Source organism: Amblyomma maculatum, chromosome 4 (genome assembly GCF_055883805.1).
Source record: "Amblyomma maculatum isolate TAMU_Amacu chromosome 4, ASM5588380v1, whole genome shotgun sequence".
Taxonomy (NCBI): Eukaryota; Metazoa; Arthropoda; class Arachnida; order Ixodida; family Ixodidae; genus Amblyomma; species Amblyomma maculatum.
In genome coordinates, this window is record NC_139347.1 from 52,728,912 (window position 1) to 52,873,090 (window position 144,179).

Consider the following 144,179-nt stretch of genomic DNA (forward strand, 5'->3'; position numbering starts at 1 on the left):
CAATATCCGCTTGTCGCCGATCGCTGCCTGCACTTTACCGAATTTGTTCCTGTCATTGATTTGGACGCGTCGATTCATGCTTCTGCCTTTAAATTTTATTGTGATAAGTTGACTCTATTCTTCACTGAGACGCTGCTGTTTTTAGACCTCCCAGGTAATTTCAGTCCGTCTCGCGGCGTTTTTTGTCACATATTACTGTTCAGCGCGCTGTTGACTCCACTAGCTGAATTCTGACTCGACCGCCAGCGCTGTGCGGTACTGCGTGCGGTACGTGGCTTGCGGAGACATTATGTGAAGCTAAGCAAACAAGAGCTCAATGCAATGACTCCGCTTACATTCTGAGTGCATTTCCTGAATGAAATTATGTTCGCTTGTCATGCCTACACACTTGAATATATTTTAAATAACGGTTTACAGAAAGCAATAGACATCTAAAGGTTGATCAACAGTTTTTTCCATCCAATGGAAAACACAAGGCATTTATATTTTTCTTTTCAAAATTCTTCAAACACCGCCCATGTCGTCGTCTGCGCTGAACAACATTTTCAGTCGGTCGTAAGTCACGCAGAACCTAATCAACCTCCTTGCACCTTTCCATCCCGACCTCGGCGGCCGCTTTTCGATGGAGGCGAAAAGCAAGGCGCCCGTGTGTTGTGCGATGTCAGTGCTCGTTAAATAACCCCAGGTGGTCGAAATTTCCGGAATCCTCCACTACTGCGTCTCTCATAGCCTGAGTCGCTTTGGGAAGTTAAACCCCATAAACCAACCAACCAATTACCTAAATACCTGGTAAGGGTCCTTGGAGATAAGCTTAAAGGTGGTAAGCCACTGTTTTATGAAATTAATTTTTGCAGCACCCGCTCCATGGTTTAAAGCCCGTTACCAAGCCCTTGAGGGATATGAATGCTTAAAGTCAGTGTTGTCAGTTTAGCTACTTTGTAGCTAAATCTAGCTGCTTTTGGACTCAACTAGCTATCAAAAATTTAATTTAGCTTCGAGTAGCTGTTTCAGACTCTTTCTTCAAAATCTACCTATTTTAGTTAAGTCTAGCTTTATTCTAGCAACCTTTCGGAATCACCATATCATCACTGCCGCTCCAATTGAGGGAATGAATAAGACCACTGAAATCACTGAAAAGAGAGAGGGAGATGAAGTACAAGGCTGCGAATGAGTATGCCTCGCTGCCTTTGCCTTAGCGGAGAAAAGAGCACATAAACAAAAGAGAGGTGATGTGGCGGCGCAGCTTCCGACGGGTGTCGCCTATCGCACTTCGCGAGGCACGATGAGTGCCGAATTCATGCTAGCGGTACAATATTGTGCATGTGCGTACGAATGCCTACTATAATTTTACTGTTTATTGTGCTGTATATATTGTAGTCATCAGGTATAATTGTTCTGCTGTTCCAAAGTTCGCGAATAGAATTTTATTAGTCGGTCTTGCTATATATGGTAATGGTAACGTTCGTGAGTATATATTTTGCTAAGGATTTCAGTTTCGATATCACAGTAGTGATTCAGTTGCAGTAGAGTGTACTAGGGTAGGTACACCCTAATTCGCAGCTCGTTTTTTGTTCTTGTTCTTGCGACTGCATATATGAAGGCTCGGGGTAAAGAAAATGCACGGGGCTGTCAATTAGCTCAAAGCCTCCACTGATACCTCATGTGTACAGAGGAGAACTGCAAGACACGAGAGAGAGAAAAAAAAGCGAGAAAGAAGGAAAAAAAAAAGACGCGCGTCGCGACAGCCTTCGTCCGCCACCGATGCGGCGGCGAGTGCAATGACGGCATAAACGACAGAGACATGTACACCAGTGGCAAGGCACCTGCGCCGCAAAGGGGGAAGATCCTCAAAATAGGTTTCCAGCCCGTGAGGGTGAAAGCAGCCAACCTGCACCCAGCCCCGTCTTTTGTGAGTGCGTGAGCCCAGCAGCTTTGCGAAAACGATCAAAACTACGCCCACCCTAAATTTGTTGGAATCTAAACGGGAGCACATGTTCGTTCATACTTGTTCTGCGTATCTACATGCCTGCAAAAAAAAAAAAATACATAACTCGAGAGTGGTATTTACTCCTTTAATATAGTTGCCAACATATGCGCTGTATCCAAAATATTTTGCTTGAAACCTTTAGCTACTTTTAGCTACTTCCACGTTGCCATCTAGATACTTTTTCCCGCGTACATTTGGCAACACTGCTTGCCGTGTGTGTGCAGCCGTGAGTGTGCAGTTTGCGGAACCAGTGAATCCTTCGGAGACAACTGAACTACCATAGCAAAAGGTCGGCATTGACTTGTTCGTGATAAAATGCGACTTGTACCTTGTTGTCGCGGGTTATCATTCCAAATAGCCATAGCTGGCCCTGTTTGAGGAAGTATAGCTACCCCTGCTAACAGAGATAGCTATATGACTGCGTCGGCTACCGCGCCATTCCTCACTTAATACTCAACACCTGCGGAGATTGGGATGCGTTTTGAAATTAACTGAATAAACGAGAAAATATTTGCCCAAAACTTACTTTTCTAAGTGTTCTATGACTCTGTGAAGTACAGATGAAGCTTCAGCTAACAAACTGGAATTCCGAAAAGCTTGTCCTGAAAATAAATGAACACGGACACACTTTCGGAAAACAGTGCCTCAGTAATCGAGAGGAAATATAAGCATGGAATGCGTTTATTACCGGCTTAGCACACTAAACGGCTCGCTCAGCATGCCTCACTGTGTTTAAAAGTGATAGCGTTAAATGCCTCATTAACCGCAAAATCTGCCGTCGACGCTGTGAGCGAAAAATGCCTAGCATAGCACTGGCAGACGGTAGCTGGCAGCTCGTGTGACCATGCACTGGGTGAACTTAGGGTTGCCTGGCGTTACGTTTGGCAGGAGCTTCCAACTCGGGCCTCTCTTTTCATATGGGAGAGTGCTATAAGAATCAGCCTGCCAAGACCCTTGCATCCACTTTAAGCCAAGCCTACGCAGGCACGTTCATATGGCTCGGTTAAAGCGGCGCTTTGTATGTGGACTGGTAGCCTACGCTATCGCGTCATACCCTTAAAGCCGAAGATTAAGTCTCCCCCATAATATTGTTTTATTGTTCTCGCGTTGTAGAGTGATGCTCGGCATGGTCATGCCGACGGATGGTGTGCGCTATATCTGTGTTTCATACAGTTTCGGCCAGCAAGCACGTTTTCTAACGACGGCAACTCCCTCGTAGCTGTCGACTCGCTCGTCATATCCCTCCAGGAATGCGAATGCACCACTCACTATTCGAAGTCTAAGCGTAGACTCCTTCATTCCGCGAGCTAGAAGCGCCACTATGGAGGTAGGAGACGTTTGCCGACGCATGCGCATTCCAGCGGAAGCGCAGCGTGTAGGCATCAGGGAGTGATCCACGAGACTTGGAAAGTTCGTTTTCGTGAACTCCGCTCTGGCGCCAAGGAGAGCGGCGCGCCGATATTGGGATCTAAACTTTGTATGCTTGCCAGACTGCAAACAATGACACAATTCCTCTGTGTCTATTCTGTCAATAACACTCGTCACACCTAGATATATAGTGGCATCACTCCCCGAAGGAGAGATGTAAGGATCCGGATATGTATTTTTATTTTCACACAGAGGACATTATCCTGCGATGTGAAGTAAACAGATGACAGGAAGTTACCAAATAATCGAAATCTTCACACACATCACATGTAGAGCGCGGACGGTTGCTGGCTATATTAATGTAAGAAATAGTTTGTGTATGACACATTCAAGCGGATTCGGTGTAGAAAGTTACGATGGTACCTGTTCAAACTGTGAGGAATTCGAAAGACGCAAGTGGGATCCATTCGGTGTATAGGGCGGTATTGATGGTTCGGGTCGCACCACAGAGAGCGCTGCAATCGCCATGATTCAGTGGCTACAAGTCTTGCTGCATCTCTTCGTGAGAATGGAACTGGAATCGTCTTTGAGGAGTCTTCGGGTTGTAGATTTGCAGCGGCTTCAGCGTAGTCATTGCCGGTGATGCCGCTGTGAGCAGGTAATCACTGTAGCACAATGCGGTGATGCAGCTCATAGGCCTCAGTGCGCAGCTTATTCAGGTCAATGACGAGCTGCTCCTGAATTCTTGATGACCTAAGCAATTGCAGTGCATCGCGACAGTGCGTAATAATTTAAGCTTAGCTAACGACAGAACCCTACGCCTTGAACATGTCCTGGGTCTTTGGTGCGACGAGTCGTCGGCTACGCGAGCTACAAAGGCCTTATTAACTTTTCTCAATGACACAGGGTTGATTGAGAGCCATTGAAACTCATCTGTGTATGTGTGATTATGTGCGTGTGAAAGTGTGCGACCCCGAGTATGTTAGTTTTTTTCATTCATTTTCCTCTCCCCTCCCCCACTTTGTCACCCTCATCCCTCAACCCTCATCAGGAGTAGCATACTAGGCTCACCACCAGGCAGACATCTCTTGTTTCCATTAAAATCTCTCTCTCTCTCTCTCTCTCTCTCTCTCTCTCTCTCTCTCTCAGAGGACATTAGTCGAATGACTTCTTTTTTTTTTAGCATGATGAACTGGCCCTTTCGAATTCGCAAGTTTTTTTTTTTTTTTGCTTTTTTTTTCGAAAAGGTACTGGTCTGGTCTTTCGTTATAGACATGAAGACTAATTTGTAGTATTAGCCCACAGTGTTAACTCCAAAAATAGTGTTCAAAGAGAGACTGTACCAGTTTTAGAGTTCAATGAGCTTGTACGATAAGCTTGTACGATAAGCATGAGAAATCCGCAGCGACTTCCAGGCTTCTCCACAGCGCACAGTTCCGGGTGAGTTTTGCATGATGACGTCAAATATTGCACCGGTAGGTTTAACGAGTAGCAGCCCTTACTTTGGAGCAGCTAAGAAATAAAAATAAAGCTATACGGGAAACAAAGCCCTTGAAACGTGTGGGCGAAGATGCCACAATGTCTCATTTACTTCTCAAAAGAGCGCATGGGCGCACTTATCCGCCCTTTGGCGTAGTGCTTTGCAAATGCTAACACAAGGCGCACGCATGCCGAAAAAGGACTCCCTCCACCGGAACGCGCCCCGCCGGGGTGGCACAGTGGTAAGACGCCCTACTACTGTCCGGAATTCCCGGGTTCGAACCCGACCTCGGCGGCTGCGTTTCGATGGAGGCGAAACGAAGTGGCGTCCGTGTGCTGTGCGATGTCAGCGCACGTTAAATATCCCCAGGTGGTCGAAATTACTCCGTAGCCCTCCACTATGGCTCCTCTTTCTCTCTTTCCACTTTAACTCCCACCTTCCTCCCTTCCCTCACGGCGCGGTTCAGGTGTCCACAGAAAACGAGTGACACAGTTACTGCGCCTTTCCCTTCCAGTGAACCAATTATTATTATTATTATTATTATTATTATTATTATTATTATTATTATTATTATTATTATTATTATTATTATTATTATTATTATTATTATTATTATTATTATTATTATTATTATTATTATTATCATCATTATCATTATCATTATCATTATCATTATCATTATCATTATTATTATTATTATTATTATTATTATTATTATTATTATTATTATTATTATTATTATTATTATTATTATTATTATTATTATTATTATTATTCCACCGGAACGCTTGGGCTTGCTACTGACACGTGCTAAGCGCCTGCGTCCGACATTAAGACACCGTGACAACCACATTTGTTCCCTTTCTCTGCACTGGCGTGTTCATTTTACTTGTGACATACACTGGCTTCAGAGCCCTAATATGTATTTAACGAGAACCTCCAGGTCAAGACTTAAGCGTGAAGAAGCAGGAACGACAGAAAGATGAATTAAATAGATCCTTATAACGCCAAATAACTTCATACTGCGTTTGTGCTCATTAACTTATTTGCTATGCTGCTTTTGTGCGCCATGCCAAATTATTGTTCGTCAATTTGTTTACGTTGTTGTAAGAAAACCGTTAACCATGACATTTTTTTACCTGTATTGTTTCGTATTCTATATACAAACTATGATTTGTATTATTTTTTTTTTTTTTTATTGCTGTGGATTGTCCTTCCCGTCTGCAATGCACTCTGTACCCTCAGGGTAAAATAAACAAACACGCCGCTTCCTGCCTTGCCGCCGGCCTCGTACTTTTGCGGTAAGGACATGAACATAAACCTAAATTACCAACAAGCCCAAAAGTTAAAGTTTTTGAAAAAAGAAAAACGAAACATATTCGTTCACTTGTAAATAAAAAGATGTCTTATCCAGGGCCACCCGCTAAAGTTGGACCTTGGAGAGCGTGAGCATTTCTGCCTCTAATTGTTATCACTGAAAAAAAATTATATATATATATATATATATATATATTATATATATTGTTTTTTTTTTCTTTTTGCAGCATGTGACACATAAGACTTTTGCCTGCAAATAGCTACCTTTGCTGCTCATCTCCTATGGACCTAATATGAAAGATATTCTTTACTTTCTATTTCTGACGCTGGTTTTCCTTCGCTATCCTTGGTGTCTAACAATGATTACTTACTTCTCGAATTATTAAACTTTCTGTTTAAGTAGTATTGCTGCAAATAACTAAATGAATTCACAAATTTGGGGGACAGGTAATCTCCGCTGAAAGGCGGAGATTACTAAGAGATTACTGCATTGCTACGCTATCTAGCAACAGCTATCCGGGATCGAAACAGTCGTGGCGGTATCTCATTTTATCCACATGCATATGTCGTTATCGCCGTCTCTCTCACTGTGGCTAGATGACGTTTTGGATGCGGTTTTCGGTAGAGTTACCTTATAGGCCTATATAGTAATTCTAGTTTTCGGTGCGCGCATCGAGGCATCCTAGTTTTCCCGAGCTCCACCATCGGCTGCGTATTGCATACCACTTTTGCTCACGACTGTACTGTACCACTCAACAGGACTTTCAATCCCATGCAGCATGGCCGGATAGCTTCCGGGAAGCATGGTGGTGCCGACAAGCAACGCGCTTTAAGACGAAAGGGAAAGGATCTTGCTGTTCCAATACTCAGTCATCTCCCCTGTGCCCACTGATCATAAGAGTGACATAGCGTTACCGCATAGCCGGCGCTTGAGTGCCGAATGCTACGCACATGTCCAACTTGGTTTTGCTTCGTTCATTATATTAGCCCCTGATTTCCACGATAAAACCGTCGGCCCCAGCATGAAACCCCGCCTCTGCAAAGCTAAATTCACCGGCTCCTGTGATAAATAACGACCAAAGGGATGCACCTGGCTGCTGGAAGACCTGAATCCTTTGCAGGTGCACCGCTTGTCTGCCCCACCGTGTTTCTGGAAAACGCTATGCCCACACGCTTGCTGGTTGCAAGTCATATTGAGCGCGATAATGCATATATAGACGACGATGCGGCATCATATCAGGACGAAAAACAAGATGGCTGATGTGGCTACGGACACGGATTAGGTGCGACTTATGGTACCTCGATCTGTGCGCCCCCCTCATGCACTCTAGTTTGACTGGTTGCCACGCTCGAAGACTGTTTTCTTGCAGAGCTCCAAGACCGTTTTCCGCCTCCCATCATGCTACTCGCACCTCAGTGTACTTAGTTCTCCAGAATTAAATCGTTGCCCCCTGTTCTGTTGTAAACTTCAGTTCAGTTCAGTCGTTCAGTCGCGTCCGACTCTTCGTGCCCTGTGCTATTGAGAGGTTCAACTTCTTGTTCTATGCCATTGCTGCGTCTCGTGCTGTGCTGTTCAGGAGCACTTGTTTGTCTGAACTAAACTGTTTAAAGTGTTTTGTTTTTGTTTTTTTTCAATGAACTGTGCCAGTGTCATTCGACAAGTGCGAACAAGGCTCGGGGACCCCTTTTCTAAAAGGCGTGGTCTTCAGCCTAATTTTCGTACTGGCATCATTCTACACTCAATTTGTATCTTCAGGAAGCTTTAAAGGCCATTTTCGTTACCCTGTAAAATGAACTTTTCCAATAAGAGTTCTAAAGCAACGTGTCATGTCAGGCAGCGTAAACTATCGTAACTACTTTAATTACTTTCATAGACGGGTATTATCATCACCTAATTAGATATTAATATACGTTCCTCAATTCAACCCCCCTCCCACTCAAACCAAATGCATTGGCTACCTTCGAGTTGGAAAGCTTATCTCGAAAGGTTAATTAAGCTTCCCGTTCCCGCATCCGCAGCTGTTCTTACAACTGCGCCATCCGCCACGAGAATCCCGCTGGTCATCACCACCCGCAGTGCTCAGGCCCAGAGCTGCGCGATGACTGCTTGGCGCGCACGCGTACCACATGGATTCCTTCCCACTCTTCCCTCCCTCCGCATCGACAGGAACTTGACGTCACGTGCCGGTGATCTGCGCATGCGCTGAATAGGAGAGGAGGTTAAGCGCGCACGCCCACCCCGCTCGCTCCTTCTCTGGCAGCGCCGCCAAGCGGCGCGACGTGCCAGTGCTCCCACTCTCATACGGGAGAGACAAGTGGCAGAAGACTGCTACTCTCTCTCCTTCCTCGAGGTCCCTTAAAAAAAAAGGAGGCAACGGGAAGAAGGGAAGCTGGGTGTTCGGTGCCGGAGTGGAGGAGGGTCCGACAGCTGCTGCGGCGAAAGCATGATCTCTCCTTCTCACCGCTACTTTCGGGAAGAAGAAAAAAGACACGCCGGCGCGGGCAAGCGGGCCGCGTGGAGGAGAAAGGCTGGAGACGTCCCGTGCCGCCGTCCGCGAAAAAAGGCGGTGCCTCCGAGTTGCCAACTCCACAAGAACCCGGGGAGCCGCGTCGCCGGCTGCTGTCGTTCGAGCTCTTCTCGTCGCAGCGCATGGAGCTCTTCCCTCCTTCCTCGCCATCCTTCGGGCACATTCGTAGCGCCACACTGTGTGAATAGGGTGCTCGCGTGGCCGTGCATTACTCTAGCCGTCCTCTGCGCGAGGGTTCGACATGCGTGCCGTTGTTGCCCGAGCACAGCGAGACACTTCGACGAAGGACCCGTGAGGGGGACTGCGAGCCCCCTCCTCGAGGTTGAAAGTGCTCCTAACGAAGCAAACCTTATTCGGAACGGGACGCAAAGAAAGTGTGGCGATATAAGACAGAACTCGCGCATCAACACTGGAACCTTCGACTCTACGAGGAAAGTTCGCGCCAGTTCCTGCAGGAGACAGTTTATAAAACCATAGGTGTGACAAGCGCTAGGCCACCAGTGCGAGTGCTTCGCTCCCAGCGGTCACGACTCGTCGTTCGCATCTCGTCCGGGAACGGCAGGCCCGAAGCTCAACCTGGGAGTACCGGCTCCACCGAGCTGCGTTCGACTCGCCGGGGATTGTGGCAGCGGGAGCGATGCCGCGAAAGCGTCGCGAGTTATGAGGAGGTGCTCGGCGGGCCACTGAAGTGGTGATCGACGCGGCGTCGGCGGCAGCGGCGAGTTTTCACGGTGCGTGGTGTCAAGCACGGCCGCCACGACGAAGCACGAGGGCGGTTCGTCGCTTAACTGGGACTGCATGGCAGCCATAATGAACGGCGGCAAGCAGCCGGCCTCGATGCCGCTGCCGCCGCACCTGGGCTCGGCCGCGGCCGGCTCCTGCTTCTCGGGACGATATTCGCCCACGTACCGGGCCGCGCCCCCGGACCCCATGCGCGCTAGGCACTGCGCCATGGCCGCCAACGCCGCTGCTCCAGTGAGTACATGTGCCGCGCCCCGGGCGCGCGACTGTTTGCACGCTTTTGCCGACCGGTGTTCACTCTTTCAGTTGACCGCAGTGGTCGGCGTGACGGCGTAGAGAATTTCAGACGCGAAGCCTACACGGCTACTCCTTCAGGTACTCTGTAGGCTACTAACTGCGATGGCTCAAAATATTTCATGTGCAGCAATTCTACCGGAATTTTCGATTCGAAGGTATAATGAGTGACGCAGAATCACGTGCACTTTGTTGATGTATCAGACTGAAGGTAATTTTAGCAATTACCCTCGAACGCAGTGGTTCACTCGCTGCTGTTCGCAATCAAGTACAACGACAGAATTAGGGCAGCACCATGCACTAAAACGCGCAATTTCAGCTTTATTGCTTTTTATTGTTTCTTTGCTCTTCTCGTACCTGTGCTCACCTTGCCTAGGTAGTTCATGGTGATGAAACTCCCCGGCTTATAGCAAGTCAAGATTTGAGCGATGTGGCATTAGGATGGCTTTTTATAGACGAATGTTTCTTTCTCCTAACGTACATCTATTCCTGATCGTAAGAGGAAGCTGCACGAGAGCTGAATGAAGCGATAGGCAGTGCACATGGAGCTTGCAGGCTGATAAAATATTAAGTCATGCACGTGCGCCTCAGAAAGGACTGCGACCTTGTGTAATAATTCAGCGGCAGTTCACTTTCCCTTGCGTGCGGATGGGTGATCGCAATCAGAAAGTTGGAGTTCACCGGAGTTGTTTCCATTTTCGTGTCTTTTTCATGCCAAGACATGCACCTTTTACGAGCTATTTTACCTTTCAGCAGTTTTTTCATTACCAAAAAATATTCATTGTTTGCGTTACATAGCAATACTTACGGCTGTTTAGATAATAAGCTTTGGCTGTTGAGTCAATGCGAAAAAATTTATAAGTAGCTAGACTTCTTCCTTCGCCGTTACAGGAATCGATTTCTCTCCCTCTGATAGGCGACACTTTCCTTTCATGCGAGTCAAGACACCAGATATGATTTCAAGCAAGGCTAGCATCTCTACATTTTTTTGTCCGAAACAGAGTCCTTTCTCTGCTGCTGAGCATTTTTTCTCACGCGCAACGTGTGAAACATGTTAGATAGAAATTGAGAAATTTCGCCTGCTTTCATAAGCCAAAGGGCACCTGCTTGTGACAGCCTAATCGTATTGGGGTATAGTGGATAAAGCTCTATTTAGACGGGTCTGATGTATTCAGTATTGAAGGGTACTCCCGAAAAAGAAGACTCACCGTCCTTCCCTAGCGTTCAAACTTTTCTACGGTATCCTGAATAAACACAGTGACACGGTTAGTAACAACAACCACTTTCGCGCTGACAGGTTGAATATTCAAAATTTATAGTCAAAGCTGGTGCCAATAAAAAACAATGAATCGTTTTAATGCCTTACTACAGCACGCACGACATAGCACTGAACATATTTTGCTGAACGTTCGTTTCCTCTTGTATTAGGCTTTGAAAACAAACGGACTGCAGTTTCAACGCCGTTCAACTGAGGACCATACATGTGGTCCTCAGAGTAAAAATATTCAATATGGCCACAACAAAAATACCTCCCTGAGAACGTGAAAACTTTCATTGAAGCGCGAGGCTTTCAATTATTTTGGCTCTGGTAACAGCTCAATCACTACATGTAGCAAATATAATATTCCTAAATGGTTTGCTGTTTGCGTGTCTTAAGTGCCTTACATCAATGTGAATAAGCGAAATATTGCAACACTGTAGCTAGCCTTTCGTGGTGACGAAGTTTAGACTTCAAAAGCCGTGTTCATATATGCACTAATACTCGTAGTGTCGATCGCAACCATTCGTGCAGTACAGGGTCCAGCGCCGATATAGGGAACAAGTAAAAAATAAAACGGTAATTATGTTCTTACTTACTTTACTTATTAGAAACAGGTTAAGCATGCGTTTAACCTCATACATTTTCCGACCATGCCGGGGTGGCGCAGTGGTTACGACGCTCGACTACTTTTCCCAAGGATGCGGCATCGAATCCCGGCCTCGGCGGCCGCTTTTTGATGAAGGCGATAAGCACGCCTGTGCAATGTCAGTGCACGTTAAAGGACCCCAGGTGGTCAAAATTTTCGGAGTCCTCCAATACGGCGTCTCTCATAGCCTGAGTTGCTTTGGGACGCTAAACTCCACAAACCGAACCAAACCATCATTCATTTTCCGGTCGTGCGCGTTCTAAGTATGTCGACTATTCAAAGAAAGAGGAAACATTAGCGACAATTTACCGCCGTCCTCCCCTAGTCACTTCATTCGTATCCTTTTTTAATAGTTTGTGGAGAGCTATAGCCCGCAGATTGTTTATTTAGGCATGCTTTAACGTTAAACTTCCCATTCTTCAGAAAATCCGACGTTGTCGGTGTTGTGAGAGGAATATACCGATTGTGGCTTTGGCTGGTAGTAGTTGGCAGGTAACATGGCCGGGCTGTGTGACGCCATGAGACGTCACAACTTCCGACTCGACAGCTCTTTTGAAATGGGAGTGGGAAATGGGAATCCAGCACTGCAAGACGGCTCCATAGTGAAACACTATACCTATAGGCCACGCAGACACGTTCGCACTGCTTGGTTAATGGTAGGGATTCTTATCAAAGACAAGTACTCTTTCAAATAATGTAGCAGCTTACGACTGTATACTTGCAGGCATTAGGAATAGAGGTACAAATTAGATATTAGTGATTAAGCGAACAACGAGGTGAGTGTACGCGAATGAGATCCCATAAAGGGAGACCCAGACGAGACACATTAGCGTTGTTGCGCTATACCCTTAAAGGCGGAACTGAAGTGTATCTACGTTTTTTTGTTGTTGTTTTTTTCTGCTACCAGCTGCTTCTGTCTTACGCTGTGATCGTTTCCTTATTTCCAGTCCGCTCACTCATTCGCGTATGAACACACGCACTTCGAAACAGCGTTCTCAGCAGCCTGTAAAGCTTGTTTAGCCGCACATGCCTTCATAGCGCGACGAAGCCTACCTTACAGGAAGCAATGTTAGACCGGATGTTGAAAATGCGATGGGGCATGTTAATCTAATTGGCCATGTTGATGCCTTTGGAAACATGGAACGAAAATGGATAGATAAGGATGCAATAAAAAGGAATGAAGTCAGCAAACTTGTAAATCTAGACGTTCGCACAGAAGAAAAACAATTGTTTGCTACTCTGTCAAACATGTTTTCGTTGCTCGTCTTTTAGTTCAGTAACATTCTACCTTAGCAGAGGTAAAAAAAGTAAAACAGGCGATTACTTCAAGCTCCTAGATTGCGTTATTGTAGATCTTTAAACCGTTTCATCAATGAGGCACTGATAAGAGTGATTATTGCTACCGACTTCTGTACCACCGGCCAAGATGAATTGGTGTTAAAAATTTACCTATTCCCGCATAAGGTGCTGAAGCTGTAATAATTGTTTGATACTATGCCAAATTCCTAATAATTTGACTAGACAGCAATGGGATATTGTGGCACTATATTAGCCCCACCAAAAGAGATAATGACATGGATTTTAAACATTCCGTGTGGTAGGATCAAGCTCTTCCGACTCTTCAAAATTCTGCTTGGACATTTTCTGAATAATGAAATGTGTGCCACAGTATTATAAACATTAGTTTAACCATTGATACATAGGCTAAAACTCAGCCACCTTGTGAACAATACAAACAAGCAAATACCTTACTCGGCTTCAAAATTCGCTGTGCAGACTGCGACCATGAGAGCTTCGGCTGTATGTATGGATGGAGCTTCGAGTGCGGGCATATAATAATCTTTTTTCCTCTCACATATCTTCTAGTTTTCGCATACAACGATCCCATGAAACATCGAAGCCTTATGCGACCTAAAATGAGACACGCAACGATACCGGTAAACAGACCTCTACACAATCAGTCAAATTGCTACATTACTCGTCGCGGTGTGCAACAACTACGCTTGTTGCTATCAGAGAAGCTGCTTCACCTTTGCAAACCTAATTTCGACGACGAAGCGAAAAATAAAAGGAAGAGCCACAAACAAAAATGAATAAGCGTGCCTAAGTAGCCGTGCGTAAATAACGCCTGTTTATCCCTCCCCGTGAATTCATTTGCATGCATCGCAACGAGGCGACACACGTTCCGGCTCACTCAACCAGCGTCGAGCTTTTCACGCCTCGACGATGGTGTGAATAAATCATTCATAACAGGATGCAGTATTAAGTAACTAGTCCCGCGTCGGCATACGAAGACGGAAGCGCCCGTCACCAGACAGCGGAAATCAAATTAATTATGAAACGAGACCGATTTGCTTCTGTTTTAGGTGTAGAATAAAGTGCATAAACTTTCCTGCATTAGCGTTCTCGCCACTTCTTAACTTTCGGCGCTTGCGTTCGCAGTGCGGATTCTTTGGGTAGCACCGGTCCTTTTTTTTTTTTTTTTCTGTCTTTTGTGGACTGCGAGACGTCATTTTTATTTTTATTTTTTGACAGGTTTGAAAGCAACGCAGTTGGAAGTACTGTAACATAAATGAACTACCTACATGTGGTTCCATGTATTCATTCAACTAAAACAACAAAATGGACGATATGAGTTTATATTCCAATGACGCTCGTTCGTTGCTCGGCTAGCATAAACAAACAATAACCCACAGTTGCTCTTAACTGAGGTTCGGTTATCATTCGTAAAGGCCTAAAAATAGAAGCTGTGCATTCTTCTCCCGTAGTTACAACTAAATGTTGCTTGTTGAAGCAGTGGTAAATATGGTTTCATGCTCACTTTCTACAAAACATTTTTTTTTTTTTTGTACTCGTATGTGGGCACTGCAGTAACCGACAAAATACCTGCGCGTTCTCTTCCAAGGGGTTAGTTCACATTTTATATCTTATCTTCACCAAGTGGGTGTACAAATTAGAGAATAAATCGGATATGTTCCCATTACACTGTTTGTAGATGCTTTGGAGGAGTTTTTTCTGTACAACGAATTGAGTGCTTTGGACTCGCAACTTCTATCAGGTGAACATCGTAAGAGTGACCTATGAGAGGAATGTACTATGACTCAGAACGAAACAGCTGTATTGATTACCCAGCCGCAGCGAGCTTCGTTCCAGCGAGCAGGCGCTGCTCGCAGTGCGCCGGCAGCCGTTCCTGCCAAAGTGAGTTGTTGCCAGCAGAGAAACACTGACCGATTGCCAATTACGCCAGTAACTTGGGAGGAGCTCACACCGATTGCTGCGGTCTAAAGACAGGGGGCCGCCTCGTTTCTTCGAATCATGCGCAGCGCTGCAAGCGGGCACGGCGGGAGAGGGTGCGTGCACAGGGCACTTCAATGCTATTAATGACAAACACTGTTAATCCCAGCGTCATTAAAAGGTTTTGACATGGACAGGCATGAATACCGAACAGATATTCATGTGCACAAATACGAAGTATTCAGAATTCGATGAGGACTGATTGTATTTACTGACGCGAGGCTAGCGGGAGAAAAGAACGCTAGAATCTGGCATGAGATGGGATCGAAAATATGTAGAAATTCTATGCTAAGTAATGGGTATTACTGAGCGTCAGCGATATTCACATGATAAGAAAAGCAGAAGTAAAGCATTTTCAACACTGGTTACACAAAAATTCTGGGTTTTGAAGACAGTGTAACATTGCGAACTCGAGTTCATTTTAATGAGAGAGAACGTAAGGGATCAGGTTTCTTTAAAACGTTGACAGTTTCCGTTAGTGCATACAGCGAAATGGGCGCAAGGAAGAGTTAAAGATGCAGAATGTTCGCAGTTTTTACATTTCAGAACAATACGCTTTCGAGTATCGTTTCCGTGATTTACGCTGAAGTTTTTTAAAGCTATTACTATAAAAGGATTTTACATATTTCCTTCCACTGCCAATTTTATATTATTCCGGTGTAAATATAGATAGTCGCCTCGTTTCTCGAAGCCGTGCACACGGCTGCAAGAGGGCAGGTCATGGAGAGAATTGGTAAGAAGCGCTGTTATTTCCGAGCGTCACTAAAAGGGTAAATGCTCTGCTCGTAACGAAGTACGGAGTAAAGAAAGCCGTAGAAGCAATGAAAAGGACGAAAGTAATTGGGGAGGATAAAGAACTGCAGATTTGCTGAAAGCCGATGGAGAAATTGTGCTAGAAAAACTGGCCACCCTGTATACGCAACATATCATGACCGCGAGAGTACCGGAATCATGAAAGAATGCTAATTATTTTAATCAGTACGAAAAGGGATGCCAAGAAGTTGAAAAATTGCAAAGTTCAATTTAATAGTCGTTACGCGCAAGCTACTAACTGAAGTACTAGCTAATAGGGTCAGGGCAGCACACTTCTGGACATCAAGGATTTTCGAAAATGCACTCTACCATTTATCATATCCGTACTATCCACTTGGTGACAGAAAAATGCTTGAAATATACCCAGCCCCCATATAAACCATTCACTGAATACAAGAAAGCATTTGACACAGTCGAAACCTCTGCAGTCATGCTTCCCTAAATCAGGGTGTAGATGAGCCACATGTGAAAGTACTGGAAGAAGCCTATAGTCGCTGCAGAGCAATCATAATTCTGCATAAACAAAGCAATAAAATTCTACTAAAAAAAGGTGTTGGGCAAGGAGGCACGATCTCCCCAGTTCCATTCAGCGCTTGCTTTGAGGAAGTATTCAAAGACATGGAATGGGAACAATTAGGGATCAGGGTAGATGGAGATTATCTCAGTAATCTGCGATTCACTGAAGGTATTATCTTGCTAAGTAACACAGAGGAAGAACTGCAAAGTGTGTTTCATGAACTAGTCAGGAAAAGCATAAATGTAGGCCTAAAAAATTAATATAGAGATACAGAAGACTAAGATAATGTTCAACAGCCGCGGAAAGGAACACCAGTTTACGATAAGCAACGTAGGCGAATTTGCCTGCTTAGAACAGGTAGTAACAGCAGATCTGGGTCACGAAAGGGCTCCTTCCAATTTAACGGGAAGACCATAACGTCAACCACATGTTCGAGCTAAAGAAAAAAAGAACAATCACAAAGTTTTGTCTGCAAAGTTTCAGATACTCATAGAATTACTTGAAGTCCTACGGGAAGAAATGTTCCCAACAAAGTCTTACGCCACCAATGTTCAAGATGGCGCTTCACCTCTTGAAGAATGCCAAGTTCAACCGAAAATGAATCCGCGTTGGTCCGAGGTTGAATTGTACTACAGCTTATTGCTATATGTGCTCCAGTTTTTCTTACTCTGCAGCGCACAGGGGACAATCCGTCGGTGTGTCCTCCGTAAAGCGTGCTCGCCACGTTCTCGACCGTAAAGCGCCACAGCGTGCGTCTGCCAGCAGCCCACTTCCTCTTGTGCTATCATAGCGGTCTATCTTCGCAATGAACTGCTTTGGCAGAGCATGCAGCTCCAGGGTGGATGATTTATGTTGTTCTATAGCTCTATTGCGGGATGTGGCTAACATGTATAAGCCCCAATATCTTACGCGCAGGCTGCAGCCTCTTCAGCTTTTTCGTTTCCACATATTCCAGATCGTCTATGGATTCAACAGAATGTTATTCAGTGATCTCCATTTATGGCCCATTATGACATACTGCAGCTGTGCGTTGACGTGACATTCTTTTTTCTCCATACACTCGCAAGGCCTGAGACTACCCTAAGTGAGGTTTTGTCATTCCGTTTTGTATGATCGTTTATACGACCAAAAGAACAGTGAGTGCCTCTGCAGTGAAGGCAGTCACAGCCTTTGTTTTAGCCTTGGTCCCCGAGAACATGTTCTTAAAACTCGTCGTGGTTACATAATCTGTGACTCTATCGTAATCAATGTAGAACTCCTCGGAACCGTATTTTGCATTTTTTCTTCAGCGGTTCTTTTGTCGGCGTCATTCGTGCTGCTTGTTTGGCAATTACCAAAATGCGCATTGATTTTCCTTTGCAAACTTCCTCACGCAGATTCTAATAGAAAGGGGCGTTTAAACCTTAGCCATCTTCTAAGGCATGTGTGATTTGCAAAATGTTCCTCCGGCCGCTTCAAAAGAGTTTATGCTTTAGATGCGACGAGAAATCGGCGAACCTGGGCAGGTTACCCAAAGCTCATGATCGCGTCTTAGCGACACACATTGTGCCAAAACACAATTTTCTTACCGCAGCAGTAGTGTGAAGTTAACCATTTAAGTGGCAGTGGGATTTGCTGAGTCACTGACTTTGACGCCATCTTCTGTGGTAAATGCTTCCTTTCCCCGTTACCAGACGTTTTGCCCTCTAAACTGACGTTTAAACTAGCTTCTCTCAGAGTTCGACATTCGGAGCGATCGGTTGGGCGTTCTTTTCTAGGATTTATTTCTTATAATATATTATATTTCTATTTCTTATAAACAGATAAAATATTTCTCTCTTCTTTAGATGCGTAGCGACAGCAGATTTTTTGCACTGCATGAGTCAAAAGTGGCATACGTATGTCAAAAGATTATAACCAAGGCAATTGCTTCTGAGCCATATGTGTGGTTCGTAACGCATATCCAGTGCCACAAAGATCCTGAAGGTAAGAAGATATCTTGGGCTACCGTCTCCAATGTTGTGTAAAGCTTCCACGATTGATATAGAAGCGCTACTACACGACTTAGGAGCATGCCGATCGGACTCTAAATGTTTGGCACTGTACGTTTGTTGTTCCATAGTCTCACGGTCATGTGAGAATTTCTACGGACCGTAGTGTTTTTAGTCAATATTGATATTTACACGCCAGTACACCATTCCCTATTGCGCAATATATTTGTATTAATGCAAATAAACAACAATGACAACACCTAGGAATTTAACCTTGACCAGGCTAGTTAAATGGATAATCTTCTAGAAATTCTGGAGTTAGTTTGTATTGAGTGTTTCGGCAAATAACAGGGTATTATTCATGGTGGCGCACTAGCTCCAATCGGCATGGCGCATCACGTAATTAACAGTGAAATAAAAAATTACAGTGTCTCTTAGCAAGAGAATGGCGACAGCCTACCGTTCTTCTCCTATCATTTGCCTCTTATCGGCGTTCGTTAAACTGCTGCATATAATAATACAGCAAACGAAAGGCGCAGCATCTGTCACACTTTCTCCGACAAGTGTAAGTTAGGACGGTAAATCATCGTTCCTGTCGCGTAGCATTCCTTGGCGTGCATTCAGGTGTGGGATTGCAGATGGCAGAAACGCTGGACAAGAACACATCTCGCGGAATCTCGCGGAATATGACAGATCTCGCGCACAGACCTCGCGCACGAACCTCGCGCACAAACCTCGCGCACATCTCTTGCTCACGACTCTCGCGCAAGGGATTTCGTTCCATGAGCCCAAAAAGGCTTTCGCATTAATAATGACTCCTTAAAGAAGTGCGTTGCTCTAGCGGTCACTGTACAGAAGAGTGAACAAAAGAAATAAAGAACTTAGATCAGAGTGTGACTTTTTTTTTGCATTTGTATTTCAGGTCAAGCTAGAGATGAAAACAGTTTATTGTACATTATGAGAACGCAGAAACTTAGGCCGTTCAATGAAGTCGCGGTCCAGGCAGGTTTTCAAGATTAATGTTCAAGAAAAGTACGCCCTAAATATTCATGCGCTACTACTCAAGGAAAGACTGCTACCGCTTGTAAAAGTGTTTTAATGAGCTTTCGTCAACTTCAGGCTCACGACGTATTGCTCCTTATGTTGGTTCTACCGATCCATATCTGCCGACAAATTTAGTTGTCACACTGTGGAACATTAAAATAGAGCTAGTTTATTACTGGCCACGTAAAGTGGGCTGGCTGTCTAAAAGTAAGAAGAGACTTTGAGCGAAGAATTGCAGAAGCATGAAATTGCTGGCAAATTCCTTCGCTCTAGACCGAAGATGACATGTAGAAACTTTCCTTGTTATTCAAGTAATCGGGATTACAAGCGCATTTTAACGGAACTCTATTGTCTATGTCGACTGAAGAGCATACAGAAGGCGTTATCATATGCTGTTGTGGTAAGTTACGCGCTTATCTAAGGCTTTTATCAGTTTAGAGATGTCGGTCTTTCCCTGTTCTCGTCTTGTTCTAGACACGCCTTGTGTCTTGTTCATCTGTATGTATGTCGGTTTGTTCCTACTCGAGCCTGTGTGTGGGACATGCAGACTTGGTTCTGTGTCAACTGTATAGTGTGACGTCTCCTTTTGCCGCTGTATTGACTAGGGAATCTGGGGACATGGATGCTGTCCTTTTAGAGGATAGCTCATCAGTTGAGGCGTACAGTGAGACGCAATGAGTTGCACTGGCGTGAGCGTGCAAGCCGCTCCAACTTCTAGCCAGGGTATGTAAATCCATCACGCTGCGCGTAGCATACGATGGCGTCCGTCACCTCGTGAAGCATAATCTCTACTTCCCTATGTGAGCCGTTTCGTGCTCTGTATTACAACGTTGTGAGCGTACACGATGGATGTGTCTTACGCTGCAGATAGTATCCAGACTGGCAGAGATGACCGGCATAGTTAGGTTGAAGAGCAGAGGCGACAGCACGGAGCCCATAGAGCTGAATGACATTCGAGCACGTGTCCCGGAACTAAATCGCTACAAGGCAGCCGCACAGAAAAGAACGGAAGTAATTGTAGACTGGCTGTCCACAGTTTGCGGCCACGAGGCCGTAAAGAATCACGTCGTGTGTAACGTTGTCAAAGATGCCTTTAGAGCTAAAGCTGCAGGATGGCGCCTGCCTCCGCTCGGCCAGGATTATCGACAACTCCGTGTTTCCGATTTAGGAGAACTCTGTAGGTACAGAGTTTTCCAGGAACCAATACTGCATGTGTTGTAGGACGTCGACCTCGAGTGCGATTATGCGCGAACTCCATGAGTTTATACCGACGCACGACGTAAACAAGATTGGTCGCAGCCTGTAAAGAGGTAGTGGCTTACCTGGATTTGGAATAAGCGCAACAGTTGAGTGTTTCCGGGCTAATGGCAGCATGTTCTTGTCCACGCCGTATTCACGTGTCACGTGAAGACTGCAGCTTCGCGTCTGGTAGGTTTCGTAGGAGTCGGTTCTCTACACTATCCGGTGCGAATCCGTATTATTTTTGCCAACGCCGCTTCCTACCCCTACTTACGTGATCTATATACGCGTCTGGTACGGTTCCTGCGGTGGCTTATACTCGTTAATTTCGGTATGTGGAGCTTGCCGCTCTGGTTAGTTATGATGACGTAGCTGCCATTATTTTTAGCGCAGTTTGGCCGCATATATGTGATATGCGTTGGAACGTTTTTGCGCATGGTCACTTTACTGCCACATTGAACGACGTCAGGGAGGAACCTCTGGACACCATCATCGTGGTGTCCAGAGTTCCTTCCAACAAGTCGCAGATATGGTACCAGTTTCAATGTGTAACCTGATCAGCATAGTGCAGCCGGAATTATAGGAATTCTTTAATGGATAAAAGCAGGGTGAAGTGGTGCTGGCACTGTATACCAGTGACCCATTATCAAAAATTACAATCCATTTTCCTCATCTACGGGTCTATGCAAACATAACGTAAGCTGTAACTTATGCAACTGTGCCGCAAGTATATACACAGTGTCGTTCACATACTGCTCACAGGTGAAGCAAAGCATACACGTGGAAAACCAGTGAACACTTATTTCAATTCTGTCCTCTATTCGACTCAAGTACGGCCCTAGTTTGGGTATGCTGCATATGCCCGAAAGTTCAAACATGCAAAAAAAAAAAAAAAAACACATATGCTCACTGTTCCTACACTGCTGAACGTTTAAACGCAATGCGTAGCCGATACGTCGTGCATGATCCTTCATTTGGTTACTGAAATGAGGCGTCCTCGGAAGTTCCTCAAGAGCTTAAATAAATTGATGATTTAAATATTTGTCATTTTTTTCTCATGGCGGCAGTTAAAGCAGTAAGCCGTGTTTTGCGTAAAATTATGAAAAGGTTCACGAAATGTTGATGCTCGTTTCTTGTCCACACAATTCTGCTCTTAATTTTCATAAATGCATAATTGGGCAAGTTGATTTGCCGTTCTTCTGCAGAACAAAACAAGGACGCTTTCCAGACCTTCAGAAGTGAACCACATAAGCCGAAAGCGACTAAGGCAGTGGAATGAAGGCTGTTGCTTTCCTTCTTTAAAAAAATGATAACGACATATGTTCAAATTGAAACGTTATACCGCGATTTTCAAATCCTGTTTGGTTCTCCCTTTGCGATTAAAATTACCATCGGCATTCATTATTAACAGTGCAAAGCTGCACAGCTCTAGCGTATTTTGGCCAACAAATCTGTGTTGGTGAAAACCACCGATTCTAACGCGTTGGTGAAAGATTATTTTGACTAATGTTTCTCAAACTGGGTGTTCTTTTTCTTCGCCAATTCCATTCCAGCCACGTTTGTACATGCGCTTTGCGAAGTTTTGTGGTGGACACCCGTTATTTCTCTTGTGTCTGATCAAATGACTGTCACAGGTAACTGAAGGTAAATATGGTTCCCATTCAACTACTCATTACAATTTTTCTGAGACATCAGGACTGACTAACGACTCCGCTGCGGTGGTGCAGTGGTTAGGACGCTCTAGTGCTGATTCCCAGAACCCGGGATCGAATCCCGGCCGCAGAGGCCTCTTTTCGATGGAAACAAAAGGCAAGGCACCCGTGTGCTTTGCGATTCCAGTGCGCGTTAAAGAACCCCAGATGATAGCAATTTTCGGACCCCTTCACTATATGGCGTCTCTCATAGCCTGTTCAGCTTTGGGACGTTAAACTCCATAAATCAAACCGAACCTAAATGGTGCATCGGACACATCACAGTTAACATAAGCATGGCACTTTGGGAAGAACGATTCTGCTTAATAAACTTCGGAACAGTGCGCGCGAACTGGCACTTACTCATCTCAAATTATCTCTAATCAACCTTATCTCCTATTTCAATTGTCGAGAGGTGGACATGCGAATGTAGTAAGAGATACATTACAATGCAATGCACCCAAATTCGGCAGACCACTTTCTGTGTAAAATACGAACTGCACAGGACGTCGGAAACGGCGCGTGTTCACTCTACCTTTATCTCATATCATACTACACAATAAGATGCGATTATCACACGTCTACATGCGTTCGTTCTACCTTTATGTCATGTCAAACAATCCAATGAGATGCAATTATTACGCGCCTACTTGCAAAATCGCCTTATGCACCATACGCACTTTTGCCCATCGTACTTGAAACCCTTTAACAGGGGAACAAAAATTTTAATAATTTTAATAAATAACACCCTAAAAATGAAATCGAGAAGACCATCTAAAGTACCCCTTTACCGCTTTCACTTATTGAACAGCCGCCACGGCATACCACATTTCAAACAAAGAGTATTTAACTCGATCAGCGGGGAGCCCACTCTCGGCGCGGCGCACGCTCTCAGCCGTGCCGATTCGCTCTCAGCCGTCAATGGGGCGCTGATCCGTCCCGGGTGGCGCTAAAGCGTCGCTGCCGCAGTCCTTCCCACGGCGGAAAGGGGGGAAGAGCAACGAGCGAGCGAGGCGTGCGAGGACCTGTTGTTTCGAGTGGTCGCGCGGCTCGAGTTGGCCCAAATCTGCCTTTCCAAACCTACTGAATTATTACAGGCGCCGGCTCATTAAGATTTAAAGCCACCGGGCTGCTTCCTCTCTCGGCGCCAACCCTTTCCACCGCCGCCGCCGCCGCGTCCGCCGGCGCAGCCAGTTTCGGCGAGTACGGACCGAGCGCGGACGACGCTGGCACGCGCGTTCCGACGCGAGACGCTGAGAGCGTGAACACGTGTTAACTGCTGTCGATGCCTGGATTGAATGAAGGAAAACATGCTGAGAAGAAGATACTAGAAAATTTGCACGACCTCTAACACGCGTCAAAAGTGTTAAGAAAGCCACTGACGATTTCGCTGGATCGATACTGTCCCGATGCAGCCGTGTTAGATCTGCGTATTAAAGGAGCCAGAAAAGCTCTCCGGTCAAAACGGGATACTAGGAAGCCGTTGTAGGGCTATACGAGGAGTGTTTAGTACAACTTGCCCATAGTGCTAAAATTGATGGCACTGAGAGATATCGCAATCAAATTATAGCTTTGAGCGTCCTCCTCTTCAGGAGCACATATCATCTTTGCATTGAGTTCTTACCAGTGGCAATTTATTTACGTCGCCTGAGCACTATACCTCGTCCCTGCGAACATTCGCCGTATAATGATCAGGCACGTTTAAGTATAGACAACGCGTCACATATTCCTTGCGTTCCTGCTTAGCGGCCTGTGTATACCTTTCGCAGAAACAGGTTCGTTAGTGCTCAACAATTAAGAAAGAGGTTCTGACAGTAATCCAAAAGATTTGCAGCGCTGGCCGTATAGCGTGCTTTGGCTGGTTCCACGATTTTCGGCGTCCGGACTGGAGCTGAAATACACCGGCGAAGAAGATAATCACAGTTGCTGTAACTGGCATAGAGTCACCAATGCCAACGCTATTCCCTGATCCAGCCCCTCGACAGCAGGCGCTGGCTTTAATACCCAGAGCTGCAGGGGGCCCAGCCAACTTCTAACGGGTACACGCTTCCGCGAGGCTTGACTTTCCTGCCGTGAAATGTTCGGGAGAAGGATCTTTAATTGGCAAACACTTCTTCAATTGATCGTTTATTGTCAAAGGACCTAAATGAAACGTGGGTCAGCGCGCTGGTCGATCGCACGGCAATTGTTACTCAATGGGTTCCTAAATAGAGTAAGTTAAGGCTGAGATTCTCAAGCCCTTTCATGTTTTTTTGTTGTTGTTCAGTTTCTTTTTTTTTTTCTTCTTCTTCTTCTTTTTGGCTTATACCTGCGTGCAGCGTATTTGGGTTCTTTCATCCATGTTGGACGGAGGAGTTATTGTCTACGCTACTTTGCAAATATTGACGCCTTGTCCGACTTGGTATGAGGTTACTGTGCTTGGCTTGATATCTGCGCCAAACCTCTCACAGCGTGGTTTCTGTTCAAAGAGGTTGTGCTACAGAGATATCTGAGCCTGTTTATACCAACTGCGGCTGATGAGTTACTGTGCGTTTCAAGCCATAGTCCTCATACAAGGCTGCGGAGAAGCATTAGATTAGGCATTTGGTAGTACGAGGCTTAGCCGGTAATCGCGCCGGACTAAGAGTCAGCTAAATAATTGTGCGAGTCAAGCAAACAAGTCAACGCAGTTCAAGCCCAATTGGCGAAGGGCACTAATACAAAGAGGATCGATGTGTCAGCTTCCACCGTAACGAAGTGTTAATTCGGTTGCACTATGACACTTTATCGGTTGATGCGATCAATGCAATCCCGGGAGTGCCTTGAAATTGGCCGATAGACACGACGTAGTTAATGGGCGCCCGGGCGCCCTTGCGGAAAAAGACAATGCAGCGGGGGGTGGTCGACAGTCACGGTCGGTGCTCCGGCCCCCTGGTGGTATACGGACCCCGGAGGATCTGGAGGTTATTCAACGCTCTGTTGATGGCGGTCACTGCTGTGCAACTCGGTGCATCGAAGCGAGACGATGCCCACCACTGCGACACGTGCTCGGGTTCGAAACGAGGGTCCGGCATGCCCGGGGATGAAGTGTTTTTATTTTCCTCGCTGGGGGACACTCAGAAATCGCACTAACTGGTTGGGTACAGGCTCACCTTTTTTATAGTAACTTTTCACGTAGTACAGAAGCTGGTTATGCTCTTTCTAACACGTTAAGCGCATTATAGAAAAATCGTTATTTCGAAAGGATTTGTTAACACTGGATCACGCCACAAATACATTGTACTCGAGCGTACTAGGTTATAAGGGAACAAGAATGCCACTTTCACAATGCTGACAGGAATATGATGAGTGGCACAAGCGAGCCTTCGCTATGTGTCGTTTAGATGATAGAAAGACGATGTTTGAGCATGACAGAATTATTAATTATGTACGCCTGCACAATGATGTATTGATCGAGGCACATGTGCGTGTATCCACATACGTGAACCTATAGATATAGTTACCACAAGGATAATTACCTATAGTTACCACAAGGATGCAGTAGCAGCAACACCTGAATTGAAAATTCTCACTGGCATTCAGGAGTTGCATATTGAGGGGAGGAGGTTGGAGTAAAGCTGTTCATTTGGGAAGGGGTATTTTTACAAGCGTGCGCGCTTTCTTCTGCCAACTATAGTGCGCAAAGAGGGAGAAGGAGTAGAGAAAGGGAAAGACGCTATCGCGGAGTCAGAGGCACGAACAGCAATTTGAAGAAGAAAAAAAATAGGGAAGCACGCTATTTCCCAATTGAGTCATACATACAGGAATTTCTTGATGTTGTTCTTCATGCTGACTTTCGTCAATATCCAGAAGCAAATGGGGATGTTAGAAAGTTATTTTACTGAACCTGACACGGTTCTACAAGTAATTTTCTGCATCGACGGTTCGCGAACAAGTTCTTCGATTGTGAATTGTGATACTTATTTCTGTATTCAAAGTATGCTCGACATTTCGCTAAAATAAACCAGTTTTTATAACTAGCGGCACCTCTCTACCATTTTATCATTATTTACATTTTGTTTCGCGTTCGCCGTATAGTTAAAGTGAGGTATGGGGCTATTTGGTTTTCATCGCATACTAAAGGCAAAAGAGCTTTCTGCTGCTACAAAGGCAACGGTATTGACACTGACTCTCCATAGTCCTTGCCTCCATCGATTGCTCCGCCTAGTTCCCTAGGGGTGGACACAGCCTCGGGGGGATTGTTAATGTCGCTGGCATAAGAGTGAGGAAGACAGGCTGCGATAGGAGATCGGCTACGGATGATCCTCCTGTGGCATCGCGCCTCGTCGGCAGTGTGAGGAAGACAGGCTGCGATAGGAGATCGGCTACGGATGATCCTCCTGTGGCATCGCGCCTCGTCGGCAGTGATATCGGTATACATGGCGGGTCATATACAGCTTTAATACACAGGTGGCGGGTGCACACAGTCAGCGTAGGAATTGTTGCAAGCATGGTCAGGATCTTGATCGTATGATCATAGTGGAGCCTTCACCACTGGCGAACCATTTCTTGTGTGTAGATGGTTATTCTTCTCATCTTCTGGTAAGTGGACCATAGATCGTAATTTCACTAGTCGTCGAAGTTACGCGCACCATTATTCGGCACTCAAGAGATGTCGCGCAGCCGTCATTTCGCCGTTCATCACAGATCACAGGGTGGCCCTGAAGCCGAAGCAGTTACCCGCGCAAAATTTGGCGCATCATGTTAGTCGTGAACGCGGGAGCAGTTACATCGACACTCGCGGTGGACGTTCACATTGGATGTTAAGCAAACGTACGGGGAAATACGAAGGAGATTCAAAACTTCGAACGTTCTAAGCGTTTTACAGATGGTCCCTATATAACGACTTCGGCGGTGAATGTCAAGCTTTATTTGCCTACTGGCAAAGTGTAGACATTTTCATCCATTCTTTTAACCGCATGGCCTACCTTATCTTCTTTGCACGTCCTAAGGTTCACTAATTTGCATCATTTTGTAGCGACAACGTTCTAGTTCAGCACAGGCACCGGCATGTTAAGAACGAATAAGCTTGAAGGGTTAGCCGTCACACGTGGAGGAGCTGAAGCGAAAAATAAACAGATTTCACTGAAAACAAAATTTACGAAGAATGAGATAGAAATCGAAACCTGGATTCTTGTATCCAAAGTCAGATACACTATTTTCCACGCAGACACGGTCATACCGCTCGGTCAAAACACATTGTGCACTTTGCAGCTTACGACTGTGAACCAGTAGCTGTGTGTGAAAGTGTAGAGGAAATAATTAGGGGTTTAAATACCATGTCACAAGCTCGCGCCAAATATCTAGATAGCGGGATATTTGAACCTACAATATAGATTAACGTTGGTCCTTGGAACACCATCTCGCAAACACAGAAAAAATATGAAACGGCAGGAGATTAAGCATCAACAGCTTTAATTGTGTATTATTGTGTGCTGTGTGCTGTCAACCATTGTGTACTGACAACCATTCGCGCCGAGCTGAGGTTCGGCGCGAATGGTTGTCAGTAAGAGTTGAGCGTGCACGAAAAACGATGGGCTGGGGAAACCGCAGACAATAGCCGTTAAGGCTCTCACTTAATATCCGTGAAGGTGGAGCTTATATGTCCCCCATATTTCTTTTTTTTTTTTTTATGATGTGTTCTTTGTCTGCGGCGCAGGTATCGCCGGATACCATAGGGGTCGTTGAAGCAACGTTTGCTCCACATGTTTCTGTTTAGTGTATCCGTCAAGAGAACATTTTTTTTATTATTATTTTACAGGTAAAGAGGTCTGAGTAGTAAGTATTCAGGGTTGTCGTACCAAACCAGCGTGTTATATTAGAAGATACGCTATTGATTGCTTCAGCATAGCACCCCATCGATTGCGCCGGTTCATTCGTTTGTAGTTTGGGAGCCACGCATAAACATTTTCATAGGATTATTCAGCTAAGGTCAGCTGCTCGTGATGCTGCTACCAATGGTTCAATGTCGTCCCGAGGCATATTAATCAGGAGCGGCGGTAATCCAGCGAGTCTAAGGCTACGTTCAAGGCCAAAATGATCCGTCTTCGACAATTCCACAACCTTCACCAATACTGTCGCGCACTGCATAAGTAGTGAGGCGTTTATTTACAACGCTCTTCAATGCGGACAAATAGGCCGGCCCAGTGGGGTTGATTGGCTCCTTCTTACTCTGTACTTTTCTTTGTTTCGGCGACGGGATGAATCGCGCGAAATTATGGCGAAATTTTGCTGCTTTATTTCTGTATTGCACCGGGCACTGCAACTTAAATAAATATTAATATGGTTCTCAGACTACTTTAGGGGGGAAAACAGCGCCGCAAAAAGCAAAACTAGACTAAATAAAGCAAAACTTAGGTTCGACAGCGAAAATAATGCACAAGGATGTCATGCCTGGTTGTGCAATGGAGTCAGAGAAACAGGTCGCTACAGCTCACGACGACTGCAATGACCCTGGACACAGCAACAACCGTTAGATTAAGGTTAAAGGACGAAAATATGCAAAATCTCATTAATATTTCAAACTGCCTCTTTACGCAAAGAAACTGTGAAAACCTTTTATGCCGTCTGCGCATTCTCACGGCGTTAAGCGTTTAATAAATACGTCATAGTAGGAATGCCTTCGTAAAGATCACATTTGCGAAGAATGACGAACTTTTCTTTTTTTCTTTCGGATCAGTAGCGCAGAGCCATAACCACTCAACCACCGTGTCAGGGCAAATATAATATACTTTGCCAGAGGGGATCATTGAACACAAATGACACGAAGCTTTATCTACGGTATTCATCTAGCCACCTATTGCAGCGCTCTGAAAAATTTCATCGTGTACTGCCGGCAGGAACTTATCTGTATTTAATATTTCTGACGCTCGCTAATTATGGAAACATTCAACGAAGAGGGAACCATAAAGAAAGGCAAACTATTATTCGATTGATTAATTCCTTCGTCTAGGTAATAAAGCAAAGCATATTTTATGTTGTTAGAACTAGCTGTTAGGCAGCGTCAAAATTTCACAGTTAAAGCTAGTTAAATTAAAAAGTGACACAGGCTGTGGGGATTTTAATATTATTTTGGGGGGCCTCCTAAAGAAGATAGATGTAAATTGCTGTTACAAAGTATTAGAGTTTGAAAGGAAGCGATTAATGGCTCACCTTCCGAGGTACCTTTAGGGTGCAGTTTCATTCCTTTCCACACTCATGGAAGAGTCGCACTGAACATCCGAAGGGAGCGAGGCTAACCTGTGAAGCGCGCACACAGCGGCTGCGTGTGCTGCCTTTGAATTCCGACCATTTCAGCATTTACAAGCCTCATGAATAGTGCAGATAAGCATTTTGCGATAATTTTATACTGCAATTAAAGCTTAGGCATTTGTGGTTCTCGTTGCAGCTGGGTGAATCTTCAACTAATACATTTAACGCCACAAATTTAGCGCTCACTACTTACTTAAAGAGTCATAAGGTCCAGATGAAGTGAAACATGCTGCGTTGTTTCAGATGACAGCCAAACAAGCAGCCATTTTTCGCATCTTTCCTTTGTACTCTTTTACCACTGATTCGGGCAGGCCGGCATGCCATGTGCTCACAATATTATACGCGGCACGGTGCATAGCGCAGACTCAGCGCCCTCAACTAAAACTGTTCCAAGAGCAGTTCGAAATTCCTCACTTATTTGCCCTATTGTCAGCAATATTATTTGTAAACCACTCTGCGGAACCAAGCTGCGGCGAATGTTTCTCCTCATATACGAAGCGCGTGCATAATGTTCATCCCATTGCAGTGGGTGCATTTGAAATGCCGGAGTCACCATGGACACGAAATAATCAGAGCTTTTTGAACATTTTTTTTCTAGTCTTTTTGACTACTTCTGCGGCTGAACTTTTCTGACCAAGGCCTTTAGCATCTGTGCGTTTCGCGAAAGCAGGAGGCAAAACGCTCAGTAAATAGACGTATGTGGAGTGTGATACTTCTCTTTATAGGTTGATAGATTGCATTTGCCCGTATTTCGAAACAGTCGGAATATCCATATCGCACTGATATCAGAGCATCTGACCTTATTCTTTGCGCTCATAAGAAGAAACATGAACAGAATCACCCGTCGCGGATTTCTGTTTTTGTTTTCTCCCTCTTTTTAGAATTTTTGAAAGAGGGAGATGATTTAGAAGTATTCTGACAGATGGACCCACAATGCGGCATGTGCGTTTCCCCGTGAGTCAAAGCCATAAACGGTGCAGGGGCACGTTATATGTCAGGGGCACGCGGGAAAGGAGTTTGCAAGTTTCCGCTTCCCATGTGTCTCTTAACCGATAAGTGAGTTAGCTGCAATAATAAAAGCAGCCACGTGCCTGCTGCAGTCAACTTACAGTGGCTTTAATGTGAGATTCCAAAGCTTGTGCTTCGTTTAAACGACAGCCATAATCGACATTTGTTGATGAACCGAGGACTGCGCGTTAGCTGCCTTGAATAGCAAGGCAGCGAAACCTTGCAAAAGATATCGCAGCAGTCTCGGCAGTAACGAGATGCAAAAAGTAATTCTTCGTTTAGCTGATGTAACGCTGCCCATGCCAATGGCTCTTCACCGAAACACGCTGCGCAGCCGACCTCCCTCATGCGGACACCTGACAGTGAAGTATCTTTACTGCGAAGCGCAGACGCATGCTCAGTGACCGTAACTACGAGTCTCTCAAATCCTTTTTTGCTGCCGTTACAGCTTCTGCTTTACTGATTTTGGGTGCGATCGCATTCTGCGTTCTCCCGCAGCTGAGCTGGGATCCGACGTATCAAAAAACGGGCATTTTATACCTGCTGCCCGATGTCTCACGCTTGTCGTCCTGCCCGTCTTCCTCGCATGAGTGAAAGTGATACCCAAAATCAGGATTGAACGCCTGCAAACCGCGTGGCGAGACGCCATCGTGCGGTCTGTTCCCCTCCACCCCGCCGCGCGTGAAGACAAAAAGGGGCGAGCACTGGGAAAGGGTGGCGAGCGAAGGAGAGACTCCGCGTGGCAGTCGACGACGACGACGACGCGGCATCACTGTCGTCGCGAGGGCGGGCAGAGACGGCAGACCTGCCGACCGGACGGCAAAAGCGGACGGGCAACGGAGGGCCGACACCAGAGCACAGAGTCGAAGTGGTGGCGGGGGCGCTGCTGCAGCAACGCGCGACCCATCAAATATTCACGGCCCCGGCGGCTGCGATCGATGGCCGGGAGAAATTGCCCCGCTGTGTCCCTCCCCCTCTCTTTCCTCTCTTCTACTTCTGCCACCTCTTCCCTCTCCCAACCCTCTCAGAAAGCCTGGCTGCTCTTTCTCGGATCTCTTGCTGCCGCGGATCGCGACTGGGGGCTGTGCGCCCGGGCCTGGGTGCCCCTTGTGCGATTCCGGCCCCCGAGGCAGCCTTGAGGGATCGAGCACCGCCGAATGGGGATGGGGCTTCTTCCGCCGTTTGTACGCCGCTCTATTTCTCTCTCTGTTTCTACTTCGCGCAACCCTGAGCCATGCAAGAGCAATACGTCATAGCAGTCTTCGCCTTGTTACTACAACCCGACTAAGGTAACAATGACGCAGAAGCAACACACGTCTCACCAGAGGATCGCTTAAGCGCACGTTAGAGATCCTTCCTTCTAGTTTAGGTGGTTGGGATCATAGACTTGCACGACAAGAAGTATACCGCACGTGAGATCCATAGTACAAGTGTTTTTCTGGAAACAAACGCAGTACTGTGGGGATAAAATTTGCTTCGCGCCACAACTATGAAACATAAATGTATCGTCCTTTAAATATAAATTTAGCCATACTCGGCAGCGGCATGCAGACAGCTCCGCGCGCTGTATGGCTGTCGGTTATACAGATATACGCAGGTTTTGGGGCAATAATTAACGCGGCTACTCACGCTTAATGCTCGCTGAGCATCCAACGACACTGTAGCCGCGAGAACATCGCTGTCCTGTCCGGAGAGGAGGTACGCCCACTCTGGGTCATGCCCGTCACCGACAGCACGCGTCTATAATACTCAGATTACGACTCTTTATGCGTCGCCGTGGGACCACATCAAACAATTATTTTAAAAAATGCTCCAGTGCATTTCGTGTCATCTCGCTTATCGCGGCTACTGAGTTAAGATACCGAGAATGATCTGTCTGTCTCCTATCAAGTCCGTCGAAGAACGCGCTCACGCCTGTGCTCGCAACCTACACTCTTAATACGGTTCCACATAGGTTCCAGTTATAAGCGAAACTGTTAAACAAGTTCCTCTTATAAGTGGAACTTTAGTGGAGTGTACAAAGCATGGGCTCCAGGTGTGTTTACATCAGTTTTCTCGAAGTACATAGTCTTCGACGTCGGTTGCGCAAGTTACAAGAACTGGCGAACAACGGAACCATCTCGTTCTTCCGCATGTTGTGGGACTGGATTCTGAAGCGCTTAGTACAAATAATGGGGAGAGACATCAACCACTTGGATCGTAAGGGCTTCCAAATGCACTTGTATTCTAATGGCACTCAGTGGCTACCACAGTTATAGAAGCACCTCGCAGTTTCACGCATCATATCTTCTTTACACGCAGCAGTGAAGTCGCATGCAGTCAACATGCAATGACGCCGGCACCACTGAAGACGTTTAACCCTTGGCAATGCGCTCATCGTACTCCAAGAAAGAAGCAGGGCGAGTGACTGGACAAACGTAGAACAAAGCACTAGCACAGTATTTTTGTTGACGCATACAATAAATCAAGCCCACAAATGGGGCATAAAAGAGGACCAGATTTGAAACGTTAAAACGGTGAAGACCTCTCTCTGTCCAACCACTCTGCCCTTCATGTAACCAAGTTCGCATCACCGCACTCTTTAAGCACTTAGAAGGTAAAGGAGAGAAGAAAAGAAAAGCTGTAAATATTATATAGTAACTTGCTCTGTTAAACGATTGATTCCCAGTGCAGTCACATAATTTTTGAGGAGGGGGTTCGTATCTGTGGTTTTAATACGAAGTCGTACAACTGTGTCAGTAGCGACACCTGCGCACATAAAATTCGTGCAACTGTCGTCAAAGTATATAGGCTTAAAAACAAAGGAGGGGGGGGGGGGGGGGGAGAGAGAGGGATCTGCGCAGTTATGGAACGGGATACAATATTCTGTTGTACTTTCAGCACGTTTGCACAGATGTTTTGTAGGAATCCGCAAAATAATTGCTTCTCATGAAAACAGCTGGCAAAAACAAAGAAGGAGGAGACATCCGGCCTAGGTAGTGTTAAGGTCTCCCAGCTGCTGTGCCGATCGCGATGACGCAAATTCTGCTCCCGTGTCGAGTTACGCGGGTAACACTGGCGCTCCGTCTCTCGCGAAGCGTTCCTTCTCTCCCTCTAGCTAAATGCGCGCAGCGAAGAAGCGAAGAGGAGGAAAAACTAAGCTCGAGTCGTGTTTTTTCAGCAGCTACGATGTAATTTTAATGGGTTTACGACTTCCTGGAAAGAGCTCTTAAGCTCTTTTCGCCGCGTGGGAAATCGTTCCATAAAGCGCTCCTACCCTTTCAGCCCTTGAAAGCTTTCCAAAATGAGTGCTAGTTGCGCGCTACGAACACTTCGAGTGCGCTTTGTGTGCGGTGTGTACTGATGCGTTTATGTGTGCGTGTGTGTGTTTTTTTACCGCCCCTTCTCCTAGTTCTGTTTATTGAACCAGCTTTTAGCACCTTTTAAGCATTCGCTGCGTTCTAGTAGGGGCAGCAAAATTCCCACTCCCGTGCGCAGAAGATGCTAGAAAGGAGACCAACGCTAGTCGCAGATAACTTTAGTCTTTATTCTCGGTATTTGCGCTGCTGCTGGTTATTTTTAATCGTATATCGATAACATGGCCATTACCTTATACATCGGGGGTTTAGCGAACACGATCGAATATTTCTGAAAACAGGGAATTTATTATAGAAAAAAAAGTATTTGCAGGAAAAAAAGAAAACTCCAAGTAGCAACGGACACAATATGCTGCAGGATTTGTATAATTATCCAGCTAATTATCTTTTCTTTTTTTATTACCACGCAGTTGGGTGGTTAGTGCCAATGGGGAATTCGAAGCCGTGAGCAAGATGATGCCATATCAGTTTTTGAAATAAAGAAACAATATATATTCTAAAATCCTGCAGCACAAAGAAACCCGGTGCTTTTTTCTGTACAAAACAGAAACTTAGTGCATGAGAAGCGAAAGATGCTTACAGACGCGACGTCCGGTGATGACGTCTGCAGTAGCTACCGCGCTCAGTTCTAACTGCAAGTGGTATTAATGCGAGAGCATTTTTTGGCTCATCGGTAGCGTACACAGAAATTGACTGTCCGGGGAATATGCGTAACCAAAAAACAGATCCAAAGCCAATACAACACAATCCCCACAAAAAAAAGGCAAAAAATAAATTGGTTCAAAGGAAGGGAAAGGCGCAGTAACTGTCACACTTGCTCTGTGGACACCCGAACCGCGCCGTAAGGGAAGGGAGGAGGGTGGGAATGAAAGTGGAAAGAGAGAAAGAGGAGCCGTAGTGGAGGGCTACGGAGTAATTTCGACCACCTGGGGATCTTTAACGTGCGCTGACATCGCACAGCACACGACGCCTCTTCGTTTCGCCTTTTTTTTTTTTTTTTTGATGGAGGCAAAAAGCAAAATATAAAATCCAGTCACGTTTACTTTGCTATAAGGCATTAATGGCATTGCATAATGACTAGCATAATGACTAGCATAATGACTAACCACATTAGTCATAGCCCGAATCCAAGTCATAGCCAAAAAATTACAAGGGTTCAACGCTGCTGAACCAAATATCGAGCGAAAGCATTAGCTGCGGGTGACCGAGCGTTCTTCTCTTTTGCCTCTTCCTCAGCCCACATATAAAGCTCCGCTTTAACCAAGCCGTATAAACGTGCCTTAGTGGCCTGTACAGGTAACGTGAATTCCAGGGTCTTAGCAGGCTAATTCTCACATAACCGTCCCATGTGATACAAGAGACCCAAGTTTGCAGCTCCTGCCAGCCCGTGTGTCACGTGGGGTGTGACGTCACAGCGTCACGTGGGTAAGACGTGGCTACCGCCGCGCTACGCTGAAGGCTCGAAACCTAGAGTATAGCATTGCTTTCGCAATGAAATCTAATCCAGAATTCACATAGCCAATAGCAAATCCACCTTACAAGGCAATAGCAGATCCAAGCATTATTAATTGGTTATAACTCCTTAATGACAATGCGTAATGACTTGCGACATTAGCCATTGCCGTAATCCAAGTCATAGCTAACAATGTAATCTGAAATCCACAAAGCAAGTCAACCAAAGCCAACGGAAGACTCAAGCCGGCCTTTAAAACTTATTTATTTTTTTAGGAAGGGAAAGGCGCGGTAACTTCTGTGGACACCGCAACCGCGCCGTAAGGGAAGGGAGGAAGGTGGGAATGAAAGTGGAAAGAGAGAAAGAGGAGCCGTAGTGGAGGGCTACGGAGTAATTTCGACCACCTGGGGATCTTTAACGTGCGCTGACATCGCACAGCACACGGACGCCTCTTCGTTTCGCCTCCATCGAAACGCAGCCGCCGAGGTCGGGTTCGAACCCGGGTACTCCGGCACAGTAGTCGGGCGTCTTACCACTGCACCTTATGCTCTCACATTACCGCAGGTAGGAGACAAGTGCACCTCAAGAATGTTTGCGCCACGCACACATGTGCATTCTTGCGCCTCGCTGCTGGATAGGAAGGAAATGCCTGCCAATGCCAACTGCGTGGCCGTTATTTTTGACAGCGACGGAGGGAAATAAAGTGCATGACCCGTCGTACTATGCGGGCAATTCGAATTTGACGCCGTAGTCACTGCACACAACAGCGTATATGTCTCGTCTCTACAGAGCTTCGTGCGTGCCTCTTGCTCTAAGTTTCGGTTTTGTATAGAAAAAAGCGTCGGATCCTCACCGTCACGTCACCACCAACTACAAGCGAACCGATCGGGACGATCGCTCGGCGGCCCCGGGAAAATGTTATGTGGTGACAAGCGAGGAGAATGCACAACATGGCGATTGGGTGAAGGATGATTTTAGTGTCTGGCCTATACGCGAGGGCTCCTCTCGCGCCGCTGCCGATCTTCTTCTTCGTGACAATATATTTTTTCTATTTCAATCTAGCTACATTGAGGAATTTTTGAAAGTGTCCGCCAGAACATCTGGGATATCAGAAAGGTTCTGCGCTGCAAATAAATGTATCTCGCCACTAACATTTTCGACGATTTTGAACGGAACTTACAGGCTTTATGATACGCCTATCTCAGAAGTGTACAAAAATGCATATTCTCCGTTTTTGTAAAATAATTAAGTTCTTTTCCCCATACAATCCTCTCTCCCTTCAGCCCTAGCTGCGTCGAGGTGGCTTAGTGCTCTCGGCTGCTGAGCCGGAGTACCCAGGTTCGAACCCGGTGTGCCGGCTACTTTTCGACGGAGTCGAAACGGAGAGGCGTCCGTCTACTGTGCGATGTCTGTGCACGCTGAAGGACCCCAGCACGTGGCCGAAATTATCCAGAGCCCTTCCATTGCAGTATCCCTCATAGCCCGAGTTGGTGCTTTAAGATTGTTAAGCCCTAAACCTCGCTTCTTTGGTCTGCTGAATTTTTGTTGTTGTTGGTGCGACTGTAGGAAGAAGGAAAAAAAAATGCACGGGCCTGCTACTGGCTCTGTAGCTGAGCCACCTCCGCTGCCTCGTGCGGACAGAAGAGAAAATAGAAAAGAAAGAAAAATAAGAGGGAGAGAAAGACGCGCGTCGCAACCGCCGTCGTGCACCACCGCAACTGTCGTAAGCGCCGTCGTGGTGGCGGGTGCATGACTGCCTACAACAGATAAAAATTTGGTGGTAGGCTAGCCCCCGCCGCAAGCGGCATTGACCTACCAATCCAAGCAATGAGTGAATAAACAGTCAAGATCTGGAGGCTTTCGCACGATACAGCGCCGGTTAGCGGAGTCAAACTATTTTTCAGTTCCACACCCCCCTCCCAATGGCTGCGGCAGTTCAAACCTGGGGATGAGCGGGCTTTTCGCGCTGCTGTTGTAGGAATACAACACAGTAGTAACCTGGACTAGACGGACGCAAGTACTCCCCTGATGGGGCTGGGACAGGTGGGTCACCGCCGCTTTGGGCGGGGGCTAGCCTGCCACAGAATTTTTATCTGTTGTAGGCCGTCATTGCACCCGCCGACGGCTGTTGTTGCGGCGCGCGTCTTTCTCTCCCTCTTCTTTTTCTTTCTTCTCTATTTTCTCTTTTGTCTGCACGAGGTAGCGGAGGTGGCTCAGCAACAGAGCCAGTAGCAGGCCCGTGCATTTTCGTTTCCTTCTTCCTACAGCCACAACAACAACAACAGCAAGCACAGCACCTGTGTTCGCGTCCACGCGTCCGTCTTCCCTGTCAGCGTTACTGCTGAGCTGCACGCCTCTGTAAGACAAGAAAAAATCTGATTTATATGAAGGGAAAGGCACGGTAACTGTCTCGCTTGTTTAAATGAGACAGTTATCGCGCCTTTCCTTTCCAACAGGCCAGAGAGAGAGAGAAGAAACCTTTATTTAGCCGGATAGTTATATAGGGCCGAGTTATATTGCCCTACTAGATGGCCAGCAGGTCAAGCTTGTTAGCGACCTCGTAGGCGTGCTTGAGGATCCGGTCTTGTATGCACGGGTCCGAGTTGCGCAGCAGGGTCTCCCAGTCATCTGGATGCAGGATTTCTCCTAATTCTGGAGGTGGGGGGTCCTCCTTGCATCCCCAGAGTATATGGTTGAGAGTAGCTCTTTCATCGCACAGTGTGCAGTCAGGAGAAAATTCGCTGGGGAAAATATGTGAGATAACTACCGGGTTTGGAAAGGAGTTTGTTTGGAGTCTCCTCCAGGTAATTTCGTGTTCTTTGCTTAGACGCTTGTGCGGGGGCGGAAACTTCCTTCGTTCAAGGCGGAAGTGGTGGGTTAAATCATGAAATGATACAAGATTATTCTTGGCTGTCCCAAGAGCGGAGGTGGTCACCGCCCGGCCGACTAAACCTCGGGCTGTCTTGTGAGCAGCCTCGTATCCAGGGTTGCCAGAATGTGCCGGTACCCAAATCAATTCAATGTCCCTATCTGGGAAGGGAATCTTATTAAGAATATTTAGAGTAGATTGTGCAATTCTACCTCGGGCCAGCCACTGCCTACTAAGAGTGAGGAGGTGGTGAGGGATGGCAGTTCCTGGCCCTACGGGGCTGGGAAGGTAGGTCAACGCCGCTTGCGGCGGGGGCTAGCCAGCCACCGAATTTTATCTGTTGTAGTTTCAAAGTGGCCATTCGCCCCCTCAAACAAGATCTCAACAGCATCGATCGCCGCCTAGATGCCCTTGAGGCTTGCATGGATCAGCTACTCACTACAATAGATTCCAAATTCTCAAACATAGAGAATTTCGTCGCTGACTTTCTCAAATACCAGTCTGACCGTGAGCGCCGCCTCCAACAGCATGAGGAAGCTATCACCCAAATTGATGCCAAATTCAATAGCCTAAATACTCACGTCAATGTTCAGTTCGAACGCATTCTTAATTTGATCTCCACCTTTCAGACTTCACTGCAAGCCATCACGGATTCTCTTCCACCTCCCCCAAAGAAGCGCTATGGCACGCCACTGCGCAAACAAATTAGATGTCAACATGGAGGACCTCAGTATAATTCAGTGGAACTGTGGCAATCTCAATACTAACCGCACTCCATTACACCAGTATCTTCTTACTCTCCCCTCTCTGCCCCACTTCCTTCTCCTCCAGGAAACTCGCTGCTCCGCTAACGTCCCTGGCTAATGGGCATTTCACTCTATAGCTACTAACCCCCTCTCTTCTATCAACGTTAGTTGTGACCTCTCGGTAGCAGCCCTTGAAATTCCTTCACCGCTCAAATCCTACCTAGTGGGCCCTCTCTACTATCTTCCTCAGGCTCACCTCAGTCTGGCACTGTTGTCCTTCTCGACACGACGCTCCATAAAAAATCAACCTGGACTCTTTTTCGAACCCTCCTCGGTGCCACCCCTGCCCCTGCCCCGACTCTTGCTAAAGCTCTAGCCACAGTCTCCCGATGAGGTTTTCGAAACCCTTCCAAATGTTTATCTCCCACCCCCTTTGTCCCCCTGTTACCCTGAATACACAGGCTGTGCAAGCAATGACCTCGATGCCCCTTTTACACTGCGCGAGCTTGAAGCTGCGCTCCTTGCTAACGCCACTCGGTCGGCTCCCGGTGAAGATGGAATCATTTACTCCGCTCTTCGCAATCGTCCCGATAACGCAAAAGAGCACCTTCTCAACCTATATAACACCGCCTGAAAAGAAGGCTCTCTGCCATCGTCCTGGACTTCCTCAGTTATTTCTCTCATTCCTAAACCTGGCAAGCCTCCAGCCCTTTCAAATCTCCGGCCCATTTCTCTGACCTCCTGTGTCAGCAAGACGATGGAACGAATGGCGCTCACTAGGCTTAATAGGCATTTGGAGGTTTCAAACTCGCTCCCTCATACCCTCATTGGTCTTCGTTCCCGCGTATCTGCCCATGACCTTTTCCTTATACTTCAGCATACTTTCTTAGCCTGTGGTAGCTGTCACCTTCACGCCCTGGTCACAGTCTATGTCCGCAAGGCATTCGATTGCGTCTCCCATGACCATATTCTTACCTGCCTTTCCAGCACAAGCTGCGGCTCCCGCATGTATAACTACATTCGAGCTTTTCTTTCTTATCGGGAGGCTCGTTTTCGAGCATTAAACTTCGCTTCTACACCCCACCGTCTCACCTGGAGTACCCCGCAGGGTGCCGTTCTTTCACCCACCCCTTTTAATACCGCTATGGCTCCTCCCGCGGTTCAGCTATCGTCTATTCCCGATCTTCAGCACTTTTTTTACGCCGACGACATCACTCTGTGGTGCTCGCGCGGATCTCCTGGTCACGTTCAAGACACCATTCAGCAGGGATTGGATATCATTTCTTGCTTTCTTGACCATGCAGGCCTGTCTCCCGCGCCCGAGAAGTCAGAACTCCTACTTTTGACTCACTCTGCTTATCAACGAGCTCACAACTCACTGATATTCCTTACCTTGGGCGGCTCCCCAGTCCCCAAAGTTTCTCAAAGCCGCGTTCTTGGCGTGCCTCTGCAAGCCGCCAAAAATGTCCGGGCTCACCATGCGGCTGTTGCCACCTGTCAGTCCGTCACCCATTTACTTCGCCGAGTTGTGAGACGGTCCTCTGGCCAGAGGGAAGCTCACGCCTGTCGACTGGCTCACACGCTGGCTCTTAACAAATTCCTTTACTTTACACCATATCTTTCATTCACCCAGGGCCAGCTAGACACACTTGCAACAGCTCTTCACAGCCTTTATAAAGCTGCTCTTTGCCTTCCCATAACCAATTACACCGATAAGCTTTATGCCACCGGGCATTTTCATCCTCTTCGCAGTCTCCACTCCCTTCACCATGGCCGACAGATAGCTCGCTTCTCCGGCACAGTTCATGGACGCTGGCTTCTAAACAAGGCTAACGTTTCCCCCATCCAGTCGGTCCCTCTGCCAACTCCTTCCCCTCCAGAGGCCACAAACCTCCGTATACTTCCTCTTCCAGCCAATATGTCACCGGTCCTGCTTGCTGGCCGCCGACATGCTGCGGCCTCTCATCATAGTCCGCCCTTCAATACCCATGGAATCGCTTACACGGATGCCTCTTATGTGGCTCCTCGCGGGTCCGGAAGTCAGGTCCTCTTTCATCCTCGTCTATCTACCCCTGTCATACACACTAGCGGCCCCATCCTCCACCCCCCGGATATCTCGCTTGAGGTCCTCTCTATCATTCATGCCATTCAAAGTTTCCATTCTCTCCCACCTGTGCCTCGGTATATTATATACACCTACTCCCAGGCTGCTATCAGTGCCATTCAATCTAAACGTCTAACACGTCATCTGTCCACGGAGCTTGAGGTTGCACTTGCTGCGCTGCAGCCCTGCCCCGTCTTCCTCCGATGGATCCCTGGACACTCGGGGATTGACGGCAATGAGCTGACGAACCAGCTCGCCCGTGAAACTCGTACCGGGCACCGTTCATCACCTGTCCAAGATCCTTGGAGGGCGGGTCGAGAGTGTCTCTTCGCGCCACCATCAGCGAATACTACAATACTGCTCGCTTAGACCTCAAGCTCTACCCCGACCCTCATCCTAATCTTTTCGTTCGGGAGGCTCATATTCTTCGGCAAATACAGTTGAACACACTCATAACCCCTGCACGGCTATATCTCTACAAATTACGTCGTGATCCATCATGCCCCAACTGCCCTTCCCCTTATGCCAACCTTTCACACTGCCTATTTTCATGTCCGGTTGCATTGCAATCGGGATTCTTTCCCACCTCCTCCCATACTATCTGGACCTGGGTGGATTGGCTTGGTGCTGAGGGTGAAGAAAAACAGCGCCTGCTCGTCCAGCAGGCCATCGATGCATTAGGCGCCTAAGTGTTGCGCCACAATAAAGTCTTTTACTACTACTACTACTGTTGTAGGCCGTCATTGCACCCGCCACTGCTTCGGTGGTGGATGACGGCTGTTGCGGCGCGCGTCTTTCTCTCCCTTTTCTTTTTTCCTTTCTTCATTATTTTCGCTTCTGTCGACACGAGGCAGTGGAGGTGGCGCAGCTACAGAGCCAGTAGCAAGCCCGTGCATTTTCGTTTCCTTCTTCCTACCGCCACACAACAACTACTGCGTACTAAGCCTTTTCTTACATTTCTGCGCGGAACGGAACCAGCGGGCAAGGTGCGTTCAGCACTTGTTCTTGTGCCAGTCTGATTTTGTTTTTATAAGAATACTGTTCTATAAAACCCAAACGAAATCCAAGCATCTCAATTGTCTTGGTTTGTGGATATCATCAGCATAAAATCGCCTACTAAAATGCTGTGGTTTGCGGTGCTAGCCAAATTTGTGGAAATGCGAAGGTTCGTGTTACAATTCAGCAAAAATGTAAACAGTGTAAACAGGGTAAGAAGTCAGGTGCACAGTGCCCGAGTCTCCGCATAACAATACTGGAGGGCTCTCGCCTCTCCTACCGGCTCTCACATAAAAAAAAAACAACGAAAAAAATGTCTATGTCTTTCTTTGTGCCAGTCGCTGTTGGCTCACTTCCGATACAAGAATGCGTGAGATATGAGAAGCACGAATGAAGGGTTGGTAATTAAGCAAGCAGAAACTAAAGGTACGCTAAGTGTGAACCGCAAGGGGAGCCGCAGACTGGAGCCTTTATCTCAGTCGAGTAGTACCTTTAGAGGCGGAGTTTATCTTCCATAATATATTCCATAATATTTACTCACTTCGTCTAAATTAATTATTTTCAATAAACAATTAAACCTTTAGGACTGACGCAATACATTCTAGGGCAGAATGCAGGGCTCTACGGCTACACTTATACGTTTCCATATTTCGCAATAAAATTACAAGTGGTCAACTTGTGGTGCCGTCACCTTCCCATAAGCTTCCATAAATAAATTAATAAATTAGCTTACAGGAAAGGAAAGGCGCAGTATCTGTTTTCTTTGTTTTTTTCTGTGGACACCTGAACTCGCTGCAAAGGGAAGAAAAGGCGGACGTGAAAGTGGAAAGAAAGAAAGAGGAGCCGTAATGCAGTGCTAAGGAGTAATATGTTGTTGGTGCGACAGTAGGAAGAAGGAAAAGAAAATGCACAGGCCTGCCTACTGGCTCTACACCTTCAGACAACACCTGTCATCCGAAGACATCCTATCTTAACAGAAATAGGATTTTATGCACCTTTTTGACAAAAGCAGCAAGAGCGTCATTCCTGAAATAGATATAAAGAAGGCGTTCGACAATCTTTCACGTTCCGCAATTCTTCACAACCTGCACGACACCAGTATTTGCGGAGAGCGAACATATAACTGCGTCCAAACGTTTTTAAGGCGGAGGACTTTCTAGGCTCGTGTAACGAAATCCCGTGCGCGAGATTTGTGCGCGAGATCTTTCATATTCCGCGAGATTCCACAAGATGTGCTCTTGTATAGCGTTCCTGCAATCCGCAATCCCACACTTCAACGCACGCGAAAAAACGCCAGGCGACAAAAGTGATGGTGAACCGTCCAAACACACTGTCCGCGGAAAGTGTGACATATACTGCGCCTTTTCTTTAAACCAATTATAATTATATGTTGCTCTACAACAAACTCAGGTAAGAAGCAAATTATAGAAGAGGAAGGGTAGGCTTCTGCCAAGATACCTTCACATTTTTGAAGCGAAAGCTTGTGGTTGTTGTTGTGACTGTAGGAAGAACGAAAAGAAAATGCACGGGCCTGCTATGGCTCTGTAGCTGAGCCACATCCGCTGCTTCGTACGGACTAAAGAGAAAATAGACAAGAAAGAAAAAGAAGAAGGAAAGAAAGACGCACATCGCAACCGCCGTCATCCACCACCGAAGCGGTGGAGGGTGCAATGACGGCCTACAACAGAAAAAAAATAAAAAATCGGTGGAAGGCCAGCCTCCGCCGCAAGTGGCGTTGACTTACCAGTCCCAACCCCGTAGGGCCAGGAACAGCCTTCACCAAGCTTCACTACGCCAGGTTTTCAAGCCGTCAGCAAGGACGCAAATTTGACCTTGAAAAACTTTGAAGGAAAAAAAACAATTGTCATGCACTGCCGTTTCAGGTGTCTTGTGACAGATAATGCACCTTTCTTTTCTTGTGAACCAATTATAAGAACAATCATGAAAAGGCCACGGACTGAAAGGCGGTGCTAGGCCATCGCTACATCACTCACAGCTACCGCTCTAGGTTCAAGTCATGCTTAAATCCCCACAGAACCGGTGGAAAGGGTGGCTGTTCTTGATACTAATGGGGCTGGGACAGGTAAGTTACCGCCGTTTGCGGCGGGAACAAGCCTGCCACCGTGTTTTTATCTGTTGTAGGCCGTCATTGCACCCGCCACCGCTTAGGTGGTGGACGACGGCTGTTGCGGCGCGCGTTTTTCTCTCCCTCTTCTTTTTCTTTCTTCTCTATTTTCTCTTCTGTCCGCACGAGCAGCGGAGGTGGCTCAGCTACAGAGCCAGTAGCAGGCCAACGTTCTTTAGCTGACCCGTGCATTTTCGTTTCCTTCTTCCTACAGCCACGACAACAAACCTCCACAATTTTGAAGCGATAGCTTAACTAAGCGAAATAAATCCAAGGTCACCGCTTGCTTCCGATGACCTTCAAACATCTTTGAGGTCAAACTGGAACTTAAGCCACAACTAATTTCCGCAGCTATGTTCCCACCAAAGGTCAAGGTGAAAGGTCAACTGATGTGGGAAGTAGGTTAACGCATGAGCAGCTGCGTGGCGAGACACATGATCGCTGGCGTCAATACCGAGTGCGCAGCCACGCCACGGACTGAAGGTACGCCAAGTTCAAACCAAGAAGAACGTTTTTACGGATAACCGGAGTCTGTTCCCAGCCATAACGAAAGAAAAACCCTTTGATACCATGCTTCAGCTTTCGCTTCCCACTAGGTTTCACCGAAGCTAAACACACAGCCAAATATTGACGAATCGTACGGCCACCATAAACTTGGGCACTCCAATCCGGAGAAACTCCAGAAAGCGGACAACACACGCCTCAAGGTTCTGTTATATCACCCCTCTTTTAGTGCCAAGGCACTATTTAACGAGGTCTAGCCGGACCTTCAGCTTCGGTTATACAAACCACCAGACAAGTCGAATATACAAATCACCACCAGTCAGATATACAAACCAACAGTCAAGTCCACAACACCTTATTACCCCGCCGAGGTGGCATAGTGGTTACGGCGCTCGACTACAGTTACCAAGGATGCAGGGTCGAATGCCGGCCTCGGCAGCAGCTTTTCGGTGGAGACGAAAAACAAGGCGCCCGTGTGCTATGCGATATCAGTGCACGTTAAAGAACCCCAGGTGGTTGAAATTTTCGGAGTCCTCCACCACGGCGTCTCTCATAGCCAGAGTCGCTTTGGGACGTTAAAGCCCAGAAACCAAACCAAACCAACACCTTATTCCACATGATATCACTCGCAACCTATAAGTATGAATACACATTCTGTAACGTATCAAAAACACCCTACAGCATATGGCGTGGGGATGCAAGGGACAGCAAGGTAACGTAACCACCAGGGACCTAACGGAAGAGCAGCGGGAGACCCAGCTGTCCAGCCAGCCCCAGTCTAGATGACCAGCGTAGTCTGTCGTCGACCAGACTATATATATATATATATATATATATATATATATATATATATATATATATATATATATATATATATATATATATATATATATATATATATATATATATATATATATATATATATAGGGAGGTGGCTCGAGTCCATGGCTTCCCGTACTGAAGAGTCTTCCCATCTTGGGCGAATATTTCACGCCTGTTGTTCTCAATAAACGTCTCTCTCTCTCTCTCGGCTCTGGAGAGCACGCCGAGTGGTCTTCGCAGGAAGAGACCGAAGCGGTGATGTGATGGCAATCTCGGTCTCTCCTTCGGCTTCTTAGTCCGTCCAGGCCGCAGTGACCGTAATCTTTACCTGTAAACATGTCCCCCACGCGTCGCAGTCTGAGCAATCGCAGTCCAATCTTCCCATTGGTTCGGCATGCCCTCCCGCCCAAGTCTTGCACGCAACGGGTTTCGTTTCATTCCACATTCCTCTGTCTCCCGCAAAGGTGACGCGGTCGTCACCGCGCTATAGACAAGCGTCAGCCCGTCACGTCAGGGAGATGCGGCGGCGGTGGCGACAGCAATGGCCTTCGTAGTGCCGGCAAGACTCTGGACTGTTTGCAATGAATATGTGGCGGCTGCTGCGTTTTCTAGCATTCCCACAAGTTGTGGTGCGGTTGGGTGCGACGCAAGGCAGAGTTAAAAAAACGGCACTTGTTTTTACAACTCTTTTGCGGTCGGATAGAGACTGAAAGTGAAGTGCAGCGACCATGAAGTGCGGAGAGTAGACTCTTTGGCGATAAATCATCTTCCCAGTTGTAGCGTGCGTTGGACTTCTTCAATAAAACGTCACCAGTTTCCCTTTGAAAAACGAAAAAAAAATACCTACACTTTGCCACTCGGGAGGTACCTGGTTCTATCTCTGGTGTCACCAGGCCCACTGGCTTCCAATGGGTACATGATTCCTCCGGCCTTGTCTCGGCTCCTCTGGGGGTCAAGTGCTTGGGAAAAGGGTCATGTACGAAACAGTTGCACTCACAGGCCAGTTATTAGTTCCACGGTCACATAGCCTGAAACCCGCCTCGTGTGGTAAAAGCTGATATGCGACTCTTGGGCTTCTACCTCATGAGGTAGATTTAAGGTTGTCTAACAGAGGAACTAATCACTGGGCCTTCAGCACAGTGGTTTGGTCCGAGACCCATTTCCTAATCAATGAAAGGATGATTGCGCCTCGCATCGAGCCCGTCTGGTAGCCATATCAGAAGTGGCGTAAATAAAGGAAAGAATACTCCAGCAGTGTCTATCAGGGTTCTCACTGGCGTTTTCTTAACTGGCGATGGCTATCAGTTTTATTACACCGAGCGACGAAGCATATAGATAACGCCGGCCGCAGTTTATAGGCTGAGCATCGAGGCTTTTAGAACGAGAATGGTCGCGGCTTTCATTATGACGTGCCACCAGGGGTTTTATTTTGCATTTGCGCCTGATTTCCAGCTCTCCTCGTGCTCTGAATTTCGGTTTTGTGTAAAAAATTATCTCCTTTAGCACTTTGGAGAATGCCTTTTTCATTCTAAAAGCTAGCATGACATTGTAGTCTTCGTGGCTATAAATCCGTAATTTACAATAACCGCCAAAGGTTGTAAAATAATTCGTTCATTAGTACATTTTAGCCAATGAGCTAACAATAGGCAAGTTTTTCACAATTAGAACGTCCGTCGCACCCGACAGCTTGCCTCTGTTGTAATCTCTCGAAAAGCCTATTTTCTTTAAATTTCGGAAAGTACTTGCTGAAACACCGGGTATATTTTTAAGGCGATAGCTTTGCATGTGACCCCAACACACGCCTGTCACCCGCAGGTTACGCAGCTCACGTCTGAGTCAGCAACAAGGAACACGTGGAGCGAGGCCGTGTCCCGCCTCTAATGGCGTATAGTCAACGCCAACACAGGCGGGGGTTCATTCATTCATTCATTCATTCATTCATTCATTCATTCATTCATTCATTCATTCATTCATTCATTCATTCATTCATTCATTCATTCATTCATTTTCTTTTTCTTGCTTCGTTCGTTGAGTTCGTTGATGTATTCGTTTTGCCTGCTTGTTTGTTTGTTTCACTTCAGGAGGTGGTGAATTGTAGTGGGCAAGTAGGTTATCGTAATTTCTTTCCATCAGGAAAGAAAAGTATTTATTGAGTTTAATTACGTGAAATTCGGTTTCATGTGACTCTGCCTTGACTGAGAGACCAACGTTCGACCGCCCAACTGTTCACTGTTTTACTAGTGTCAAATCTGCTAAACAAGTTCGTACCTCCCGCATGAGCTGGTTTTACTCCACTCGTCGACCCACGTGCACCACTGCAAAACTCACTCTAACCCCGCTGCACTGTTGCGTTTGTCCTGGGTGCAGTGCATCTGTGCATCTGCACGGACACTGCACGCCGCGAAGCGGCTCATTGCTCTTAATACTCCAAGCGATTTAGTTTATCAACTTGACCATGTTCGCGCTGAAGTTGCTATAGTATGTAAATTACACTACTAATTACCGATTGATCAAATCTACAATATATAAACATGAGCCACTTTCCTATGCATTTCTTTATTTGGTGACTGGTGGCTTCCTTCCTTAAGCGTAGCAGAGGCTAGCCTGTGAGTTCTTTCGTGTGTGCATGTCTGCGTGCGTGCGTGCGTGCGTGCGTGCGCGTGTGTGTGTGCATGTCTGCGTGTGCGTGTGCGTGTGTGTGTGTGTGTGCATGTCTGCGTGTGCGTGTGCGTGCGTGCGTGTGTGTGCGTGTGCGTGTGCGTGTGCGTGTGTGCGCGTGCGTGCGTGCATGCGTGCATACTCCAGCAGTCAATGAAGGCCACAGAGTTCCCATAGGATAACTTCCAAATTTAGTGGCATACGTAGTGCACTCCTGAAAAATATCGCAGGAAAATTCGGAAGACAGTACCGCTCCCCCGTTTAGGGTAGGACACATCAGCGTTACGTCTCCCTTCTTTACTTGCGGATATTTAAGCGCGTACATGCGATTTGCTTTTATTCGATTTCCTTTCACTCGTGCCTCTATTATCTGACATATGGTCATTGACATGCAGTCGTAAGTTACCACGTGGTTTGGAAGACCATCCGACACGGGCATAAAGCCCAACGCCCCGCAGCTCCGCCATATTGGCCATGTCCTGTGGTCTCGTGACGTCACACAGATTCTGACGACCAATCAGTGCCCGGTCACGTCAGCTGCCAGGTACCACCTGCCACAGGCATGCTCGAGATTTTTGACTCACGACGCCGACAACGAAGGACTTCCTGGATAACGGGACACTTAGCGCTATCGCATTAATACGCAACTACTTCGCCCCTTCGTAGAATAAGCGAAGAGGAGTGCATGGAAGCTGCAACCAGTGCGGCACATGGTTTTCTACTACGCACCAAGAAAGTGACCAATCAGAGGCCTCGACAATGAAAAATTATAGGATGCCGCGATCCCCTACTGTTGGCCGCAAAACATTGTGCCCCTGTGTTAGTCGGTTGAAGGTGACGTTTGACGTTCTGTGCCACACCTGTGTTGCGTTGTGCATCATGGCGCGACTCCTTGCTTCGTTTTGTCCACCTCTGCGAGATGGAAGAGCCAGTGCCATTATCAGGTGCCTCTCACACCATAATTACTAACCTAACTATGCGCTCCTCGAGACAAACGACTTTCTCATATGCCTCCAATCAACCCCGTCCTGTGCCATCTGCACCCTCACGCAATACCCGCAAAGTAAAGTATCTAGTATTGTACACCCACCTAACTTTTTGCGTCCCCTGTTGCGCTTGCCTTGCCGTTAACCAAGTCAGTCAGTGTTAGCAATCACAGGCTATCTTGCCTTCGAAGCGCATGTCCTGCGCATGCCCATTTCGTCTCCTCAGTTTCGACTAGAGTGTCGTTACTCGCCTTAGCTCTTTGACCCACTCTTCTCGCTTCCTATCTCTTGAATTGAGTAACTTTATTATTCCTTTCGTGGAGCCTTAGGCACTGGTTGGTGTCTAGAATCTTTCTACAGCTCGCTGTGTTGTCCTCAAAATTAAGTAGAACAGTTTTAGTTTTGCTTCCTGGCCTGTTCGCTATTGAGTGAGACTTTGTGACTTGTTCTGCATTTCCAACGTCCCGAATCTCTTAAAGCGGAACAAATTTGTCCCTGCCCCTCCAGTGGGTAGGCTGTCTGAAAATGAGCCCCCCCCCCCCCCCCCCCCCCTTACGCTATATAGGCCGCTTAAGCTCTACATATTTAAAAAAAACTGGAAAGAAAAATACATTACCAAGCTCGCAATCTCGCAACGAAATGTACCAAAGATTGTGAACACATATTTTGCAAGCTCGCGACCCTACATATGACTCGCACGGTGGCGCTGCAGTGACGTTTACTGCGAAGGCCGCTTAAACCTGCTTGGAATCGCTTGTAGCTGGCCTCAGAATCTTCCTCATTGTGGGAAAAGTGGCTGAGAAGGGTCCTTATGTTGCAACATGCCTCGCAGTCCGCGCTTATAGCACGGACTCTGTGGCCGAGGCTTCCTTGACCGCTTTTTAAAACATCATTTATATGCTATTAGTGTCAGCATATACATTACGGCCTATGAAGTACGCTTTTATATTTATCCTTTTATGTCAGCCTTACCTCCTTCACAACACATCATGATTCACGCATATACTGAAATTTTGGCCCTATAGACCTGTTTGGTTTCATCACAGCAGTAGAAATTTTGAATCCCTCTGCTAGGGGCCTGACTTGACCATTTAGCCGGTGTTTTTAGCACTCTTTGACCTGATGTATTATTGCGACATAAAAGTTTACTATCCTCATAAGATCCGATAAGCTGGACGCGTCGCATGCCCCTCAAGAATATTTTATCCCACTTTAGATCCCATGTATGCCAAAACTGAAAACCAAGAGGACGGTCACCGAGCCCCAGAGAAAGCAAGGGGGGGGGGGGGGGGGGGGGGCAAGATTGCTTCTCATGAAGGCTTGTTTCAGATTCATTTATTGACAGGCATGCATGATAAAAATGAGCGTTGAATAATTTGGTACAGGAGAAATTTACAAAGTGAAGCTGTCAGAAGGACCTTCTATATCAAAATGTTTATTTCAGATATGCGAAACGGTAGAAATACAACTTTATAATTAGGTTACAGTCCATGCACAACAACACAGAAACGGTACATCGTACAAATAGAAAGAAAACAGCGCAATGGTATTGTTATAACATAGATAATAAAAATGTTTTGATGATCTTAATGAAAAGCCTGGATGACTGAACGGTTTTAACGCGCGAAGGTAATGAGCTCTGTAATGTTATAGCTGAAAAAAGGGTTTGCTTCTCTTTTCTGGAAAGTGGTAAACTGCCCCTATTTAGAGATCTTGTCAGATTATTGCTTATGTGGGAAGATGAAGAGCAGTAATTACAATGTTTGCATTACGAGTACTGCAGATGAGAACCGGTAAATTTAAGTGAGGTAGACTAAGTAGAGGTAAATTGAAATGAGGAACTTCATCTACGTTATGAAGGATATTAAGATTTTGGTATTCCATTATATCATTGCTTATGTTATTCTTTTTTTTTTTACTCCCTGTCGCAAGTTTATTCGAAAAGCTCAGTCCTGTAAAGTAATGCAACGCGCGTCTAAAAAGAAATTGCGGAATGCTGCAAAATTCGAGACACTCACACCTAGTTAATTTTTTGTCCAGTGGAAATTGCGCAAAATAAAGGAAAACTTCATGAAGGCACTTGGTGGGACACAGCAATAATAAAGGGCTTCAGCATAGCAGAGACGTGCAATCGAAGACGTTCACAGGTGTAAGGGACGCTAGCTGCGCATAGAGACTCTAGGTGAGAAGGCACAGTGGCGCCCCCTGGCTGCACCCATGCCACTGCAACTGCGCAGGCAGCGTTCGGTAAAGGGGTGTACGTTCGCCCTATTACCGTCTCCCGAATGATGAAATCCCCTAGTAGGACATGTGTTTTTCGTATTTGGCAGCACCTACGCGGTGGTGATAATTAATTCCTCTCTGTTCATTCATTGTCTAGCTATCTCCCTTCACCTTAGCCATAGATGCCCACTAGTTAGTTCCCCTAGCTTTGCAGCTTTCCTTCTGCATGACTGCTGAAAGGCACCCTAAGATATCTTAAGGTTTCTCGGCATTTCGAACAGGTGTCTCGAACAAGATAATGATTAACGACATGAATGATTAATCATCATCATGCCGGTGCAAGACTGACGGTATGGGTGAAAAAAAAAAAAGTACGAAGCCCAAGGCTTGCTTTGAGCAGTAAAGAAAAGCAAAACAAAAATGGCGGAAAAGAGGGCCTCGTCTCAATAACCGCTGCTCGCCCTGCGTGCGAAACAATGCGCAGCCGAAAAAGGCAAGTTACATCGAAAGTTTTCGCGATCTGTTCAGATTGGGGGGCGGCTGGGACGTAAAAGAGAACGCCCTCCACGCCCAGGCGTTCTGCTGCTGCCCTCGACAGCAACAGCAGAAGCAGCATGGACAGCTCGTGTCATTGAAACCCGGCGGGGGGCGGCGGAGAGGGAGCAATAGGTACTCGTCCGACCCGTGCTCGATTTGGCGCAAAAAGAGGCCTATTGTGCGCGACCAGACAATGCGGGGCGCGCTCGAAGCCGTGCCGAGATGCACTGATCGGACGGACAAAAGGCAGACGCGCTCTTTTGTGCCCCATGTCGTCCTGTCTACCCCCCCCCCCCCCCCCCCTCACCGCTTTCCTCTTGTGAGCACGAATAAAAAGCACAATATAAACAGCGAATAACAAAACAAGAGTGGGGAAATAAAGGGGGGGGGGGGGGGGGGGGACTTCAATGGAGCTGACGTATCGGCGCGGAGCCATATGATGGTTCGGCGGCAGCTATCAAGAGGCCAAAAGTGCGCAATCAACGCGTATAACAGTGCGCAGTACGCAAGTGCTGGTTTGGGCATTTGTGTTGATCGCGGCATGCTACGGGTGTTATTCCCTAATTCGACCTCTTCTTTCGAGCCTTTCGAAAATGTGTGGGTGCGCGCTCCCTTAACTTACATTTCGCCATGGAATGCTCCTGGACACTTTCGTTGGTTAATCGCTGACTGCCTTACGTTGTACCAAAATGTGTCAAAGACAGACATGAAAACAAAGGAACTGTTTATAAGGCAGCAAAAGCGCCCGGCAGGTAAAACGTTGCTTCCATTGTCCCGCGAATTTCTAAAGCCTCCCCTTATTTTTAACATTACTTCACGAACAACCAACAAAATCCGGCGTGATGTTCGATAAAGATGGTTTGTGGTTTGTGGGGTTTAACGTCCCAAAGCGACTCAGGCTATGCGAGATGCCGTAGTAGAGGGCTCCAGAAATTTCGACCACCTGGGTTTAATTGCACCCGCCACCAAAAACGATAGCGGGTGCAATGATGACCTACAACAGATACAAAATTAGAAGGTCTCGTAGATGTCTCTTAAGAGGAGAATGGCGAAAGCCTACCCTTCCTATCCTATAATTTGATCTTATCGTTAGCCTCTTGTCGGCATTCGTTGCAGTGCTACATATAATTATAATGGGTTTACAGGAAAGGAAAGGCGCAGTATCTATCACACTTTCTCCGTTAAGTGTGAGTTTGGACGATACACCATCGCTCCTGCCGCCGGGTGAAGGGTGGCAGTTCCTGGCCCTACGGGGCTGGGACGGTAGGTCAACGCCGCTTGCGGCGGGGGCTATCCAGCCACTGGTTTTTGTCTGTTGTGGGCCGCCGTTGCACCCGCCGCCGATTCGGAGGTGGCGGACGACGGCTGTTGTTGCGGCGCGCGTCTTTCTTTCCCTCTTCTTTTCTTTCTTGCTATTTTTTCTTCTGTCTGCACGAGGCAGCGGAGGTGGCTCAGCTACGGAGCCAGTAGCAGGACCGTGGATTTTCTTTTCTTCCTTCATACAGCCACAACAACAGCAACAGCGTGGCGTTCTTTGGCGCGCGTTCAAGTGTGGCATTGCAGATGGCAGGGACGCATGCCGCCTCAGCCAATCAGAACGCCTCAAAAGCGGGGCACACTTTGTCCACGACAGCATGAGCCATTAAAGGCTGTCGTTCTAAGGGGTGGCAGTTTTTGGCCCTACGGTGCTGGGACGATAGGTCAACGCCGCAAATGGTCAGTCATCTCACCTAACCTCTTCAATATAGCTATGATAGGTCTAGCCCGAAAACCAGAAAAGATCGAAGGCATCAGGCACACCATGTATGCAGACGACATAACAGTCTGGACGAAACCCGGTTCCCTCGGGGAGAAGGAAGAAAAACTACAGGAAGTGGACTCCTGCGTACAGAAATATCTAGAAGAAAGAGGACTCGCATGCACTACCGAGAAATCGGAACTGCTTCGTGTGTGGAGAGGCAAACAAACCCGGACTGTCCCAACCAGTGAGTACCTGAAACTCAACATCTACCTGGAAAGAATGCCCATTCCGGAAAAGACAACAATAAGAATATTGGGTATGTGGGTCCAATCCAACCAACGCAGTACTACTCACACTTTTACCCTGCTGAAAGCAAAAACGCTACAAGTAACACGCATGATCACCCGCATCACCAACAGGCGGCATTGCATGCGCGAAGAGGACACACTAAAATAGTCAGAAATCTGGTAGTGAGCCGAATTATGTACAGCCTACCCTACCAATGCCTCAACAAGAGCGAATTACAACACGCGGATGCCCTGCTACGCAAAGCGTATAAGACAGTGATCCGACTACCGCGCAACAAGTCGATAAAAGAACTCATGGCTGTGATAAAAAAAATCTCAAGCAACGCGATGCGCAGCTTGAGTCGAAAAAAAAAACTCAGGCTGCTGCAGACAACGACTGGAAGAGCGCTCTTACAGAGACTTGGATACAGCGAGCAGATGCGAGAAATAGCGAGGACGGAAACAATCCCCGACGAGGACGCGCGCTGCCCCAGCTGCGGAGCTGGTTACGAGGGACAATGGCGACGACGACGCGAAACGCAGGAACAACTAAGCGCCAGAGGTGCGCTCTAAAACGTTTATTACCTCTGAAAAGAAGTTACATGGAGGTTGCTCTGGGGTCAGGCTTAGTGGCCTTCCCCTCACAAACAATAGGTGGAGTTCCTAGTTCTCCGCAGTTGTTCTTGTTCCATGCCTATCGATTTTGCCCATCTTCCTTTCTGCGTGTCTGTGTGATAGCGTTTCTCGTTGACTGATCAGGTGCACTTCGATTTTCTAAGTGCTTCCATGAATGCTTAAGACCTCTAATTTCAAGTTTACAGTGCGGGGGGAGTAGCCTAAGCAACTTTTTGTAAAGCGTCCTGATTAGTACTTTTTGTCGGCTTAACGGCAGTGCATGAGGTGTGGTATGCTATCCCGCTGACGGTGTGCATTGTGTTACGCGTATCATGTTTGTTTTTTTCATCCCATGTCCTATGCCTTTTATCCTCTCCAACGTTCTTAATATTTAGATGATCGTTGGCGTCACATTTTGTTACGCTGCTAATACCGATCCTTGCGGGGTCCCTTGGCTTCCTATTTTTAGACGTCGCAGTCTGACTTCACCAATTGCGACTACACATGTCCATACCATTCTGGAGTGAGTTTCTGAGATAACTGCACTTCTTTGGACCACAATTCGCACTTCCAAAGTTATTAAGTATGGCATGGGGTTTAAAATCATCACGTCCACAGCGAAAACAGTTTTAGTTGTTAGTCCAGCCATTTATTTTTTGCAAGTACCTCCTCTTTAAGTTTTAGAATGTCTTGCGTCAAAAGATGTGGTCTGAGGCCGAAAATAGTGCTCGGGCTCAGCTTGCGATCCTTCAGAAATTTCTAAAACCTTCCGATTATGACATGCTCTATTATATACTTTCCAATGCATGGCTTAAGATTTGTCTTAAGTTTCCTAAATCAAAGTTTTTCAATCTTATTTATGACTTAGTCTCTGCCTACTGTAGTAATTTCTTTAATTTTATATTGTCGCTTTTACTTCTTCTGTTATACTGCTGTCTAGCTGGTTGCCCTTAAGCATCCTACATAGTCGTCAGCGCCTATTAATCTTGATTCATATTCTCGCAGTAGCTTCTCTTTTGTGTCGGGATACTCGTGTATTATTAGACCAATTTCACAAAGCCCACTGCGCATGCTTGCGTTTACCGGGCACAGCCAAAAGTCATTTCGGTTATAACTCTTCCCAGTATGGTCTACACAACAGCCCACTTTTACATGGTGCCTTGGCGCAGTAACGTTCCGGCATGCCGTTTACACTGTTCAACTAACGCAAACAGAGCCGTCACTGTGGAGGTTCCAGGGGCGCTGTGCTGACTGCAGTAGGCGCAGCGCTGAGAGGAAGAAACAGCTGCGAGGCTGCGCTTGTTACTCAAACCTTTGTTTTAAATCTGTGGCAGGAGGTAGCTTTTGCCAGTCCAACATTCCTATACAGAGCGATTCATGCATTTGAACAGCTTAGATCACTGTTTGCATTTTTTGCCACCTCATTTTGGGCTAAGCATTTTCGCTGTATTCATCTATATTCACTACAGGCGCATCGCGAAATGATTGTTTTCTTAAACTCTTCTTACAGTTGCGGTGCAGGTAAGTTTTATTTAAACATTTTCACGAATTACGTATTCAAAAGTCTCAGAAGAAACGAGGGCGAAGACTCAGACAAGAACGAGAGCTTCGTTTCTTTTAGATTCAAGAGCTTTCATAATGTCATTAATGCACCAACTATCCCAATGCGCCACCCTTCTGATATTCATGAAGTGCTGGTTTGCTTCTTTAAAAGCAGGAAAGCAGGGTAACAAGGGAGCTTTATGCCATTTTTCTTTGCAGAGCTACGATAAATGCGCGCGCTAGCTGTAAAATGAGGAAAGAAGATGTGCCAAATTTAGATTTCATGGTTTTTAATTTTGTGACAATAAGTTTCTTTTTAAAAGAATAGTTGTAGCGCGGCATTTTTTTTTTTTAATAATATTGTAATTTCCGTTGCCAAGGCAACTTCCGTGCGACTCACTCCCGTAGAGACCTGAACACGTTTGAGAGATGTGTAAGCGCTAGTTGGCCGCCGGGGTGGCGCAGTGTTTACGGCGCTCGACTACTGTTCCCAAGGACGCGGGATCGAATCCCGGCCTCGGCGGCCGCTTTTCAATGGAGGCGAAAAGCAAGGCTCCCGTGTGCTGTGCGATGTCAGTGCACGTTAAAGAATCCCAAGTGGTCCAAATTTCCGGAGCCCTCCACTACGGAGTCTCTCATAGCCCGAGTCGCTTTGGGACCTTACACCCCACAAAACAACCAACCAACCTTTTTTGTTGCTTTTGTTGTTGTTCGAAATACTGAGTAAGGTGTGGGTTATATTTAGAGATCAATAATACACTGTTAAAATTGTCAATACTACGTATGATTAAATATCTATGCGAAACAAAAAAAACGGGAATTATTCAACACTTTCAGGTTTTTGTAGCGACGACTTCTCATTCCTTAGAAAAATCTGGGGAATGCGGCTTAACACTGAAAAAACTGTCTTTCTTCGCTTCTCTCGTCAAAAAGCTCCATTATCCTTTACTTACACAGTAGGTTCGTCGCCTTTGTAGGAACAAAACAATTATAAGTATTTGGGTGTCACAATTGCTAACAATTTATCACGGAATTTACACATTGATAATATCTGTTCCTCGGCCTTGCGTAAACTATATTTTTTGCGGCATAAACTTAGAAGTGCTCCACCTAACGTAAACTTACTTGCCTATTATTCCTTAATTAGACCTAGACTTGAATATGCGTGCGTAGTTTGGGACCCGTTTACTAAACAAAATATTAAATGTCTCGAAAGGGCACAGAGAAAAGCAGTACGATTTATCTATTCCAAATTCTCTCGATACGACTCTCCCTCAGAAATAATGCGTGATAATGGTATCGAACTTCTTGAACATAGAAGAAAAAACTTACGATTGCGGTTACTTTCCATGCTTTGTAAAGAAAATTTGGCATTTGGCTCTTCATCTCATCTGTCTCTTTCAACATCTAGGCTTACTCGACGCCATCATCCGAATTCACTAACACCTTATTTTGCACGGACGGATGTCTTCAAGTTTTCGTTTTTCCCCCTCGAACTATTGCAGATTGGAATGAATCGCTGTTGCCTGTTTCCATTGATTAATGTATTGTTCATTTGTAATATTGCTGTATTTTACCACCCTGCTTGGACCTGAGCAAGGCATGCAGTATCGAATAAAAAAAAATAAAAAAAACGTGCAGTATACCGCTACAAGCATAAAAAATTGGGGGGTGGGGGGGGATGCACTCATTAAGTGCGCACTCATTATAAACTTTTGATTACGGCAATAAATAAAACTTACCACAGTTTTTCATCCGCAACCTTGCACCGGACAGAAATCGTTTAAGTGCCGCTTCCTGAAACAGCATGATGGGGAATCTAATCGTCTCCTTGCTGACAATTTGAACGCCTGCCTCAAAGCTTAACAGCGCTTAAAAAGTATTTCAGCGCTTCAGACCTTACATGTTTACCTTTTCAAGACTTACACTGATCAACAGGGACAAGACACCGAAATATTCTGAACAGAACTTCTTCACCTTCCTTTGCGCGAATGATGCCCCGCGGGCGAACTAACCTGTGCTACATTCATGCCGAGAAACGTACTTGGGCGCGAACAGGGGTACTTAGAGCGCGTACGCCACATACCGTGCCGACGTACCACAGCTCCCACAGTGCATAGCGGCGGAGGTGGCGGCGTATACGTAACTGCAAGTAAAAATCGGTTCATTGCAGTATAGATTTCCTCTGCTTCGTTCTGACTCAGACTCATGCAGATTCCAGAATGCCAGGCTCAGCTTTCATCGAAAATCATCACATATTTTATTCCTATTCGGTCGGAAGCTAGAGCACTGTTGCATATTTCCCTGTCTCACTTGTTATATCATAGATAATCGTAGTCTTAATATCCAGTTATGCTTGCCTCCTTCATCGTTCCTGAGGCCTAAGCGCAAAGTGCCTCTCATCTGGTATATCATAGATACACGTAGTTTTAATATCCGCTTGCGTTTGCCTATATGTCATCGTTTCTGTAGTCAATTTCTTGCCCCTCAAAAGTGCGTCTCTGTACAGAGGGGTGGTCTGTAGTTTCTGCAGTATTTCTTTAGAGAATTTCACTATTTCGAACTTCAGTTCACCTGACCAGTTCCATCGATTCTACATGATTATGATCTTTCCTTTGTCAGTAAAGCCAAAGCGCGCCCCAGACTGTTAGTTTATATCGTTTTATTTGCTTACGACATCTTTCAATGCGTTCCTTTGTTTCAATTATTTAATAATCCCTGCCGAAGGCGTCCTCCTTTTCCGATCTGTCAGAGCTTTGGTCCCGTCCATTTAGGTGTAAAATCGTTCCCATTCCATGTTTTACCGAGTAATTTCAAACACGACGATTCGTGCGTGCTTGCAGGCCAATTCGGTCAACGTTTACTGGTTGTGTGTCCTTTAACTTTCCTTTAACTTTATCGGTGAGGTATTTTGTTGCACGCTTTCTCCCACCCCTTTTTCAAACGAGTTAAGTTTTCATTGGGGCAAAAATGATAGACAGTTTGACTACGCCAGCTAACCGCCGACCAGAAATACTGGGCGGGCAAAGTCCCTTTTATTTTTGCAGTGAACCAAGATGGTTTTGAACATGGGCAAACTCAATTTTCGAATTGCACAAAGTCAATTTTTCTAGGGTGGGCCAGTCAAACCGTCTCTCTCATTTAAGACACCTTGACAGCGCAAGGTGATAGCGGTGTGTTTATATCTCCTGCGCAACGATAGAAGTTGATGAAGATGCGATGCACAATGCGAGGAAAAGTGGCTGTAAAACACGCGAGGTGATATGCTGCTACGAGGTTCCGTCTCGCTTCCTGCAAGAAATTTCTAGGTTCGAATGTGCTGTGCTCCGACGTTTCATTTATTTTAAGACGAAAGCCTTTATAGGCTCATCAGTGTGGAGAATATTTGTGCGTCCGCGGAGAGTGTAACACCATCGTTCTCGAGAAACGAATTATTTGATGAGAAAAATAATTATTGTGTGAGGTAGAGGGTAAATATATGTATATATGAAAAATTTCGTTGATGTGGAATAATTAGTTAATTGGTGCCAAAAAGTTAATTCGACGTCAAAGTAACCAAGGACGTCGATTAGTGTGCTGACGTCAAAACAGCAACGGATGTCAGAATTGTGAAAAAAAAAAAAAAAAAGTGCAGAAACGTTGCAAAGATTTAGTGTCAGGCGTTGTCATTGCGCTGCAACTTCGAAAACATTCAGTGAAGAATAAAAGAGGATAAACAGTAAGATAAAAATAGAGTAAAAACACTAAAAAAGAGTGAAAAAACAACCAAAAAAAGAAACAGTAAAAAACGTAAAAAAGAAAGAAGAGCAAAACCGGAAAAGGAGCAAAAAAATAATAAAACGAGCGAGAAAAAAAAAAGCTGAACATGAGTGCAAAGAGTTGTAGGAAAGGTTTTCGCCTTGCCGCACTTAAGAGAGATCTTAGTGCTTTTAACGAATTTATTTTTTTCTCTTGAGCTCACTGACACTTCAAGAAGATAAGACTCGTGGTTGAGTTTTACCATGTTAAGTAGTGCTTTCGCAAGGAAAACCTTTGTACACACTTTGTTTCCATGGTCTTTCATCCTCCCGTATGTGGCTTAATGCGGTGCAGTCTACCGAGACATTACGCACTCGAGCATATGGAAGAAATATAAGGTGAATACTTACTTTCACCTTAAACAGTTAATTTTTTTAATGCAGTGAACATATCTCCCTTTCACTGCTCAGTTTTTAAGCGATAGTGTCAGGGCTCCGTGTCGCAGAAAACCCGGTGTCGTTGTCGTCGTGATTGTAACATGAAAAATCAGCAGCAAGAAAAAAAAAAAGCAAATGTCCTGTATGCTGTGCGATGTCAGTGCACGTTAAAGAACCCCAGGTGGTCGAAATTTCCGGAGTCCTCCATTAGGGCGTCTCTCATAGCCTGAGTTGCTTTGGGACGTTAAACCCCACAAACCAAACCAACCAAAAGTCCTGTAAACCCATAAAATTGAACTCAGTTAAACGCAAATAGTTGTGTCATATCCTCTTCCCACTGCAATCAATTTGAGAGTAAAGTTGGAGGTTAGTTTGCGACAGGGATCCGAACAGCCGACATATATGTATTTACGATTGCATGCCGTTAACAGTAAATGCAGGCGTCTATCGAGAAGTGAGACAGGTACTGCGCCTTCGTTCTTATCATTAAAGTGTCACCAAACTAAAATGCATTGCTCATCTATCGAATTTAGCTAACCGGATTAGCATCGCAAGACTATGTCTATTACATAAATTCTATTATCCTGTCCCACACAAGTCTGTTATCTTTCCTGCATTCCGCACCTCCAACCGCACGAACTATGGAAGACCACCTTTCCTCAGCAAGCCCGTACACCTGCGAATCTGTATTCATTTTTGTGCGCACAGCGAAAGACTGGAATGACTTGCCTGCCGACGTCGCGCTTTTTTTGACCCATCACTATTAAGTCATCAATCGAGGCAATATTATGCCCTGTAACCCAATCCCTCATGCAATACGTCTTCAATGGAGCCATTGAGGTTGTAATAATTAAATAAACATAACCTAAACCCCTACAGCGCGGTTCAGGTGTCCAGAGAACAAGTGTGACGGATACTGCATGCGCCTTTCCTTTCCTGTAAATTAATTATAGTTATTAACAAAAGTGCAAAAAAAATGAAAGATGGCTTAGCTCTGCTACGCCTGGATATACGTAGCGAAAAGCAGTGACTACCTCAGGATCAAAAGTTAATTTCTCCAGGCTTCTGCGCCGTTCGCCAGCAGCTAGACTCTCCTTGGCTTCCATGTCGAGTGCGTCTAATGTCGATTTCCAGTGGTCGCTACGGAGCACGTTTTCTTGCTCCGGGACGACGATTTCGAATTCCACTGGTCGACTAAGACAGGTTGCGCGTATTCCGCTGGTCGTTTGGGGTAGCTCGGGACGCTCCAGCTCGATCCGCCGACCGAAGTCGGATCTCGCCGGAAGTCCTAGTCGCTGACGCGATCACTTCCGGATGCTGCTGGATTCTTTTGGCTGTTTTTGACTGTTTCAGCGACATCGGCAGAGGACACTGGGCATCACCGTTTTTTTGCGCGAATATGTCGAAGTGCGTCTATCGAAAAACGTCTGCAGCGTTAAAAAATGAGAAAGCAAGTTGTTGAGGGCTGCACTCCTGGCTATTTATCAACCGCAAACATTTTGGCGCTCGGATGCGGCTACAACTTTCGAAACCGGCTCAGCTTTACTTCCGCCGCGCGCTCTACACGTTCCGCTGGTCGACCAAGGCTGATTCACTCTGTAGCGCTTTAGGTCGACTCGGGCGCCCAGCTCCGATCGACCAGTGGAAATCGCCATAAGTTCAGCGGGGTTCTATAATTCGTTTACAGGAAAGGAAAGGCACCGCATTTGTCACTCGAGGAAGGCAAGAAGCGCCGCCCGACGGCGTAGGGGCGCACTCGTTCCCGCTTGGTCCTCATAGCTGACGGCAGATGAGTGACGTCACATCCTTGACGTCACCCTAATAGAGTGAATTTGAAATTGCGCGCCAAATCGCAGTACCTGACACATCCTCATGGCAGACAAGCGAAATTATGGAGTTATTTCGCAATAAAGAAAAAAAAAGCGGTTCACGACCCGGGGCGTGAGGATCCAAGGAATGAAGGTTCGATTCCCGGATGGAGACTAATTTTTTTTTTAATGAGTCGCATACCTCTTAAGCGTTGCTATGCAACACCGGCAGACCTTGGCGAGGGGGCTGCGCAGCTGGCCTTGACTGTGACGTCACGCGCATGCGCAGAACTAGGCTGCATGGAGCCACGCAAAGCTGCGGTCTGAGACGGGCAGTGAAGCGACGGCTGCGGCCACCTGCGCTGCGCGTGACGTCACTCGGTCGCGGCATACGCGAAGCTCGTCTCCTACCCTCGTAGTGAAGCTTTTCGCTTCAAAACCGCAGAATGAAAAGGCGGCGTTAAAGGCGCTGTCGCATCTGCTCTGAGAAGCTTGAGCGTCCCCTATTTTTATTTTCTCCGTTAATCCATCTAATGAAAAGGGGTAAAAAGGAAAGAACCCTAGAAAAGGAGAGGGCTGAGGGGATTCTATCTTGGTTGGTTTGTGGGGTTTAACGTCCCAAAGCAACTCAGGCTATGAGAGACGCCGTAGTGGAGGACTCCGGAAATTTCGACCACCTGGGGTTCTTTAACGTGCACTGACATCGCACAGCACACGGGCGCGTTGCTTTTCGCCTCCCTCGAAAAGCTGCCGCCGAGGCCGGGATTCGATCCCGCGTCCTTGGGAACAGTAGTCGAGCGCCGTAACCACTGCGCCACCCCGGCGGGGGGGGGGGGGGGGGGGATTCTATCTTACGCCTCATAGGTGCCATATGTGAGTGGCAGTGACTCGACGTATCGTTCGATGCGCCATCACGTCGCCGAATGGTGGCAGGCCTTTTTTGAAGCAAAAGCTTCACTACGCCAGCATTTCGAGCCGTCAGCGTAGCGCCGGTTTTCACCTTCAAGTAACCTTGACATATACCACGCCTTTCATTTCTTATAAACCAATTTACAATGGAAGCGAAAGCTTCACTACGCTAGGTGTAGCAGGCCTACCTGGGGCACTAAATTTGCCCTTCAAGCCGTTTTATTGCTCCAGCAATACTACGCCAGGTTTCAGCCCGTCGCGTAAACCCGGCCGGTAGCCACGTTTGACCTTTAGAACGACCGCAGATGGGGCCCCTTCTATAAGCCGTAAGAAGAAGCAGAAGAGGAAGAAGAAAAAATAAAAAATAATTGTTTCACAGGAAGGGAAAGGCACAGTATCAGTCACACTTGCTCTGTGGACACCTTAACCGCGCCGTAAGGGAAGGGAGGAAGGTTAGAGTGAAAGTGGAAAGAGACAAAGGGTGCCGTAGTGGAGGGCTACGGAGGAATTTCGACCACCTGGTTGGTTGGTTTGTGGGGTTTGACCACCTGGGGATCTTTAACGTGCGCGGACATCGCACAGCACATGGACGCCACTTCGTTGCGCCTCCATCGAAACGCAGCCGCCATGGTCGGGTTCGAACCCGGGAACTCCGGCACAGTAGTCGGGCATCATACCACTGTACCACCCCGGCGGGGCAAGAAGAAAAAGTAGTTGTTCGATTAGTCACCCGCAGCTAATGCTTTCGCTCCATATTCTGTTCAGCTGCGCTGAACCCCTCTAGTTTTGTTTGTTTTTCCCTGCATAGATCTGCGATCAGGTTACTGAAAATATCGGTGCATACGGCAAAGAAAAAACTGGCCCCGCCGGGGTGGTGCAGTGGTAAGACGCCCGACAACTGTGCTGGAGTACCCGGGTCCGATCCCGACCGCAGCGGCTGCGTTTCGATGGAGGCGAAACGAAGAGGCATTCGGGTGCTGTGCGATGTCAGCGCATGTTGAAGACCCCCAGGCGGTCGAAATTACTCCGTAGTCCTCCACTACGGCTCTTCTTTCTCTCTTCCCACTTTCACTCCCACAAGCTTCCTCCCCCGCCGGGGTGGTGCAGTGGTAAGACGCCCGACTACTGTGCCGGAGTACCCGGGTTCGAACCCGACCTCGGCGGCTGCGTTTCGATGGAGGCGAAACGAAGAGGCGTCGTGTGCTGTGCGATGTCAGCGCACGTTAAAGATCCCCAGGTGGTCGAAATTACTCCGTAGCCCTCCACTACGGCTCCTCTTTCTCTCTTTCCACTTTCACTCCCATCTTCCAACCTTCCCTTACGGCGCGGTTGCGGTGTCCACAGAAATCAAGTGAGACAGTTACCGCGCCTTTCCCTTCCTATAAATAAATCAGGTTCCTCCCTACCCTTACGAAGCGGTTCAGGTGTCCACAGAAACAAGTGTGACAGATACTGCGCCTTACTTCCTGTGAACCAATTATTATTATTTGTAACGCCGGATGGACCATTTTAATTTAATGTGATGCCGTTTGGGCTTATTTGCAATGCACCTGCGACGTTTGAGAGATTCATGGACACGATATTGCGCGGCATGAAGTGGGACATAACGTATATTTTATCTTGATGACGTTGTCATTTTTGGTAAAAATGTTTGACGAGCATAACTACCACTTAGCGTGCGTATTAGAATGTTTACATAACACGGGACTAGTCCTCAAGTACCTGCCGACCACCCCCACGGAAAGACACCCGGATTACCAAGGCAAAGAGAACGAGACGCTAGATCGCGACATCCAGACCTGGGAAGTCAGAGTTGCCCTGCAGGATCTCAATGGAAGGTCTGCCGCGGGTCCCGATCGAGTGACCAACAGCGCGCTCAAGAACCTCAACGAAGCGGCCATCGAAACTCTCACGAACTTCTACAACAAGTGCTGGCAAGAAGGAAGGCTACCCAAGCAATGGAAAGCAGCCAAGACGATCCTCATCCCCAAGCCTGGCAGGCCGCCCAACATAGAGAACCTCAGGCCGATCTCGCTCACTTCGTGCGTGGGAAAGGTCCTCGAGCACGTTCTCATGAACAGGTGGCAGCGTTACCTGGAAGAATCGGAGTTTTACCCAAATTCCATCATCGGGTTTCGGAACAAACTCGGGACGCAAGACGCCATGATCTTACTGAAGAACGAGATCATCGACGATACGACGGGCACCAAGGACAACAGAGTCGTACTCGGGCTGGACTTGCAGAGCGCCTTTGATAAAGTGAGGCACTCGGCTATCCTGGCCCAAGTATCCAGGCTAAACATGGGCAGGAGGACATACCAGTACATCAAAGACTTCCTGACGGAACGGACCACAGAAATCTGTGCGGGAGACCTGCAGCTCGAAGAGAAGAAGCTGGGCAGCGTCGGAACTCCGCAGGGGTCGGTAATCTCCCCGCTACTCTTCAACCTCGTGATGATCGGGGTGGCCACCCGGCTAGAAAGAGTAGCGGGAGTCCGGCACACCATCTACGCCGACGACGTTACGCTATGGGTACCGGGAGGAAGCGACGGACACATCGAGACAACGCTGCAAGAAGCGGTCAACGCCATCGAGGAGCAGCTGGACGGGTCTGGACTCGTTTGCTCTCCGGCCAAGTCAGAACTGCTGGTGATTCCCCCGAAAGGATCGGGCAGGAAAAGAAAGAATATGGAAGTCAAGTACGAGCGTCCCAAGATCACGGTCAAGACGGCGGGAGGACAAGTAATACCGGAGGTCGAGAAGATTCGAGTACTCGGGCTGCTCATCCAGCGAAACCGAGCCAACGGTGAAACGGTCAACAAGCTTGCGGGCAAAGCGGCTGCGGCAATGAGACTCATCAAGAGGGTGTCCAACAGAAAAGCGGGGATGAAGGAGGAGAGCCTGACTAGGCTGGTTCAATCCTTCGCAGTTAGCCACATAACGTACGTGGCCGCCTTCCACAACTGGAGGCCGAGTGAACGTAACAAGATAGACGGCACCATACGCAAGGCGTATAAGGCGGCACTCGGTCTCCTCGGGGGCACGAGCACCGAAAAATTAATGGCGCTGGGAGTCCACAACACGCTGGACGAAATAGCCGAAGCACAGAGAACGGCGCAACTCGAGCGTCTCTCTGAAACCAGAACCGGAAGACAGATACTGCGGGACCTTGGCCTCGAACCGAGGGAAGGCAAGCAGCAGAAAGACGTACCTATACCAGATAGCATCAACAGAAAGCTCAGGGTCTTCCCGATCCCGAAGAACGTGAACCCCGAGCACAACAGGGAGCGGAGGTTGGCGAGGGCCAGGGCTCTCGTAGACCTCCACGCCAGAGAAGAAGGCGCCGCCTACGTGGACGCGGCGGAGTATCGAGGGAACACCGAGGCATACGCGGCGGTGGTTGTCGGGGCATCGACGGGTGCAACGAAGACCGCGGTGAGCGTCCGGACTCGAGAAGCGCACCGGGCGGAGGAGGTGGCCATCGCCTTGGCCGTTTCCGACCCCGGATGCACTACAGTGTTGTGTGACTCTAGAACGGCAGTGAAGAACTACGCCAAGGGTAGGGTATGTAGTGAGGCCGCGCGCATACTGCGCAAGGACGAAGGCATCGGACGCAAACGTCCTATGGTGATCAAGTGGTTTCCGGCCCACATGGGCAGTGACGTGTCGGAACGCGGAAACGTGAACCACAACGAGACGGCCAACTCGGCCGCGCGAGGACTAACCAACCGCGCGGCTGCAAGCACGGCCGACTCGGAGTCTTGGTCGCGGCGCAGTGCCAAGGACAAGATGACCACCTTCAACGAAATAGTGAAATGGTACAGACTGAACAGACAGACTATGCCGCCACCTCACCCGGGGCTTACCCGGAAGGAGGCAGTGTTATACAGACAGTTACAGACGGGGTCCCTGCTCACCCCGGTGCTAGCTAACCACATGTGTCTGAGTGTGCACGCGAGCGACATGTGTAGACTGTGCGCGAAGGAGAGAGCCACCGCGGCTCACATCCTTTGGGACTGTAGCGTAAATCCGCGCGAAGCCAGCGAGAAGACGACGATCCCGCCGCAGCTAGAGGCTGCAACGAGGAGCTGTGATCAAGAGACACAACTCAAGGCCGTCCAGCAGGTCTCGGCAGCTCTAGAGAGGCAGCGACCGAGCGAAACCGAGGAGAGGGGGGGCAGCACCCCCAAGAAGGGGGCGGCGGCCCTCTCGAACCCGCGGAAGTAGCGAGGGACGCAACAAGACCTCAAGGAGCACAACGCACGAGACTGACGTAGTGGCCGCGTCGCGGTAAAAGCTTGTCATCCCTGCTTGGAGGGAGCCTAACCGATTCTGCAGGCATTTTAAATAAAAGTTGTTCTCTCTCTCTCTCTAAATGCCGCTTTGGCGAGCGTCAAGCGTTGGTGCTCGGACATCTTTGTTGATGAGCAGGGCGTGAGACCAGACCCACAGAAAACGGCAGCTGTGGAATCATTTCAAGCACGACGGACAGTCAAAGAGTTCCGAAATTTGTTGAGGTTATGTTCCGATTTCAGGTGTTTTATTTACAACTTCGCGGGCATCGCCTACCCGCTGAAGTGCCTTCTTTACAAAGGAGCTTAGTTTGAATGGACTACCGAGTGCGATGCCTCATTCCGCCAGCTGAAATTTCTATTGACCTCACATCCTGTTCTCCGGCATTTCGACCCCTCTGCCCCAATAGAAGTTCATACCGCTGCTAGTGGTGTTGGCATCGGCGCTGTTATGGCTCAGCGCAGAGATGATCAGGAGCACGTTATTCCATATGCGAGCCGCTCCCTCAGCAAGCCAGAGCGCAACTATACCGTCAAGGAACAAGAATGCCTTGCCGTGCTCTTCGCCGTGCAGAGGTTCCGGTCGTACTTGTATGGGCGCCCATTCACAATTGTGACTTACCGATCACTCCCTGTGCTAGTTTGTCAATTTTCGAGATCCATGCGGTCGCCTCCCGCGCTGGGCCCTCCGTCTACCGGAGTATAACTTCAATGTTGTCTACAAGAGCGGGCGCCGACACGCCGATGTAGACTGTCTCTCGCGAGTGTCGCTGCCATCAACAGAGAGTGACAGTGACAATTTCGAACACTACAATTCCGCCATCACCCCAGACTTTCCTGGCGTTGAAGTATTTAAGAGTGAGCAACGCGAAGATCCTGCTCTACAGCCTCTGTTTGCCACCGCAAGCAGCCAGGAAGTTAAAGGCCGTTTCTGTAACCGCGACGGTCTCTTGGGGAAAAAGAGCTCTCCTGTGGACCCACGACACCTGCTTGTTGTTCCAAAGGTTCTGTGCTCCTCTATTGTACGTGTGATGCATGACGACTCCGTATCCGGACATCTGGGATCGACTCGCACACTCCGTCGAGCTCAAGAGCAGTTTTACTGGCCGAGAATGCGTTCCATGAGAGAACAATACGTGGCCAGCTGCACGCAGTGTCAGCGTCATAAACGCCTTACCTCCGCTCCACCTGGCCTACTTCACACCGTGAAGCCTCCCAGCAGTTCGTTCGACCAGGTTGGAATTTATTTGCTTGGGCCTTTTCCCAAATCTCCAAACGACAATCGGTGGATCGTGATATGTGCAGACTACCTTACGCGCTATTGTGAAACAGTAGCTCTACCATAGGCTACTGCGCATCACGTGTCGCTGTTCCTTTTGAACACGGTCCTCGTGCGGCATGGACCTCCACGAGTAGTGATCAGTGACCGGGGCTGCCAATTTTCTGGCGATATCCTTGAAGAGCTGTTACGTCTATGCACTGTCACCTACAGGCACTCAACACCATGTCCCCCACAGACGAACGGTTTGACTGGACGCATCAGCAGGACACTGACCAAGATGCTTGCCATGTATGTGGTCTCGGAGCATAAGAACTGGGACACCATACTGTCCTCCATCACATACGCTTTCAATGGTGCAACTACCGGATACAGTCCATTCTACGTCTTGTAAGCTGCCGTTTTCCACCAGTGAAAATCTGTATGTCGCCGAGATGCTGTCTTTAGCTGAATAAGCATGTCGGATTACCCGCTTGAGATCGATTGCATCGCCAGAGCGTTTCAAGGACCGCTACGATGGCCGCCGCCAACATGTTACTGTAGAGATCGCCAGGCAGGGGCGACCGCGGCCACATTTATTTGAGGAGAAGCTGAAGAGGTGACGACAGCAGCGTCCGGCCGAAGCAAAGATCGAAAGCGTTCCTAAGCTCTCGTGCCGGCGCTGCTTCCTTCTGTTCGGCACGTGCCGGACGCATGCCACGCGAGTCGCTACATTACCTGTGCTCCGGGCGATATGGTTTGGCTTTGGCATCCAGTCCGGTGCCGCGGCTTGCATCAAAAGCTACTGGCCCACCATGATGGCCCTTATGTGATCGTGGCCAGAATTAGTGACATCATCCATGAAGTTGCACGCGTTAAGTCAACTGGTCGCCGTTCCGCATGTCGCTCGCCTGAAGCCATGCTACTCTAGAGAGACAGCATAACTCGTCCGGCGGATTTCGGCTACGCAGGGGGAAGTTGTCACGGAGGAACGAATACGAAGTAGCGAAAGGACATAGGTGTGTGCGGTGAAAGAAGTGGAAGTTTTATGCTGAACGGGACCACGATCTGACTTCCCACGTCTGGCGCGACCCCGTCCTGTGAGAAGGCTTAAATGACCTCGAAACATGTATAAGTATATCGTATACGAGGTACATTTCACCAGCTTCTGGAATATAGTTTCAATATAACCAAGAACAATCTCCCTGAAAATGGTGGAGCTTTTTCAGTGTCCGCGGCGGCCGTTTTTCGCGGGAAGCGAAGCGAAAGACGCTCATGTACTGCGCGACGTCAGTGCTCGTTGAAGAACCTCACGGGGTGGAGATTCCAGGCCCCTCCACTGTGGCATTCCTCACAGCTTGAGTCGCTTTGGGATGTAAATCCATGCAAACCATGAAACCTTTATCAAAGCGAAAACCGCGTCCACAACTTTGAGTACCACAATATTCCTTCCACCGACACCGGATTGGGAAGGTATACGGTTGCCGCTTTCTAACGTTCTCAGCACCATAATCGCGCTACTGGTACGTGCGCATCTTTCTTTGTCGCATTTCAATTTTGTGTGATATATCAAATTTCTCAGTGGTGAGCTGAGCCAGTTTCAGAGATGTGGAATTGGAAAAAAGAAAAGAAAGAATGATGATTGTTTGCTTGCTCTTGTACCGCACTTGTACCAATGAGAAGCAGCCTGCATGCGGCTCCTTGTTTGTACAAGTGCGGCTGGCTACTCCCCGGAATCTGTGTACCTCCTCGCCCATAATTCTGAAGTTAAAGACAATCCCCTTTATGTTCTTCCCCCAGGTTTGTGGATGGATCCACAAACTGCTGTGAGCCACTTTCTTAGCCAATGAAAGCGCTGAAGCCAGAACAGTAGGCAACCCATGCGGTATCAAGCGTTTGCTTCACGAACGGAGCAGTACAATGTAGATGCAAATGAGCAATGGCTGCACGAGTGGCGCTCAATGTGACCATCAGCTTTTTTGAGCAAAGTAAAAAGTACGAGATGTTTAACTAGGTTACGCCGATGCAGTGTCCTCAGAAGATCTGGTTTGATTAAAATTTCGATCGAGGTCAAAGGTTAAATCAAAGGTAAAGTCAAGGTCAAAGCTCAGGTCTTGGTTAGGTTAACGTGTCCGGACCTTAGTTTGAATTACTCACGAGTCCAAGTGGTTGCGACGTCACAAAACAGCTTGCCAATCAGGGCCACACGGTGTTCGACTGCGCTCGCTTTTCATCTCACCCTTCCAAATAGAAAGAGCGGCCCGAGCTGACAGTTCACTCAAACTTGATCGTGCCACCTGATCACTTGACGTCACACAACCCACCGACCAATCAGTGCCGGGCATTGTTACCTGCCAACTACCACCCGCCAGATGAATATGAACTTTTCTGGCTGCGAGCTTTAAACGGGAATGCTAGCGTCCCAACGGGTTGCTATGACATCCGCCAAGTGTAGGTTGCTAAGGTGTAGGCTGCTACGGCAACAACTAATGACGCCGATCGCATTGATGACGACACGAAACAGCTTAGCCAACCTGAACGACAACATACACAATTCCTTTGCTCAACTTAGGTGATCCTATGAGCGTACGTTTCAATACGCTAAAAAAGAATACAATATCCTTTTTTACAGCGGCCTTCGGCTGAAACGTAATTTTTTCCATGGCGCTTTGCATGTGCCTATCTCGCCACCCGTGGCATATACACTGAAATTCGGTCATAACACGGGAAACAAATTTTGTTATGATACGAATTCGTAAACTTCTGCACAATCTGCAGAATGTCGGATGTCCGAACTATCTCCCGCACCACTGTAGATGGTATGAATGTGTGGGTCTCGGCCGTATTCTATCACACTCGCACAGCAATCGCGAGTCGTGTAGTACCCATACCACCTCGACAGGCAAGGACTGGACACTTGGTCCACGCCACATGGTCGACGTAACCTAGGTTGTCGGCGTCTCCATTGCGGTCGGTGGTTGCCGCTCTAACGTGATTGCAGGCTGTAAACGATCACCTCTGCTTTTTGTTATCGTCTCTCAGAAGTCAGAATTGTTTTAAGCCGCATATTTCATGTCGGCATGCGAAAGAAGGCAGGCTTTTGCCCTTACGGGCATCTTTTGAGGCTCTTAATAAAAACAATTCAGCCACGCTCGTTCCTTGATTCAGACCTCTGCGACCGACGACAAAAATTTTCTCTGGAGCAGCATTTAACCCGACACGCTGAAAACTTTATGGAGTGGCCGAATGAAATGGCATAGTGCCAAGCCCCTGACTTGTTATTATCGGAGGAATTACACAAACGGTCCGAATGCGAGAAATTCTTCGTGGTAAAACAGCGCCGCTGGCAGGGAACAAAAGGAGAACAAATGATCCAGTAAGGTGCTGACTTGCAAATTAAATTATTTGAAGCACCACGCATACCAGCAAACACCAGAATGTTCGGGGCAAAAGCCAAGAAAACAATAACCGTCCTATTGCTTCGCTCCTGTTGTTCCTGCGGTTTGGTTCCTTATGATATCCCACTAACCGGCCTACAACCATGCTGTATTAAGCAACCAAAACCCGACCACGAAGAACACCTACGCAATCACAATCTCCAAAACGAAACAATAAGTGAAAGTAAGCATTTTCTTCTGACCCAAATAAATTAAGTATCACAACTGCGTAAGCATTGGATGTACCATCTTTGCCAAAAGTAACCAGGAAGCATGTTCCGCTAATTAGTCGGTTGCAGAATATTCGTACCACTTCTGAATCTGTAAATCTTTGCAAAGTAAAGGCGAGCTCCTCTGCTAACTTCTCAACAAGTTGTGATCCTTTGGAAATCCATGTTGGCTTTAGAATACAGGTGAGAAGTAAAACATGCAGCCTGGTTACTTTTGGCAAAGACGGTACCTCGAAATCATGCGAGCAAGTTCATTTCTTCTTTTTCAGGCACAGGCGCAAAGATCGAGCGTCAGACCGCAAGGCTCTGTAGCTTTCACACAGGTTGCTCCCAAGAATTTCAACCTCTCTTTCTTTCTCCCTAAACACCTGCAGGAAATAACTGCACTGTTTGTGCATGCAACCACATACTTTCATGTCTGTGTCCTCCGTGCTGTTATAAAGTTGCGTAGTACGAACCCGTATAGCCATCTAAGCTCACGAACTCTTCCTATTAGGGACCCTTACTGAAAAAGTCTAAAGCTAGGCATATACTCGCCGATCTCCTAATACAAACACAATAACACAGCGACTCGCCACATACCTGATAAAATTTTACAACACCCTGCCGACATTTTAATGATTCAAAAATCATGCACACACGGCTCTGTAACTAACTAAATGCGTGACAATTAAAAGTGAGATAGCAGACAGGTAGGACGATGCGTCTTTCAGAGTAACATAAGAACCGCCAACGCTGTTTCAACGAAATCGCAGATTCGTTTAATAAAACAACGATCGTTTTCATTGCTGTCACTGTGCACATCTTTTCCCACACAAGTATATTGCCGCGAACATTTATTTGTTCAACAGCCGCCAGCATGCCGCCTTATCACTATGAATGTAGCACACGGACCGAGTTCGCGCTCTTTGTTCATGCTCTGTATCGAGATACGGGCCCTTGTCACTTTCTTTGTAGCGCGGGCGGTATTCTCCGAAGTTAGGCGAGCACAAATATTTCCGTATTATTTCGGACTTTTTCAGCATCTCTTGGCTGGCTTATCTAGATGTTTTCTGGGCCTACTTTGAATTGAGCCCTGCGAATGCAACGGGCATTCAGTCCGACGTCCGCCGAGCACTATTGTTGCTATCGCCGCCGCCGAATTGCTTAGTTCTTTTGCGGGCTCAGTCAGTCTAATAAAGAGTTTATTCCAGTGAATTTCAAGCCTTTCTGATGTCTCCTCTTTCTTCGCCAACACGTGACATATACAAAGCAAGGTACAGAATGCGAGCACACAAAAGATTAAAGAGAAGCGCCAAAACAATCGATTTTAGAAAATCTTGATGACTGCTTAGTGGTAACGTACCTCTACGACAAACGAATAAATTCAAGCATACGTGCGTCATTACCAGTTATCACCGCGACTAGCATTATTCGCATTTTTTTATATAGACTCAAGGAAAAACGTACTTACGGACTTCATATATCCCAATGCAATACACAGGAAGAATATCGAGCACAGTTAACAGATGAACACTGCGGAGGCCGTTACATTTCGTCGCTTGACTGAGAAACATCATCCCACGGTGGTTTCGAAGCAGCAATCAATATACACACAAAGTACTTGCACGCCAAAAGGTAATGAAGTCACACGAATCGAACCTCGGTAATTTGTCGATATCAGCTTGATTTCGAATATTTTATGGAGTTACGTGGTCAACGCCTGCCGAGCCCGGAATGCAGACGCTGGTGTGGACAGGTTGTATCTTTTTAGCGGGAATGCAGTATACTTCATGGGGTAATTCTGGGAAATGTGCGGTATCTGTGTAGCCTCGACCTTTGAAATTTGAGCATCTGCCAATGTGGCGGGCACTTCCACCTCGACCTTGCCAGTGAGATGGGTGGGATAGAACGAACCCTTCGATACCGAATTGGACACACTGCTCGTTTGTAAGGTTTGATTAAAACGAGTGCCTATGTCTACATCGAATTGTCTTTCCTATATAGTCCGGTAGCTAACTACTCTATAAATTAGTATGTGTGGGATACTACAGTTACAGATCAAAATATTACTAGCAAAGTGTATGGCCAGCGAGCTAAGAGCGCACGCTTCACCCACGCGGGCTACAGCCAATGGCGGCAGCGAAATCGCGCTGCATAAGTCGCCATCTCTGAGAAGAATTATTTGGCACTCCAGTGACACAGGAGAAAACCAATGTTAAAGAAAACAAAAGTAAAACAGTCGCAAACCGGAAGAGCGTACCTATTTCTGATGACGTGCAGACTGCCTCGACCTTAGTCCGCACGCCTCGCTTTTCGTATTTCGTTTGACGCCTCAATAATATGTGAACCGCCCACTTTAAACGGCACAAACAATTCCGGCGAGACGCCAGCGACAACGTCACCTACATCTACCATATAGCAAGATCGCTATCAAGCTCTAATACCATACGAATTCTACTTACATGATAAGTGACGCGCTGGTGTCCTTGCTAGAAGGCCAGAGAGCGCACCAGAGCACATATCCGTCTTGGATCCAACGCACCACGCACCGCTGCAGGCCTTCCGACGGCATGAACTAGGCCTAAAGCCCCATCGCTCCGTCGTTTCGCCGCTTGCTGTACGGAAGTGCGCGCCGAAATATGCAAACAGGTAGTCACTGAAGATACACCGAACACTCATCCGTCGATGACAAGTACAGTTTCGGCGCACAGAGCTTTCTAGCATAAAAAAAAAATACTGAATGATAGCGTACAGTACGTGCGCGGTACAACACAAGTCATTGCGGGAAATTACTGGCAAGCTAGGCTGTGACGTCGTTCCCTAGCCGCAGCCCGCTATTGCCCGACAATCTTTGTTTCTTCCCTGGATCCAGACCTTTCTTATCTAAGAAGTAATAGCAGTGCACCCCGAGCACTGAGGGGCAGCGCAACGCCTGTACGTCGCAAACTTCAGAGAGTTCAGGGATCAAGGAGCGATCGATTTCGCGACACTAGCGCATCCCTGATATCACCAGTAAGGTGCGGTTACGAGTCCAGAAATAAATTTCGCCAACTGCAAAAAAAAAGGGGGGGGGGGGGGGGGAGGGAATAATTCTCCGGGAGCGGCTTTTCATGTTTCTACATATGCATTATTTGTTTAGTGCGGTAAAAAAAATGTCGGATGACGTAAAACTTTTCATGGCATCGTGAATCTCGTATCATCGAATTTTGCTATACGAAATGTGCCACTGATTTCTGTTAACGCCTATATAGGTCCTGGAAAATCGTCGCCCTGCTTATATGTTTGAAACTAATTTCCATTGCGCCGTTACAAACCTCGACTGTATGCATCGCTATGAGCTTTCCTGCTTATAATTCGCGTCATCCCTCCAGCGAAATGTAGCCAGAAATACTATACAACTATATTGATGAAAAAGAATAAACCGTAAACAACGACTCAATGGTTATGCTTTGTCACTAAAGCGTTCGGCCGGTGCGACTCTTCCATGCGTTTTTGGCGCTGAGTGGCGCCATCCTGGCATCCTTTGCACCCCATGATCTTGACCCTTTCTTCTCTCATTACCGCAGCTAACTTTGATGTGGATATCTCAATGAGTCAAAGGCGTTTGGTGGTGATGTGATCAGCTTGTGGAGACCATGCTCCTGGCTGCACGCTTGTAACGTTGTCATGGCTCACGGCGACGTTGGTGTCACTGTCCACACTCGGATGGTTTGCTTGTTGGTGGGGATCAGAATGCAGAGTCACATAACATAAAGAACGTAACATGTTCGTTATATTTTGAACGCATTATTGCATAGCAGGTTGGGAAAATAGTCATGAAGTCAACCGTTAGCGCTAGTGATGGCCGAATATCTGGAACTCTATATATAAAGTGCCAATACTTGTATTCCATGACAGTCATGCCCCTTGTGATGTATTGCGACAGTTTTTTCTGAAAGTACTGTGATGTTTTCCAGTAAGTTCGCATGTGTACCACTGCCAAACCTATAGGGTGCGTCGGCCTTGTCAAGCCTTCCTACTGGCTTTCCGTTGGCGCTACGAGCATCTTTGTGATGTTAAATAAGCATTCTGATTCTGAAGTTCAGCCTCCTCGCCACTTTGGATATTTAAAATGAAACTAATATCTGAGAAGAGTAAATATGTGACAGTGCATTCAAGCATATTAGCGTGTACTTGTCCGAAGAAAACTCCTTTGCTGCAAACAGGTCTTTCTTTTTTGCCTATAATAGCCTGTGATATTTTGATACTTTTTTCTTTTGCTCACGACTAGGTTGCACCAATTATTACAACTATTTTTATGAAGATTCAACATGAGGTGTGCGTTTTGTGATTGTTCCAAGATTGTTATTGTATTTCCATAAACACACATTTAGTTTCAACTTGTGATCTCAGTGATCCAATGCCTTTAGTGCTGCGGCTTACTAGACACCCATCCAGCTCAGTGCTGCAGCATGCGAAAAAAAAAAAACTTTGCGTAAACAGCACATTAGCGATTGAAATTCGGCATTATATGTGATAACTGGAGGTCTTCTCGAGTCGGTTTCTAGTCGCATTAAGATTTCGCGCACCCTAGCTCAGGTTATTTTTTCGCAGTTACCTACTTTCTCAAAAGTAATCGGGCTACTGCAATCGCAGGAAATATGGTCTTGCGACGCTGTGCTTTTTAGCTCTTATCGCCCGAGAGGGTAAAACTGCCTCACGTGAACCTGTTTTACCACCATCCTCTTGTGAAATGTTACTGATAACATGAGAAGCCGTACGGCCGTATAGTTTCTTTTCACAAAACCGTTGCGCAACTATACACACGGATGTCTACTGCATGTAGTCAGTCGGATGTGCAAGAAGCCTGTCGTTGCAGGAGTGGCTGATACTCCGTAAAAGATTTGAGTTAAATGATCTGTTACCGAGAATGGGATGAGGTCTTTAGCTCTAGTGTGTCAGTTCTCAGCCCATAACATGAGTATCGTGCGAATGTGATAGTATAGCACAATCATATATAATTTATGTCGCCACCTCGGCGGCATCCTTCACTCAAGGCCAGGAAATTTCATAAAGATCAAATATATTTTGACGCTAAGAACATCGTCCGCAGAACTTACTTGCCTAAACAAATGAATGACAACATTCTGATTAGCACATGCATGCTTTTGCCAATGATTCTGCGAGCTTTCGGAAGGAAGCGTTGCCGCATTCTGGTGTGTTTTGATGTGCTATGAATTGTTGTTTCGTGCGGTGATCACCCTTCCTGTAGACAAGCTACCACTTACCTATATGTTTCCTAAGTTGAACTAAAACTAGCTGCGCAGCTTTTTCGTCGTTCATGTCCTCCTTGTTTCGGCGTTTCACTAGTGGTGTCCCTCCGCATCAGCTTTCCTGACGGCGACACATTCACTTCGCAGCGCTTACTTCTTAAGCAGCCCCCTCTACAAGCGATACCTGCTATTTTCTTGAATGTCAAGATGCAGTGTCATCACATCGCGCCTATACTGTTGTCGTTTAGAGTACAACGAAAGGCAGTCGGAAAGTGTGCTCCTGGGATCTTGAGGCTGATGGGTGTACGGACTAGTGTATTGACGGCTGTTACAGCCCACTACCAGTAGTGTCAGACTGGATCATTTGATAAATAACGATAAGAGTGTTGAAAATGTTCCGGGTAGAAACAAGCCGCGTATGGCATGGAATTGCATTTTCGTGCATATGGTTACTGCTACATCGGTCGCATCGGTCTGTGTCAGGTACTATAATCTCTCTCGTGCGGAGTAATGTCCCGCCATGATGAAAGCGCCTCCGTTAAAGCATCTTAAAAGACACAGTGAGCGAGATTTTTTTAAAGCTTTCAACACTGAAACAATGGAATCACCTTTCGACATTTCTTATATAGCGCTTGGCATGAAATTACTGAAGCGCCCTGAAGTTAGCCTGCTTTGGCTACGTTCGGTATCAGTTTTTTTTTTCTTGATTTGCTAAGCCAATGTCTTCCTGTCCTTCTTTTCTGCACATAGAGAAAAGAGCGGGAGATAAGAGGCGAGTTATGATACAAGCCGAAAGAAGCTAACTGTCATTTAAAATCAAAGACAGCATTAGGTAATGTTATCTTTTATGACGGAGGCGCTAACTGGAAAGCGAACTTACCTGCATGTTCATTTCAGACTTTCAAAGAGTAACTCTGCAGAAAGTAAAAGAAACGACGGCCGCATTCTACCTGTGAAATCCGATGGAAAAGGCAGCATATAGTAGAACATAATCCGGAGTCGGGTTTTACTTAGTCTCTCAAACCTCAAGTGCAGCTTTGTTACATTATTCCACCGCTTCATACTAACTAAAACAAACGAGACTCCACCCCATCCCACCCCTGCACGCCACGCCACGCCACGCCACGCCCGTTACAGAACACTACACCACGCCACACCACACCACACCACACCACACCACACCACACCACACCACACCACACCACACCACACCACACCACACCACACCACACCACACCACACCATGTCACGTCATACGACACCACACCACACCACATCATACGATACCGCACCACAACTAGCAGAGCATTGCTTTATTCCAAATCTGCCCCTCTAGTCTCGTTTTGGACCTTTTACTTCACGTTACTACCATACAGAGGTAATTAAACGGCATGTAGGGATTGATGTATGACTGTGTAAGCTAACTACTCCATCCCATAAGCATTTTCGTCATTTAGTTTTTTGTTTTTTTTAGAAACGCGGCGCGCATTGTGTCAGCTCTCTATGTTGGCACTGTCAGCGTTGAACAGTTTTACGCGCAGCATTGCAGCGTGGCTTAAACGTGTTGTCACCAAGACATCACTATCCCTTTTTGCACCTCCAAGGGGCGAAAAAAAAGTAGTCCTATGACTTTTGTTTGTTTTTTTACCCGTCGCCTTTTGGCAGATTTTGCAATGCGTTGTGAAATTAATAAACGCACCTAAGTGATGCAGTTCTCCACTTCACTTGTAAGAAAGTGCCACAGGAAAAACCTAATAACATATTATTTTGACGTGTGACTTGCATCGTACATTAATATGACTCATGTCTGATTGCATTATTATTCTTGTTTGTTTCAATATAACGCGATATCGTAACGGTCCCGCGTCGCAGTAAAGCCAGCGTCGTCCATGCAGCGGCATCAAAAAATCCACGTCATGGGGGAGGTCAAGAATGAAAATAACTGAAAGGGGGACTTGCAAAGAGAATTAAAGGTCGGCGTATGTTTCAAACGACTTGACATAATCCTACGTGAAAAAAAGTTTTCAACGCTTTTTATTGCGAAAGCAATACTACGACAGCCAACGCGATATCTCGGGTGTCCGCAGCTACGCTATGAAGAGGCGCCGTAAAGATGAGTGAAGAGGCGTAGTTATGGTCTCCTGAAAAAAAAAATCAGCTTGCCATAACATTTAAATTCACGTTACCCCTATGTCACGGACAGGAGCTGCCAACTCGGGTCGCTCCCCTTTCATATGGGAGGGTGATATCAGAATCGGCCTGCCAGAACCATTTGCATTCTCGTTACCCCTCAGGACGCACACAGGCACGTCCATACGGCTTGGTTAAAGCGAAACTTTAATGTGAGCTGGTAGCTTACGCTCTCGCGTCATACTCTTAAAGGATGAGCTTAAGTGTCCACAATAATGTAGCACCTTACACTGATAGGTCGTGATGGGGGAATAATGCAGCAGGCAAAAGAAGCTTCCGCCGTTGCTTTCGCTATTCAAGTAGGATTGAACAGAGCTAAACCAAAACTAATTTTGGGGGGAGAGGGGGGAGGGATTCGAACCCATGATCTTTGGGCCACACGCCAGGCACGCGGTCGACTAGAGGCTATGTGAGCACGTTGAGTTGATGAAGTACGAGGGGGCAATGGGCGGGGGACGTGTGTGTTTGTGGGGGGAGGGGGACGGGCGTTAGCTTAACCGAAGCGTAATAATGAGTCAAGAGCGGTTAATATGTTAATGTCAACCTAATTATTTAACTGCAGTTCATGAACAATTCTTCCATGTCACAGCGAATATTTCTTCCATGTCTCTCTGGCGTTTCCGAGACAGAGATTTAGGAATGCTTTATTTTCGTTCATTTCTTTCAGGGTCAGAAGGCTAACGGGGAGTTCATGGTTAAAACGGAAGCAGACTCGTGGACTTCTAGGAAACTACAATTGATGGATGATGTAAGTGCATCTGGCTTTCCTTCCTTATTCGCAATTTAATAGCCCATAGATACAACTACCGATGACAGTTTTTCGTGCAGGTCGGAAGCATGCTTCTTTTCAAACATCTTTGCATCTAGAAGTCCTCGCAAACAAAAATGTCAACACACCACCATTCACATCGTTGAAGAAGTGCCCAGAACAGCCTCCTATGAGGACTCAAGAAGGCTGTTTGCACAGGCAGCGGAAGCATTAGGCAGCGCTTAGTGTCATTTTTCACTCGACAAATAGTTCGCAAGGTGCTGATTCCACAACTTCAAACAGCAGAGAAAGAGCTTTAATAAAAGAAAACATATTTTGCTGCCGCGCTTTCGGAGAAGTCTGAAGACGAACGTTCAGTACAAAACCAAAGGTAATGAGAAATGCAGGGAGGTTAGCAATGCTTTCAACTATGTTAGTTTCTCCGTGGCTTTCCCTGAGAACAGATTTCAGGGATTTGAAAGAAGAAAACAGGAGATAAAGCAGACGAGACGTATATATATATATATATATATATATATATATATATATATATATATATATATATATATATATATATATATATATATATATATATATATACCAGAAGTTATGAACCAGAAGTTATATTATTATAAAGTAGACTGCCACACGCTTAAAAACATAACAAGGTTTTACTGACGTTTCGACACTGGGGGGGACACTATATATATATATATATATATATATATATATATATATATATATATATATATATATATATGCGGAATCTCGTGCCTCGTATGCCCTGTTGGTTATTTATATTTGCGCAGTTTGTTCGTAACGAGACACGGGTAATTTAAGAAACAGTGTCAGCTTCAGGTTCATTCTAAGATCCTAACATGACCTTGTGAACTTTATCTTTTCTTCCGGAAGGTTGGGGCTTGTTTTAAAGAGCGCCATCTCGATGCAATGAGTGATGTGAAAAAAGGCATGGGACAGGCTGGAGCCCATTCTTAATATATGACTTCTATATACTAGTAAGAGGGTCCCGGTGCAGTCTTCTGACTATGGGACCCTCGTCTCTATTTTATGCACTTTGTAAATATGTTCAAGAATATAAACTTTCACTTTCACTTTCAAAAATACGGCGGAATCACTGAAAGCATTGCTACTTTGTCAGGTACCGTGCGTGCTTGGAGGAATATAACATAATTACAAATCGTCCTGCAGAACATTTCAAAATAAACCTAGGGTAGTTGGTAGTAAAATAAACCTTATCTTTTTACTCTGAGTATGGTCTATTGTTATAGACGAAATCAGCAAAAAGAAGCAGAAAGGTTAAGATACCATGAGGAAGGGAAAAATAAAGTGAAGACCAGACAAGAAAAAATTACCTGCTTGACTGAGACCAAATCGAATTTATTTCAAATCTATGCATGATGTAGCTGCACAGACTAAAAGCCGAGAAACAATCTACTTGACAAGGGTCTGTGCCTCTTTCGAAGACTGCGTAGCTAGTAATGAAAACAAGTGTTGATATCAGCAATCAAACGTGGTTACTCAACGTTATACAATGGCAAGAAGGCTTATCTAGTTATTCACCTTAAAAAGTAAAGCAAACATTTTATTTCATGGGCAATAATTTTAATTGTACAAACTCATATAAACTGAGAGAAGACATCGGAGACCAAGTGAATTTAACAAGGATTGGTAATGAATAGGGAAGTCGCTGAGTACTATAATTCGTACGTGCGCGTGGTACGAACCAAGTTGCAGTATGACGAGTGTCGTGATGTTTTATGTTTTGGACAAACTTAACTGATGTTCAATAAAGTGACTCCCTCGTTGTTGTTTTTTTCCTGTATGGTACAGCTGCAAGAGCAATTTATTGTATAGTAACGTTACAGTGCAGGCTTGAAGTTTCTTTAGAAGGGGTTCAGTGTATGCGTCATATACTGAGTTGCAAATATCACGCAGAACCTTTTTGTGCAGTGGGGAAAGTTTAGTAATATTTGACACCGCAGTGTATCCTCATACTAAGGGGCAATAGTTTAGATGTGAAAGAGAGAGTTATATATTAGCAACCTAACGGAAACGGGCTGAAAACAAACAGGTACAGCAGAGATAAAAAGTTCGACGACAGACATCATGTATCTCTGTTTTCTTGGCCATTTTCTTGGTTTCTTTTGCCTTCATTTTACTTCGTTTCGATTCTTATTCTTCTCTCTCTCTTTTTTTTTCCCTCTCTCTCTCTCTTCCTATTGGCTTCGCTTGCCCCGTGTCTTCTTTCTTCACTCTCTTCTGCTTGGCAATTGGCCAGCATTTCTTGTTTTCTTCTCTCCTGACATGTCAAGGAGTATGGTTTGTCTCTTGGAATTACTTCAATAAACAACCATAATTACAGCCCCCTGCACTTAATCTGCAACAAGCTTCAGTTTCATATCTCTGAAGCGGTGTTTTATTGAAAGATATCGCCGTAAAAAAAAAAAAAATGACAACCATGATGGACACTTGCGGACTCAGAGAACCGCCTCGTCTGTGCCTGTCGCTGAGACATGAGAAACAGGACTAAAACTATTTGCCAACGACAGCGTATAAAACTATAACTTATTGTGTAGCGCGTGCGGACCGGCTGGACTTGGCTTTCAGGATGTGTCTTGCGCGCAGGCCATGCCGGAAGCCGAAGCCCACAATCGACGGTGGCGCTGCCTGGCGGCTGCGCCGAGGTTCCACTACGCGGACATGTCTTCGGGGCCTGAAGACCCGGACAACCGGTATCGAATGCAGAACCTGGTGAGAGCCTGTTCTTTCAGAGCTCACGCAAAAAAGAAAAATCGATTATTAGGATTACCGCATAAGGAAGAGTACATTATTTTACATCTATTTATGTGTAGCTAGGTCTAAAGCTGGTAATGATTCAGGTAGGTTCTCTCAACACAGGCTTCTGAAGAGTGTGTTTCAGAGAGTATTTTGCCTGAAAAACATCATGGAAATCAGTGCAAAAGTTATTGAAGATACACCTTAATGTCACATAAAAGATACTGTACATGAAAATGTCATTGCCGAACTTCTTTTCTGTTTCAAATTATGTAGACACTAATAGGAGCTTCCACCAGCACCAGTCTTACCATCATCAGCCACCTAAACTATCGCGTTCGTATTTTTGTTGCATTTATAGTACAATGTTGTTTACACAAGGTAATTAGAACACCGCCTATCGCCTACCGTCTCGTGCGACTAAAATTATTTGCTTCATCCAAATAAAAATGCACAAAAAAATGAAATGAAAACTGAAATCAAGAATACTAATGATCACGTACCGAAGCTCAGATGTTGACTAGTTCGGGAAGTTCATATGATTTATTCGTGATATCCCTGCGCTTACTTCTGACCACCTCTGCTCTCGCTGTTTCCGCACAAAAAATAGTTGTGATAAACAAGAAATGGGGTATACTTACTAAGACGCTCTCCATGAAGCGCTTTATGAAGCATATGGCTAAGTTCCCACCGCTGGCGAACTTTCCAACCTGCGCAGGGCAACTTTTTTCCCGGCTTGGATGAAGCAGGCCTGATGGGCCGCGCTGAAGCGTTGGTGGACATCAGCAAGCACTCTCCTCCGACGGGTGGAGCGGCGGGGCTGCCCATCCGACACGACATGATGTACCACGCGATGGGACCGCCTGGTGGACCAGGGGCACCCGGTGCACCACCGGCTTCGCGCCCGGGACCGCCCCACCACCAGATGGGCCACCACCCTTCCACAATGGACGGTGAGAGCTACCACATCCTCCCTTAGGCCAGCCCGCGCAGCAGGGCGTAGCGTTCATTTCTCGCGATTAGACAGAGCCTACAGATTTTCTTTTGCGAAGAGTAGCAACAGCGCTTTACGAAAGGAAGAACCCGATCTAGCAGAACGTCTTTACTTTAAATATCGCATTGTTTTAGCCGAGTTAGATTGAGTAGCTGGATGAATGCCTCAAAACCAGCCTGACTAAATAAAACGTAAGTTCATCCCGCTTACTAATTGCCACACAGTTGCCTTTCGATATAGCAGCACTTTCAGCTCATCGACAACTTGATTGAAAGCAGCTCTAATGCAGGAACTTTTCATGTGGCGGAGTCGTCCATGTCACTCGCTCTCAAGCGAGAGACCCTTGCTTTCACCTGTTACGTGCAGAGAGCGACTTTGCTGAGATATGCATTTCAGCGCTACATGAATAACGCCGACTCACCGGGGACTTCCTACGGAAGAAGGAAAAATATCCCCTGGGATGTGAAACCCCCCAATTGCAGAGGTTTCTGAGGTTACTAGGCGAGATTGATTGTAACTGAGACCATACATCTAAATAGTATGCTTGGCTGCCTGTGCTTGTTTTCGACGTCGATACGGACATTTTCTCTTGTGACTCTGTGAAGACAATAAAAAATCACTAAGGAAGTTTCAGTGCTGGTTCAGCAAAGGCATTTGAAGTCACCAAGGAGTTTTTAGATTGTGGCACTGCAAAGGCTTTATACAAAGGCATCGGCCCCTGATGTTGTATATCAATTAGATAAAGGCAAAGACTGTTATGCTTGTAGCGCCGTAAAGGTTTTCGATGATAGCGACAAGAGCTTCTCCACAAGCTTTAGGCACTGCAGCCTGCTTCGCTCGCGGCAACCATGAGTCTTGAACCATTGAAGACAGAGTGTACACATATGTGCACTATTTACTTTGGAGTCTCTAGAGTTTCCCTTGCTTCCTTCTGGCGTGGCGCTCACCTCCTGCATCTTCGCAGGTATGGATCTTCTCGACCCGCTGTGTCCGTCGTCGCTGCCTGGCTCGCTGGGCGCCATGCAGGGCCCTCCGACCACCGACGCCGTGGGCCACCAGCTGCCGCCGCTGTACGGCATGCATGGCGGCGGTGGCTTCCCCGGCTCGGCCGTCCACGACGCCGACTCGGATCCGCGAGAGCTGGAGGCGTTCGCCGAGCGCTTCAAGCAGCGGCGCATCAAGCTGGGCGTCACGCAGGCCGACGTGGGCCGCGCGCTCGCAAACCTTAAGCTGCCCGGCGTGGGCTCGCTCTCTCAGAGCACCATCTGCCGCTTCGAGTCGCTCACCCTGTCGCACAACAACATGGTGGCGCTCAAACCGATCCTGGGCGCCTGGCTCGAGGCGGCCGAGGCGCAGGCCAAAAACAAGCGCGCCGACCCGGACCTGCCGGGCGTGCTGCCGGCGGGAGAGAAGAAGCGCAAGCGCACCTCGATCGCGGCGCCCGAGAAACGCTCGCTCGAGGCCTACTTTGCCGTGCAGCCGCGACCGTCGGGAGAGAAGATCGCCGCCATCGCTGAGAAGCTGGACCTCAAGAAGAACGTGGTGCGCGTCTGGTTCTGCAACCAGCGCCAGAAGCAGAAGCGGATGAAGTACTCGGCCGTGCAACACTAGTGACGGCTTTGCACCCCGCACGGCGTCACACTTAGCTGAACTCCCGCGGCAAGGGTCGCCCGCGTGCCGGAGATGACCTGCACCGCGCCGCCGATGAAGCCTGGCTCCGATCGCGGCGGCTCTTGAGAATCGTGGGAACAATCGTGCCAGGCTCGGCTCCCTTACGGTTGAGAACAAGGCTGAAAACCGTTGAAGGGCCTGGCATGTTAAATAAGGCTTCCCTTTAATTTCGAACTGTATAGAAGTCGGGGGAACACCTAAAAAAAATTTACAGTTTCGTGATGAACGCGAACGATAGACCTGGACTTTGTTACCTATACACAATCCTGCAGAGAAGGCGAGTTTGGGACCCGGCATGCAATCGCGAACGACAGCGCATAATGTGGTGGTACCGACGCGTATAGAAGGCAACGTTCTGAACCGAGACTCAGTTATCCCGTCTCAAAAAAGAAAATAAAGATTAAGCTCGTGTATTCACGGGTGGCACGTAAGCGGCAGTGTCTTCGTCGAAAGAAATATTGTAATGTCCGGCCGTGTCGCAGGCCAAATTTCCTGCAAAAACAAGGACACCGTTGTGTTTCGAAGAACTTAGCTTCCGTTTTCAGAACGCTGTACCGTTAAGGCGAGCATCACCGTGCCCATTTTGTTGCACTCTACGACAGTCGCTACCACCAAAAAAAGTATTTAAGCTGCAAGATCGTAATATGAGACGCCGACTAGACAAGCATCTTCACATGTACCGCGGCTAATTAAGGCGAACAAACGAACACAACGCTGGAAAACATAAGTGACTATCCTGTGCTTCTGGCAACGGAGTTCAACACCATTGACGGCGATCTGAAAAGTGTTACCGGCGACATGAGCTCCCTCTCAGTCGTTGGATTCGTGCGTGGAACTCTCATCAATCCTTTTGTCCGAAACGTCCCTAGTGGTGCATTAAGAGTGTCTCAGTTTTTCGGTATGTACCGGAAACTTCCGTTCATGGCAGCGTCTGACCTGTGTTCTCAAGAAGACTGCTACCGTTCGCTGCTTTGTGACAGTGACTCCAACTCGGCGCCGACTCTGACGTCCTCCATAAACGACTCGACTAGCTGTTTGGTCGTCTCACGGGACATGAGACATCAGTGTTGCAATCGCACATTTCTACGCGCTTCACTTAATTTATTCAAGAAAACGGGTTGAAAAGAAAAGCTACGTTATGCTTTATGAGCTTCTGGACTCACGTGACTGTCCAGTGTTCAGTTTTTGTCATGCGTTCAGCTGTCTGTACAACGTTGGTTTCTTAATGTTTCGCATCTTGCAGTCGCGACGCAGCTGTCGCATGTATAGTGGCTTGCAGATATTCGTGGCAGTATATAGAGGAAGATTCCCAGGGGTTCTTTGGTGATGACTGGGGTTGCCACAAACTGTCGCTTCACATCGTATGATCTTGCCGCTTCCTCAATACGGCCTGTTTTGCGTAAAGAAAGTGACAGAGAGTTTTGTTTAGCTAAAGAATTCCAGTTGTTTTGTTCGTTTTTTTTTTGTACAAACCTTTAAAAAATGAAGCATGCTGCTATTAAATGGTTCAGCTTAACAGCAACGACAACAATCTCGGGGGTCGCGTTTGTTGTCTTTGTTTCACATTCAGTAATCTTTTAGACATCAGGTTCCGACTACGTTAGGTATTATTGTGTACATATGTGCGTTTGGTACAGGGCATACATAAGCATTTTGTTTCTTCATTGGTTAATGCCTCCTCTCTTAGTGGAGATTCACATAAAAGATGAATTTTCGTGATGCAATTACGCAGTACTGTGCGCTGTGCGGGAGGCTTTCCGGAAGAGTACAGTAGTGCAGCGCTGATTTGAATGAGATTTTATTTATTTTTGCCCTATTAATCAGCGCAACACTATCATAGCTTGCATCCATTGGGCGTGATCTTGCTTGCGTGGCAAGGATGATTTGTGCAGTTTCGACTGAGTTGAAGGCAGCTGATGGTCAGCGCCGCGCTCCAGTGACAGTGCTGTAAGTTACCCTTGAATGGCGGAGCGTGAGTGCTGTTGTATGTAAAAAGGTTGCTAAATATAAGCCAAGAAATATCTGAACACATATCAGTGAAGCTCTAGTCAAGTGTTTAGAAGACGAAAGGGCGCACTGCTGTTGCAAGCCGGGAGAATTGTGAGATCTGTAGAGGAGGGAACGCTATGATAATTTAAAAACATGTGTAGATTCACAAAACACAATAAACCTTGAAGGCGAATAAACGCTCAAACAATAAATAAAATGGAGTTGATAGACTGCCTAGCAAAGAAAGCGAACAATTCAGAAGATGTGCGGTGCCAGCGTTCGTTCTTATCAAGAATGGGGGCTATGGTGCTCCTGAAGGGAGATTCGTCTACATTCAACAAAGCTTCTGTAAATGTTTTTCCGACCTTTTCACGGTGTTATCAGTTGTGAACTTAACTTTTTTGTTGAGAAGTTGCGACAAAGAAAGTCGCTGAAGCCTCGTTTCAATGTAACATCTTTATTTGGAGAATATAGTGAAAACTGACGTCTCATTTATCACCCATTGTTCGCGAGTCTCACATTGCTTTGCAATCAATACATCTGATTACGTTAAGAACGACAAAACAGATAATGTTCGGTGTATTTATAAAATCACCATTCATGCGCACGAAAAAAAGAGAAAAGCCTATGCCACGGGTAAACAAAACGTCCAGAAGAATTCGGAGACTGCGGACGCAACTCAACTTTTGATTTCGGCAGCTGGGTAGTTGGTGTTGGTCAGTGCATTTCTTGCTATCGCGACTAACACCCGAGCGTTTTCTGGCGCGCGCTCGCTACGAGGTGAGCGCGAAGAGCGCGCTTGTTTGAATACCAGCCATCCTTTTAAAGAAGTCACGTGTTCAAGAACTGCTTGGGAGTGTCGCCAACGATTTGTTCGTTTCCTGGGTTCCCGACCATGTGTCATTTTCGATGGTTTGTACATACGTGGGGAAGAAGCGAACACTACTGTGAAGCTCATTAAATGTGTTTTAAAACCTGTGAATACGCCTTTTGTCTCACTATATGTGCTGTTTTTTTTCTCACTTAGTTTTGTCCCGAACGCCACAATCGTCTGCGGTGTCCCAGTTGTAAGCCCCATATACGTTGAGTAAGACTCCTTGGCCGATGTTGTTGGCTGCGATGATTGCACCGACGAGTGTTTCATCGGTAGGGGTTACAACGACGAAAGTGAATACCCTTAACTACGCACAATACATACTCAAACCTAATAGTCAAGCCTAAACATTGATTATTTTTTGAAGCACTTCACCCTGCAATGGCAGCAGAGTTTACGTAACCGATAGTATGTTGTGGCCACTCATAGCATGGCGATGGAGGCAACAAGAACGCTGTTTTTCACGTCAATTTTGTAAAAGCAATAAATTATTGAAAACGTATCCTTTATTCGACCTATCACATAATGGTGGAAAAGAAGGCTTGAGAAAGATATACATGAACATGTAATCAATTCTGATATGCCGATCCTAGAAACTTTAAATATTTCCCGGCGTAGTCTTGCGGAAATAGAGAAATAACAGCAACAAGAATGAATAAAAAGGATTGCACATTTTGCTGCTAACATTGTGGCAGTAAACAGCAGTACTCATTCTGATCGCTCGGACATATTAGGCTATCTAATGACAGCCCATAAATAAACAGAGACAGCAGAGTGGCTGTAATGCAACCATTAAACTAACGAAGGCAACAATTCACACTAATGGATACAGTACCACAAGATCGACCGAAGCAAGTGGAAAACATAATGGGAGACGAAATACCCCTCCCCAGCACAACTTGGAGGATAAACATATTACTATATTACTATTGCATTTAGCATGAGATTCACAGCGCTAGGTCAAAGTGTACAGAAACCTCCTTTAGTGAATACAGGAATTGGAATACAGGGAGAGCAAATGGCGCAAGCACTGCACGGTGAGAACTGAGAACTGTCCTATACAACCCGGACACTTCAAAAGCGACAGCGTCTAGCAACGGGCCTCACCCTCATTTTCAGGCGAAATATCGGTTTCCCGTCAGTTAAATTATTTCACTATCGTTGCTACATTTACAGCCGCCGTTACCTGCATTACGAACGCCGTGGGCACTTAGTGTAACGCAGCTGAATTCGAAACACTGGAGTACAGCGTCACTGGTGGATAGTGTTTGAGATAAACTATCCAGAGAGAAATTTAAAATAAAAATATAGTTATTAAAAGTGACTATCATGAACACAAAATTAAATTCATCAGTTGAAGACACGAGACGCACTAACGGTTGCACGAAATCTATGCAGAGTACGCTGTTTTCCGCTGGAATCTCCGCGTAATAAGCCACGCATAGCGGCGCTCTCAAGAAGCCTCCGAGCAAGCCCCCAAATATATAGAAGACAACACACAACATCCTTAGGACACATCTATCATCTAGACAACAGCTCACCAATCGGTCGCGATGCGGCTGTGTCAGAACAGATACCGTGCGTCATGCCAACGGGAAGATGTCATCTCAATAGTGAATTCGAAGAAGAGGTGAAATAAAAATAAAATAAAATAAAAGCTACGCGACCACCTGCCACGCTGTGAGAAAAGAGCTACGTTTTTTACACAGTAACACGATGAACAAAACGGCTTCTCAATGACCAGGCAGCCGCGTCCCCCAATTGCTCCCTTTGTTTAGTCAAATGCCAGCTTTAACGTGGATCGCCGACGGCGATCGTGTGCGCACGTGTACATAGGGTAGGCCACTAAGGGAAAAACAAGGTGCGCCCAGGGAGGTGGTCGTCCCGTCCCAATCCTCGGGCTGAGAGGCACGTGGCCGCTAGATGGATGGTGGCAGCACACGCGGCGCACTCCCTTTGAGCATTCGCCACAGCCGAGACCTGCCCTCTCTACCTCTCTCATTCCCCCCACCGCACGCGGCAACCCCACCAACGCATAGCCGCGCTACGCGCCGCCATGCCGCCATTACAGAGCCATTACGTTTGCTAACCTCGTGTGTCCCGACACCGTCTAGCGGTGTCCCCCCCCCTCGCGCCCTATCAAACGAAAGACCGCGCGAGCGTCACGCTAATATCAAAAACTAGAAGAAAAAAACGGGGCGACATATGTAACTAAGAAAGAACTCATGGCCCCTTTTTTTGTCGTTATTATTTCTCCGTGCTCGCCTGTACTGAATCTCGCGCGTTTTTATCCCCTACGTCATACTCGCGTTTGCGCGTCTCCCTGCGGAGCTCGCACCGGCCCGCTCTTCTGCAGTCGGTTTTTGGGCGCAGCTTTAATCTATTTTGTGAGGTCTGCTATAAGAAGAAGGGAGGTCGGAGTGGGGGTGCGCGAATACGTCCCACTGTGCATGTACTTTCGGGGTGCGTCCACTCCGTCACCGGGAAGCTTTTTGATCTTCGCTAGCTGAGCACTATTACTATTAGTGCGGCCGGCTCCTCTTCCGGGATAACTTAAACGAATTACTATAATCTCTTTGAGCCTTGGAGCCTTGGAATCACCGCCGATTGCGAGGGCATCCCAGTTCGCTGGGCTTTCCTCATAGACTGCTTCTCCCTCTTGGCTTGATAGTGTATCTGCCGCGAGAATGGCGAACACGGGACCAGATTTGGACATTGGGGTCTGACACGTGGCGGAAACCCGGGTGACACTTGTGGTTACAGTCTAGTTTCTCCATCGGCCAAATGTACACCAAGGCATGTTGGTCGGTAAGTATTTACTGCAACTTAACGTTGCAACTGCGCTATGTTCGTTTTACTATATTCTTTATGACATATTCCTTTTTATTTAAGCTCTCGGGAAAAAGAAATAGCCCAAGAAGTACATAAAAGCGATACTGAATGCGCTTTGTTTCGTAGGCAAACATGAAAATGTGACAACAGAGTGAACAGACGCGGACAATATGACTCAGATATGTTTCCCTACAGCTACACCCTGCGTGTTGCATGTGATAAGATAGATGATGGGTGACGTAAGCGGAACGTCATAACATTTCACACTCCTCTCACACGCAGCAAGATGCAACTCAAAGGCGCTAGCATATACGAGGTGTGACACACAAAACGATGAGACTGGTCCAATAAGTTATTGTACTTAATGAATCAGTTCTCTATGACATTACCACCTTCATTGTAGTCGCCTTCAACATTCACACACTTCTGCATTAGGTGCTGCCATTGCTGGTAACAGTTCTGGAACGAGATTGCATCTGGAAGGCCCTTCAGGAGATTCTCCATTTTTGCTTAAACCTCTTGAACTGAGGTAAAATGGGTTCCATTTAAGCAATATTTAACTTTAGGAAATAAAAAACAGAAGTCGCATGGAGCCAAATCAGGTGAATAAGGCGGATGCTCCATCACAGTAATGTTTTTTGCTAGTCATAAACTGCTTGACAGATAGGATCGTGTGAGCGGGTGCATTGTCCTGCTCCAACAGCCATCCATCAGTCCACAACTGTGACATTTTGTTTCCTAATTTTTTTACGAAGTCATTTTAGTACTTAATGTAGTAGTGTTGATTAAAAGTCTGTGGAATGAGGTCAGCAAAACAGTTATTGCCAGCTCCACTTTTTGTTTTTTCTTGTTGTTTTTTCTTGTTTTTTCTTGTACTTTGTGTCTAATTATCTTTCCCCTAAACAGATTACATTACTAATTTCTGTGATTATCCAAGTAAACATTAAAAAAAAAAAAGACAAAGTACCATCCCCAACGCTTTCCTTGGCCTCGCTGACTGTTGGCTTATTTCCTTCATGTATTATAACGAGCACCCTCATTTCCCCTTGATTGATCTGCTTGTAGCTTACGGGGGTCTCGGTTCTAGCAGTCTTGAAGCCATAGGTAGCGTAAGAGGGTTCTAGCACAGCTTTCGCCCTCGCTCTTGATCACGTTCTACGTGACGCTGGCGGTAACAAAGGACGTCCCACGTCCGCCGCTATGGCTGAGGGTGGCGCTGGTGAACACTCTCAATGTTCGTATACAGACAACATAAATACCCAAGAAAGTAGCAGGGGGGACAGCGGCCGATGTAGCTCAGTTGGAAGAGCACCGGACGCGTTATTCGGAGGTCGTGGGTTCGGATCCCGCCATCGGCACGTTGTTTTTTCTTCTACTTTGTGTCTAATTATCTTTCCCCTAAACAGATTACATTACTAATTTCTGTGATTATCCAAGTAAACATTAAAAAAAAAGACAAAGTACCATCCTCAACGCTTTCCTTGGCCTCGCTGACTGTTGGCTTATTTCCTTCGTTTCTTTTATGTCACACCTCGTATGGCTCCAACCAGTAATTCAGTTATCCCGTTTACGGCTGACACGCAATTTTCGGTTCATTAGTTGACTTGAGATGGACAGGCTCATGAAAAGTTGGAAAACTTGGAACAACTAATACAAGGAAGTAAATAGGCAGACAAATTCCCATACTCTTCGTTAAGATGAACATATGTCTAAATGTGGCTGTGTCTCTCTTCACAGCTACCCATGATGCCAGACGCACGTGGAAATCATTCGCGACTTGTAAGACGTATAGATGAATAGGATGCATGAAATCCTCAGCATCAGCTTTTCAGTCAAGACATAAAATGCGGTACATTAAGTAAAGCATTCAAATTCATGACTGACTATAGTGAGTTTTCTAAAATGGTGGAGCATTCGTCGCCTGTACGTGTATGACCTTCTTGGCCAATTTTGTATCACCCAGACCTAAAAGCACGTTGTTTCGAAAGAAGCCATGTAAAATTATTATCTAAAAAGGCACTTGCACCACGGGAATAATATAGGCACATGAGAGCGTTTGATAGACTCTCATGTGAGCTTACCCAGTGGTAAGGCAATATGCGAACACCGTGAGCATGGAACTCTGCCACAGCCTACCTGCGACAAATCGCAAGGCACCTTCACGTGCAGGCAACTAAACCAAGCTTCATAATCTTTACTTCAGCTTTAATGAGTCGGTCGAACAACTAAGGAATTAGCGTTAACTGATTAATCTTCGTTTAACATGCACATGAGCAACCGTATGGCCTTGGTACAGCAAGAAAAACATAAAAACTTAAAACATTCACATATGCTCATGTTACCTAAATGGATGGCAGGCATAAAGAAGAAAATAACGGCCATAAAGTTCTCCTGATTATGAGACGACGATAATAATATTATTAACAACAATAATTGCAATAGAGAGCGTCACGAGAAGCAACAATGAAGAAGGCCGGAAAACAAAGGATTGCAGACGATGAAGAAGTAAATGATTAGCGCAAGGTTCCCGAGGACAGACTTGCAACAGTTTGGCCTCAATTTAAGTATCCTGATATTGTTATCATTTTACGCCACCATCCTTGGCCACAGTCACCGGTCTGGTTTTACAGTCATGCATATTTTTTTTACTGAAATCAAATCGTTTGCTTTGCTAACTTTTTATAATATTACTTATTCTACAAATCCCAGTGTCAATCTGTAGTGTGCGTTAGGAATTCTCTTTTTTTATTTCATTTACTTCACCTTTTCGTTTCTTGTCCTTTACCCCTGCAATCATTTTCTTTCTAGACGTGTAAGTATGCATCAAAAACTTTCTCTGCTGCTCAATTCTTGGCCGATCCCCTTGTGTGGGTATGTGCCATATGTTACTGGGTAAACAACAACAGTTTACTGCTTCCTCCTTCGACAATGGCGCTGTAGACATAACAGTACAGCAGCTGTAAATGAGGAAACGAAGTCCTCTAGCCAGGCCTAGGCAATGTGCTGGGTAGAACGTGTCCAGGAGGCATGGCCGCTATTCTTCGAGTGCGCAGTGTTCGCCCACGTCGTCGAAGCAGGTTGATCACTTTCCTACCCGCTTCGTGGTTGTCGATTAACAAAATAACAATTCGATAATTCAACACGAGGCGTTGACTGAGAAATAAATTCGGCGCTGCGTTTTTTTAATTCAAAAACGGCATATCTTTTCCTCACTTTTGCAGCTTTCGATTACCCCAGAATACTTCTGTATGAAATTTCTACGGCGGTAAACGTTCCAAAAGTAACCAGGCTGCATGTTTTGCTTCTCGCTTGTATTCTAAAGCAAAAATGGATTTCCAGAGGATCACAACTTGTTAAAAAGTGAGGAAAGAAGCTCACCTTTACTCTGCACAGATTTACAGCTTCAGGCATGGCACGAATTTTCTTCTACCCGGCAAAAAAGCGGAACACGCAGCCTGGCTACTTTTGGCAAAGACGGCACGTAGGATGTCGCACTGAGAAATGTTCGCTTTCATCTGCTTGTGCATGGTTCCATTAAAAAGATGAGCCACATCACTGGCCAAGTGCACAAGTGCCGTTGCCACTTTGGGAAACCTTAAACTTCGGTACATTCATTCAGTTTATTCGGGCAGTTGATTTTACTCATTATCTCATTAAGAAACGCTGAAAAAAGCACGACAAACATGCATAAGGTAACTTAGTGCGGGAGCATATTGTCACGTCTCGATAGAACGCCAAGGAGGACCCAAAGATAGGACGGGTTTAATAATCAACCTGGACGAGTCTTGCGCTCCAACTTCCTTCTCTTCCAGGCTCGCGCTTGTGGGGCCAGTCATCATCTTTGGCGTCGTCTTCTATGCGGCAATATTTAGGAACAGCAGGAGGGCACCCAATATATAGCTTCGGTCCTTCGAAAAAAGCACAGGCCCTATCTTGCTGGTATGCCTAGCCAGGTCGCTCACAATCGCACCAGGGTATATTTCTCTGTTGTGCTATGTTAGGTTTTATGGAGCACAAGCAGCTAAGGCTGTCATGTGCCAAGAACAATGTTAAAATGTATATTTGTCGCGCTGCAAGGAATAAATCTGGGAAAAACGATAGCATGTTTAAAATCTGTCCTTGCTGTAGAACACTATACACATGAGAAATGTTCACTTGCGCTTTCTCCTTAGGGTAAGCTCGGGTGGAATAAATATTAATTCAAACAAAATGGCAGTGCCTCTTCTAAAACCATGAATGAACTCATGCTTATGGCCTATTTCGTAGAAATAGAAAGGGATTTATTTTTCTGACATGTTTCTTCGCGATATTGGTATCAGTGTCATGTTAAAAACTCAGCCAAGTGTTTGACGCTGAACAGTCATAACAAATATTGTAAATGCTTGGTTTCATATTTAACTGATCTAGACTTCCTAAGTAAACTATCATGCTAGCCTCGCCAGCGATCATCCTTGTTATAGGTATAGCCAACGTAGTTTTTGTAAATTTGAGCAAAGCAAATAAGACACCGCGTAGTGGAGAGAGTGTCCAGTGGAGGTCGTTCAGTGCGAACCGACGAAGTCCTCTAGAAAGAGCTCTCGCTGATAGATTGTGTGTCTTGGTGAAGCTTTCAGAACACTATATTGTACTGTGGTAAGACAACTTATCTGTGTTGGCTACTAGACGTAAACTCTACACGAGTTTATTGTATCTCATACTAACTTTATTCCGACTTAAACTCGTTCTACATTAATCATTACGAACTTCCCAGGCAGCACAAATGAAAGGCCCAATATTTGGATAGAGATGGCAGAGTATTGGCAACTCAGGCCCTACAATGAACCCGTGTTGCCACTAGCTTCCCAATATAGGCAATGCCACTCGCTAGCACTTCCAATGATGACCCTGTTTGGCCTATGTTCCACCCATATGGGCATTGCCACTGCGTTACACTTCCAATGATGGCCCTGTTTGTCCTCTCTTCTACCCATATGGGCATTGTCACTGTGTTACACTTTCAACTGTTCTACCCACATGGGCATTGCCACTACGTTATACGTCTAATGATGGCCCTGTTTGTCCTCTCTTCTACCCATATGGGCATTGCCACTGTGTTACACTTTCAACGATGGCCCTGGTTGTCCCTCTTACTCTGCTCATATATTTATACATAGTGTAGTTTCATGCTGAACGCTCGAAATAAACCTAATTTCTATGAAATCCATCCTTGTTGGTCGAGATTAATGTGCAGTTTTCCAATTCCGCATCTCTTATCGCACATGTCGCTTTGTATAGCGATAAAACACATTAAAGAAAGAAAGACTTAGTACAAAGTCATACTGAGCCACACATTGCTACCTTTACAAAATCTGGTCTGAGCCGAAACGTAGAGGCGTAGTGAATTGCAATGTAACCTTTAAGAGTAAATATAAGTGTTTAGTTAGCTGACTCAAAAAGCAGAGTTTCTATATATATTTTTAGAATATTCTTTACAGGCTTAATGAAACCGCATATTTGTTTCCTAGCAATGCAGCATGAGATTCCTCGGCTGCACCGTTATTTTTCCGTTGCTTCTAATGGTATAGATGGATTGTTTAGTCTCATCATTTTGTCGAGTTTAATTTTGCATGATGGCATGGCCCTAGTCAGGCCTGATATAGGGTTCGGATCAATTTCAAAATTGCGCCAGCCTATATCGATAAGTACCTTCGCTGCACAAATATCCCGTCCTACGTACACTACAAAAATCAGTCCTATCTACCTACCCTGCGCTTTCTCCTCCGGGCCAAACTAAAGCCACATTCACCCACACTTTTACGGAGAGGGAATCTGTTGCCAACGTTGCCGACAACTAAACCGCTTCGCAAACAACTCCTAATCTGAAAACGAGCCTTCTGGCCACCGAACACGTGCTTACGTCTACACAGACACACGCACAAACTCACGCGCATCAAACAGCGGGAGAGTAGAGCGCAATCCGGCTTAACCTCGGCGCAGGATTACAGATAATCCCGTAATTCCCAGACATGTTTTCCTCCCCTGCCTTTCGCGCGTCCCCTGTCTCACTCCGGGGGAAACAGCCTCGTCCGGAGAGCAGACGTCGCACTTGGTGGACAGACGAACCGCGCGGCACGCCTCCGGGCCTGGGCGGGCAGAGACGCACGCACAACAGGCTTGGCTTGGCTCACTCAGAAGTGAGCGCTCAGATTGGAGAGAGATGCGCCGCCGGCAGAGCGTAATCCTCGCTGGCGGGCAGCAAACACCGTGCGGCCGAGTTGCTGCGCGCACCACCCGGCCGCCGCGACCGGGTTCCCCCTTCACCTATCCTCGGGCACGCGTTGTTGCAACTCTGTGCTCGCTAAGCTCTCCGGAGGGCCCACTCACTCGACCCTGTTCGGCAGGCCTATCGACGCGACCGAGGGCTGGCAGGCAATGCGTAGAGAACCGGTACATAGGAGAGATTTCTTTGACATCTTTTGTTTTCTATTGACTTCGTTCGGTCGTGCCTTTAGCGTGAAAAAAAAAGAAAAAAAAGATGTCTTTGTTTTCATTTGTTCGAGAAAAAAAAAGAGAGGGCGTAAGTTTCGCCTAATGTGGATATCAACGAAAGCGTAATGGTCCCTAACTTCCTATCAGCTGGTCCCAAAGGAAGTATAACGTGACTTATATTAAAACTACGAGGCTGCATCATCCGATGAACCACGCCAGGTTGTTGCCAGACGCGTGCCCTCGATTAGAACCCTACAAAACATGGAACAGCTAAATACAGATCCTCAAAGAAATGTATCGCGTTTCACCTCGATCCTGACTTAGATGTTATCGCGCACGCGATGATCGCGTACACTAAGCTAAGACCCCTCCCCCGACTGCGCTAAATAATAGTAGCGTCAAACGCGGGGCGAACTGTGAGCGCGTGCCGACGCCCGGCCAGACTTTGTGCGCTACGTTCGAGGAGATAGCGATCGGTATAGTGGAGCAGTGCTGCACGATATATCAGTGAAGGGGCAGATGGCGCCGAAAGGGGGCGCCGAAGGCGGAAAGCTGGCACGGTTTTGTTTTAGTTTTTCAGATACTCTCCACACTCTCCTTCCCTCCTCACACACGTGCATCTGAAAGAAACGAAAGGGACCACTCGCCCGCTTCATTGAGGGTAAGCAGGGAAACAATTAGAGCACGCACACTCCTCGTTGTAGCTCGGCCATCGCGGCAAACAACGCTGATTAAACCTATAGTTTGTGGTTAGCAGAGAAGCGGGCATCAGTTTGCTGTGGATAGTTTATTATCACCTACATTCCGTTCCTTTTGTGTTTTCATTCGTATATTTACATTAACAACAAAATTCAGCTTCATCTTAGCTTCAGAGAGAAAATGTAGAAACCTGTGAATTTCAATGAGATGTAAAATTCAGAGGATCTTTCTGTAAATGAAAAGTACTCAACCTTAATATCCATTGGGATTTAGATCGTTTGGGTGTTATATGTGCCGTCTTGCAGCAACTATTCGAACCGTATAGCCAGGCCGCTGCCGCTTCAAGCATAACTCAAGTAAACGCGCTGCAAGTGCTTTCAAGACGAAAGCAAGTGCAAGGAAGCCACATTACAAGAGAGTGGACATGTAGCAGTTATAGCAGCTCGCCAGCATGAAATTGCGAGCATTTCGTCGACTTGCTAAATGGGACAGATGCTGACAAGTATTTATTCACCCAGTATTATTCCTCGTTTGGCTATGCTACAACTGTATGATACGTTTATTTTTTGTGCTTTTCCAGTGATAAAGCCGGGAAAACCAAATGCACATGATACTCGCGAGTGATAATAACTGCCAATATCCGTGGCTGATAATTATTTATATGTTGTTAAAGTACCAGCTTTGCTTTCCTGTGGACCACTTGGTCATCATGAAGAAAAGTTGGACTGCAGCGACTTCTTTTTTTTTTTTTTTTTTTTTTTAGTGTATGAAACGCTTATCTTGCGCTTTGTAGCTTGTCAACTGCAGTTAACATGAAAAACTAAATAGGCTTTTCCAACACAGTAATTTGTCGCTGAACTATGGCACGGCCATTCTAATCGAAACAACGCAACAGAACTTAGGAAAAAAAAAGACCCTTTTTATTTGTGCATGTGCTCTCCAACTGCCTTTTTTGAAAGCATTTTAAGTATTCGCTCGTTAGAAGAGAGCAGTTACTGCGCACTTTTCTGGTGCGCCTGCACTAAGACATACTAAGGTTTCCACTCAGCCTAAAAGCAGTTGCCTGTCATTCAGTTGGTTGGTGCGGTCCCTCTGATCTTAAAAAAATGACTGTGGTTTAGCTTCGGTTAAACCTAGTGTAAAGCGAAAGCTGAAGCACGGTTACACATGGTAAAGCTCTTTATTAAGCAGAAGGTTTTTCTTTGATTATGGCTAGTAAGAGATCCGTAAAGAAGTTCGGTGATCCGGAAGGTGATCCGTAAAGAAGTTCGTCTTGGTTTGAGCTTGGCGTACTCCGAGTCCGTGGCGTGACTGCGCACTCGATGCTGACGTCAGTGATCATGTGTCTCGCCACGCAGCTGCTCACGCGTTAAGCTACTTCCCACATTAGTTGGCCTTTGACTTTGACCTTGACTTTGACCTTGACATTTGGTCTGGACGTAGCTACCCCAAGTTGTTGTAGCTTAAGTTCCAACTTGACCTCCAAGATGTTTTAAAGGTCGTCGGGAGCACACGGTAACCTTTCTTTTATTTCGCTTAGTGAAGCTTCAAAACAGTAGGGGTTTAAGCATGGCTTGAAACTAGTGATAGAGCTAAAGCTGTGAGCGTTGCAGCGATAGCCTCTGTAACACCACCTTTTCAATCAGCTGTCTTTTCATTATTTTTCTTATAATTGGTTCACAGGAAAGGAAAAGCGCAGTATCTGTCACGCTTGTTCTGTGGGCACCTGAACCGGCAAAGCATAAACCTGTTGACCTTCAAAGTTTTTCAAGGTCATTTCATTCCATGTTGACGGCTTGAAAGCCTGGCGTAGCGAAGTTTTCGCTTCAAAAAATAAAATTAATATCGCCGCGACTTTGCTTATAACTAGCGGTGGCGCGGACAGATCCGCTTCTCTAGCTGCTGCACAAGAGCACAGCACCGTTGTCGCAGCAAATCGCCTCTTGTGTTGAACTGCCACTCCCTGGCAACGGTGCTTATTGCACGTCGTCCTCTTCATCAACTTTATCTTTGCACTATGCATGCAGAACACACCGCCGGTCGCATGGGACACAGAAACGGGTGGGGAGACTAAGAATACATGGACCGCCTAAATATCGTGGGCCATGTAAGGTACAGGAGCCTAAATGTATTGTCTTATAACTCGCACAACATGTAACTGGTGGCGTCCCTTTGTTCACATCGATCTTCTAGACATCAGGAATATTAGACCAATAACGACATCGAAGAGGTGAGTGGTAGAATGCCTATAGCACGAAACTTGGCCAGCACTTATGTACAACGAATACGTTGGCTTCTATGGTATGGTATGGTATGGTATGGTATGGTATGGTATGGTATGGTATGGTATGGTATGGTATGGTATGGTATGGTATGGTATGGTATGGTATGGTATGGTATGGTATAGTATGGTATTCTGAGATAACGGAGCCTTTGAAAGACGCCGTATCGAACACACATAGGCGACTGGATTCCGACGTTCCTTTCTCAGCTCAATGGTTAAGCCCGATGTAAAAGTTCGATGCTTCACAAATAGCCCCTGTTTTACTCAGTGAAGTAATGCTTCCTCCTTAAAATATTAAATTCCAACACGTGACATATCTCAGGAGCAAGCCGGAATGGATAATATTTTACTCTACAATAGAATTTTTTTACTTAGGTGCTCGAGTTCCGTGCATGAGACTGCAACGTGGTTTACTTTGAGTTAACTCAGAGTAAACCAAATTGTATTCTCGCATTGAAGCTGGTCCCGTTTTGTCCGTAAGAAGTTATGTGTCAAGTGAAGACGGCATAAAATTACTGCAATGAAACGTTCTTGGTGCATGCAAGACTTCCATTCTCCTCTGGTCGGTATTACAATGGGCATATTATTGTTTAGTTCCTCATTCCATTTAGTATGTCATTGACTCTCCGCTTTCAGAGTACTAACACGATTTGATCCTTGTAGGAAACGTTTATTTTGTCTATCGCCGCTTCCACCACTTACCGCAGTTCAGATTTCGCGCTCTCATCGCCGCAACATCGGACCCGGGGAAATCTTATATGTCCTTGCGCGATAGCTTTTCCTATGTTTTTAAAGATACTTCTTCAACGGGTTCAACTGCACTTCGGGAATGTTATGCGATGAGTAGGGTTAGGGAATCAGTATAATTGTGCCGTTTTCATTGTTTTTCCTGGGTTATTTTCCAGCACAACATTCGGCGGTAGATATGAATGCATGGTTCGGCAACGTTACTATATATTTCCAGCTGCCTTAGACAATTGCACGTTATACAGAGAGTGCTGTTTTTAAGCCGTTTGTTTAATATTCTGTGTAATTTTGTATTTTTCGCTGTGTGCCAAGTATTCTTGTAATATGAGTTCTTGTGGTGTTTGCGTTTGGTAAAAGCGTATCAGCATGAAGTCGCATATAGCCGCAACGCTGTATCATGGAGGCAATTGAAAATGTATGGGGCCAATATCTCGAAGGGTGCCCAGTATTCTTGTCAATGCTGTTTACTGTTAAATAAGGTTCTAGCGATAGGAAGTTTGCAAATATGGGCGTAACTCAGGTGTTTTGGCAGTGAACTAATTTTTTAGAATGGTGTGAGCATGTCAGCATGGTTGCTCTCAAAGCAAGCGATAGTTCGCTTGTTTCTACGTAAGCACTGTGCACGGGCGACGTCCTGTATGCACCAGTTGAAACAAGCAAACCTAAACTGTGTTGGTCCAGTCATTTCAGTTCATTTCAGTTCAGTTATGATGGTCTAGCTGAAATATACAGAGTGCTATCGTAATCTAGTGAAGGCGTACAAATTGCATGTTCAGAGATAGGGAGCCTTGCTTTCTGGGCGTTTTTATTTGATGCAGGTATGTGAGCTCTTTTGTCTAAAGTGGTGCCCAGAGATTTATGTTTATTTCTTACCGGCAATTCGCTTTTATTCAGATATAAAAGTGAGGCCTGTTTGTATGCCTTGTTTGAACGAGAACATAAAGGTCACTATTTTAAAACCATGGGGGAAAATCGGGATCAGTAATGATCCATGTCACTAGTCTACTTATTTTTAAAGATGCTTGTCTCTCCCACGTTGATATGTTGGAGGGCGTGCAGGCTTATTGAAGGTCGTCAACCTAGATTGAATACTTAACGTATTTGTTGATTATAATAACGGCCATCGATGTTTACAACAAAAAGCCCTGTGCCTAAAATACACCCCTGAGCGATCCCAGTCTCCAGAACAAAGTTTCTAGAAAGGATTTTTGGTTTAGGGGTACATGAAATTAATGGTTCCACAGGAATTCATTCGGACAGTTCACCTTCCTGCCGCGGACGCCTAGATTTTTTAGGTCTGAAAGAATCCCCGAACCACCGAGCTATTTCTTATGCCTTCTCCGGAGTGAAAAATACAGCAAGGCAGCGTCGTACACGCATAAAAGCCCTTCGAATAGGATTTCTGGGGCGAAATAGACGGTCGATTAGTTAGGAATGCTTTTAGCGCGAGCGCGTTAAAGGCCTCGTTATACAGAAAATCCGACGTAAGCGTTGTTGGGGTTGGCATACGTTGTGAGCAAGAAATCCCGGGTGTGGATCTGGCAGATGGCAGTTGTGCAGTTATGACATCAACATGCACTGACTTGTTTTCGGGTGGTGTGACATCGCGGGACCACGTGACATGGGCAAACAGGCAAGCGCTGCCACCTCAAGGTTTGACTTTCAAGTTGGCGGCTAAGATCGGAATCCAGCCTTCGACCCCAATTCAGACACACTTACACTAGTCCACGAATTCACGCTAAAGCGGAGATTTGAAGCTATACAAGATGATCTTTTCCTGAATGGGGTATCTTATGACTGTATGCCAATAAGTATGTGGGGGTAATAAAGGCACATTATAAAAAATTAGTAAATAAGCGAGCAGCAAAGTGTGAATGTACGTTAACTAGGATTCCCAAGGGGAGCTGTCAAAAAAGAGCTGTTGACTGTGCCCCTTCATACCCTTAAAGACGAAGCCTAACCCCCCCCCCCCCCCCTCCTTCTCACGGACGGGAACCACCCTCTCGGATGGGCATCAAAAAGTGTACGAGATTCTAGCACGAAAATTGACCTAATACGGGTAACAGATTTAAAAGATTTTCTGAGACAGCTAGTAACGACTACGGGCCCAGTACACCTGGTAAAGTTTGCTAGCTTTCCGCGTTCTAGGTATTGAACAACAGCCATTTTTGTTTTCAAGCATCCGGTAGTTTTCCTAATACCTATTTTACTTAAAATCTTAAAAGTACCCCTTTGACACTATCGAAATGATGAGCGTGCATTCCATGATGTATTTCGTCAGCACCTGGTGCACTCTTGTTTCCCAGGCAGAAAGTGCTGCTTGCATTTTTACCTGAAATGGAATGAAATTTTCGCGCGGCTGATCTATGCTGCCGCTAGTGTGGAAGTGATTGTCCTTCCGCTGTGTTTTGCCAAGCCGAAATCGAGCGGCCGTGATTTTGCACAATACAAAATGAGCGTGATTACCGTCAGCAACTGGAAAGCATCATGCGAAAATGTTCGCAAAATATGTTTGCGTGTTGCCTTACATAACCAGTGCGTAGCCGTGTGCAACGGCTGTTCCCAGCTGTTAATATGATATATATTCTAAGCAAAATGATCCGGCTAAATGGAAAAGAGTCCGAAACTTACTTTGTCTGAAAAGCAACGCTTCTTTGAAGCGTTTCACAAAAGCTACAAGAGCCACGAGTGCTAGTTTGCGCAAAATAATCTACCCAGCTTCAGTGCGAGGTGCCTGTCTCGGAGCAGAGGCGCCGCTTCGCGGGGTGATTGTCGGCAAACAACATTCCATTACAACGCACCCTCAATAACAGGTATGGAAAGAGGGGATCCACTTTCCCCTTCTGTTTCTTTTCCCCCACAAAAGCGTCGAAATGGCGCCGCCGCACAAAACGAGGAGGGATCTGCGTGTTATCCAACAAAGCGGCAGAACGCGTGACTAATGAACTCCGCGCCGAGCGGCGAAGTTCACCACCCAGCCCAGACAAACCGTGGCTCCCCAGCACCCCTCTCCACCGGCGCGTCCCAGACACTCATCTGTACGGCACCCCCCGTCGGCGCGCTCACGCCCCTGGGAGTTGGCCTCGTCCCCCGCACCTCAGTGCACCGGGGAACAGCCTAGTCCGCGGCGGCAGCAGCAGCAGCAGATGTTGGCGCGAGTGGGAGACGGGGCGGCGCAGGGGGTGGAGGGAAAGTGGGTCTTCGCTTACTTGACTGCAGCGAAGCGCGTCCCCACCTTGTTCTCCGATGGCACCGCGGAATGCTCCTGCGAAAGCTGCTATTGTTCCCGGTTACAGATGGATTAACGCTCGTACAAGCTTAACGCGTCCGAAAAGTTTTCGCGAATGACGACGCGTCGCTACATTTATGTAACGAGTCTAGTTATGACTCTGTAACGAGAAATGATAAATTGGAGACGCTGGAAAAGTGCGCTGGGCTCCTACTGGAGTTACAAGTACTAGACTGAGACGAATGGCGACGCTCTTCCGTGTAAGCAATGCTGCTTATACTTGCATGACATAGTGTTCTATGGGATTTGCTCTCCGTGTTTTGTTGATTGTGGCTGGTCCCCCTTCGCAGTGTATACGTGTCCGCAGTTGCCTTATTGGGCGCAATTCTCCTCGTATCACGTGTGACTCTGGACGACACAAATCATGCTGCGTGCGGCGCGCGCTACTGTTCCCAAGTCGCGGGACAAAAGCGTAGACCGTCCCGATGTTGCGAGCCTACTCCTGGGGTAAATTACCTCCCGATGAGTGGAAACGTGGCTGGCACATAGAAATGCAGACACCGCTGAGTGCATGGTGCCACAGTTCATGATTTCACCTGAGAGATGGCATCTGTGTTCTGGAAATTCTGTTTTGACGAGTTTTATACCTCAATTGCCCTCTGGCGGCTAAAAGCATCTTTGTTATTTTGGTTATTTGTTTCGTTCATATATATCTACTAGGAAGACAAGTCACATCAATGGAAAAATGTGCTGACATAGCGCATGATGATATAAATGCTTGCTTAGCACACCGATGCGGTCCGAAGGAGGGATTGGGAGGTTTCTCCCGAAATATGGTGCACAGGGGCTTCTATAGGCTGGAATCAATCCGAAGTTGCATGTTCGAGACTAAGGTTTGGTAGCCTGTACTTTCGGACCATCCGAGAGCGAGAACCAATTCTCATTAAGTAAGATCCAACCTTTGCACTTTCATTTTCTCGCTGTTTCACGTGTAAACAATTGGCAGAAACGTTTCTTCATCTTCAATACTTTTTACTGATGACGAGATCTGCTGTAGAAGTGTGCGCCTCTGCCGGAGAATATCTGCTGCCCAGTAAACAAGAGACGTCAACCTAGAGCTGACTGCTGATCTCATGTGAAAATTCAGACGCAGTTTTTTCTGGTACATCAGAGGTCACAAAAACCAGAAGACCGACAACGCACTCGAAGTTTTTTTTTTTTTTTTTTTTATTTCCCGGAAGCAATGGAAGAAAATGTGGAATGCATATAAGAATAATTACACTCAAAATGACGCTTTCACGTGTCGCAGGGAAGCGCGAGGTCAGGGTCCTCATTGGACAAACTCGATGCTTGAAGAGGCCCACTTCCAGGATTTAGTGCAATACTAAGGAGGCCTGAGTATCGCACTGAGAAGAGAAACTTCAAGGTGGTGTTAATCCTTCTGAGGACTACAGCGCAGTTGCAACACGGACAGAACCAGAGATACGGACGCAAACACGGGCGCTGACTAACAACATCGTTTTCATTGCCTTCAACTGGCTTATATAGACAGCAGTTTATGACAGCACAAGGGGAAAGAAGAAAGAATAGGAAAATAACAAAAAAAAAATCGTGGCATGATTATCTAGTCGCTCCTGCCTATTACCTCCAATCAATATCGTGCTCCTGTTAGTTCAGAAACAGCAGCGCTTTCTTGCTTAGGTGTACAGACGGCACGCTTACACATTTATCGGAGAACCTTGATATGGCCTGAGTCTCCGCTATCGTCCTTATGGTGGCGTCCCAATACTTGCTCAGAACAGCAGTTGTTTAAAAGTCAGGTACAAAGTCCTTAGACTGGCTGCAGTGTTTGCTTAGATCCCCCGAGTTTACACCTTTCGTGCTTCTTTTGTGTTCCTGCAGCCTCGTATTCAGACACCTGCTTGTCTGGCCGATGTAAATATTGCCACATGATAAGGGAATGGAGTACACAACACCATCCTCGCAGCTTACAAGACGAGGGCGATGTTTCGTCACGCAATCGGGCTCTCTACTGGTTTCTGAATTAACCTTCTTGCATAACTGCTGCAACTTTTTAGGCGCCGAAAAAATATCTTCAATCCCGGCTCTGTTCCCAGTCTTTTTCAAATTGTGCTAAATAGTGTGTAGGTAAAGTTTCTGGTGTTTCTGACGTGATAGCAGTGTAGTGTACTTACAGTCTTAAAATTATGAACACGAAGGGGTTTTCGCATTAGCCCGGTGCAGTCTTCTGACTATGGAACCCTGGTCTGTATTTTTATGCACTGTGTAAATATGTTCAATCTAATAAAGTTTCACTTTCCAACAGCGAAAAAAAAGTGTAATTGCTACCTTTTTTTGCTTATAGACAGCTTAATTTATTTACCAAGCCTAAAATGAAGCAAACCTGTTAGTGCGTCGTAACATAATGCTTGGTATATAAACTAGGTATTATAAAAACTAACAACTCTTTTAGAAAATACGTTCAGTGCTTCAGTGCGAAAATTCTTGTTAATAAACAAATTTTCCTGCGATAAGCAACATAAGCTTTTTGCCAACGTTTTCCTTAATGTCACTAAAGGAGCACATTCGACCTCTTTGAAAGTGCTTAGACTTTCCGCCGCTACTCAAGCTTTGTTTGGTCATTTTGGGCTGACATTTTAAGCCAACAACCCCTTCAAACCAAGAGGCGCATATGAACAAAGCCTTATGATAAAATTGAAGCAGAGCTTGTCTCACTCTCACACTCGCATGAAGGTGTAATTCAACGCTAGCGTAGAAATAATCAAAACGAACGCCTTCAAATGCAAACTAAAACAGCAAGTTTCACCTGTGCATAAAAAGGAGAAAACAGCCCAAAATAAAAGAAACACTGTTTTAAACCGGCAAACAAAGCATGCCTAAAGAAATCAAGGAGATGCAGACATTATATCCTTTTCTGGACCCAGTGCGGCCAGTGTCCAAGATGTAACGCCCTACGAGCATTTCCTCCACTCCTGGTCGCTCCCGCAGTATCCACGCGTACCATCTGTCAAGCGTCGAGTACCGCAAACAAGAAGTATACGTACATGCATACGTGCAGGCCGACAGGCGAGCTTCGCTAGAAACCCGGCACTTCTACAAAGCAGGCAGCTAGAGCAAGCCGCTTGCGAGCGAACGAGCCTGAGATATATGCAGCCGGCGAGAAACAAAAAATGATACAAACACACAAAATAAAGGAGAAAATACGTGCCGCGTATCACAGTTGGGCACACCTTGAAACACTTTCGCCAAATTTCCGCCAGCATAGATCGGCTTTACTTATTCAGGCCGCGCGTCCGAAATCTCTGGCTTCCATTAGGGAGCCTTTCACCCTCTCTTCCTCCTTTACTCGCTCAGCTTTGAACAGATGGAAGAAACACGCGTGCCAAACACAGGCGGCACGAGGGTTATGAAAAAAAAAAAAAGGACGAATAAAAAAAGGTGGACCTAAAAAAGAGAAGGATATGTATAAAAAAAGCGCGCACTGTGTTCATGCGGCGACGGCCGCCAAGCTGATGATGAGGCGCGCGAGCAAAATACTGCCGCCAGCGACTGAGAAATGGAAAGCAAAATGGCCGTCTCCCGAAGAGTACACCGCGCGTACAGCTTACGAGGCGTACGCTCCAGCACGTAAGTACGTTCGCCCTGTTCAGAAGCCCCTCTTTATTCGGCTTAACTTTTATTTCACCCCGAGAAGCTCACAAAGATGAAGCGACGATAGTTAAAAAAGAGAGGGATAAAAAGAGGAAGGGCGCAATAAGGTTAGGATCGTCTTTCATATACGTCTGACGGTGTGACGGGGCAAAGCCAACTTTTTAAGTACTGGCTGAAAGAAAGAAAGAAAAAAGAAAACCTGTCGAAGAGGATTTTTTAAGCCCTCTTTACTCCTATATATCTGCTTATTTTTTATATGCAAGTAAAAGCTGGGTAAAAGCAACTTCAATGCATATGTTTTGAAGAATATGCAAATCCGTTAACGCTGTTTTGCTCCATGATAAAACGGGAGCTTACTGCAGAAGGAAAAGAGGCTGCTTTAAAATACTCTCTAGCCTCACCATCATACTTTTCCAGCGTTCTTTTTTATTATTATTCCTTAATCGTCTACTAGAAAGGAAGACGCAGAAATGAAGAAAGGAACGCACCTTGATCTTTTCTCGCCTGAACTATCAAATGTCCTCGAGCATTATTTACAGAAATTCGGCTGTTTGCGTGTAAAAATCGGTAATGCAGAACCGTCTCCTCTATCTTTTAAAGTTCAGTTTATGTTTTCGAGCGGTGTTCTTATGTTTTCAGTTCCAAGTGTGCTGAAAAGCCAAGCATACATTTCTCTTCTCCTTCACTAGTGATAGCCATGCAACTGGCTGAGGTGCATTTTGTAGATTCCCCATGTCAACTGCGTTTTGTACAGCGTTTCTGAAGCCTCATTCGCGGGCTGCAAGGCGAACAGCAAATGTGGTATCAGCAAGAAATGTTCAACGGCTCCACCACGCAATAACACTGACGCGTACAGTCTGGAGCAAGCAGTTCCAGAAGAAGGTGTTGAGGAGTTCAAGGTTTCAGCTCGTTTCAACCGTCTCTGGCACTCATGTGACCTCGTGGCATTCCTCATCCCGCCGAGTGATCAAACTTTTGATATACCAACTGCCTGATGTATGGCCGCGATTTTTTGCTCAAAGCACTGACGCTGCCATGCCGAGAACGCCGGCGCTGTTTCTTGGAGCACGGAGCATTTAGCGCTGTGGCAATAAAATTAGAAGAGAGAAAAGTAAAAAAAAAAAAAATTCATGCAAAATAAGGGATATAAACTTGAAAACAACAGGACTTTTTTAAATAGGCAGCACTTCAGTTATTTTCTCATTAAAACAACCTTTTTGTTTTTCTTTTCAAGAACAAGTTTCGTGATCTCCTCACTTTTTTATGCCCACTTTTATCTCTCTTTTGCGAGTTCACCATCACAGATACAGCTTTATTAAAGAGGCAGATGGCAAGAATTTTGTTTCCGTGGCACTACTGTGATTCGGTAACTTGCAAAGTGACGACAAAAAGAAAAAAAAAGATCGCTTTGAATTTGTTCAGTAACAAGTAACACGCCACTTTGGATGCTAGTACTTTTCTGTTTTCACAAATTAAGTTTAACGCCACTATGTTCGAGGCCCCGAATCTTGAGACAATTTGACATCGGGGCGTAGTGGGTGAAACATTGCAGGCATTACTCTGACGGGCGGCTGCTGAAAAGTAACATTGGTTATTTTCGGATTGTGTGAGTTCACAAAACCACAGAGCCAACTCTGTCTGTTTCTGTGAGATAGGAGGGCTTGATGGGACTCGAACCCTCCGGGACGTATATGTATCCCCAGTCAGACACACTGTCACTATGGGTCAAGCACGCATGCTTGTATAGGTCGGTTAAAGCGGGGTTTTATATCTATGTCGGGTGGCCTGTTACAAAAATTTGGCACCTTATTACTGTATGCTGATGAGCACGCGTTAGATATTGGAGGCTAAAATTAGGATCTCACCGATTAAGAGGACAGCCAAGTGCATGAATGTGCTTTCGCTTGCAGAACCGGTCTTAGCCGAGCTAAGCCACCACCAACTTTTTTTTTGTTTTTGTTTTTTTACCTTTTTGTTGCCTTTGCTATGCTTTTTTTGTTTTTTGTTTTTTTTCTGCCAGGCATGACTGACACAGCCGACCGTGTAATATAGCTTCATGAAGTGCCGACACTTAAACATGCTGTATAACACCTAATTTTCTTTTTCGCAGAGCACGCGACCAGTTCCACTTTGTTTCTACTTGGGCGGTGACGGAGGGTCCAATTCATACTTACTTTCCTCGGTTCCACCATACGCTTTCGGCACCCCCAACAGGCGTGTTAATCATCGCGCCGCGCAACCCGCCAACGACAGGACTGCAGTGTCTAAGCGTAGGCTCTTTTTAAGCAGGACAAATGGAGTCAGGCAAGACGCTATACGGTGTCCGACGCAACGTCGCAACATCGCTCCCACCTCTGCAAGCTGTAGCCCAGTTTGTCTTCTCAGAGGTCATCAGCAACCTCACCGACTAAAACACGAACACACCCACGCAAGCAAGCGCATTCGCTTCCTGGCCAAGCGGAGGAGCCCCTCTGTCTCTGTCACCTTGAAAAATCGGAGTCGGCACTCGGACACTACGCAGAATTTCAGCGCTGACAAAACTACAACCCTGCAGCGCTCAGGGAAACACGTATGTGGCGTGCACGTGTCTGCGTGCGCGCGCTTGTGTGTGGCAGAGAGAGAGGAAAAGGCGTCGTTTTTTAACCTCCTTTCCCTATCGCGAGCCTTCTACCGCTTGTATCTCCACTGCCCAACTGTCACGTGGCCCAAGAGCGGAGCGAAACACGGATACTAGGCCTAATTAAAATGAGTCGTCGTTTTGTTCCCAGCCGGCCACGGAGCAGGAAAAAAAAAAAACTTGAGAGACGGCAGCGTTGCTTCACGGGCCGCCGACGACACCTTGGGAAGGCGCAGACCTGGTCTTCATTGCCTTCCGGGGCGCTCTTTCTTAAGGAGAGAGCATGTGTAACCGCTGTCGGCGTTTAACACCTTTAATCAACTTGATGACACCGCATTTTACAGAGAAAAACTTTTTTTCTGACGTGAGTTGATCTTTTCCCCTCGTATACACCGTTTATTTGGCACCCTTTGGAAAACATAAGGGAGATGTTGCTTCTTCGCGACCATGTTCATAAGATGGAAATTAATTGTATAGCCAATTCGTTTGCGCGAAATAGTATGTTATTCCCCCTGTAATCAACAAGACCATAAAAAGGCTACGTTGCTTAATGGTTCCTTTAGGCTGAATGAATGTTAGCTTCCTTCGTATCTACAGACTGTTGCAGCTAGTAGCTCTAAGTATTAAAGACAACGTGCTCGTTGAGCACATTACTGATCTAGAGTTTGCAATCAGAGGCTTTGATCAGGTCAAACTATTAAGTGCACTTGCCTTTATCACAGATAAATGGGAAGCTTATTGTTCAACTTAAAAGCAAATTTCCCGTTGCAGAAGTTGTAGGAGGCGCTCAGAAATGGTTGAGACTTTTTTTTTTTTTTTTTTCACAATAGGTTTAGTGTGGTACAGTTTTGTGTAGCAATTCCCATGACATTTCAATGTTGTCAAACGCGACCCGACATAATTAGGTCCATTGCACAAAGGCATGATAAACAGGAGACCGTCCAAAACAGACCCAGTTTCTTTTTTATTCATTGAATCACGATGCTGAAACAGGGGCCCTGTCGTGCTGAGCATAAAACTATACTATCTGTACGATGCCCTAAAGCGGCGATTGCGAGGTCGCTCTAGGCACTTCGGTCCCGTTCACAGCCGTGGTACGCAAGTTAAAAAAACAAAAACGACACAGTGAAATAAAGAAATTAAAAGCTGCCTCGAATAATGTAAGGCTCTCGTATTGCGCAAATACTTCTTTATCAAAAACGACACTGTCATGATGTGGCTTTGATGGATGTGCTGGTAATGATTCAGTTTTAGATAAAAGCCGAATCACATTTTCTTCGTTCTATCAAGTTGTGCTGCTTCAACGCGTATACATCCATCTTATCTAACAGCTGATAATGTTCTTGTAAAACTGAATCTACATTTGTCGCGTTCAGGCCACTTCTGAAGCACGTTCAGGCTACTTCAGAAGCGCTCGTTATAATATGTCTTGACTTGATGCAATGTGTCGTCAATTGAGGAATTAATTGGAACTTTACGCTCTAACGCGAGCTTATGTTGTTTAGTTAAGCATTCTGTATATTTCGTCCTCAGCGCGAGGCATTGTCTCGCAGTAGTTGTAGTGTTCACTACTAATGTACAGGACAGAACAATACAGGCGAGAAGCTAACGTTCCGCACAGAGCCGGGCCCGAGCAACTACGCCGTGCCCACTAGGCATGGACGCGCTCCGTTGCACCACGCGCGGCCCACACAGCGACCACGCGAACTCGATCGACGCATAACACCGACCTGAAAGAGAAAGAAAAACAGAAAGAAGCAGCAAACGATTGACAGAAAATGTTGGCAGAATTATCGAGTGCGAGGGCAACCGGGGTCTCCGAGTCCCGACCTGTCATTAGCCTTCCAATGATACAGCTTCGATCGAGTCGCGGACTGCAATCAGAGTTACGAAGCGCACGCCAACCAAAGCGCCAGCTGTGCGTGGCAATAAAGCGTCGCAGCGAATGCAACCTTCTTTCCTTTCTTACTTCGTTTGTTCTCTTTCTTTTCTTTGAGTTCTTTCTTGCACGCGTCAACCCCCGCCTTAAGATTCTAAGAAAGCACCGTCACGTAAACACAACGAAGGCCATTACTAAAACTGTACGCCGAGTTTGAAAACCTGCAGACCGTTCTTGCAACGCTTTCTCCTGTTTGTGTTTTACCTCGAATACATTTTTATTGTCGCGGCTGTGAATGTGTCGGAGGCAGCAGAATCGGTAACTTGCCAAAGTTATCGTTATTAGAGGTTAGAGGGTGCATTGTCTCCTTCGTTCCATTTTATATTTATTTGGAGCGCGTGTAATAGAGCGGCGTCTTTCAGTCCGTTGTTGCTCGTGTCTGGCGCATAAACTTGTGCCGGCTACACGTCTTTGCACGGAGTTGCTGCTGGGTGTTACTGAATGAAGGTAAAAACTGAAAACCCTTTCGCGTACAAAGATACTTTGTTGGGCAAGGTGGAAAACATCCATTGATAATAAAAACAGCGTGAACAGGAAGAAACAAGACAAGATAAAAGGATGCTACAGGACAAGCGCTGACTCACAACTCAGCCGCTGGGTGTTATTGAAGGAAGGTAAAAACTGAAAACCCTTTCGCGTATGTTTTCTTGAATAGTTGTGTTACTATTCAAAAAAAAAAAAAAAACGTCCTTCGTTTTGAACTAAGATTTAGAATTTCCAGAATTTCTTCGATCTAGGCCTCACAACGCACGACCTGACTCATAAAGAATACCATGGTATGCGTCACACGCTCATGTGTGGCAATACTCTGACCGAGCCCGGGAAAGTTTCATTCAAAGGACTCCAAGAACAACAATATGAGTTAGCATGAGAGGTTGTGAGAATGTATGATTTCCCGTCAAGCTGAAGTCATATGCGTCTTAAAACCAATGAGTACATGTCATTTTTTTTAAAGGGCCTAGTGCATGTCAGCCCATGTAACATTATACAAATTCGAATTGTAGTAATGTCTAACTTTCTATAGCATGTGTCATTGACGCTGAAGAGAAGCTAAATATGTTCCACACAAAAAATCCTTTAGTATTTTGCGCGTCAATATTATTGTTCATTACGATTACTCTTTAAAGACTTTTATGTGCCAGAACAAATTTGTGGTGCGTGAGACGTGACGTAGTGAAGAGTTTCAATATTTACTTAGGCCGCCCGCTCTCCATAGAAATACACCGAAATATCACTAGACAGGTGCCTCCTATTTCGCACCTTCCGTGTTATGACCGCCTTCGGCTAGGACAAATATGAGACTTTACGCTCTAAAGCATAATGCCGCGGCTACTGACCAACTATAACGGGTCATTTTGCGGATGATACATCGCCAGCTTCGAGAAAAGGTCTGGCGCTAAGTTCTTTTTTTTTTTTTTATTGGGCACCAATCAATACCGTCGCCTAGAAGCTAAAACTTAATCAGATCATTTCGGGAGGCCTATACCTATATTCGCTTTGACAAAGAAGAGCCTCCCGCTGATTTTTTCCTTGGCTTTTTTGCGCATTATGTTATTTGCTGCGGCAACACACGTAAAAGAATGTTTTCCATCCGGGTTAACAACTAACGACATGTTCGGCTCCTTATAGGTTTCACTGCGCAATTCTAAAGAGGTAAGGAAGAAATTTTTTTTTTAATATTACAGACGCATAGTCGTTCTGGTAATACAGCTGAACGAAGCTCCCACCTCAAGGAACGAGCCCTACAAACTAACGTGATCATGACAGCCCATTCCTGAAAGTTTATGCGACTGATGGCGCAACTGGGTTCCTTGGGTACATGCTAAGCATTATTCGGCCTAGTTTGCTCTTGCGAAGTACGCATTTTCACATGGGGATTCACTAGTGAAGGCACACACACTGACACCATTTTTTCTAAATGTAGGCAGTATTTCAAATCCATCTTTTCTACATACCACTTGTTACCTGCCGCCCAGAGAGGTGCGGTCAGTAAAAATTCCTTCAAGGCACTGCCAATGAATCTTCATATCCGTAAACAACAACAACTGTAATAGTGACTACGGCCACTGAAAAGGGTCCATGTTTGTTTCTTTTCCTTCTGCGGTGTATTTCATTGCCCCTTGCGTTCGCGCCAGGCAAATGGCGACCTCAGTTACATAAAGCGACGCCCCCGCCTCACGCACGCTGTCCCTGCTGCCTCGCGTACTAAATGGTCGCCAAGTGGCATTGATGCCGCAGCGATGCCATGCATGACAGGGGGCCATAACGAGGCACACAAGAACACAAAAGTTCCAAAACAAGCCCCGGACACGCTTCACAAGACACAGCCGTCAGCCTAGGAAAGGCTGCTGCTATCCATTCTTTTTTTCTGACTTTCGTTTTTTCCTTCCTTTCATTATATTTTTGTCGTTCACTTTTTCCCCCCCGTCCTCATGATGCCTCGCCTGTTCCAATAGTTCGGCGCAATACAGGGAAGGCTTTATTCCCAGGCGATCGAATGTAATGAACGCTAAGTTATGGCATTGCATCGCTGGGCGTCTCTCGCGTTCAGTGTATGGTGCTAGCAAGCTTCTGTCATTTCAAAATTTCAAAATTAACGCTAGAAAAAATGAATGAGTCCATAAAGTGAATGCAGACCTGTAGAGAAGTTCAAAGTGTGCCTCACTTCATCTTGACAGGCAGATTCTTCAGCCACAGCGAGGTGCAACTGCCCCTGTATAACTAGCAAGTTGCTTCTATTACCCTACCATGAAACTGTAATGACGACGACATAAGTTTAAAAAAAAAAAGCCTCTTGGATTCATAACTGGTTTTGATATAGGTTATAACTCGGCCTCAATACGCCCTCTGAGAATCCGTTCGCTGCGGTAACGGACGCTGTACAAAGAGAAAAAAGTACATATTGGGCGTGGTCTGTTTCGTTTACGCTCTCTGACGCTGGCATATTTGAAGCCGCAGAGATTCTTACAGTAAATTCTCACTAACACAGATAGCACCTGAAGAAATGCGAGTGCAGCGAAGTCCGCCATAGCGACGGTGGTCATGAGAACAAAAGTCAAGCGTGCGTGAGTTCAGTAGTGTTTTTGTCTATACCCTCTTCCAGAGTACCGTACGTGAAGATTTTACCGTTCTCTGGCACAAAGTAAGAGATAGACACATCTTTATTGGCTAATCAGCTCTTAATTTGCCATAGGTCTTACTAGTGCGACATGCACTTTACATGGAGGAGTCAGGAGAGATTGTAGACGCCATTATGGGAAGACGAATTGTCCATGGGCTAATCCGAACATGTTATAGCATGTCGGATTAACTTCTACCATCATTATCAATGATTTTCCCTATTTTATGGAAAAAAATTGTTGAACGTCATGTCTTCGATTGTCCCGCAGCCGAATGCACTCCGCGAAAGTCGACTTAAAGTCTCAATCCAGGCCACTCTCAACCACTCTCATAAACTACACCATCGTCAATAGCAACAGCAATGACAGGACGCGTATAATACCACTTACAAAGCTTCGAAAGTAAAAAAAAAGAGCTGCGCCAAAAATACCATTCGCCTCGTCATATTACTCTACGGTGATCCCGTTAAGTGTATCGCACCGTCAAACTGTGGATAAGTTGTGCAGGTATACCGTTTGCACAATAGTGTGAAGATCCTGCAACGCCGAGCAGCCGGCGTTGACGGCGTCAGCGGACGTGAGCGTAAAATCTTGATTGGTCGACAGAGTCCTGACGTCACAACGGCAGGACCTAGCCTCGCGGGGAAACTTATAGCCTCCCACAACCCACGCGTCAAACATGACGTTGCGAGCGGAAGGAAGGGGATTAAAACAAGACATGTAATTTGAAATGAAGGTCGCCGCATGTCGGAAATGATCGAATTTAATTAAGTAATTGATTTCGCTGACAGGAAAAAATTCCAGAATTTTAGGCTTCAGATGGGTATTGAACCTAGGAAACTCGAGTTGCTAGCCAAACTAGCTATTGACTAAAGCATGCCAGTCACGCTTGATACGCCTTGGGAGCAATCGGGGGTTAAGATGAATATCGTGTGGTGCTTCCGGTATCTTACTCCTGCACATAGACCAATTAGAACATGTATTTAACTAGAGAGGGCCACAGGCCGCTATAATGTCGCACCGTTAAGACGGAGTTTCCTTGAGTGTTCCCCTCAATTTCCTCAGTCCATAGCATAAGGTAAAGAAGAGTCCGTGCTCACGTCCTATGAGAGGACCAGGGTGAATTGAAGAACCTGCCGAGCGACCGACCATTAAAATAGAGCAGGCCACGCGGATTATTCTTAGATATCCTGGCTATGGCGAATCTTAGCACACATAGTGATTGTTCCAACCAAGTGCTTCTAGAGAGAGCCGACCATATTGTCCCCATATGCTTATACAAGTGATGCAAGATTACATTTACGGCTCACAACCTTCCGCGAATGTTGACGGTTTTTACCTGGCGTTCGTCTGAAGAGTCGCTACGGCAGAGAAGTTGCAGGGCCGTATTTTGATATACACGGCTAGTTCCACGATTCATTATTTCGGTTTCTTGAGACAATTTTCGCCTACGGTATGATAAGCGCTCATCGATAATAGCTGTTCAGCTCTCGAAGATGTCACAGGCCGCACAGTTATTGTCGTAACGGTATAAGAATAGTTTAGGGAAAGACTCACGGTAAGATGCAGCCCGTAGTATCACTAGCAGCCAGTCAACAATATCATAATCCCCCTGGATTGCGACTAAATAGTAGACAAGAGATCCTTTCTTTTTCGCTCTGTTCTTTTCTAGATAACGTTGCAATCCACAACTAATAAGCTACTCGCGCTTTATTGCGTCCTGCATCCTAACGCCGGAGCTGCGCATCTAGCGCGGCGTTAGCTTCTGCTCCGGACAAATGATTCTTTGCCGCTCTCTGCTCAGTTCTTCTCCAGCGCTGCGTGCAATTGCCCAGACCGTATTGAAACCGAACACAGCCTCTACTCGCGACAAATTTGCTTTATTCCTACTTAGCTTTGTTTTGGTTTGTTTTGTGCTACGGCGCCGGCGTCGGCATCGCCGTCGCCTGGGTTTCGGCGTGGCGTGCGTGATCCACGCGGCCAGTGTTGTTGTTGCTGCGGTAGCTGGCAGGACGCGGGCGCAGGGTCAAACGCAGGTGCTTGCGTCCCCACGCCTTCCTATCCCGGTAGAGATCGTAATTATGACCATTGTTGTCCTCTTGCAGTTGCCTCAGAAATACACGCATTCGCGTACGTGCGTTGATATATATATATATATATATATATATATATATATATATATATATATATATATATATATATATATTACAATATATCAAGTGTGTTACAATATATACATATATATCGAATTATGCGGAGATTTTAGTGTATATTTTGTTTTCCCCTCCTGCGATGCGCTGCAGATGATAATATCGTCAAGCGAATTTTGGTGTGTCTGTTGTTTTTTAACCCTACTGTCTTTACATAGAGGCGTACTACTTTGTTTCTTTCTGTCAACCTGATAATGCTCTGTTGTGTTGTTCGATTAGTTTGTCTTTCTTTTCTTGTGGCGACGGGCTAAGAGACGAGTCAGTCATGCAAGCTAAGTCGGGATGTGTTTACATGCCTGGCAGCCTACAGCTCGAGCTAACTACTAGACCTCCAGGCCTCCGTTCTGCACTCTCCCTCAGAACTCGTTGAACGCGAGGAAATGGCTCATAGGCTCACGTGGCTGGCTCGCAAACCTGTGGGAAAAGTACCCTGTTGAAAGTATTCATTTCTTGTGCTCATATATCTGCTATATCCCACTGTTAGCAGCATGTGAAATACAGTGCACTGACATTGCAAGGTACCTGCTGTGGTTCGATGGACCCGCCGCATCTCTACACGACGGATACTCAGCGTAAGCATCATCATCATCATCATCAGCAGCAGCAGCAGCAGCAGCAGCAGCAGCCTGATTACACCCACTGCAGGGCGAAGGCCTCTCCCATATTTCTCCAATTAACCCAGTTCTGTGCTAACTGCATCCACTTGACCCCTGCAAACTTCTTAACCTCATCCGCCCACCTTCTGCCTCCCCCTGCTATGCTTTCCTTCCCTTGGAATCCAGTTTGTTACCCCAAGCGACCATCGGTTATCCTCTCTTCGCACTACATGTGCTGCCCATGCCCATTTCTTCTTCTTGATTTCCACTACAATGTCGGTAACTTGAGTTATTTCTCTGACCCAATCTGCACGCTTTCTATCTCTTAATGTTACCCCTACCATTTTGCGTTCCATAGCCCTCTGCTTTGTCCTCAACTTAAGTAGAACCCTCTTGGTTAGCCTCCATGTTTCAGCCCCACAGGTGAGTATAGGTAAGATGCAACTATTGTATACTTTCCTCTTGAGCGATACTAGTAAACTGCTAGTCATAATCTGCGAGTGCTTACAAAATGCGCTCCATCCCAATCTTATTCTTCTTGTTATTTCCTTTTCATGGTTCGGATCTGCGGTTACTACCTGTCCTAAGTAGACATATTCGCCTACTACTTCCAGTGCTTCACTACCTACCGTGAACTGCTGTTCCTTCCCGAGGCTGTTGAACATTACCTTAGTCTTCTGCATATTGATTTTTAAGCCTACCTTTCTACTTTTCCTGTCTAGGTCATCAATCCTTATTTTGCAGTACATCCCCCGAGTTACTTGGCAAGGCAATGTCATCAGCAAATCGCAAATTACTGAGGTATTCTCCATCTTCCTAACTGATGCGTTAGCGTAAGCATGACGTAGTTCAAACACGCTTAATTTGATACATCTTCCAGTAGTAAAGGGGAAAGCGGGAGACGGCACCGAAGCCATAGAGAGAAAGAGAGAGAAAATTATTTAAAGAAGGGAAAGGCGGAGAAGTCGGCCGATGGTAAAGAGATCCTGGCCTGCTACTTCGCTCTGGGGAAGGGGAAATTTAAAGTAAAAAAGAGGTAGAGGTAGGGCTCGAATGCAGGGTTGCATTTTCATAGTACAATGAAATTCCATGCGGTGATCCAAGGTATTGAGGAGACCTCGCACACCGTTGGCGGCACATCCATACGCACCAGATGTCACTCATACATATTGGCACAGTTGCAGAGAACCCTGCATTTTCGTTGCAGGCACGAACGATATTTTCATACGCACCAGTTGTCACTGTAACACATCAGGACGGTTTCAGAGAACCGTGCGCTTTTGTTGCATGCACAAACGCTCATACACGCACATTACTGCACCAAAACAAATTAAGAATGCACATACACACGTTTCAGCAGGAAAACGTATGTTCGTTGCGTACTGACTGTACGCACTTGCAGCACACGCTTATGCAGGTAGATACGCACAGCGCAGCACACGCAAATGTCGCAGGAGAAAATCTAGACTTGTTTCTCCCACAAACACGGAGAGGGCCTTCACAGTACGCCAGTTATAAGTTTATTTTGCTCTGGCGCCTAGAGTGGTTTTCTCGGAGGGAGGACGGTTGTCCACCTGTCTCAAAGCAGTTTCCAAGACGTTCTTGTCATCTGCGTAGTGAAGGCACTCAGAAATAATAGGATAAATTGCCTCTGAAGTATTACAGTTAAAGCAGTTCGGACTGGCTTCAACTTCGATGTTGTTGAGGTAGCTGTTTTTGTGTACACGACACCAATCCGCAACCGATGGAGGAGAGTTCCTTGACGCGCATACCTTTAGATGATAGGTGAATTCGTAAGTCTTCATGGCGAGAGATGTGGCCCTGCTGATATGGCTCACATCGTTCTGCATGTCGCCCTGCAGTGACCCTGCATTGAATGAGCCAATAAGGCTGCAGCTTCACAGACCGAGGCTGCAACACAGATCGCACTAACGTTAGAGCCATATTACAGCATCCGCTTTCCTTTTTTTTTTTTTTTTTTGACAATCCGGCAAAATAGATGCAACGTACAACTGGTTTCAGAAGCATAGCTAGCTTCGTTGCAGTGGCTTACATACTGTGCCCGTGAACACAATAGAGAGAAGGCTGCTGAACTTGCTTCTATACTTTCCAGGCTTATGGGTCGATATCACCTTAGTCCTTTTCCGCGTGGTTGAAACACCTGCGGAGGTCTAAATTGTCTTCAAGGCCTCAAGTAACCACAAGAGTTCGGTGCTTTGTACCCTTGAAGACGTCATGTGCAAGTCTATCCGGCCCAGGAGCTTTGCGCAGTTTCGTTTGGTCCATTGTTTCAAGAAATTCAGCCCTTGATAACACCATCTGTATGCCCTCAAGGTTTTCTTTGTGTGGGGCCAGCCGGCTTCTGAAACAAGAGCACTTGAACCGGCGAACGGCGCCGGCCACCAACCCACAGCCGGACATAAAATGCTGAAGACCGGTGAAGCGAACTGACTTGACGCCTCTCCCGAAGCAAGACACGCGTTACCCGAGTGGTTTTGTAAACGTTTGTCGATTTCCATTAGACATAATGCATGGCAGGACATGTAGTGCTAAGAGAGGATAACCGATGGTCGCTTAGGGTAACAAACTGAATTCCAAGGGAAGGAAAGCATAGCAGGGGTGGGTAGAAAGTTAGGTGGGCGGATGAGGTTAAGAAGTTCGCAGGGGTCAAGTCTATGCAACTAGCACAAAACCAGGTTAATTGGAGAAATATGAGAAAGGCCTTCGCCCTGCAGTGGGTATAGTCAGACTGATGATGATGATGATTAGACATAAGGTGCGCCGAATGGACGCATTCACAGGCAATGAGCCAAAGGACTTCCCCAAAGTGTTAGAACATTTGTTTCATGAAGAAGTGTACCTAAGCGCACTCGATGACAGGTCTCGCCTCACTTGATCAGAAAACCCCGACTGTTCTTTTCGAAGGGCGCCACAGTCACTGCCACAAAGGAAAAGCATAGATGACGTTTTTGATGTTGATCAATGTTAAGCAATAAAGCAATTAGAAATATTTGACTAGAAAGTAGTATAAAAAAACAACCACATGCTACCTGTGCAATTCAGGCCCACCAACTCCAAATTTCGCGCATGGTGCTCTACAAACTTAGCTATGGCGACTGCTGCTCAGTATTCTACTTTCGTAAGTATTTACGTCACGTGTAACCTCTCCTTGAGAGTTTCGCCAACACTCTCGTCTATAGCGGTGGGCGAAGTACATCCAGACAATTCATCCAAGTACATCCAGACAAGTACATCCAAGAAACAATTCAACGAAGAAACAAAATCTTTGGATGTGACGTCTGGGTCGACAAAGCGACAAGACGCGTACGTCCCATGCCCATGTATGTCATGTTAGCCACCATCTTTAGTGCGAAACAAATCAAAGAAGAAACAGAATCTGCGTAGGAATTGCGGTGCTGGCAGGAATGTTGAATAGCTTTCTCTTTGCTTGCTCCTTTCTCTCTCGTTCATGAATTGTTAATGACAGCTAACAATTACCGAAGTCCTTGAGCAATGTACTTTAGTAATATCAAATCGACAAGACGTCTAGCATCCTAGTGTTATCACCCAAAATATTCCCCTCTGCATCGCAGATGGAAAATCAATTCCCTCTTCTACCACACTTCTACCACATTTTTTGGTAGAACAGTCACGTATCCCCTTCGCTAGCGACTCAAGTCTCGCCACGGTCCTCCCTGTGCGCCCTTCCCGCGTCGGACACAAGCCCCTCAGGCTGCTTTGGGAAGCTGTCGCTCTCCAATGTGCGCAGCGTTGAAGCAGAGCACGTGCGCCGCAAGACAAAAGACAATCGACGACAAGAAAGTTCTGGTGCGACGCCTGATGTAATGAAAGAGAATAATGGTCTCGTTGCGAAGCAAGAAAAAGGAAACTAACAGGAGTGTACCTACAGCTCATTGCACGCTGCACTCGCCACAAATGACTCCTCGCTGCAACGGAGAATAGCTGAAGCTAGTCGTTCGACGAATGGCGATGCTAAGCGAGAGGAAGGTAGAAGAAAAAGAGAGAGAGAGAACGGCGACAGCGTTCCGTCGTCGTCGACGTCCTCGAAGCCAGCCATAGCGTCGGTGGGGTGTGCGACTCCCTGGGGAAGCGGCTCGCCGCTAATCGCCAAGTTGCACGGGACAAGCCGGCTGCTCCTCTCTTTTCTCCGCTGGAAATGGGTGGCGGATGGAGCCGAGGAAGGATGGCGAAGCTTTTGTCTTTGCGATGCTCTCGTCGCGTCTTTTGTTCCTCCGCCCGAACAGCGCCCGGTCTGCAGTCGCCAGCTTTTCTTCCCGACTGGCTTCCCCCTCTTGTCCCGCGATCACGGCGAAAGGTCGTTAGGTAAGGTGCACCGGTTCCGCAGAATGTTGGGATGAGAGGGGGGGGGGGGGGGGGGGGAGGAGGGTAGGAGGCCGGGGGTACGCAGACACAGACAAGGGGCAGCCTGCCTCTCCAGAGAAACGCTTCTCCCAATCGCCCGCTGCTCCGGAGCTGTTCATTTCTCCGCTTCACTCCTGTCCGTCGTCGCTAATCTTAACCTCCCTTCTATTCGCTGGATGGCTCTTTTCTTGATTCTATGTTTTCACCGCTTAGTGTCGTTGTTCCTGTCGCTAGTTTTCAGCGCTTAGTTCTTTGCATTTATTATTTTCTTTTTTCGCCGGCTTTTGCTGTTCTCGCTTTCGCGGACTTAATTCCACGCCCCCGCGCAAAGCCTCTCGTGTGCCGGAACTATACAGGAAGGGGTACACCCGCACCAGAAGTCAAGCGACCTTTTTTTTTTCCTTTTTTTTTCCGGCAGCACATTTTCAGAGGATCCCTTTATTTTCTTCTTGTGGGCCAGCTCTCTTTCGGCCCATACAGAACTCCCAGCTCAGTAGTGGAAGCTTCCTCTCTTTCTTTCCGTTCTACACTCTTTGCCTCCGGTGGTTGTTCCTCGCTGAAACGACGCTTGATGCTCGAGAGAACTGTGAAAGAGGTTAGAAGTACAGCTTTTCCGAAGTCCTTGGAGCTCTCGCTCCCTTCTCCTCCTCATCTCCCCAACCCGAACACCCCGTCTTTCTTCTCTCCCGCCGTCGGTGCCAAATTAATCGGGGGATTTGTCCCTAATGGCGTTTTATAGAGCCTGTTCGTCTCCCGGTGCTATGCGGAGGCTCTGTGCGATGCTGCTGTTGCTGCCGTTGCTGCTGTTTTCACGGTTTAAGGCTCGAGTCGCCGACGTCGCGAGGTACCGTACCTGCTCGTGTTATGTGCTAGTCGTTGGCGTCATGGCATTGCAGGAACGGCGGCAGGGGTTCGCTTAGTGAGGCTGTGTAACCCTCCCATGCTCTCAGTTGGCCTTAGTGTGTGCTTGATCACTACAGTAATAGTAAAAAAAAAAGTAAAAAACCATCCCAATTTATAATGTATCATGATAATGTTTCAGGACAGAAACAATAGCAAGAAATGAAAACGGCCTTATATTAAATGCCATTATGTCTCACTTCTATGGCATTATACACTCGCGTACATTTAGTGCAAAGGGTACAACGCATATTTTTTTATTCAACTACGCCACCAGTTACGAAAGCAAGGGGCAGAGTAAAGTGTCGGTGTGAGATTACCGCCTCTTTATCTCTATCGATAAATGTGACCATTACTCCCGGTTCTTTGCCCATAGATAGGCGATAAAAAGAGAAGGTTCATAAGTGGTTATAACAATCGAACGTTGAGCGTAAGGCTTCTGGTACGATCCCATTATATACATGTAAATTACATTTTAACTATAATCTCCAACACTAAATATACTATCTATGCAGATGATACAAGCATATTTGTAACCGGTAGTACAGACAATAAGCTCGTTCACAAAGCAAACCATACGTTGGATAAATTAAATCAATGGGCTCGTGAAAACGGTTTAAACATAAACACTGTTAAAACAAAAGCAATGCTATTCAGAAGCAAAAATAAACTGTAATAGTCGATCAACTAATTCTATTAAACTCAATGCCGATCGAACTCGTGTCTAAGTTCAAGGCGCTAGATGTCATCTTTGAATAGAATCTTTCCTGGGACGAGCAATTTGATGCTGTTGCAACTAAGCTATCTCAGATAATAGGTCTCGTTTACCGTCATCGCTACATATTGCCTCAAAATATTATGATGCTAATTTACAATACCCTATTTTCCTCTAGAATTAGCTACTGCCATTTAGTCTGGGGGTCCAAATATCAAGGAAACTCCAAAAAAATATTTTTGTTACAAAAAAAAAATGTTTTAAGAATTGTTGAGAACGTTCCAGCCTCCTTTCATACGCAGGAACTGTTCATTAAATGCGCAGTAATATCAATCGCAAAGCTATATGACTATGGCATTTGTAGGACACTGCAATAAGATTTGAATATTGAGTCTGGTTTTTTGGCAACTCTGGTCAATCTGCAATTAGGTGAACATGTCCACAAACTTGACATAGCGAACCATATGAGTAAAAGCGTATAGAACAACATATACACAACAGATGATCGAAAACAGATTATCAAGGCTACTTAATTGGCTTCACAGCCAAAACATTCACCTCAATACAGTTAGCTTCAAATCAATGAGTACCATTATCAGTAACTCCTTCAACATTGATAATTAAAGACAATATGTTTCTTTGTTTGCTTTGTTTTTGTTGTTGTTGTTGTTTCTTTAGCCGTGTTGTGCGCACTCTCTGTAAATTGTTTGTCTATGTTTTCAGTTATTTGGCCAGTTTCACCTCATCCTTTCCGTTTGACCCTGTTGCGCAGTACGCTGTTGCGCAGTAATGCATTAATACTGTTATTTCTGTTTTATTGCTGCATTTTTGTTGTTTTTTGTTACAGAGCTGTTCGCTACTGTTGCGTGATGCCACTATGGGAGCGTGGGGCTTTGTCAAGGGGTCCTTGAGACACCTTTTTCCTCGCGCTTCCAGTGTCATATACACATTGTATGTGATATGATGCAAGTAAACTTCAATTCAATTCAATTAAAAGTGAGTGCAATTCACTGCTTAGAAAAATTTAAAGCCGGTAGTTTACTGATATTTTGGAGAAAACTGATGAAACATAGGTGTTCAAAATCAGTCTAGAGTCCTTTGTTAGGACCTACCTCATATTGCGCACTCACAGTGGTTCATTGATACATAAAATTCATCAGTCAGACTGTTTCGGTTCCTTTCTTTACTTTGTCTAGTAAAAACAAATCCATCCTCTTACTGGTCAGTATTCCGTGAACTAAATCAAGTCTTTAAGTTACACGAGAAAAAAACAAGGGGCAAAGAAACGCCAAAGCGCGGTTACTGATCAGCCCACGTACATCTTCCTCACAGCGTATGCAGACTGCGGTTCGACGGTTCCATCCGAAGACGCATCGAGAGGGCGTGTCGGCTCGACGGCACCTTCTTTTCCCCTCTTGGCTCCTTGAAATTGACACCGACCAGATAGAGCGACCCGAGGGCGATTTAGAGAGAGGCACACCGACTGCGGGCCGCCGCTCATTTGGTCCGAGTGCAGCGGCAGCGATCGAGGCTCCCTAATCAGAAAAGCCACTCGAGGTGTCAAGATGTAAATGGCTCCGAAACGACTTGCTCCTCACGTTCCCTGAGGCGACGAGAACCTTATTGAACCAATCTCGCGGCGCGCGTTTATTTCTTCGCAATCGCGCCACATAGAGAGGGACTGCATAATTAATCGCACCTAATCAAGAGGGCAAGACGTGCCCGGCAGCCAGGCACCGCAGCGTGTGTCTTCCTCTCTTCCCACTATAAGAGGGAGAGAGGAGCGATCCACACGCAGCGATGAATACGGGCGAAACCGGAGAAGTGGAAACGAAAGTCGTACAAGTCATTCGCGAGGGCGCGGTCGTCTCGGGTCCGCGTTTTCGTTTTCGGCTCCTCTTGCTGAGGCGAAAGTGCATTTCGTTTCACCTCATTATTACACTCGTTTCTCTCCTTATTCTTTTTGCTGCGTCCTGGTTCAAAACATCATATTCCATTCCAGAAACGTGGTACCGATATTTTTATTTCACTTATTTTTTTACTGCAGCACTGCATTGAGGCACTTCCGCGGCAGCTTTTTAGAAGCGTATGCACATGTGTGCAGACGCACGTGAGTAGGTTATTAGACTGTTGAATAACTAAACGACAGCAACGGCGATCGAGATAATTGCAAAGTGACATCGACGGCTGGTATCCCGCGAACTTATCACTGTTTTCTTCGCATCCTGAGCTCTTAAAGCAAAGCCCTGGCTCTTTTGAAAAAGTGCCGGCTCCTGTAACACTCAAGCGCACGACTTGATTCACAGCGCATTTCCTGGCCCTCGAGCGCAGGTCAGCTAGTATTTTTCGCTTTGTGCATGTGCTCGTGGACCAACACAAACTTCACCTTCTGCCTCTATCCGATCGCCCTCCCACTGCTTGGCCCACTTGGTTAGCTGACCCTTGCAATGACATACAGCGAGCTGTGGTGCCGCTGGCGATCAACGATTGAGGCGTTTCACTAAGGATTGCCAAAAGAAATTGATTTCCCCCTCGTCACTAAGAAGTGCCCATGATCGCAATAGAATTACTGGAGAGATTTGCATACTTCATTTTATACTCCCTTTCATGTTTGCACTTACACTTACAGTGATCAGCAATGTAATGAATTTTTTTTTTATTGTATTCTCAAGCCTGTCTCAGTTGTTTATGCTTGTTTTGTATATGTCCGCCGTCAATGCGCTGTTCCCCTGCAATGAATGCACTTACATAAGCATGCATGCATGCATGGTCGCCTCCTTTTTGTTTTCAAGAGTGTCCGTCTCGGCGGCAAATACAGGACGGTTCTCTAGCAAGGACGGGCAGGTCAGAGACATCCCGTCCTTTTAGTATATATCAGAAGAGGTAGGGGCGCACGAATGAAAGCAATGCTTTATATCCGGCGTTTCAGCCGGGGCCCGACAGAAACGTCGGAAATAAATCATTATTTTCGTTCGTGTGCCCCTACCTCTTCATGTACATGCTTCTGAATCTTGCAAGGCTTTTATAAAACATCTAAATATATATATATATATATATATATATATATATATATATATATATATATATATATATATATATATATATATATATATATATATATATATATATATATATATAGCTATATATATATTTAAAACACTAAGATTTCAATAAAGATTCCTTCACGTTTTGTTATACAGAACTGATACAGTGATACAGTGATTTAAAGGTAAAAAAGCAGTTACTCAGATTAGACATCGGTGCGCTAGCACTAATCCACCAGGTTTAGCTAACTGGACGGACCCGCTTCATCCGGGGCGCTTTTCTGACGAGCCACACGGCTCAACAGACTTCGTCACCCCTCTTGTGTCATGTGCGAAGTGCGTGGTGCCGCGGTTATCCTTCGCTCTTCAAGGTCATCTAAAGATGTCCGGGAAGACAAGCAAACGCCAACAATATTCGAAAATAGAAGAGAAGGAGTTTTTATGAGCTAGAGCTATAAAAAATACTTCACATTTCGTTACCCCAGAGTCAGTGGGACTTCTTTTGAGTGTGGAAGAAATAATCTCCAGCCACCCATCTTCTCAAGTTTGTTTATATGATTCCTTCATGCTTGGTTGCTGTAGCAATTGTGAAACCCGCTGTTGTCGTAGCAACTCTGACGCCAGCAGTTGCCGAGTCATCGAAGCGGCGGGTGGGACGATGGCGTGACCAAGAGATATCTCTGTGGCAAGACCCCCTCCCCTATTGTTTCTTGTGCGCTATTTGTTCGCACATCCCTACGGATCTTCGTGTGGCGCTTATTTCCCTCATTTGGTATCAAAATTATGACGCAACAATGTATGCACCTCCGATGCTCTGCCGCAAAACAAAGACATGTAACACTCTGTCCAACTCTGTTCCAGTCTCTCAATACTAAACTGCCAAGCAAATCCGCCAAGCGAAGCCCATGGATCCCGAAGAAGTGGCCAATAAGGCTACAAGTAGAACATTAGGACAAAAGGCTAGAGGCAGAAGATGGTACGAGCTGCTGAAAAAAACACTATGGGAGCACTTTGCCCGTCTAAAGTGCACTAGGCGAAAGCCTTTGCCGCGCTACTTCGACCTCCAATAATTGCCAATTACGACTCAAACCACATCAAACCACATCATTATTTCTTTCTTTGTGAATGTTTATTGTGCTGAGGTACTAGAAGGCATCTGTTGTACTTTGTCTTCTTCTTTTGTGTCTGACATGGGGCCACTTTGCCCACCGCCGCTGTTGGTGTTGTGGGAATCCGCCTTCCTGAGCTTATCCGAACCGATTGGTGCGGAATCACTGGGCCGCTTGGAAGCCATCCGACTCACTCACTTGACTGCAACGACACGTCTGGCGAAGGAGCATCGTCACAGAGCGTACTCGCTCCGCCTACCGGTGCAGGTGACGTCACTGTTGCTATGCGCAGCTGCGCATGCTCTTCGGCGCCGCCACCTTTCGTCGAGTAGCGAGGACGGTGTGCGCCGGTGCGAGGGAGGATCACAGCTAGCACCGTTCCAGCCTTTGGATGTAACCGACGGACGGTCACCGCGAGTACGAGCGCCTAAAGCTTTCGCCTTTACAACAGAATAAAGGGCTGTGAGGCTAACAGGTGATCGAAAGCGTGTGAAACGCGCTGTTCAGTCGGAGCTTTGTACCCCTCTCGCACGACCCTTGGCTTAACAATCTTGAAACATCTCTACATTTCAGAAAGCTTCTCATTCATCCTTTTCCTCCTTCCCTATTCCCCTATAAGCATCTCCAGGGTCATTATTGTCTCGCAAACCCATTCTTTAAGTGCATTTGCTGATCAGCATGGTATTAGAGCACAACTCTTAGGCGCCCGTTTCTGGCTCGAGCGGCGGCGGCGTCGGAGTAACTGGCGAATAGGTATATGGTGGCCCAGCGATCCACCCTATCACATTTGGCACAGGGCAACCTGGGGGGCAAGATTCTGCTCGGCTTCCTACAACCTACCATGGCCATCGGGAACACAGACATTTCAGACAGTCTACAGGCTGAATTGCAGCGTGAGGATCCTGAGGGACCCCTAACGTTATTGCGTCTGACTCTTAAAGGCGAAGCTTAAGTGTATACCCGGGCAGCAGAACGAAGCGCGGCCGGTAACCTGCCACCTGCCATGGCTAGCGAATAGCAAAGTGGGGAAGTATATGGACAGGGAGAATTGTTAGAGGCAACAGGCTTACTGGCTCGGGGGTATATAGCGGGAACGGAGGCATGCACAAACGGAAGGTGGCTTTTATGCTAGACGAACCCGAAGAATGGCTTCCGTGGAAGCGGGAGGCTATGGCGAGAGCCGATTTGGCCGATATTTGCCTGAGGCCTGACCTTGAAAGCCTAGCATCGAACCGAAAGTGAAATGAAGCGCGACGTGCCAGTGCACGCACTTCGCATTTTACTAAGTTAGCCAAATCGGCTGCATTTTTTTTTTCTTAAAAAGAAAAGGAACGAGAATGAGGAGGAGAAATAGAACATAGAACCCCGACAGACTTTTAGCATTACTTTACCATACTGCATCTCACGACCCCATCATACATAGAAGGCCCAGCACCCATGTATCCTCTACGCGTACATCGAAATTACAGGAGGCACAAACACAAATGCGTCGAGTAAAGGCAGCCGGAAAGGAGGTGTACCTTTTGTAGCATATAACCCCTGCACCAAGCACACTGCACTATGAACAGGGACTTGTATGAACGCAGCGGCTCCGCGCAAGCACGTTTGTACGGCTCGGTTAAAGCAAGGCTTTATAGCTTGTCGAGTAGTCTCGCACATAATGTGGGGTACCTTAAGTACGTGCACTAATTAGTATATGTCATAGTTTAAAGGCCCTAATTGGTAGTAGGTATTAAGCAGGCAACAAAGTTCATGTCGATAATGTGGTGAGCTTGAGTTTTCCGCAAACATGTCTCTTTCCTTTTTATAGTATAGGAACGCACTGGGCGAAAAACAATATAACTTCCATAGCCGATATACATGCGAACAGGGCTACAGTAGCTGCCAGTTTGTGCAGTTAATGCTCACTAATTTCCTGATATAAGTTTTTGTGCTGAAATGATGCGTTAGAATACGTGACACCGCTGTTTAATCCCTTCTGCACAATAGTAATCGCTGGATTTTGATTTGGACGATGTCAAACAATTATTTTCTTCCGCAAAGGAGTCAGATAGCCATAAAATAATAGGGTCCTATTTTCAGCTGCACTGTTTTCGTTAGATTGTTTTACCTCATAATGATTTAGATAAAGGATTAACTACGTCAGTTGTCCCATAGTCGCCTTTCATGGGACATGTATGCAAATAAATAGTATTAAATATAAAGGGCGGTGTTTCCGCCTACCTTATTTTAATCATTATGGTATCAATACTTTTAAATCGGAAAAACGCAATACTAACGCTCGGGCGCAAAGCCTGTGCTTGCAAAACTCTAAACCTCCACAGTGACATAGACGTCACATTTCGTAATGCGTTTAACGCGCTGTAGGTTTCGATGTTTCATATCTTTTTTTTTTTTTTATCTTCCTCTACGTCTTCATTCCTTGCATGATTCCTTGATGTCTTCTGCACTTCTTACCTTCTTCCCAATATGATGCCATTGACATTTTTCAACATTGACCCTACGAGAGCGATCAAGGTCAGTCAGAGCGAGAGTCACGTGGCATATATGTAATGTTACAAACCCGTCTTCATTGCTTATTGCTGCGTCCGTTAGGAATCCGTTAAAATCCTGAGTCCGTCAAGAATCGAAACTCGGCCGCGCAGTCTGACCAGCGTATAGCTCGTCCCAGCCAGTGGCCATAAAGCAGAGACACGTCGTGGCTTTTCAGCGCTGGCGAACTTATAGTCTTCGTGGCTGCCGTACCAAAAGCACAGGCAGCGTGTTCGGCGCCGTGAGGGAACAAGACACGGGTGAGGCACCAAGTACGGAAGAAGCTAGGGTGGGGAGAAAGGCTGGCTGCCCCGCGAACAGCGCGGGGCAGCATCCGCTCAGCCGTCGAGCCATGGTTCCATTTGCATTAATAATGATTAACAGCCGACTCCTGTAGCATCCAATTAGCCCGCCGTCTTGGCTTCGGCTTCCACCCCACGCGAGCCGGACGGCCTTCCCGCGCCCATGCACTGCAGAGGCTGCGCTGCCTTGGCTCCCGCTTCCGAGCGAGAGGGGAACTCTGGCTCGCGACCTCCGGAGCTGATCGAAGGAGACTCAGAGCCTAGGGAGCTCAGCGAGTTGGACTAGAACTGCTTCGAGCTCTCGTGGAAACTTGGGACAACACCTGAATGAAGCAGCCTCAGTTGGGCTGGTCCTTCCAGGCAAGCCTTTAAGTTTGCAATCTCACAGGCGCTGCCCTCCCATCTGCCGGGTTGCGCTCCGTAATTGCTGAACGATGATTTTGCCATATTAGCACGGGCTCCTTTTTTGGAAACCGTTATGATATCGAACTTTTTGTACTGGGAAATGAATGTGCATGAGAGGAGTGCTGAATAGAATGTCACGCAGCAAAGAGGGAGGCAGGAGAGTTTTATCGTCGCACAGCGAAGGAGTTCATTTGCGCCATCTAGCAAAAGCTTATGGGGGGGGGGGGGGGGGGGGGGGTCACCTAAGCTCTGCTTTTAGCGATATCGCAATGGCTTCTGTCTGAGCATTTTTGGGGATTCTTGTTCGCGTATATTCACTTAGTTACTCGCTTAACCTCTGATCCTTTTATTTGTGCCTCCTTTTTCTCGCACATATTAATAAGTGTACATTCGTAAGCTCCCAATTATGTGAAAGACAACCCTATAGAGATCCCTAAAGAGCACCACTTTAGACAAGCCTTACGGTCGTGCCTTCGTGGCCTAAGGTATATACGCATCGCCCTAGTGTCCTGAAAGGTTCGATTCCCTCCTCACCCGCGTCTGTAAGGAGAAGCCCTAGAGGTGCTGTGGAGTCAAAAACGTAATCGGCTAGTTTGCGATTTCCATTGTCATTGAGCCTCCCAGACCTGTTGTTTGAAATGTCATTTGATCCAAACTAAACCTCCACATTGTCTGATCAGTTTTACAGTTTTGCGCAGCTCTCATGATGAACTAAGAAGGCTGCAAATTGGCCTTGCGAAGGTCTGTAGTACAAGAACCTGATAGCAAGTTCTTTTCCCTGCACCAAATTACCGTTATATGTATTCGGTACTACAGGAGTACGGGTTCATAAAATGCCAGTTTCGTCGTGCGCAAAAGATCATGCCATCGTGGTCCGACCGCAGAAGACGACGACAGCCTCAGCATGCCTGCCAAGCGCGCGCAGATTGTTCTTCGTGGCTGCAGGACTGAATGCCGGCTGAATACGTGTCTCCATCATACTGTCGAGCCGTCTTTGATGCCCTCCATTATTTGGCTCACCCTGGCATCCGCGCAACTCACCGCCTCGTCACGGTTCGTTATGTCTGGCCTCACATCAACGTCGACGTTCGCCGCTGGTCGCGCACGTGCCTCAGCTGCCAGCAAAGTTAAGAAGTGCACCGACAGACTGCGACCCCTTCCCCCCCCCCCCTCCCGACCTTCAGCGGTGCACTCACGTCTTTGTTGGCCACAACTCCGTACGCCCACCCTAACGGCCACCATACGATGGTCCGTTCCAAGTGCTCCGGCGTGCTCCTACGCACTTTCCACTGCGCATCAAGTTCCAGGACACGATCTCCGTTGATCGCCTTTAAACCCGCCCATCTTGACTCAGATGTCATCGCCAAATTTGCCACTGCACCACCTCCCGATCATGCCAGTCCTCGCCGCGTACGATTCGCACCCACACTATCAGTTTTTCGCTATAGTTTCTCTTCTCGACTTCATCACTAAAGGGGGAAAGGGGGAGGGGGTGTAGCACACCATCGTGCTCCGGCCGCAGAAGACGACGACAGCCTCAGGACACCTGCCAAGCGCGCGCAGATTTTTCTTCGTGGCTGTAGGACTGAATGCCGCCGGTTCGCTGTCCTGTTCCCGCCAGGCTCAGCGGGTCCTGTCAAACATATTTGCGGACACCCGACAACGAGTATGTCTGTGGTTCATCTCCACAGCTTTCACTTACAAGCTGCATGTACACTGAGAGTTAGCATTTTGAAGACGTGGCTTCGGAAAAAAATAAATTTTTGTTCTGTCGGATAATTGCCGTCTCTATGGCGTAACGGAAACAATTGAGCATTGTTTCGTTGATTGTAAAAATGTAATATTATTTTAGGAATGTGCTACAGCTGGCATAGAAGAAGCAAATTTGCTAGCTTCGAATAGCATGGGGTGCATTAGTGCGTTTCCGTTTGTTGAAACTCCCTTCCAGGCATGTTCTTTCTCGCTGTACTACACAGCCTATCGAAGACTCGCGCGATGGACCAAAATTGTGAATCCTCTGTATCTATACAATCGCATTTCAGCCAAATTATTCTTTATTTCGAAGAATTGTGCAATCACATGGACTTCATACTACAGTGGCATACCCTCTTGAGGGCAGGCTAAGCCTCGCCGCCCTTCTTGTGATTGTTGCCTTAATGTTTACAATATTGCGATGATTTTTGTGTATTACCCACTGAAAACTTCATAAATAGCTCATGTACAAACACGTACCATCGGTTCATTGTATTAAATGCCATAATTAAAACAACAAAAAAGGTTTTGTGGAACAATCGGCCTGCGCTCTGCTTTTTACTCCATGTGCACGTAAGCAGTTCAAATTCTACTTCCTTTTGTACCTTTCAGCATATCTTTCTTTTTTTTTTTTACATTACGCAAATCATTGGTTGTTTATAGTTTATAGGGTGTGTTCCCTTCAAGGCTGCGTTATTCAGACGCTTTTAGGGGAAAATTACGCTTCGAGACGACTAAAGAGGTTTCTTTTTTGTTTTTGTTTTTACAGTTTGTTTTTCTAACACCAGTTGCCACCTGGAAAGTCATTTACAATTCCTCGAAGTGCGTTTTACGTTTCAAGTAGCATACTCGGGTGTTTTAGAGCCAAATTATACGTTTAAAGCTGTTGCAGGTGACCGGGACGTTGGTCAACTGTAGTTTGTAGTGCGAAAATATGCTTCCATTACTGCTCCTATAGGAAAACGAAGTAAGTTGTGTCGGGCTTGTTTTTGTTGTTGAGGACCGGTCCTCCCAAGAGGTACACGGTGCGAATTCTGAGAAAAGAAGTGCGGAGAGCTGAATATCAGGGCTGCGGTCCCTATTAACATTTGGTTTGTAGCTCCGGAAATGCGAGTAGAAGCGAAAGCACCAACTGAAACACGGGAGAAAAAAAACGTTGCCGAGCAGGGAGAGCTTAAATTAGTTCAAACTAGCTCAGGCAAACTTCGCCACCTTGTAAACAGAGAAAACAGAATAATTATCTCCATTTTATAAATACGCTTACCTCTCTGTAAGCAAGCTAAATGTGTATAGGTGGCAGTCGATCTTATTGTTTGCTTCTGCGATGTCATTGCTGATAGGTATTTCAGACATCTGTATCACTACAACCTTTGATCGGTCATTAACAAAAGTGCAGAGAGATGGCACAGCGGATTAAACCTTTCCTACTGAAAAAAAAAACTATTTTCTGGGGCTTTCAACGCAATTAAATTCCAAAACAGCAGAACGTTAGAATAATTAAAATAATTTGTAGAACGCGGTCTCCAAAACGACCAGTTAAGACATTATCTTACAATGTAATAAATATTATTTGATTTCGACTGAGCAAGTAGGTTCAGTTTTGTCGTAATCCCGATCACCCACGGCGAGGCTTTGTTAAACAAAGCATATCACACGGAACAAGCAAAGCAAGGGACTCCAAAATAGCGTGAATACGACGCTTCCTTCCACTCTCGCTTCGCCGAAGATGGCCGCTACCCTCGTGGGTATAGCTCGGCTCGATGACCATGAATAACAGTTCGATGGACACCAGTAAGTTTTTTCTCTTCCCTAATGACGGCTGCGGCGCACTGGACACGTCTCCCCGACCTGCACGGAGCAGGTGGGAAAAGCTTTCCCCTTCCCGCATTTCCCTTCTCGCTAGGGACACGCAACAACGGTGCGGGTTTCCCGACGCACGCTCTCAAAACAACTATAGATATAAAAACCTCAATAACTAAATATAAGCATAAGAAAATAGTCTAAAGGAAAGGGAACTGAGGTGGAGTGGGGGACGTGGGGTCACGCAGGAGAAAGAAGCGAGCTTGGTGCTGTATAAGTATTATGCTCCGATATAGAGTGTGTGCTGGAGAACCTCGCGGTGTAGGGAGGACAGCGAGAGAGCCTCCCTAGGGGGAATCACGAAATCCTGTAGGTCCTAATTACGTTTCGGGTACCAATAAGGAAAAGTGAGATTTCGTCCCCTCTTCCCTTCCCTTCCCTTCCATTCTTTCACGCGCACGGGAGTGGCGTGTAAAAGAACTGGAAGCGGCATCGACAGTCGCAAGCACCTAAGTCATTCTAGATTGCAGATGACGTCATTGTTAACCAGGCTTGTATGTGCGGAACACTGCCTTCCGATATCTAGGCCATGAATAGGTAGCATTCGCCTCACTCATGGCCCCAAGTTCCTTAGCACCTTTTTGCGAATCATGAGTCGTACAGCCGACGACAACACAAAGAAATCGTCACACTTACTACCTCAGCCTAGGTGTATGACATATGTGAGGTGCCCAACCCTATCAAAAATGTCCATCTGAAAAGAAGAAAAAAAAACGATACTTGTTTTCTTACAACGTTGAGTTTAAACGCCCCGCTGGTCCGGGGCTATCTAGACTACTAACAAGGTGTTGTGTCAACCAGAATAGATTAATAATTGCAAAACAAAACGAAAATGTTTTTGCGTTTGCTGGTTTCTCGCACCTTGACAGATAGAAGAACAACTGTAACCAGAGCAGCGAAATGTCAAATTCCAGACATACATTGCCATTTCTTGTCTGCAGTGTACACAAGCGCTTGCTCCTTTCCCACTGACAGAGAAATGTATTCAACACGTCACCGTAACCACGTAGCCATAATGTTTTTCTTTTTTTTTTTAGCTTCAGCACCTTTTCCCTATAGCTTTCGTTGTGGTTCGTGAGCACCGAGCGCGGAAGCCACCGAAGAGGGAAAGGGAAGCCGGATGGGAAGGAGAAAGGGGGAGTCAGCAAACAGCTGCGTTTTATCGTCCGCACGTGACACGAGGGGCACCCAGGGAAAGCGCTCCTTCTCTCCCTTCCCCCACTTTCCCCACCGGCCCTCTCCCCTCACGTCAAGCCCCCACCATGCAGGAGCGGGCGGTGCTTTCGATCCCGTCGATCGTGGCTCACGACGCAGTTTCCGCTGCACTTGATATTGTTTTCTGTTGGGTAAAACCGGCGATAAAGGAAGAAACAAACAAAAGAAGACAAGGGCATGCAGTGACCGAACTTAAAGGAAAGAACTCACCGAAAGGCTCTCATCTGCGGCCGGAAAAGGCACCGTTGGTGTCGATCATGAAGCTCACGGCCATTGTAGAAATATTCACAGGAAGACTAAATTGCATCTCCCATACTTGCAACAACTCCCTTTACAACCCTGAAGTGCGGATAGACACTGTGAACAAGATTTCAACGACGCCCCCTACACGTCTTAGCCGTTGCGTGCTTCGTTCCTCTCCTGCTTATTAGATCGGTTTTAAGGACATTTGGAAAGCGCTGGTAACATCGAGGACTCATAAAGACACAGTCGACAAGGACGAGCACTCGTCCTTGCCTTTCTCTGTTCTCGGGGTTTCCGGCGCTTTCAAAATGTCTTTCAAACATCATTTAGCCAGATCCGTCCCCCTTCTGGGGTTCTAAGGCGTTTACTTTTTCTCTTCGATTTGCAGCTGTGAAGAGGCAGCTTTGTACCACTGAAAACCACCGATGTTCCCGTGTCGTCTTCCCGAAAAGCCCTGCTAATACTCGTAAACTAGCTTACCTCCCTTTTGTTCATCCATACCTTGCGTTTGTTTAGGTCATTTGGTCTCCCTGTAGTAACAACAAAATCATCTTCTTAAAATGCGTTATAAAGAGGGCTGCACGTTTCATTTAAAGGAACTACCTACCATTCAAAAGTAACTCAGATCAAAGCTGATTGTTCGTTTTGCAATATCTATGCACACGTCGGTACATCAATCTGTTGCTCAATTGTTCACTTCAATAGATCTTGTTCGCCTCTACTGGATGTTCCATCCCGCCTATCTAAATGATTACGCAACTACCTTAGCTTTATGAGGCTCTGCTGCGAAACAATACCTTTAAACTTATCATCACTTCATCGAGCTATCGTAATGTGGCTACCCACCAGACAACATTGCTATTCTGTCTCAATCAGATTCATTCTATCAGCAACTTATCGTGCATTTTACTGAAGCCTTCGCCAATATGGTTGCGGAGATAACTTTTTGCTTGCTTTTTTCGTGTGCTGAAACTGTCACACGGGCACACGTAGTTACTGGAGCTGAAATTAAACTGCTGATGATAAAGTGAGAAAAGAAATTTTAGCCTGGCGAGTGCTCTTCTTGTTTTCAATGGTGCAATATTGTTTGCTGCCATGAGATCGGACGGGGAAGTACGCCTCTAGTAACCCTTAAAAAATTAATCTGATTGTTTTTCTTTGTACTATTTCCAAAGAATGTTCATCTTTTTTTCAGAAATGGATCCCATGGTACACTCTATATACAAGTTTAGGTCATATACGTATGTGTTATAATCTAATAGACTTATGGGCCGTGGGATATGGACTTTTATCCCTTGGAAGCGACAGCGCAAATTGTTTCAGTGTGATTGGTTCAACTGAGGGGCATATTTAGAGTAAGCCTAGGTACTTGTAATTATCAACCTGCAGTAATTTCTCGCGGTTCAGTGTATAGGCAAACAGCAACTGTTTCTTCTTGTTCGTGAACCCGCAGGAGAAAAGTCTGAAATTTAATTCAGACTTGTCTGCAAGGATTCTTCATCAAGGTCACTATTTATAGTCATGAAGAGAACGCAGTTATCTGCAAACAACCCAATATTTATAGAGGTAGTATCAATGGCAGTAACGATGTCATTAATGTAGATGAGAAAGAGGACAAGGCCAATGACACTACTTTGGGGCACTCCCGAGGACAACAATAGCATGGATGCCAGATGAGCGGCCTATTACATGAACAACCTGTTGTCGACTTTAAAGATATGCGCTTAACAATTCATCAAGAACACCGGTGTAAGGGTGGAGCGGATTTACCGACTCAATGAACAGTTGCCTGGATACGCCACTTCTTAGATCCCACAAAATCCCGCAGACACACCTCCCAATCTCTCCGTTGCTTAATCCAGACATCTGCAGGTTCGGATGCTGCCCTCAATGCCCAACTTCGCCACTTAATAGCTCCCCCTACAACCCCGCTTGTTCCCATTGTGTCCCCATACAGCGGCCAACCAAATTTCGACCTAGACGCTCCCTTCGCGGTCGAAGAAATATTTGCAGTGCTGCAGTCTCTCAAGCGCAGACCTGCTCCCGGGGCGATCAGGGTTAAGTATACCGTACTCAGTAACCTCGATGCCTTTTCCATCGCTGCCCCGTTCTGATACGTCTCCAGCCATACCTTGACTCATGTTATTTCCTCGACCATACACTATACGGCTTTCGTAGTCCCCTTTCAACCCCATGATGTTCTTCTTCAACTTCGTCACGATATTATCGAAGACCTCAAGGCAGTAGACAGTAGGGTTATCCTGGAACTGGTTATGCACGCCGCTTTTGGCAACGTATCGCATGCCGCTATCCTAGATGGTCTACTGGCTACCCACTGTGGACCCCGTACCTTCGCGTACGTCAGTGCTTTCTTTGCTGATCGCACCACTGCAGTCGGCCTCGGGCAACTTCTGTCCTCACCCCTCCTCGACGCACCCGTGGCACCCCTAAGGGCTCTATCTAATCTCCGCTCCTGTTCAATGTTGCTCTGGCAGGACTCCCTGCGGCACTCTCCGCCATTCCTGACCTTCAGCATGCCATTTACGCCGGTGATATCATCCGTTGGGTAAACGCTTGTTCGGCGGAACACATCCAGTTCATCCTACAGGATGGCCTTGAGACTGTCACCTCCTACGCGGCCCTCTACGGTTCGACCCTTCTCCGTCCAAGTCCGAATTCCTCGTTGTGCGAGGTCGGTCTCGCACTCCTCTCGACACTGAAACCTCTGTAGCTCTTTTCCGCCATGGCACTATACAACCTCAACGGTCAAATCGCTTCAAGTAAGCGCCTCCACTTCCAAGCCGACGGTGGGCTGGTTTCTCTTTAAGGCACCTCTCTACACAGGTCACGCAGCTTGTCGGCCTTTGTCGTCGCATTCCACACCGTCGAGCGGGTCTTGCGAAAGCTAACGTTCTCCGCTCGGTCCAACCGCTCTTCCTGAGCCGCTTTCAGCATGCTATTCCTTCTCTTTTTCTTACCGCTTCAGACCATGACAGACTCGATAGTCTCATCTGCCAAATCTACAAGACTACCTTAAGCCTCCCACCGTCCTACCTCGGCACTTCTCGCACTCGGTCTTCATAACACCTGGCACGAATTGGTTGAAGACCCCACCCTCGACTAACTACAACGCCTGAACTTGTCCTCACCTGGTCGCGCCCTCATGACCAGTCTCGACATTCGCCCACCATCTGTTCCTTCCCGACAATTAAACTCGATTCCTTGGTCCCTCTAGACTTTCTGTAACGTGGCCCCTATCTAACGCCATATGCAACCCTTTCTCCACACTGCCTGTCGCACAGTCCGGACAGACTATCTCCGCCGCGACTATGGCTCGTCCACGTCCGCCTTCTATGTGGACTCAGCCAAATAGGCCTCGCTATAGCTGCCTTCACAGCAGTCATGGTCGACCACGCGGGTCTCGTTCTCACTGTGGCTTCGCTATACTAACAACGTTCAGTCGGCAGAACAGTTGGCCATCGCTCTGGCTCTCACTACCCCAGGCCCCTCAACATCTCGTCTTGGTTTTACCGACTCAGCCTCCGCCTGTCGTGGGTGCCGCGACCTATTCGTAGAACACACCATCGCTGCTGTTCTTCGACATTCACCTGCTCCCGACCCACGGACTACGCTCGTCTGGACCCCTGGACACGACGTTCTCGGTTGCAATCAACAGGCACAGGTCTGGGCTCACGCTCTTGCCTACCGAGCTGATTCGCCGCCGGGTGCGCCGGGCCCTCCTCCGGCAGCTTTTAACCCTGTATTCACTGTGTACCAAGAGATCCTTGTCCATTAACGTCCGACACGCTGTTCTTTCCCGCCACATCACCGCCGCCTCTCGCGAGCCGAGACGGTCTCTTTCCGAGTGCTCCAAACTTACTTTCCGCTGCCTCTCTCGTCTCTACCGTATTCATCCCGCACTCTATCGCCCTGAATGCCCCTTTGTGGGTCTCTAGCAACCCTTTACCACACTGTCTGCGCCTGCCAAGCTATTCACGCGGCGGACTGGGAGAACGCTCTTCGGGCATTCGAGGTACGATACGATGTAGTCTGATATGTTCAAACAAGTTTACATGTAGTGGAAGTTATATCGAGATAGGTCTGTAGTTCGCCACATTCAGACGGTCACCTTTTTTTTTTTTTTTTTTACTAATTTTATCCACTCTGTTCATACACCAGTCGTTTTGAGGGATACGCTCAGAGAATGACAAACGAAAAAGATGGGCTAAAATATGCGCGAGTGGTTCGGCCTAGTGGTGCAAGACGAACGTATTGCTCAGACGCCGTATTAACGTCGCTAAGGCATACGTATGAAGCGTACGCACACATTCGCCCGCGATGCTGGATTGAAGGGTGGTAGTTTTGCTTCGTGACCGCGGTCTCACCAACCAAGGCCGGAAGTATACGAATGAGCAACAAGCCCGCACGCTCCTGACCCTGAACGGAGGGCCGATCGAGCTGTCGAGTGCACAGCGCCAACGGAGGGGAAATGAGGAACACCAAACCGCCCCCTGGCCTAATACACTTTCCGGCCCCAGCACTGTGGGTGTCTCGCGAGCGGTTCGATGGGCAGTATGCGACGCAAATGGGACCGTCAGAGCTAGACACCGCAAAAACAGAGCTCCATAGACCGATATAATCCGGCTCCGCTAACACTCACCACAAATACGCTTCATCGTGTGAGGCCTTAAAGTATGAGAAACTGCTAATCGACTCCTTCCCATATGTCATTGCAAAATGCTACGAAGAGCTCATTGGTAGGCAATCTGACAGGGACTTTTTTTACAGTACTGGCCCAGTACTAAAAAATACGCCGCTAGAACGAATTTCCGCATGTAAGACAATAAGTACATGTGGCACCATTGATAAAATCTGTCATATTGTCACGTGGTGGTGACAATACCGTCGGCAAAAAATAAGAAGACTTGATCTTCAGAGGAATCAACTCTTTATTTGGCTGACTTGCGCCCGCAAAAGAACTGAACTCGGCGGCGGCGGTAGCGACAATCGTGCTCAGTGATCGTCGATCTGCTAACTCCTCCATACCGACAAACGCTCAATTTATAGGCGGCGAGGAAACATCTAAATAAAGCCGTAAACGGTGACTAGCACAACCGAGAACATTGCAGAAATATACGGGAGTGGTAGGAATCTTCGAGACACATCTCGATCGGTGCATCTTGCGCGTCAAGAAAACTGATAAAGCTGCATCTGGCGACAACGAACATGATCTAACAAAGAACACAGAATTGATACGCGTGCCAGAATCAGAGTGATAAGGCCGCATGCCGGCGGCTGTCGAAAAAAGAACATATAAAGATTTGAATGGCTTGCGGCAATACAACCGTTTCTATTGGACGCCCGAAACACCTTGAATACGCGCATATCACATTGCTGGTACAGTTACGGAAAATACTCCCCACACAACAAATAACCCACATTCATGTTTTTACAGATGACATCAGAAAGGTACGCAGAACTCTTTCCCAAACTTCTCATATATGCTTCATTTCATACACGTCTGCACGACGCTCGGAACCCATCAGAAAACGCGTACACTCTATAAAGTGCTTATTGGCACGCACCCGACGTTACCGCCGCAGATTGCCTTTCTTTTTTTTACTCCCTCATTTCGTACAGCCTTGGCTTTTCGCAGCCGCGGCCGCCACACGCATTGAGAGAGGGTGCCGTGTGTATAACAACGCGATTTTTGAGACCCTCTACGAGCGCTCCCCGCCACGGGCCCACTCCCTTCCCCGCTCGCTCCCCATTTCCGATTGCCAGCTGTATATACTTTCATGCGTGCCGTCTCTCTGTGGAGACCTGCACGAACTCGGGCGAAGTGGCACGGGCCCGCGCCGGCGGTGTGCGAGGACGGGGTGGGTGCGCTAATCGTGTTTCGTGCCCGGACCCAGCGGGTTGCGCACGAAGACGCCGAGCCGAACGGCTCCGCTCCCAACTGTACTGGCAGGGCAGGCAGGCGGGCAGCGTGATCGGTCTGCCTCCCCTCCACCCCCTTCTCAGTTTTTCTCCCTCTCTAATCCAGTTTGTTGCTTCTTCTTTTACCTTTATCTCTTTCAATAAGACGGCTCGCGCGCACCCCGGCAAAAAGCATAAGGGACTGCGAGCGCAGCTTGTATATATAGTCCACTGACCCTGCTCTGATCTGATCGTCTTCGTACTGCGAGAGAATCGTGGTCTCTGTGTAGCCTGCCGAAAGCGTCAGTCATGTATGCACAAACATGTCGAATTGAAAAAAGAAAAAAAAAAGCCGGAGGAGGCAACCGTGGAGCATTGACCATGGAGATAGAGGAAGGTGACTTAAGTCGCGCGGAAAAGCCGTAGAAATGAGAGGAGACGAACAAAGGAAACATACTAAGGAGAACAATTTCACAACCTCTTCATTCGCAAGCAACAGATTGGAAAACAAGCGAAATAGGTATAAAAAAGGGGTACTTTCCTAGGAGGGAAATCTGGCGACTGTTAAGCCTGTCCTTGGACGTCGAAGCAATGGCGGTTGCCTAAACGGTTATCTGTGGAAGCAGAGCAATGTACGCATTATCATGCGTTGTTTCTGGAGGAAATCGGCACTCCTAAAAGGAAACAGCTCAGGCTGCGAATCAGTTCAACGCTCAGACAGTGTGCAACTTATCTCAACTTTCGGATAATAG

General features: G+C 46.6%; 1 protein-coding gene and 1 pseudogene across 1 annotated transcript; both read left to right on the plus strand.

Moving 5' to 3' along the window:
- Positions 1–9,478: 9,478 nt before the first annotated feature.
- Positions 9,479–85,713, plus strand: acj6 (abnormal chemosensory protein 6). The gene is made up of 5 exons (XM_084599878.1): positions 9,479–9,655; positions 80,232–80,312; positions 82,959–83,084; positions 83,827–84,061; positions 85,067–85,713. The coding sequence occupies exons 1-5, from the start codon at positions 9,479–9,481 to the stop codon at positions 85,711–85,713; spliced, it is 1,266 nt and encodes a 421-aa protein (XP_084456004.1).
- On the plus strand, positions 38,863–41,684 carry LOC146191027 (uncharacterized; annotated as a pseudogene).
- Positions 85,714–144,179: the final 58,466 nt, after the last annotated feature.

Coding starts and splice junctions, on each gene's coding strand:
- acj6 (XM_084599878.1), top strand. CDS start 9,479: ATGGCAGCCATAATGAACGGCGGCAAGCAGCCGGCCTCGATGCCGCTG. Junction 9,656..80,231: donor CCGCCAACGCCGCTGCTCCA/GTGAGTACATGT, acceptor CATTTCTTTCAG/GGTCAGAAGGCTAACGGGGA. Junction 84,062..85,066: donor CCACCCTTCCACAATGGACG/GTGAGAGCTACC, acceptor GCATCTTCGCAG/GTATGGATCTTCTCGACCCG.